The sequence below is a fragment of the Hirundo rustica genome, chromosome 19 (genome assembly GCF_015227805.2).
Source record: "Hirundo rustica isolate bHirRus1 chromosome 19, bHirRus1.pri.v3, whole genome shotgun sequence".
Lineage (NCBI taxonomy): Eukaryota > Metazoa > Chordata > Aves > Passeriformes > Hirundinidae > Hirundo > Hirundo rustica.
In genome coordinates this window covers 4,999,083-5,129,394 of record NC_053468.1, presented here as the reverse complement: position 1 = coordinate 5,129,394, position 130,312 = coordinate 4,999,083, and the positions used below count along the sequence as shown (strand labels likewise).

General features: G+C 49.2%; 3 protein-coding genes, 2 long non-coding RNA genes and 2 other non-coding genes across 9 annotated transcripts; 2 read left to right on the top strand and 5 right to left on the bottom strand.

The window, feature by feature from the left end:
* The first annotated feature begins 14,779 nt into the window (after positions 1-14,779).
* On the top strand, positions 14,780-76,892 carry LRRC75A (leucine rich repeat containing 75A). The gene is made up of 4 exons (XM_040082700.2): positions 14,780-15,091; positions 39,076-39,204; positions 58,787-58,899; positions 75,662-76,892. Exons 1-4 carry the CDS (start codon positions 14,828-14,830, stop codon positions 76,245-76,247), a joined length of 1,092 nt encoding a protein of 363 aa, XP_039938634.1. The 5' UTR covers positions 14,780-14,827; the 3' UTR covers positions 76,248-76,892.
* A 3,598-nt stretch (positions 76,893-80,490) lies between these two features.
* LOC120761451 (uncharacterized) lies at positions 80,491-86,655 on the bottom strand. Its single transcript, XR_005703658.2, has 3 exons — positions 86,307-86,655; positions 84,468-84,582; positions 80,491-82,724 (listed from the first exon to the last, which is right to left on the bottom strand). It is a non-coding gene; the product is annotated as an uncharacterized LOC120761451 (long non-coding RNA).
* A 326-nt stretch (positions 86,656-86,981) lies between these two features.
* On the bottom strand, positions 86,982-89,034 carry LOC120761391 (uncharacterized). The gene is made up of 6 exons (XR_009208435.1): positions 89,015-89,034; positions 88,673-88,762; positions 88,122-88,145; positions 87,627-87,697; positions 87,198-87,506; positions 86,982-87,104 (listed from the first exon to the last, which is right to left on the bottom strand). It is a non-coding gene; the product is annotated as an uncharacterized LOC120761391 (long non-coding RNA).
* On the bottom strand, positions 87,176-87,249 carry LOC120761565 (small nucleolar RNA SNORD65). The gene has a single exon (XR_005703688.1). It is a non-coding gene; the product is annotated as a small nucleolar RNA SNORD65 (small nucleolar RNA).
* On the bottom strand, positions 87,813-87,886 carry LOC120761560 (small nucleolar RNA SNORD49). Its single transcript, XR_005703684.1, has one exon. It is a non-coding gene; the product is annotated as a small nucleolar RNA SNORD49 (small nucleolar RNA).
* Positions 89,035-90,505: 1,471 nt separating the features above from the next.
* Positions 90,506-106,662, bottom strand: NCBP3 (nuclear cap binding subunit 3). Its single transcript, XM_040082626.2, has 13 exons — positions 106,497-106,662; positions 104,895-104,960; positions 104,068-104,173; positions 103,055-103,180; positions 101,012-101,140; positions 98,698-98,771; positions 97,713-97,821; positions 96,847-96,946; positions 96,417-96,523; positions 95,086-95,377; positions 94,233-94,390; positions 92,956-93,120; positions 90,506-92,466 (listed from the first exon to the last, which is right to left on the bottom strand). Exons 1-13 carry the CDS (start codon positions 106,647-106,649, stop codon positions 92,231-92,233), a joined length of 1,821 nt encoding a protein of 606 aa, XP_039938560.1. The 5' UTR covers positions 106,650-106,662; the 3' UTR covers positions 90,506-92,230.
* Positions 106,663-111,722: 5,060 nt separating this feature from the next.
* Positions 111,723-128,572, top strand: CRK (CRK proto-oncogene, adaptor protein). 3 transcript variants are annotated; one of them, XM_040082308.2, is made up of 4 exons: positions 111,723-112,005; positions 119,148-119,683; positions 122,418-122,522; positions 125,267-128,572. In XM_040082308.2, exons 1-4 carry the CDS (start codon positions 111,762-111,764, stop codon positions 125,402-125,404), a joined length of 1,023 nt encoding a protein of 340 aa, XP_039938242.1. In that variant the 5' UTR covers positions 111,723-111,761; the 3' UTR covers positions 125,405-128,572. The 3 variants fall into 3 exon arrangements, with proteins under 3 accessions (XP_039938242.1, XP_039938240.1, XP_039938241.1); XM_040082306.2 differs by lacking the exon at positions 122,418-122,522; XM_040082307.2 differs by lacking the exon at positions 122,418-122,522 and having other exon boundaries at positions 111,727-112,005; positions 119,148-119,513; positions 125,267-125,467.
* The last annotated feature ends 1,740 nt before the right edge of the window (positions 128,573-130,312 follow it).

The window sequence follows — 130,312 nt, the reverse complement described above, 5'->3', positions numbered from 1 at the left end:
CTCACACCCAGGATCCATTGTGAATCCTTTCTCTCAGCCTTTCCCAACTTTCTGGGTGCAGCCTGAGGTTCGACCTTGAGGTGTCTGTGAACCCGGGCTGGGAACAGCTCAGCACCAAACCCAGGAGCCGGGTGGGAGCTGCCTGGGGCTGGATCTTCCTGCAGCCCCGTCCCTGAGCGCTCCCCGTCCGGAGAGGGGCTCCGCGCGGATCCGGCCCCTTCCCGGGCCCTTCCCTGCGCCACCGGCACAGCCCGGGCCGGGAGAGGAGCCTGGGATTCCTGCTGGGAAGGGATTTGTAGGACTGAGGAGAAATGAGGAATGTCAGCGGGGAATGGGGAGCTGAGGGGACTCGGGGGGCTGGAGGGGATCCCGGAGGATGGAGGGGCTGGAGGAGAATTCCAGAGGGGCTGGAGGAGAATTCCAGAGGATGGAGGGGCTGGGGGAGAATTCCAGAGGGGCTGGAGGGGGATCCCAGAGGATGGAGGGGCTGGAGGAGAATTCCAGAGGGGCTGGAGAGGGATCCCAGAGGATGGAGGGGCTGGAGGAGAATTCCAGAGGATGGAGGGGCTGGAGGAGAATTCCAGAGGGGCTGGAGGGGGATCCCAGAGGATGGAGGGGGATCCCAGAGGATGGAGGAGCTGGAGGAGAATTCCAGAGAGGCTGGAGGGGGATCCCAGAGGATGGAGGGGGATCCCAGAGGATGGAGGGGCTGGAGGAGGATCGCTGAGCGGGGATTCCTGCGGAGGGAGAGGCTCTATGAGGATTTCTGAACAGAGATCTCTGTGGATAGAGTCTGGAGGGGAATTCCTGTGGGTGGAGGGTCTGAAATGGGGTCCGGGAGCGCCTGCGGACAGAAGAGCTGGGGGAAGATCCTGAAGTGAGGATCCCTGAGGATGGAGAGGGAATCCCTCCGGACAGAGGGTCCTCTGAGGGGAAATCCCTCGGGACTGAGGGTCTGGAGGGGAAATCCTGGAGCAGGAATTCCTGAGAATGGCGGGGCTGGAGGGGCTTCCCTGCAGCTGGAGGGGATGGAGGAGGATCCCTGAGCGGGGATTCCTGAGGGAGATCCCTGGGGATGCAGGAGGGGGATCCTGGAGCGGCGATTCTGGGGGACAAAGGGTCTGGAGTGGGACCCTTGCGATCGGAGAGGGGTCCGTAATAGGGTGTCCCTGTCCCGGTGTCCCTGTCCCGGTGTTCCCGGTGTCCCTGTCCCGGTGTTCCCGGTGTTCCCGGTGTTCCCAGTGGTCCCGGTGTTCCCGGTGTTCCCGGTGGGCCCGGTGTTCCCGGTGTCCCTGTCCCGATGTTCCCGGTGTTCCCGGTGGTCCCGGTGTTCCCGGTGTCCCTGTCCCGGTGTTCCCGGTGTTCCCGGTGGTCCCGGTGTCCCTGTCCCGGTGTTCCCGGTGTCCCTGTCCCGGTGTCCCTGTCCCGGTGTTCCCGGTGTTCCCGGTGTCCCCGGTGTTCCCGGTGTCCCTGTCCCGGTGTTCCCGGTGTTCCCTGTGTTCCCGGTGTTCCCGGTGTCCCTGTCCCGGTGTTCCCGGTGTTCCCGGTGTTCCCGGTGTTCCCGGTGTCCCTGTCCCGGTGTTCCCGGTGTTCCCGGTGTCCCTGTCCCGGTGTTCCCGGTGTTCCCGGTGTTCCCGGTGTCCCTGTCCCGGTGTTCCCGGTGTTCCCGGTGTTCCCGGTGTCCCTGTCCCGGTGTCCCCGCCGGACACCGCTTGGTGGCGGCACGATCCCGTCCTTTCCCCGGAGCGGGCCCGGATTCCTTCCGAAGGGACGGAGAACGGCTCCAAGGCGGCGTTTCCCCGTCCCGGTGTTCCCCGGGGGTCTCTCGCTCCGGGGGATGCCCGGGGTTTGTGCAGCTGTGGGGCTGAAAGCGGGGAATTTTCCTGTTCCCAGCCGAGGTGCGATGGGGACAGGGGGAGCCGGGAGATGCCCCGGTGCGGGCGGCATTCCCAGCACAACCTCTGCGGCTTCGGGAGCTGCTCCTCCTGCGTTCCTGCTCCTCCTGCATTCCTGCTCCTCCTGCATTCCTGCTCCTCACCGTGCACTGCAGGAGACCAAAACACCTCCCTGACAAAATTCCTCGTCCTTTCATCCCCACCTGTATCCCCAATAAAGAACAAACCCAGCCCCGGCGCGCCCCTGAGCAGCACCCCAGGCCTCGGACGAGCTCTTAATTACAAACATTTCACATTCAGCAGCTGCCTGGGGAAAGTCTGGGGAGTGAGGCTGGGTTTTTTTCCCCCAGGTCTTGCTTCCAGGCAGGGAAAGGGAAGAGCAGGAAACTTGTAAGGGATAAATTGGGTTTGTGGATCTATCCACCGTGGAAGCCCAGCCTGGTGAGCGCGGAGGCCAAAGCAATCGGACGAACCCTTCCCTGCTATCGATTAAAGGAGGAATTCCAGAGGATTTGCTTCTCTCTGCTGTGACAGCCGTAAAGCTCAGCCCCCAGGTCTGGTGCTGCTCCTGGTTACCAAGCCCAGGGCCTGCCTCCACTCAGAATTAATATCAAAAATTAACAGCGATTTTTGGGACAGAAAGGGGCTGATTCCTCAGTGACGGCTCAGATCCCTGCTGGCGGCAAGACTTCACCATTTCCTGACCGGGACCCAGCTCCGGTGCCTAACCTTGCCCTGAAGGCGTCGGGAATTCATGGTTCTTTGGGAGATTGGAGCCTCCCCACCCCTCCTCCTCCATCTAAATCCACAATCCCCGCGTTTCCCGGCCGCGATGGATGCGGGAGCCCCTCTCCTTCCTCCCTTCGCTTTGAACGAGGACAGAAGCGAACTCCCGTCGTTATTCACGGCACTCCATCGCGCGTGGATAAAACGCTCCGCAGGAATCCTTCCCGACTCCCGGCAGAGCTCCCAGCAGGGAATGCCGCTCCCACGAGGATGCTCTGCCCTCACCGGGGGGACACCATCCGCGTTCCGGGTGCGGGAGGGATGCAGACGGGCACAGAGCAGTTTCCAGAGGAAAATCCCTCCCCTCAGGCATTGCCGGGAGCGATGCGAGGAGTGTGAGCCAAGTGCGGGCTGAGGGGAGCCCAGGGGCGGTGCCGGCGGGGACCCCGGTGACAATGGCAGCGGCTGAAAGGTGTCGTTGTCAGCTGAGGGGCGGCAGGAAGGAGCCCCCGGCACTGCGGGGACTGCTGGAGCCCAGCCCGCCGGGACTCGCCTGCTTTTGTCGGCCTGGGGTGGCTGGATGGGAGGGGGGAGCAGAGCGGAGCCCTGGAACGGCCCCGACAAAGCCGGGATCCTTCGGGAAGCGCTTCCACACGGCCGAGAGCCGGGATCCGGGCAGCTCCGTGCGGAACCGCGGGGCCGGGAGGGCAGAAATGACAGCCCTGGGGTGGGTGCGCTGCTGCTGCTGCGCCGACAGCGCCCAGGCACCGGCGGCATCGCAGCTGCGGGCAGAGAGAAACCGGAGAGAAACTCCAGAGCTGCCCCAAAACGCAGCCGAGACTCCCATTGCTGGAGGGATGGGATGGGATGGGATGGGATGGATGGGATGGGATGGGGTGGGGTGGGATGGGATGGGATGGGATGGGATGGGATGGGATGGGATGGGATGGGATGGGATGGGATGGGATGGGATGGGATGGGATGGGATGGGATGGGATGGGATGGGATGGGATGGGATGGGATGGGGTGGGATGGGATGGGATGGGATGGGATGGAGTGGGATGGGATGGGATGGGATGGGATGGGATGGGATGGGATGGGGTGGGATGGGATGGGATGGGATGGAGTGGGGTGGGATGGGATGGGATGGGATGGGATGGGGTGGGATGGGATGGGATGGGATGGGATGGGATGGGATGGGATGGGATGGGATGGGGTGGGATGGGATGGGGTGGGGTGGGATGGGATGGGATGGGGTGGGATGGGGTGGGATGGGTGGGACTGGCAGTGCTCCCGGCAGGTGCGCAGGGTGGTGGAACGCTGCTCCCCTGCCCTGCCGCCTGCTGCTGGCACCTCCCCTGAGCTCTCCCGAGTCCTGTGATGACCCGGGAATGTTTTAATCACCGGAGCAGAGCTCCCAGGAGTGGGGAGCGATGTCCTTTGGCGGCTGACAGGGATGAGGACAGGCCGGGGGAGGCTCTGCTGAGTGGGGAGAGCTGCTGCCTTTGAGCAGGATCAGAGTTTGAGATCGAAACTCACTGACACCAACATTCCTGCTGGGGCTGAGGGGCTCTGTTTGCGGTTTATACCCTGCTTTGAGCGGGAGGTGTGCGATACAACGAGTGCTCTCCACGGTGCGACCTCAGTGGGGTCAGGAGTTTGTGGCTCTTGAGGACAGCACATCTCTGCTATTCTTGGCTGCATTTTCCTGAGAGCAGCTTGCAGATGTTGATGTTGTTGGAAGCTCAGGGCTTCCAGAGCTGGCTGGGACAGCCCAGCAGGGGCAGCGGGTTCCTGCTGGAGACATTTCTCTGCTGGGGCTGCGTCCTCTGGGGCTTCTAGTAATGCTGCTTCCTCCTTCTCCTTCTCCTTCTCCTTCTCCTTCTCCTCCTCCTTCTCCTTCTCCTCCTCCTCCTCCTTCTCCTTCTCCTTCTCCTTCTCCTTCTCCTTCTCCTTCTCCTTCTCCTTCTCCTTCTCCTTCTCCTTCTCCTTCTCCTTCTCCTTCTCCTTCTCCTTCTCCTTCTCCTTCTCCTTCTCCTTCTCCTTCTCCTCCTCCTCCTCCTCCTCCTCCTCCCAGCCTCACTCTCCGTGTCACAGCCTTGCTGACACAGATCCAGGTGTGACCTCGCTGCCAGGAGATTTTGGGGATCATCCCTCCCTGCTGCTCTCCCTGCAGGGGGAGGGTGCTCCGCGCCTCCTTCTGCTCATTTCCCCAAAACCAGCCACTTCCAGCCTCAGGCCTGGGGGGTTTCAGCTGTTGCAGAGAGCTGCCAGGAAAGCTGCAACCCTCGGCATTCCTGGAAATGGGAAACCTCATCCAAAACCCCCCGTGCTCTTGGGAGGGGTTGCTTTTCCTCCTGGCAAGCGGGAGGGTTGGGATTTGTTTGGCTGAACCTCCTGGGAGATGCCAAGAACGTGTTGGAGGGGTTCAATTTAACTTCTTGGGCTTCCAGATGTGCTGGAAGCAGAGGGTGACGCATTAATCCATCCCATGTGGGAATGCTGGGATCTGCATCGTGCCGGGGCAGAGGTCTGGAAGAGGCAGGGAGCATTTTTGAGGCTGTAAAGTGATTTATTTGTTTTATTTGCAAAGAAAAAAAAAAAAAAACACCCTACTTGTAAAAAATAATTAAAAAAAAAAATTATTTGATACATTTGTAAAGAGATGTAAAAGGAAGGCAAAGTGATTTATTTGCTTCCAAAGCCACAACAGAGAAGAACCCCCTCAGCAGAGCCAAAAAAGATCGTTTAGAGCAGGAATCTTCTGTCTCTGGATGGGCTTGGGGTCTGTGCAGGGTGCTCGGCCTTGCTGATCCAGGGATCTGCTACCAGTGGGGTCATCTCCTGTGGATGGATGATGGATGGATGATGGATGGATGGATGATGGATGGATGATGGATGGATGATGGATGGATGGATGGATGATGGATGGATGATGGATGGATGATGGATGGATGATGGATGGATGGATGGATGGATGGATGGATGAATGGTTGAATGGATGATGGATGGATGATGGATCAATGGATGGATGAATGAATGGATGATGGATGGATGGATGGATGGATGATGGAAGGATGATGGATGGATGATGGATGATGAATGGATGATGGATGAATGGATGGAGGGATGGATGGAGGGATGGATGGAGGGATGGATGGAGGGATGGATGATGGATGGATGGATGGATGGATGGATGATGGATGATGAATGGATGGATGGATGGATGGATGGATGGATGGATGGATGATGGATGGATGATGGATGGATGGATGGATGATGGATGGATGATGGATGGATGATGGATGGATGGATGATGGATGGATGGATGGATGGATGGATGGATGGATGGATGATGGATGATGGATGGATGGATGGTTGGATGGATGATGGAAGGATGATGGAGGGAGGGAGGGAGACCTTGGGCCAGGACATTCCCAGCTGTGTTTGTTGTCCTCCCAGTGCCGATGTGCAGGCCTGATGCGTCCAAGGACAAATTCCCACCTCATTTCCTCTGACAGGGAAACGCAGATGCAAAATCCCTGCAAATCATGGAATGGTTTGGGTTGGAAAAGGCCTTAAAGCTCCTCCCATCCCTCCCACTGCCTCGGGCAGGGACATTTTCAACTAAACCTCGCTCCAAACCCCATCCAGCCTGGCCTTGGACACTTCCAGGGATGGGGAATCCACAGATTCTCTGGGCAGAGTGGGAGGAATCACCCTCAGGGTGATCCAGAGGGGCAATTCCCCTGTGGATTTCCTCACTCCAGCACCTGGCTCTTGTGTAACCTCACAAACCTGCCCCTAAAACACCTGAAAACGTGACCACGCCTCTCCAAAATTATTTTTGGGGGCCACGACCCACTGAAATTACTTCAAGGAGCTTTGGCTCTTTTTTCCCAAGGGGCCGTGGGTCATCCCAGGTGGAAAAGGAGGGTGAAACTGGGAATATTCAGGGCACTAAATGAACCAGCTGGGTCTTGAGAAGTCTCAAAATAGCAGCACTGCCCCTGCTCCGCACGTTCTAACGCCCTCATCTTCTTACCCTGCAAAATCAGCTCTCAGCTGAGAGGAGAGGGCTTTTCTCTAGATTAAGGCTAAGACCAAGCAGGGAGGAGGCCCCTGAGTTGCTGCCACCATCTGCTGCTTGATGAGCGTTCTCTTCTCTTTGCTGAACCTTTCTGTGGCCTTGGGTTAATTTGTGCTGGAGAAGGAAAAAAACAAAAAAAAAGAAATAATCGCAGAGTGTCCGGCTCAGTGAGGGGAGCTGGTAAAAGAGGCTCTGGGATGTGGGAAAGCTGGGAAATCATCACTGGGACGATCATGATGAGAGAGACCCTAAAAATGCTGCTCTGGAAAAAGGGTTTGGAGCCTCTGAGAAGCCAAAGGTCTGAGCCACGGCTGAGTTTTTAACTTCTTGCTAAGTTCTGGCGGTTGTTGCTTTTAATTCCTCGAAACTGAAGCACTGGGACTGCATTTTAGAGCGTGGTGCTTCCAGTCCCGGGGCATTTTCATGTCCTGAGTATCCCTGGGATGCTGAGCAATGCCATGAAAGGGAAAGGGGAAGCAGACCCACATTTCTCAGCGCTGCTTTTTTATTTTCCTTAAATTTTGGGTCTGAATTTTGGGTCTGAATTTTGGGTTGTGGCTCGCCTGCATAATTCCCCTTTTCCTTCTGAATTTTGGATTCTCCGAAATCCACTTGGATTCTCTCCACCTGCGTCCTCTCCCTCCTAATCCCATTCTTCTTCTTCCTTAAGCTGCTTTATAATTTTTTTATTTATTTTTTTTTTATTTTTTTTTAAATTTCCCTCCACTACGTTTGTGCTGTTATTTTCTTGCCGTACCTCTGCTTGTCGTGATGAGAGAAAAGCAACCCTGGCTGTACTGAAAAACTGAAATAACTCAGTTGGGAGGAGCGGGTTTTGGCTTTTGTGGCATCACCTGCGGTTTTTTGCTGCCCCGTTTCCCCCCTCCCATTCCTGCCTCTCTGCATTCCCTCACTTTTTATTCCACCTCTTCCTTTTAGGAACACATTTTCCACCTGGGCTGGATTTTTTAGGGATGTTTGGAGCTGCCTCCCTCCCCCTCTTCCCAGGAAAGGAGAATTGGCTGCACAAAGGCTTCGCCCACCCCTCGTTTGGGGCAGGTTCATTAATTTTCTCCCAGGGAAGGGAGCTGTTGGATGCAAAAAAAAAAAAAAAACCAGGAAAAAAACAAGGAAACAAACCAGGATGTGGAAAAGCTGGAGCTGAACAAACTCCAGTGATGGAGAAATCTGGGTTGGGAAAGGGAAAATCCTCGGTTGCATCAACTTTCTGAGCAGAGGAAGAAGGGGAGACTTCGCCACCTTGGCAGGAGGTGAAAATGAGCTAGAATGGATCCTTTTGGGCACGTGTTTGGGAATTAAGGAGCAGCAGGATGTCACTGCCTGCTAAAACCTCTTTGATAAAACCCCGAATCAGGCTGAGTTTGGAGCTGCGGTGGGAGGGGCTGGGCAGCCCTGAGCCTGCCAGGATTTGGGGGCAAAATCCCTGGAAAATTCTCTGCCAGGGAAGGGCTGAGCGAGCTCATCCTGTCCCCGTGCTTGATTATTCCACGGAAATTAATTTGGATGAATTAATTTGACACAGGTTTGGTTTTTTTGTTTTTTTTTCCCCTGCTGATTTTCTCCCCTGGATGAAGATTCCTGGAAATCTCTGCTCCAGAAGGTGCCTTGTTAGGTCTGCTTGGAGCGAGGGATCAGCCTGGGATACTCCTGAGAGAGAGGGGGGGAAAAAAAGGCAGGAAAAAATGAATTATTAAAGAAAAAAACCACAGGGTAACATTGATTCCAGCTGCCTTCGTCCACCCACTTCCCCCCAGGAAATTGAGAGGGAAATTGGTGTTTCCAAAATCAGGAAGTTTCCCTTGCAGAAGCAAATGCAAACTTTGATTTATAATGATTATTTTTTGAAATGCAAACTTTTTTTTTTTTTTTTTTTTAACTCCAGACAGGAAAGAAATGTGAATTAAGCCTCTCTGTGGGCAGGAAATCTTGGATTTTGGTCAGTTTTACCCCATGCTCGAGAGATTTGGACTGAAAACACAAAAGATTTTATTTCTTCCTCTTCAAAAGAAAGGTTTTTAAATTTTATGAATAAAGCGCCTGAGCTGGGCCACAGCATCACTTTGGGAAAGTCCAGATTTTGGTGTAGCAGGTGCTGGGATTTCATTCCTGCTTGGAAAACCTTGCTCTTCCCTCTAAAGATTTTATTCTCTTAATAAAAGGAACCAGCTTTAACAAAATTAAACCGAGGAGGGCGAAAATTCTGTAATTAAACCAAGGCTGGGCTCTTAGGCTGGACATAGCGGGGGGTTTTTTTGTTTTTGTTTCACCTGAGAGTTTAAGCCTAAAACCTTGTACCCTTTGGAATGCCCCAAAAACATTCCCTTTCCCCTGGAGAAATCCAGCCAGGGAACATCCCCGATCCAAAATCCGCGATCCAAAATCCAGCTGGAACGACGAGGATTCATTTATCTGCTGCCCCCCCGCTCCCATCTGCATTTATTTCCCTTTCAGCCTCCAGCGAGCAGCAGGTGAGAGGCCTTAAAAAACTATTATTTCTTATTATTTCTAGATCATTTCAACCCTGGCGGTGCTGCGCGTTCCGGGAATTCCGCCCCCGGGCGCGGAGGATGAAGGAAAACCCAAGTTCTGAACTCGTTTTTTCTCCCCGCCAGCCTCGGCAGCCCCCGAGGAAAAGGCGGAGCAGGAGGGTTTGAGCGGCTTTGCACAAATAGGATTTGGAGCAGCCCCGGATAAACAATCCCGGAGTTCCGCCCCGGGCTGCGGAGAGCTGATTCGGGGATTTTGCTCCCCGCTCTGACATTTCGGGCCGGGCCTCTTTGCGAAGGGATCCGCGCTGGTTTTTCCCGGGATTTGGCGGCTCTGGGGCTGCCGGGGAGCCGCAATCCCAACCTGGGGCTGGATGAGGGCACGGAGCAGGGATGGGGATGGAGGAGCCTGGCTGCGGGCACGGCTGGAGGGGCTCCCGTTCCAACCGGGAATGCCGGAGAGGCAGGACATGGAGCAGGGAGCTTGGCCCGTGTCCCTGTGTCCCCAAAAGCCACCTCAGGCAGGGGCTGGCCGCAGCACTTCCATCCCGGAGGGGCATCCATCCCAAAGGGAAATCTGGGAGCACAAACCCAGAGTGGGCAGAGAACGGGCTGGATAAACCCCCCAGTGAGGGATCCCTGCTCTTCCCAGGGGAAAACTGGGATGGGGAGCGAGGGATGGGGGCAGCCCCTCCAAAATACCCCTCTGGAAGCCGTGCTGGGATTCTGGGAAGCGCTTGGAAGGCAGCAGGAGCCTGAGGCCAGCGGAATTGTGGAGCTTGGCTCTGCACCGAGGTGTGGGGCTGCGTGTGATCCTGGGAAAGGATCCTGGAAAGGGATCCTGGAAAGGGATCCTGGAAAAGTGGCCCTGGCAAAGGGATCCTGGAAAAGTGACACTGGCAAAGGGATCCTGGAAAAGTGACACTGGCAAAGGGATCCTGGAACTGTGATGCTGGAAAAGGGACACTGGGAAGAGATCCTGGGAAAGGGGTCCTGGAAAAGTGGCCCCAGCAAAATGACTCTGGAAAAAGGATCCTGGAAAAAAAAATCCTGGTAAAGGGACCATGGAAAAGGAATGTTGGAAAAGGGATTCTGAAAAAGTGATCTTGGCAATGGGATCCTGGGAAAGGGATGTGCCAAAGGAATGCTGACAGACACTTCCCAAGAGCAGGGCTGGTCCTGGAGGGGTTCCCTTGTCCCAGTGATCCCCAGCTCGGGGCTGTTCACATCCCATCACGGATCTGGTGCTGGAGCCAGGCAGGGGATGCACAAAACTCCAGGAAAAATCCAAGGACACGCTTCTCAAAGTGTTGGCTTCCGAATCCACAAAGCCACAATTCCCCTCCGCTGCTCTCTGCCCCTTTTCCCCACCAAAGGAAATGCTGTTCCCCGCAGCCCAAAGAGAATTCCCCAAGGGATTTCCAATCCCACTGGAAGGGAAGCAAAGGGTGGCTTTTCCAGATGACTCCAGAAAAATGCCTGGCAGCTGTAACCTCGTGCTAAACAACTTTTGGCCGGCGTGTAAACAGACTTTGGGTTTTATAAACACGGGCTTCAGGCCTCGGAGCCGTCACTGAGGGGAGGATGAATCGCTTCCGGCAGCCTGAGGGGGATTTCATTTTGCTCAGGGCTCAGGGTTGGGCTTTGGCTGGGAATGCTTTGCGTGGGAAATCCTGGGGGAGAGCGGGGGAAGGCGCCCGAATTTGGGGGGAGATGAGGTTGGAGAGGCGTTTGTGGGGGATTTGATACCCAGGGGCAGAGAGGCTCCCGAGGGATCAGCTGGGATGCACATTTTGGGATCCATCCTCCCACAGGGATCCCGTTCCAAGATCCCTTTTCCATGATCCCTTTCCAGGATCCCTTTTCCATGATCCCTTTTCCAAGATCCCTTTCCAGGATCCCTTTTTCAGGATCCCTTTCCATGATCCCTTTCCAAGATCACTTTTCCATGATCCCTTTTCCATGATCCCTTTTCCAGGATCCCTTTCCATGATCCCTTTCCATAATCCCTTTCCATGATCCCTTTCCAAGATCCCTTTTCCATGATCCCTTTCCAGGATCCCTTTTCCATGATCCCTTTTCCAAGATCCCTTTCCATGATCCCTTTTCCATGATCCCTTTTCCAGGATCCCTTTTCCATGATCCCTTTCCAAGATCCCTTTTCCAGGATCCCTTTCCATGATCCCTTTTTCCAGGAGCACAGGCAAACCCCTCCACAGTCCATCCCTTTGGATTGAGGGAACACTTCTGGAATCTAACAAGTATTTTTCTCCTCTTCTGATAGGATTAAATTACTAAACACTCCTTACTGTCAAAAAAAACCAAACAAACAAAAAAAACCCATAACAAACAAACAACCACCACTCCAAAACCTAAACCAAACAATTTCCTCCATGAATTCTCTGGGAAATTGGTAAAACCTTTGCTGGCATTTCAACAGAAATTTCATGGAAAATCCCGATTTCCGTCCGTGGCAGCAGAATTGCTTGGAAGGGGACTTGGGTTTGCTTCGAACGTTAATTCTTCCCTTCTAAAAATGCTGGTACAGGCACAGTTGTTTCAGTGCCATGAAAGGGATGAAGTGCAGCTAATTAATAATTAAGAAGGAAATTTTCCACGTGGCGTTTTGGGGATTTTGGCAGCTCTGTCCCCTTGCCTGTGGTCACTTTTCCCCCTGGTACCCACGTGAGGAGCAGTTTCTTTTCCTCCTGCCTGACCCCTCTGTGACCCTGGGCCGTGCTGAAATCAGATGCCAGAGCTCAGGGCAGATCTCAGGACTCTATTGCAGCAATATTTCTCTGGCTGCTCAGGTTCCCCTTTGCTTTGGGGATATTTTTTTTTCAATTCTTCTCCCTTTTGCAGCTGAGGCCAAATGCGGGGAATTAATTCAAAGGTGAACACAGGAAGATTTCACCCGCTGCCAGGAGGAAACATTAATGCTTCTACCTGAGATCCTTTCATTTCTCCTTCCAAACACCTCTCATGTGATGCTTTTTATCATTTTATTGCCCCCTTCATTCTGGAGTTTGGCTCATCTGCAATTACATTTCAACCCTGCCTCGCTGTCAGAGCCCAATTGAATCAGGCTTAGGATGAGGATGGCTTTTTGTCCTTTTAAAATCACATTTTTCAATTTGGCCTTCTTCCCCAGAGACCGCTGGGATTCGCTGCTCTCCTCTTTCTGCATTTGCTGGGGTCTTACAGTAAGGCTGATTTTTTTTAAAATTCTTTTTGTAGGAAGAGATAAAAATCACATTAACTCTGGGATTCCTTTAAATGCCATAGTGAAAGTAATATTTCCCTTAGTCTTTTTCACACAGTCAGCAGCACCATCCTGGATCTGATACTAATATTTAAAATTAATCCCGATTATTCCATCCCTATCAACAAAAATTGGGAATTCCTGGGCTGCCCTTCAAAGCAGGAGGGTTGATGAGAAGCAGAGCTTGGTCCCAGCTCAATCTCTGGTTTAAATGAACTGCCAGAAACTTCCCCCCAAAACCCGCCAGGTGAGGGAGAATCCCTGAATTCCAGGGGGTTTTAGAGAGCTCCCAGCTCCAGAAGTGGTGGTGGGAACCTCGTAAAATTCCCACCTGGAGAGGGCTCCAAGGGTAGATCCTCTTTGGAACATCCCATATGGGATCGTTCTCATCTAAAGCGGTTTCTGCAAACCCCTCTGCTGCCTGTTCCCTCACCTGGCTGGGCTCACTGTGGCTTAAGGACTGAGATGCAGTTTTCGGCCCCTGAGCTGTGTTTTTGGGGGAACACACCCGGCTCTGGTCGTGTTCTGGCCCACGTGCAGCGCAGCTCTGCAAAGCAGAGCCAAACCCTGGAGCAGTCCCGGGGGCTCTGCCGTGTTCTCGTGGTCTGTGGAACAGAAGGAGTTTTAGGAACCATTGCAGGGTCCTGCAGCTCCTTGGTGGTGGAGGAGAGCTGCCTCTTACCCACCACAGTAACGCGGAATTCCTGTTTGTGGGCGTGCCATTGCACTCTGGGATGAAGAGAGGCAAAAACTTCTCACGCAGGATTCTTGTTTAAAAGAGTTGCAAAGCGTTTCTGCGCTGGAAACCATCTCCTCACATCAGGAGCGGGTCTGTGGCCGCTGCTGGGGCCTCGTCACCCGCCAGAGCTGATCCCCCCCAGGCCTTTATTGATCCATCTGTGTCCTGCGGCAGGTGAGCAGAGCCCGGCTGGAGGAACTGCTCACCGTGGGCTGCAATCCATGCGCGGAGCCCTGCCAGGGGAGACCGGGAGTGATGGAATATCCATGGAATATCGATGGAATATCCATGGAATATCGATGGAATATCGGCTGGGGAGCTGCTGGAAGGAGCAGCACGGGTAAGGGAGGAGTGGGAGCGCCGGATGGGGATGGGGATGGGGAGGAGGCACAGGTGCTGACTTCCAGATGGGCAGCAGGGCTGGAGGTGAGCGAGGTGAGCAGGCTCAGGAGCAGCCAGGCTCGGTGCGGCAGGATGCATCCCCCGCAGGGGCCAGGCTGGGGGGACCTCCCCCGCCCTGGGCACACCCCCGAGGCACCGAACGCCTGCAAATCCCCTGGGTGATGAGGCTCCGGCGGGAATCCCTCCCCGGGAACCCCGGCGGGGATCCCCCCCGGGCCCCACCGCCTCCCTCCCTGCCCGGCCCCACCCCGCCCGGAGCATCCCCCGCGGGGCGAGCAGAGCCCCCAAAGCCGCGGGGAAGGAAGGAAGGACGAGCCCCGTCCTGCCGCGGCTTCCTCCGCAAGCCCTGCCTCGGTGCGCGGTGCCCGCCCCCGGCCCTCCCCCGGCTCTCCCCGCTCCGAGCGCCCCGAGCCGAGCCGAGCCGAGCCGCTCCTCCTCCCGGGGAGCCCCTTGAGCGCAACAGTTGCCCCCCCCAAGCCTCGGCCACCGCCCCCCGAGCCCGGGAGACCCCCGGGGGACCCCTCGGCACCGGCTGGAGGCTGCGCGGAGGAGCCGCCGCCGCTTCGCCGAGGCAGCGCCGCTCGCAGCGCCCGGAGCTGCCCGGAGCTGCCCGGATCCGGCGGTTCTGCCTCTCCCGGCCATGGAGCGGAGCGGAGGGGCCGAGCCGCGGCTCCTGCCGGCCGGGGGCAGCGGCTCCATCCTCAGCCTGCGGGAGCGGAGCCGTTGAGCTCTGCTGAGCGGCCCCCGGGCCACATCCCGCTACCCCCGCGACCCTCCCGGGCATCCTCGGAACCTCCGGCTCATCCCGACCCTTTGTGCATCCCCCAAACCCCCCTTTGTGCATCCCCAAACCCCCTTTTTGAATCCCCCTACCCTCTGTGCATCCTCCTAACCCTCTTTGTGAATCCCCCAACCCCCTCTGTGAATCCCCCAACCCCCTCTGTGCATCCCCCAACCCCCTCTGTGAATCCCCAAACCCCTCTGTGCATCCCCCAGACCTCTCTGCGAATCCCCCAGACCCCTCTGTGAATCCCCCAAACCCCTCTGTGCATCCCCCAGACCCCTCTGCCAATCCCCCAACCCTCTTCGCCAATCCCCCAAGCCCCTCCGTGCAGCCGCCGCCCCTTTGTCCCCCCCGCCCCGCCGTGCCCCCCCAGGCTCGCCGCCCCCTTGCATGCAGCCCCCGGGCCGCGGGAGCCGCCGGCCATGGGCACGAAGCAGACCAAGGGCTGCCAGGCGGGCAGCGCCGGGGAGAGCCCCCCGGGCCACCACCGCAAGAAGGCGGCTCCCCGGGAGCGGGGAGATTTCCTGGCTTCCCTGGTGGCCAAGTCCGGAGAGAAGTTGGGGAAGGGCTCCGGCGCCGGCTTGCCCCCGTACCACCGGCGGATCTGCATGATCCAGGACATGCTGCTGCTGGTCAAGCAGGGCCGGCAGGAGGAGGCCACGGAGCTGCTGAAGAACCTGCGGCAGGTGAGGGTGGGCGGGTTTCTCCAGGGGCAGGGGGTGGAGGTGGGGGGGGAAAAAGACAGTTTGGGAGCGGCTCGTGCCGCTTCCCGAAGCCTGGAGGCGAGCGAGGGGCCGCGCTCCGCTTTGGCGGGTCCGGCTTTTCGTGGCGTAATTTTTGGGGAAGCGGCTGAGGAGCTGCAGGGTGGTGGCGGTGTCAGAGAAGGGGAAATACCCCCGGAGAGGTGCTCTGCGTCGTCTGCAGCGAGGAAAAGCTGCCTGGTGCGTTTTTCCTCCTTCCCTTCCTCGCTGGCGCTGGTGGCTCTGGGATTTGCAGCCTACTCCGAGTGGTTCCCGCTCAACTTTCCGAAAGTTTGGTGCTCCGAGCAGCTCCGTAAAAGCGCCGAGGCAGTTGGAGCTGGCAGCTTTTGAGAATCAGCTCTTTTCTTGCTGGCTCAGAAATTCCCAGAGCTGGCAGCGCTGCTTTTATGTATAAATATATATATATATTATGCACAATCGCCCGGTGGAGTTTTTGCTGGTGTTGACTGGGGCTGGGAGGAACGAGACGCTCTGGGGGAGTGAGGAATTAATTGTGGGGAGCCCGAGACCTTTTGCCTTGAAAAATCTGTTTGAGCTGGGCATTAGCTGGGAAGCAACAGGACGGAAAGTTGCTGTGAGCAAACAGAAAAGCGAATTAGCATTTAATCTTTTCTGCTGATAGGCGCTGATAAAAACACGCGAGTGCTGGGCGTTTTCAAGGCTCTGGGGTGAGCAGGGCTTTGTGGAACAGCGAGTTTTCCATGCAAACCTACAGCAGATCCACCTTCCAGCTCGGGTTTTGTCCCTCAGCTGCTCGGCGTAACCAGTTCTGCCACCCGGGGAAAAGTCGCTCAGATCTCTGCTGGGCATCGAGAGCTCATTTCTTGCCCTGTGTTTTGTCCGTGGGACTGGTCCAGTCTGGTTTTCTTTGGGGATTTTGTGTTTGAGGTTTGCTGCTAGCGTTTTTTCTATTATTATTTTTATTTTTTGCTCTTAGCATTTCCCCCCCTGCACACACCCCCATTTTCTGGTCCAGGTGACTCTTCAGCGAGTGCATGTGGTTTTTGGTGTGCTCCCCATTCAGCCCACTTCCATTTATCCCTCTGCCCCGCAGCTTTAGGATTCTCTTTAGAGCAGCCCAGCTGAGAAATCAGAACTATTTCATGTGATACGTGGTTTTTTTTTATGGAAAACTCTCCTCGCTCTCAACTTTGGGATAAAAAGTTGGGGGGTTTCACTTTTCCTGCGGTGAGTGTGCTGCCTCTCTGGGCGCTGGGGGTAGGATTCCTTGGGACAGCGACCTCTCCATTTGGGATCTGCGCGGCCGCGGGGGCCGAGCTGGGCAGCAGATCAGAGCCCAAATGTTGCACCCTCTCAGCCACGCCGAATCTTTATCGCCGTCGCAGCCCATTGGAGCTGGCAGAAGGGCAGGTGCTAATTTTAGAGGGTGTTTATCTCAAACACCTCCCCGAAAAATAAACCTTGGGGCCCGCCGAGTGCCAGCAATCGCTCTCAAGTTCCCCCTGGCTCCAGGCTGTTTTGTCTCAGCGATGCTCAGCTCTGTCCTCACCCTCTGTGCAGAGTGAGGGAGCTGCGATGTGTCACCGTGGATGCCCCGAGCACGGGGGAGCCCTCTCATCTCGCTGGGGAGCGGGAAGAAAAAGCTAAAAATTAATCTGAAACTGCTGGGGGAAAGCAAGGGACCTGTTACAGGCAGGTGCGTGGCAGGCAGCGAGTGTCTCTGATAAAATACATCTTAAGAGTGTCAAAACCGAGAACACTTTGTCCTAGATACTGTAATAGACTCCGAGCAGGTTTTTAATGAGGTGATATCAATCCCTGCCTCCAGGGAGGGAACGTGGGATGCCCCACTGAACAAATCCCGGCTGCTCTGGGCTTTTCCAGCGGCTGGATTTCGGGGGGGGATGTTTCAGGGGGGCATTGGCGGTTCTGAAGGACCGCTCGGGTTGTTCCCGCTCCAGCAGGAGCCTGGCAGAGCTGAGCTCTCGGGGTGTCTGAGCCTGCAAGCGAGGATTTGGGGAGAAGGATGAGCTTCCCCCTGAGGGAATGGATGGATGGATGAGCCTGGCGAGGGCAGAGACTTTTCCCTGAGCCTTTTTTCGGTTGTCCCCCGCAGAGGGGCTGTGGCTGCTCCGTGTGGTTGCTGCTGTGCGACGCTGCTGCTGTAAAATTGGGCATTTTCCAGCAAAATCGGGGTTTTCCCATCAAACCCAGTGCCCTGGCGCCCAGCTCTCAGCAGATTTTTTTTTTAAAACCCAGGCATTTAAGTCATGAGGAGCCTTTCCACTGACTTCAGCCGGCTTTGAAGCCAGCCCAGCGTGCTGGTGAGGGATGGGTGACAGCATCCCTGCCTTTGGAGAGGCTCCATAATTTTATTTTATTTTATTTTGAGCAGGATGAGCGCATAGCCTGAGCTGCAAACCTTTGTTTTTCCAGGTCTCTGTGCCATAACACCCTGCCCTACCCACGTGCTGCAAGACAAGGTTTGTGGGGTTTTTTTTTTTGCTCCCACAAAAGGTGTGTTAATCAGGGCAGGGCTGCAATCCTGTGTTTTAAAGCTGCTGGAGCAGGTCCTGCCCTTCCAGCCCCGCCACTGGCACCGATGCCCACTGTGGCCTTTGCATCCCACCCGTTTATTTAGAATTTATCCTTCCTTCTCCTTCCCCTGAGGTGGGAGCCGCGCTGTTCTCCCTGCAGGCTCCTGTAAGGATTAATTTGCGTTTCTGGGAACGCCTGGAGGTTGCAAACAACTAAAAAATACTGAGATAACCAAGTGATTTTTTTGTTTTTGTTGTTGTTGTTATTGTTTAAAAATATAAAAAGCGTGAAGAGCAGACAGACTTTGCTTCCTCAGAGAGGTCAGCAGTGGTCTCTGGTGTGGAGGCAATTTGATCCCACTGCCTGCCCCCCAAAATAACACTCCTGCTCTTCCTGCTGCCAGCAGCCGTTCCAGAGGGTTTGTGCTGCTCTGGCACAGCCAGGCGAATTTACCATCGAGCCCCTGAGACGCAGAATCCTCATTTCTTTTTCCTTCTTTCTCCTCTGGAGCCCAACTCAAATCCCCCCAGATCCCAACGAGGGCTTGCTGCTCTCCTTGGCCGAGGTGTTTTCCCTCACGGTGCTGCAGGGAGGACGCTTTTGGCATAAATGCAGTGGAAAGAGGCTGAAATGATTAACATTTGATTGAGGCTGGTGCTGGGGGTTGCCAGAGGCTTGCTAGGCACCTGGAGGGAGCTGCTGGCCTTCCGTGGAAGTAATTCCTGCGCGGAATAACTTGGGATTGATCCGGCAGCGTCTTCTCCGCTTTCCAACAAGGAGCTGCTGCAGGGAGAGGCTAAAAAATGAATTTGTTCAGGGTGTCCAGCACTTGGGACATGAGAATCCACTCTCAGACCCCTCACTCCATCCAGCTGGGAGAACTCCATCTCCGCTATTCCCAGTACCACCAGTTGCAGGAGGCAATGTTTTGAGGTTTTAATGTTCTTTTTTATTTTCACTCTTTTTTTTCATTTTTCTCCCCCATACTCCCGAGTTTCAGTGGTTAGGGCAGCCGAACCCCGCCGGTATATTAAATTCCGGGAGTGTCTCTCCTGCTGGGGAGAGGATTTGTAAAACAAAGCGTGTTTTCCTCCTCCCCGCTGCCAAACGGATCGCTTTTCCCAGGCGAAGCGGGGAAGCGCTTCCCAGCACATGACGTTGCGCTCAAGGAATTTGCCATTGGTTATGGGCTCGACCTGGAGCTTTTGCTGCTGCTCTGGGGCTGGTGGGAGAGGGGAGGAGGAGGAGGAGGAGGAGGAGGAAGGCAGCAGATCTGAGCATCATCAGCACAGGGCCAGCAGCAGTTCCAGGGATTAAGTGGGGAAAGGGGGAAAAGAAAGCAAAGTGCGGCAATAAATGCCGGGGTGCTGAGCGTGGCCAGGAGCCAAACGCCAAGGTCCGAGGTGTGGCAGCGCTTGCAAGGGGGGATCCCTGCCGTGCCAGCCTGGCGTGGGCAGTGCTGGGGTGTGGAGGGCAGGGCAGAGGGCTCAGGGCCCCCGGAATGGGCAAAAACAGCGCCAAAATTCCCATTTGCAGGGAAGGGCTGGGAGCAAAGGTCCTTGGTATTATATTATCACCTTTAGAGCAGCCCAGCCGAGAGATCGGAACGGTTTCGTATGATTCGTGGGGTTTTTTTATGGAAGACACGACCTGAGCAGCCTGGGAACTGATGTTTTATTAATTAATGATGAATATCTTCGTTGTAAGAGGGGCTTGACCGGTGGGGATAGTAAAACACAAAAAAAAAAAAAAAATTGAAATAGTGATGGAGACAGCTCACTTCGGGCTCCTGTGACTTCATTGAGACACAAGAGCAGAGAAAAAAAAAAAAAAATTTAAAAAGGCTTGTGGCTGGACTCTGTGCTTGCTCCTGGCCCTGTGCCATGGGGCAGCATCCCCATGGAAGCCACGCTGTGCTCCAGGAACGCTGGAGGAGCTCAGCGCTGTCGTGTTTGCCCCACGAGTGAATACCTGCTCCCTTCTCCTGGGCCAGCCTGGGGTCTCTGGGCTCCTCCCAGCCTGTGACTGCCGGCAGAGGACACAGGGATGAGGGATTTCGCAGGATTTGGGGCTGTTTTTTTGCTCAGGTGGGAGCTGCTGGGGCTGAGGAGGGGCCCTGCAGCTCGGGGCACCTCAGGGTGGAAGTTGGGTAACCCTGCTCCGAGCGGGGTGGCTTTGGGATGAACACTCATTTCCTCTGCTTCAGGCTGCTGATGAAACCCCACCAGTGCTCCCCACAATTCCTCTTAACCCTCAGGCTGCTGGAGGCAGTGGCAACAAATATCTCTGGCAGCGGTGGGGCGCTTCCTGCCCCAAGAAGCGTTCCCTCCGTGCCCCCAAACCCTGCCCTGCTGCAGGATGCTCCCTCGCGGGCGTCTCTGCCCGCTTCCCATCCTCCTGCCCTTTTTCCGTGCCCTGTGGGATTTGCAGGTGGATGTGGCCCGTGCCTGCTTGGATTTCATGGTTTAATGAACCCCCTGGAAGGTGGGGGAGCTGCTCCTCCTGGGGGAGATGCGGTTTTGGGGGGAGAGGAAGGCTGGGAGAGGTGGGGTGGGAGATGAAGTGAGGGCTGGGTTAGGCTGGGTTGGGTTGGGCTGGGCTGGGCTGGGCTGGGCTGGGTTAGGCTGGGCTGGGTTAGGCTGGGTTGGGTTAGGCTGGGCTGGGCTGGGTTAGGCTGGGCTGTGGGCACCTGGAGCGGAGGATCAGGTCCTGCCTGTGCCCTCCGTGCAGGCAGAAATCTCGGAGCTGGCAGAAGTTAATGGCTGTTGTTCCACCTCAGCCGCTGCTCAGCGCTCTCTCTGTTTATGCAATAGCAGGAACGTGTCTCTTCTCCCCCCCAGGCTCTGCTCTTTTCACACCTGATGTGAAATGCAGCAGCTCGGGGCTGCAGACATCCTGGCACGGCACATCTTTTTCCCCCCTTCTCTTTTCCTTTTTATCTCGCTTCAGAGTGTGAGGATGTCTCCTCTGGCTGCCGGCGTGGGTGTGAGGGCTGCGTGGGCAGAGCCCTCCCCGCACACCCCAGGGCTGTGCTGCCTGCAGGGGTCTGGAATGGGGGGTGATGCGCCTGAAATTCAGTGTATGGGCGCTTCGTCCTTTGATGTGTTGGGGGATTTGTGGCTGTGGCCTTCCCTTAGCTAAGGGAGGGTGGTTGTATATTAATATTCATTTCATTCTCCTGCAAGCGATGGGGAGTTTTTTTAGTATTCAACATCTTCAGGTCCTGGCCAAATGCCTAATATGATTTAATGCCTGATTCCGTTTCTCTTTCTGTGTGTGTGTGTGTGTGTCTCAGCCTCCTTCCCTTTCAAATTTTGGAGAAAAGATCCCTGCATGGTAAATTTAATCTTGCCTCTAAAAGGAAAGGCAAATTCCCCTTTCCAGGCCGAAGGTTTTAGCTCCAATTATTCCCGGCTCTGACCTTGCTGCTTGGAGAGCAGGAACTGCTTGGAGCTTTCCAGCATCCTCAGATCTTTTCGAGACTCTTTATCTTTCAGACTTTGTGCCTTTCAAAGTCAGAGGCGCTTCCTTTGTGCCAGGCTTTGGGCTCTGGAGAGAGCCTGGACACGCAGCAGAGCCCAGGGGAGGGAGCTGCCTCTTCCTCGTGCCTTTGGGTATCTCAGTGGAAATCTCATCCCTCAGGGCCTCTTTATATCACAATAATCTTCCCAGAGCCCTGGCTGTCCTGCTCTGCACAGCAGGACTGGGGTTTGATATTGGTGGGGGAATTTCTTTACGAGATGTGTCGGAGTTTTCCGGCCGTTCCAAAACCCTTGTTGGCCCCTGGAGGTTTTTCCTCCAGTTCTGCTCCTCCCCAGGCCTGGATCCCGCTGCTGGCTGCTGATTTCAGTCCCTGAACGTTCCCTTTGCCCGTGGGGTCGCTTTCTGAGCAGCTTTGCAGCCCCGTTCCTGCTCCCACTGGTGCTTCCCGTTGGTGAGCGCTCCGGGAGCGCATTTGGAGGAGGTTTCAGCGAGGCGCTGCCCAGCAGCAGAATTAATTCCAGTTCCAACAGCACTCGTGTGTCACCGAGACGCACGAAGCAGCAGACAAGAGGTTTTGCAGAGCAGAGGTTTCTCCGTCCAGCTCAAAAGCTGAATCCAGGAGGAGAGAGAGCCTCTTTGTTTTATTTCTTACTTTTTATACATTTGTGGGTCTAGCAGAAGATTGGCTTCTGAGGTTTTTCACCCCTCAGCCAAGTGGCTAAACCACCTGTCAGTTACAATTGTTCTCAGGTTAGAAATGTGCAAACAAAGGACAGAGAATGAAAAACAAAGGATTTGTTTATGTTACATGTGTGGGGAAAAGGTAGAAACTGCTCTTAATATCGTACAGTAATTAAAAAGATCTGACTCCATTTATGAAAATCAAAAAGGCTATAAAAAACTCAGAAAAAGCAGGGTAACACTTGTGTTCGGATGAAGGTTGGTTCATTGAAGCCAGCCTGGAGCAGGAGCCTGGAGCCCGTGGGGCTTTTTTGGAGGACGGGGATTTGTGCGCCGGGTTTTGCAGCTCCTTGCTTTCTGCTTAGCCACAGAAAGTGAGGAGATGGCTGTTAGGGACAGGACCTGCAGCTCTGTGGGAGGTGCAGCTCTGTTTTCTGCCCTCCAGCCTGCAAAAAGCCCCGTGGCGAGTGAGCTCTGGCCGTCCCTTCCTCCCGCTGCGAGGACGGGAGCTCGGATAACACGACCCCAAAAACCTCCCGGAACGGTTCCTGGGCTTCACCTCTCCTGGTGCGAGAGCGCAGGGCTTTGAGCCGAACTGGGAGCCCCAGTGCCATGGCTGGGAAATTCCCAGAGCTGCCCGTTCCCCTGTCCCAGGGGATGCTCAAAGGGATAATTCCTGCCTTCTCCTGCAGCGCTCTTCCTTCACCCCCACGCTCCCCGAGGCCGGGGTCTTGGCACGGCGCTGAAATCCCAGCAGGGGAAGGCAAAGGCTGCTGAGGAAGGAGGGCAGGCAGGGGTGGGAAATGGTTGTTTTGGCCGGGGATGTGCTGAGGGTTTTTCCTCTGCCCCCGTTTCCCGCCCTTGCCGGCAGAGCTGCTCCCACGGAGCGCCGAGCTCCTGCCGGGGATGCTCTGGATTCCCACCTCCAGTGGGAATCGGGGTACAGGAGGTGAGGGGGGTTTGGATCTCAATAAAAGAGCCCCAGTTCCCTGCACGAGGATGAGTCGAAGCTGCTGCAGCCTCTGTCCCAGGTTTGGTTGGTGTTGAACAAACCCCAGCGCCTGGTTCAGCCTGAGCTCCCCAAAATCAGGGCAGTGGAGCCCAAATCGCTGCAGAAACAGGACTCAAACCTCTCCAAAAAGCCCCAAAGCCTTGCTTCATCCCAAAATCTCTCCATTTATTCCCATTTATCCATTGATTTGGATACACTTCTCTCCTCTCCAGAAAGGCCTTGGGGGAAATCTTGCTGCCAAAAGTCTCTCCGTGGGTTTCCTGGGCTTGCTGGAGCCCAAATCTCAGCAGAAACAAGACTCAAACCTCCCCAAACAGCCCCAAAGCCTTGCTTCATCCCCAAATCCCTCCATTTATTCCCATTTATCCGTCAATTTGGATACAGTTTTCCCCTCTCCAGAAGGGATTTGAGGGAAATCTTGCTCCCAAATGTCTCTGTGGGCTCCCCGGGCTTGCGGAGAAACAATTTGGGACAAGAGTGTGAATGATCTACACCCGTGATTTACATCCAGTCAAAATCCTGCAGGATTGGATTAAACCTTGATTTAAGCAGCTGGGGGGTTTTTTGTGGCATTTTTGGGGGCATTTTTAAATAGCATTTTATATCATTTTTATATCATTTTATTTTTATCATTTATATAATTTTGGGGCATTTTTTAATATCATTCTATAAGAGAGAGGATGTTTTCCTGTTTGGTTGTAAAAAGCTGCTTCTGCTTGGTGTAATTGGATACTTCCTTTTCTGAGGAGGGAGCCCGGTGCGTCTGGGGACATTTATTTAGGCAGCTGTGTGCCTGGGTGAGGAACTTTGTGTGTTTTTATCCGGGTGGGAAACGGTGAATTTGGGCTTTACAAGGACTGACTGATCGATCCTTTTGTATTTCTGGCTCGAGTTACAGGGAAATAAAAGCAAGCTTAAAGAGCAGGAAAAAGTGTTTTTAAATGGTTTTTGGTCAGTTAAGCAACTCAAAGATGTGCCGGATAAGAAAGCAGACAAAGTAGATGTCTTGAAATGGATTTTGCGTTTTTAAACTGGTTGATTCATTAAGTGGAGTGTTGATTGTGCACTTCTGGTCACCATAATTACAGATCTTGGTCTCTCAGGTTGAAGTTTTACTTGCAGGTTTTAAAACGTGCATTTCTGCCTCGTGCTCTCGAGTTTTTTCATTGACTTGCTGAAATTCAGTGTTAAACTGGATTAAGTGAATGAAAACCCTTGAAACTGGACCAGACCCTTAAGATCACGGAGTGAGACACTTGGATTAACTGAAATTAAGATGTTTTCTTTGTCCTTGTGAGAGAACCAAACTCTCCCTAAAGCTTGCACTTTACCCTTTTCTGGTTGTTTTTATCACCGACTTCCCCAAAACCATTGGCAGCCACATCCTGCCTACCTGGGCTAACAGGAGTTGTTGAAAATGAAATAAAATCTTCAATTCTAAAATTAAAGCCTGACCAGAGGCTGGTTTGAAATCTGGGTGGTTTAAAGCAAATGTATTTAATGTTTAAAGCTATTTTATGGAGAAGCATGAATTGAATTTTAATGTCACTGAATTGAATCATTGGGCAGCACTGTCATTATTTTTTCCTCAGCGAGTTTGGGCATTTCCTGGTGACTCTGATGAGCCCAAATCCTTTTACTTTTGGATTTCTCTGGAGGGATCCTCCAGCTGGGAGGATCCCACCTTCAGTTTGGACATGGATCCTTCAAGGAGCATCCAAATTCCCTGGCGCCAGACAGGGAAGTTGCTGTGAAAGCCTTCAAGAAAGATTTTACCTTCCAGCCTTCTTCAAATATCCAATACCAAATCCCAGCCCTGCTCTACCTGATGGTTAGAAATCTGATGCTGCAAATAAAAACACCCAAGCATGGTGTAAAACACGGGAAAGACTTCATTTCTTCCCTAAATCCCCCAAACTGACGTTCCTCTGTTGATCTAAGTCAGGGGTGAGGTTCCCAGTTCCCTGTGGTGTAGAACACAGCGCTGACTGAGTCTCAGGACGGGAAATGGGAGCTTTTTGAGCCACCCTGCAAAGAAAACTGAGGGTAATTTGCCCCTGCTGATGGTCTCACCCATTTTCCCGTGGGTGTTTTAAGAGGAAAGCCTCCTCTCAGCAGTTCCCCTCCTCGGGCCGCGCCTCCTCCAGCAGCCCAAATCGGTGTTTTTCGGTGCGTGCGGCGTTCCCAGGCTGCTCAGCGGGGTCACCGAGAGCCTGCCCAGCAGGGCTGTGCTGTGTGTGCCGCCCTTGGAGGGGAATTCAGAGCCCTCAGCAGGAACCTGGGAGCTGCAGGCGCGCACCCGTCCCCGCTGAGCCGGGGACTCCGCTTTTCCACCTCTCTTCGGATCAGAGGAGGAACTCTTCACCCAAGAACGCCGAGTGTCACCAGCGCGGGCGATGCAAAGAGGCTGGCAGAGGGGAGATTTGGACGGGATATTGGGGGGGAATTGTTCCCTGCGAGGGTGCTGAGGCTCTGGCACAGGTTTTCCAGAGAAGCTGCCCCATCCCTGGAGGTGCCCGAGGCCAGGCTGGAGCACCCTGCTCTGTGGAAGGTGTCCGTGCCCGTGGCAGGGGAGTGGGAATGAGATGAGCTCTTTAAGCTCCCTTCCAGCCCAAACCAGCCTTTGCACAGATCTGTGGATTTGGGAAGGTGAAAATGGTGTCTCGGCTGGATGTGCACAACATCCGCTCTCCGCCATCGCCTATCTCGGTATAAAAACCCAGATCTTTCCGTGGCGTTCTTCTCTCTTGCCTTGCTGCTTTAGAAGGAAGGTGTCAGCAGCCCCAAGAGCTGCCAGGACTCCAGGTTTTCCTGCATTTTGGGATGTGTGCATCCCTGTAAAGGCCCTGGGTGCCTCGTAAACAAGAGAGGCCGTGGGTGTGAGGCATCCAGCACAGCCCTGCTCCCACGTGGGCACCAGCTGCTGGAACTGAACCACTTCCAGCAGGAATTCCTGGCATTTCTTGGCAGGAGGAGAATGTCCCGAAGCTGACTTTCCAGCCCATGGCACCGGTCATTCAGTGGAAAGGCCGAACTGTGAAACAGGAACAGTTTTGGTGTTTGCCCTGAGCTCAGCTTGGTTTTCCCTCTGGTTCCCTTCCCACCCCGGTGCCGTCCAGAGGAGGAGGATGGAGAATCTGGCGTGGTGCAGGCGGCAGGGTCAGCCTTGCACCAGTGCAAGTTTTGGCTCTGAGAAACGTCTCCATCCTTTTTCAGATGTAAAGCAGCTCTCTCTCAGATGAGATGAACTCCCTGAAATGTAGCGAGGAGTCTCTGCTTGGGGCGCTTTCATCTCTTGCCCATCAGCTGCTGTTCTCCACCAACAGAAAGAAAATAAATCAGCCAAACTCGTCTCCTGAAAGAAAATAAATCAGCCAGCCTCCTCTCCTGAAAGAAAACAAATCAGCCAAACTCTTCTTCTGAAATATCTTTAAAAAAAAAAAAGACCTTTTAGTGTTGTCGCATCGCATAAATCAACTTTTATTTTCCGCAAGGAGTCGTGTTTGCTTGCGTGCCCTCTCTTTGGAGGAGGGCAGGAATACAGGGATATTCCCAAAGGCAGGAATACAGCGCCATTCCCACGGGCTGAGATCATCCCATTGATTGCAGGAGGATGGGAACGACATTGTGCAAATTCCTGGTGGGACCCAGCGCTGACCGAGCTCCTCCAGATGTTCCGGCTCTGCCTGAGCCACCCCAGAGCCAGCAGGATGCTGCTCGTCCCACCAGAGAAATGCTGGAATCCCCATCCCTGGAAGGGTTTATGGGATGTGGGGACATGGTTTAGTGGTCAGACCTGAGCTTTTCCACCCTAAATAATTCCAGGATGTTTTACCAGGGAAAAGTTTCTCTACTCCTCGTTTTTTTCAGAGGGAACGGAGGAGCAGAAGGGCTGAGCATCCCACTGGCAAAGGGGAAGGGGAGCAGGGAATTCCCAGGAACAGGAATGAAGTGCACAGAAGTGGCAGAGCCTGGAGTAGGAATCCGAGCAGCTGCTCCTTATCTCCTCCTGAGCAGGCACATCAGGGAAGATAAAGTGAAAAGGGAAAAGATAACACAGATTGAGTCAGCCTGGCTCTCAGAGGGAGGTTTTTCCAACCTATTTACTTGTCAGTGGTGATTTTGGACGAGCCTGTGGGATCTTCAGAGAAAACCAACCTTTTTTTTTTCTTGCTGTTTCATGCCTTGCAAAAGGGAATCTTTCTCCCAGGCACGAGTTTCTGGCATTTCTTGGCACGGGCAGAAGGTCCCAAGGCGGGTTTGGTGTCACCGTGCGCCCAATGCCACCCCACATCTCTGTGTGTGAGGCTGGAGGTGTCTGATTCACCACGCACCAGTGGCTCCTCCGCTTTCAAACCGGCTCCAAGTCTGCATTAGTCATGTTTTAATGCTATTGAAATCAGCTGCCTGTGGCCGTGCGAGGAATTCCAGCCCGGGGCCGTGGATGTCTCGCTGGGACCGGGGCAGGGAAGGGGAGGCTGAGCACAGTGAGCTCATCCTGGCTCTCCTCCTGCTCAGCCCTTCATCCTGCCTCAGGTTTCAGGGCTTGTTCAGTGGTTGTGTCTGGAAAACGAGATTGAGGAGCTGGTGCTGCGTCCTGAAAGTTTCTGGGGTTCTTTTTCCCCTGCTGTTGACTTCAGCAGGAGCCGCTGCTGTGACAAATACCAGCGCCGGTTACTCTGGAGCTGGACAATCCGCGTTCTGGGCTCGCCGTGCAGGGGCTGGGAGCTGGGGCTGCACGGCACGGGCTTTGTTCTGGCACCTGTGGGAACATCCCGAGCCCACGGCGTTCCGAGGCATCCTGCAGAGTGTTCCCAGGAAGGCTCAGCCTCTCCTGGGGGAGCAGGAGGGATTAGCAGGGTGCCCTGTTACCGACGGCATCCCAGGCCTCTGCTCCTCTCTGGGGACACTTGCTGGGGTGGTGGCACGCTCTAGGGAGCTGAGGGAATGTCCCAGGGCGTGGAGATGTGGATGCTCTGCTGATATTCCCGCTCTGGAGCCGCTCCCTGCCTTGTTCCTGGGGTTTTTTTGGTCCTCGCGCTGACAGGGTTGGGCAGGAGCCGCTGCTGGGAGGAAACTCCTGACCCAGGCTGGGAGCTGCGAGAGGGAAAAGCCTGCCCTGAGCTCTGCCCAGCTGCTGGGACTCAGCAGAGGGATGGCAGCAGCGGCTTTGCCATGGGTCCTGTCCTGCAAAGTGATCCCCAGGCGTGGTTTTCATCACCCAGCTCACGGCTCCTGCTCATCCCTGCGGCCAGCAGCGGCTTTGCCATGGGTCCTCTCCTGCAAAGTGAGCCCCAGGCGTGGTTTTCATCACCGTGCTCACGGCTCCTGCTCATCCCTGGGGCCAGCAGCGGCTTTGCCATGGGTCCTCTCCTGCAAAGTGAGCCCCAGGCGTGGTTTTCATCACCGTGCTCACGGCTCCTGCTCATCCCTGGGGCCAGCAGCAGCTTTGCCATGGGTCCTGTCCTGCAAAGTGAGCTCCAGGCGTGGTTTTCATCACCCAGCTCACGGCTCCTGCTCATCCCTGGGGCCACAGATCCATCCCGGGCTCCAGCTCCCCGGCAGGAGCTCCCTGGGCCAAGATGTGTCCTGTGCCTCGTCCTCCCGAGCTCCTCTGGCATCTCCCCTGGGAAATGGAATATCAACAGCAGCAGTTTAATGGCCCTGACTGTCAAACAAAGCAGAAATATTTGGATTTCGGCGGCGGGGTGGGTTGGACACCTTTAATTGCTGAGCACAGGATGTGATACTGCCTGTGGCGGCAGGAGGGATGTTCCTGCTTCTCCTTGCCCGGCCTGGGGGGTTCCTGTGGGTTTGGGGGTGCAGAGAGCACCCCTTTCTCTCACTGAGCACCCAGACCCTGCCAACAGGGCGGGAGGGACAGGGCTCAGCAGAAAAGCTGTTTGTTACCTGTGTCTGTCCAGCACCCTCAGTGAAACCTGGGGCGCATTTCCCTCCTCAGGCCATTTTTGGGTTAATCTGTCACATCTCCGGGGCTCGGGAGCAGCAGCCACCACCCCCCGGCCTTTCTGGAGCCTGGTGAGTGGTGAAATGAAGAGGAGGATTTTTAATGGCACTTACTGGAAATGTTGTGTGGCTCTGGAGGGCAGAGCGCTCTCCGTCAGCCCAGCCTGTGTCCCCCTGGGATCTCATTCCCTGATCATTTCGGATCAAAACCATTCCCCGTTTCTTGTCCAAAATGCTTCTCCCACCGCTCGCTTCAGCTGCATCTCACTCTGGGGCGTCCCAGTCCTGCCCTGTGGAGGGAATTGGGCGGAGGGAAGAAGTTTTATTTAACAAAAACCTGTCTGAAGCGCTCTGCTCAGCCAAGCCCTTTGGCTCCGGCGGGATTTAAACATGTGCTTGTAGTTAATCAGGTATTTGAGTGGTTTTCTGCCTTGGCAGGGCTGAGAGGAGATGTCCCAGAGGAGAAGGAGGAGAGCAGAGCCGTGGCTTCGAAGATGAAGGAGTTTGGGGGAGAGCGGGTTTAACTTTCTGGGCCTCAGTTTCTCCTTTTGTTCACGCTCTGCAGGGAGCTGTGAGGCATCGAAGGTGACAAAAAAGAGCGTGGTTTGGTGAAGCAGGACGAGTTGGGATCAGTGGACAGAGCTGAGCTGGCAGTGGGGGGCACAGGAAAGGTCCTGCCAGGGGCTGCTGAACCCCAGAGCTGCCAGGTCCTGGGGAGGAGACGCCCAGGGTGAGACCAGAGGGCTTGCGGAAGGATTTTACGGGAAAATCATCTCCGCTCACCATGAAAAGCTGCTTGGGGAGCTCCCAGCTCCTTGTGGGGCCGCTCAGGAGAGGTTTCATGGGGCGTGAGGAAGATGTTCCCTTGGCTCATGGATTTCACCCCAGAGCCCCTGAGCAGGGAGGTTTTTCCCCACCTCGATCTGATTTTCCTGCTGGGTGTTTCTGCCGGGATTGCTCTGGAATTTGTCTCCACGCAGCCATCCAGCCTCGCAGCACTGATGTTATTATGCAAAGTGTAGATTATTTAACCACACAAGTGGGGGTTTTTTTGTGTATTGATTTGCCGTTGCTTTGAATCCCATTACAGGAATCTGCTTTATTAATGGACTTTGTCCATGCTCGAGATTAACTGGGGATGCTGGATTTGCAAATGAAAGAATTGGAATTCATGTTGTCCATATTAATTACTTGGGTGATGCTGCCTTCCTTGGGGAAACCTTTATTTTTATTCCACTCCTGTTGCTTTGTCTTAATTCAGAAAATGAGTTTGGTGCTCTGGGATCGGGTTGGTTTTTCTTCTTTGCTGGAATTCCCTTTTAACAGTTGGGAAGGTACTCAGTGGTTTCATGGAATAGGCTGTTCCTAAGCATAAATTTTAATGCAAAAAAGGGTCAGGGAGCTTTTATTTCAATGTTTAGATCAAGCCTACTTCCTCCTCTTCTGCTCTGAGCTAAAATCTCTCTCTGTCTTGCTCCTTCTAAACCTTCACCTTGCAAAATCTCCTAATTCCTGCAGTGGTACTCAGCCAGATTTTTGTGCTGAGTAATTCCACTCTCCTTGCTGGTAAAAAAAAAAAAAAACAGGGACATACCTGGATTTTGGTATATGCAGGTCCAAACCTATTTTTGCCCTGTGCTCCTCCCACCCAGGCTCCTGCAATGGTGTAAATGGCCCCCCTGAAATAAAATAAAATAAAATAAAGGTTTGGCATGATTGTTATGGGAGTCAGCTGCAATTTGTTCACTTAAATTATCTTTTTGTCATGCTCACATTATTCCACAGCGGCCGGTTTGGAGAGCTAATTGAATATTTGTGTCTCTCAAAGATGCCTTCAATTACTTCCCTTGAATAACTCTGGGAGAGGGCTGTGATGAGGAATCACTGGCGCTTATTTTCTGCCTCAGAAATAGCTGAGCTTTTATCCCAGCACCTATTAAAGGATGCCAAAACATTCCTAGAGTCTCCCACCCCGAAATTCCGTGCTTTTGAAGCGGAGTTTAGCATCCTCTGAGCGCTGACAATGCATCCCTGCATGGCCAATGCAGTAACAACCAGCTCGGGGCTTGGAAGCGGGAGCAGCTTTTTGACGGCGGTTCTTGGGTTGCAGCCTCTCATTGCGCGTGCAGATTGATCTCTGCTGGGTCCAGGAGGCTTCCAGGTGAGACAGGAGCATCGTGATTGATGCTGCAGGTTCTGGGGGATGCTGTGGGAGCGTTTCCCAGGGCTGTGCATCCAAACAAAACCCCCGGAGAGCTGTGGGCAGTCCCCACCTGGGAATTTTCCGCTGCGTTGGTCAATGCCCCGAAATGATCGACTTTCCTTTTCCATTGTTGGGTTGCAGCAGCTCTGCTGGCCGAGGAGGGCAAGGGGGGGACCATCAAAAGCGACCTTTTTGGGGTGGATAAAAAGGCAGATGCGTGGTTTCAAGTGAGATTTGCAATCCCTTCTGTGCTCGGCTGTCCTGGGATCGCCTGCTCCTGGCAGCAGCAGGTCAGGGTGGGCTCAGAGAGGCTTTTTACCTGTTGGACATCAGGAGACCCACGCTGGCCTGGACTGCTGGGCCAGGACACCGAATCCTGACTCCTTCCTAAGCAGAGCCTGGTTCAGGATTAATGGCAGAGCCTGGCAGCTGGTGCAGCGTTGTGCTAACAGTGAGGGAACTTAATTTGGAGAATGTGGCTGGATTAGAGCAGGGAGGAGTGAGAGGTGAGGACTGCCAGTGTCTCCTTGGTCCTGTCAGACCAGGGCCAGGTCAGGCTGAGCTTTCCTGCCCGCTCCATCCCGCCAGCCAAAGCTCAGCCCTAGGAGGATGCGGTGTCCTGGCCCAGGCAGGCTCCCTGGGACATCTGGGGACCATCTGGCCCAGCTGCAGAGCATCTGTTCTGCCATGCAGGGCTTTCCACAGCCAAACCTGCTCCTGCCCTTGCTGGGATCTGTTCCTTCTTCTCTCCCAATTCCCCTGAACTCAAAGGACCTTCGTTACCTGTGAGAGCCGTGCCCCTTTCCCAGAGTTTAACCGGGGTGGGGGGACAGAGGGACAGGCAGCACCAGCCTGGCTGTTTGATCCCTTACTGAGGCTGGGCCGTCTGAGGGAGGGTTTTTGGACCCTTTTCCCAGCAGAGATGTTTGCAGGGGTGTGCAGAGCCGGGGTGTCTGGCTCGTGGAATGCTTTACGTGCAGGTGAGGAGCAGATTGCGCCCGGTGCTTGTGGGCTCAGCGTTGATCCAGCAGCTCCCAGCAGCTGCAGCGGGTGTGGGGAGCCTGGTGCGTGATTCCAGGCAGGGAACTGTGTGCTTGGAATGCTGCTCTTGTACCAGGAGCCCTTCACTTGCTGCAGGCCCAGACACCGGGGCGGTCTCTCACAGGCGCTGGAAACGATGAGGGCGAGTGATTCCTCCCCATCTGACAGTGCCATCCTCTGCCTGTGAACCTCTTCCCCTTCCCTGCAAGGATCCCAGTTCTGCTCTTCTCTTTTCTTTGCTTGTTTTAGAGTTGTTGGTGGATTTACTGCTCGTGAGGGCAGGGTACGAGAGCTGCAAGCACAAATAAAAATCCTCAGTGGCCGTCAGGCATCTCCTGTCACCCTCCAAGGACTAGAGTTGTCTGAGCCTCGGGTTACCTCCAAAAAAACCACCAGACCATGGGGTCTTGAAGCAAATCATAAAAACCTAACTAACATGGATGGGAGATCAGCTGCAAAACAGATGGGGCTGGGAGCGTGGGCACGAGAACCACGCAGAGCTCCGTGCTTTGTTGTGCTGGAGAACGAAGGTGAGAGCAGCACGAGGGGGATTTTCCCTGCTCCAGCTGCCTCAACGTTGAACGTCTAGGATCAGCTAATTAGAGGGGCTTTTCTTGGCAGGTAACTGAGAGAGACTAACTCATCCAGGGACTGAGTCAGCCCAGCTGTCTCAGAGCAGGATGAATCACCATCCTCATGTGAACTGACAGCAGACTGAGCTTAGGTGGCAGCCCTGGCTCCTTCCCTGACAGGAGATAATGGGCAGCCTGTCCTCCAAGTCCATTTTCCAGCAGAGATCTAGAAGGCTTTTGCAAGTGAAAATAAGTTTGGGGGATATATTTTTTTGTTTGTTTGTTGGTTTTTGGGGTTTTTTTTTGCAGTTGGCAGCGCAGCATGCTCCAGGCTGGGGCTGGGAATCAGCCCTGTGCTGGGGCAGGAGTTTCCTCTGCAGCCCTGACAGCTACTGGTCACAGGGATGATAAATTTAAGAACTTCTGCTCCTGACCTGCGGTTTGGACACTGCAGGCAGCACCTGGGATGCTCCAGGAAGCTCTTTGGGCAGAAACACGGGGATGGAGATGGCAGATTGGATGAGATTGGTTGTATTTTCATTAAATGCGTTCCCTGCAGAGCCGTGGAGGGGAGGCCCAGCAGCCAGACTGCAGCTAGCAGGGTGGGCGTCCTGCAGGGTTGATGCATGAACCTTTTTCTCTGGGTTTTTAGCCAGGGAATGTGGGGGGCTCTGGGTGGAGCTGAGGGCGTGGGAGAATGACCCCCTCTCCCAAAGCTGTGCTTTGCTCACATCCTCCTTAGACCTGCGGCTTTTTCTGCCTCTTCCCTTTGCAGGAGGAAAAACTTAGTGGCGTCCCCCTCCTTGGGAGGGCTCTGAAATGACCCTGGTGGCCCTGGGCTGAGCCTGCTGGCAGGCTGGGCTGTCACCCAGCCACCTGGGAGCAGCAGGAAGAAGTGACAAGTCCCGCCAGGAGCCATCTGCTGCAGGCTCTGTGCGGCCAGCAGGATCCTGGCTTGGGGCTGGAGCCCCAGCTGGAGCCACAGCCCCGGGCTGGGATGGAAAACCGGGATGCAGGCAGCTCCTGCTGCTTTAGGAGGGATGAGTGGGGGATATTTGGTGAGCTCGAGGCAAAGAGTTGTGTTAAAGGCAGCGGTGGATGGGAATTGTCGGAGTTGTTCGAGGCAAATCCTGGAGTCACCTTGCCCAAAGAGCATTCCCAGGCTTTTCCTGGCATCCCAGTGGCTCTGTAAATCAGGAGAGCAGAGGCCATCCTCATTAAACATCCACAGGCACTCTCCTGAAGGAGTCTTAACTGTAGTCTGGCCAAATTCCAGTTGGAGTCATTGCCTTTGCCTGGCAGTATGAAATAAAAGAGCATTTTTCTGCAAATCTCCTCTCCTCAGTTGTTCATTATCTGGCTGGCAGCATCACATCTCTGCCCATTAATCCATCTCTCCGAGTCCCTCCGATTCCAGCCTCCTGGAGGGGGTTCAAGCTGCCACCATTTATTATTTGAGTCAGTCTGCCAGGGAAATGTTTGCTCCTTCCCCGAAGCACCGACTCCCTTCCCTCACTGCACCCTCGCTCACAGGGCTGGAACGAGCCATTTGCGGCTCCCAAACACGCATTAACTCTGTGAAACAGGAAAAAAACCCAACAAACCCCACGTACTTAAACTCAGATTTTACTGCAGGCTGGTGGGTTGGACATTAAACCTGCAGAAGCAGTTGCTGGTTGGTGTGGAGGTTCCCAGGGTGGCTTTTGGGACGTCCCATCCAGATGTGCCGGTCCCATCACAGCTGCCTGCCCTCCTCAAAAGTGCAAATCTGATCATCTCCGTGTGGCTGAGGGCTGCTTTGTCCCAAAACCTGTTGTGGCATCGTTACCTTCGGGGCGCTTTACTCTTCTCTCAACCGGAAATTGATTCCTGCCTTAAAAACCATTTTTTTGGAGGGGGAGCAGAGTAGGAGGAAGTGGTTGGATCTTCCTCACGAGGCACGGGTTGAGCAGCAGGATGTGTCCAACATCCAGAAAAAACACGGGGTTCAGTCCCATCCCACCCCTCCCTCTGAGCTGACCTTCCTCCCCACACCCTTCCCACCTGCTGGAATGTTCTTTTCCCAGATAACGCGGAGCAGACGATGGATGAAACACTGAATTCATCCTTCCTCCCTTCGCGCCCGACTCTCGTTTACGACACCATCCTTCCTGCTTGGAAATTCAGGATGCTGCCCTGAGTTTAGTGGAGATAAAGGAGCTCTGGAAGAGGTGCTGGCCGAAACAGCAGCTCTTGAGATATTTGTGGGCAGCTGTGATGAGTTTTTTTGTTTGCACAGGGACCTCATTTGGGCAGCAATAACTCCGTGTTAGCGCAAACAACAGCAGCAGAAGCTGCTTTCTCAACGACTCCTCACAGGGACCCGCTGCGTTTCCCCCTAATTACAGCTCAATTTGCAGTGATCAATGGTTTAATGAGCAAAAATGGGGTTGGTTACGGCTCCGTGTGGCTCGGGGGATGCTGGCACTCGTGGAAACGCGACTTGGGAGTGTTCCCAAAGCCTGGGAGCTGCAGGTTCTGGCAGCAGAGAGGAATAAGGAGTTGTTTTACCTTGGCAGGAGGGAAAGATAATTTGGGGGTGCAGCTCCCAGATGTTTCGCTTGGGTGACGTTGGCCTGGGGAGTGGAGGGTGAGCTCTGAGTTTTGGGGAGGAAGAGCTGTTTTTGTGGGTTTTGCTGCAAACAACAGATCGGGCACAGCACCCCTGTGCCTCTCACTGGGCTTGGGGTTTTCTTTTCAAAAAAAAAAAAAAATTCAGGGGTTTTTTATACCTTTCGTGGCTGTGGCTGGGGAATTTCTATTGCTGGCTGCTGGAGGAACACTTTACATTTTTGCTGCTGGATTTTTTGGATATAAATTTCAAGTTCACCCCTCAAAGTGGGGTGGGTGGTTGGATTTTTTTTTTTTTTTTAACCTAATAGTTTTACACTGCTAGATTTGCAGAAGTCTCCTCCCACGGAGGCTCAGCTTGTTGGTGGCAGGGAGTTTATTTCCAGTGGATAAGGATGGAGGAATTGTTTAGCTTCCAGCTTCCTAAAGCTGGAAACAAATGGGACAAAACGCAGGGAAGCCATGGGTGATTTCTGTTTGAAAATTCCCCTTTCCCCTGTCACTACCTGTCGGGGGCTCCTTTTTAGGAGCTTAAATTCCCCGGTGTTCAGGTGGTTTTAGAGTCCTGGCCCTCTGCAAAGCTCTGTGCCAAACGCAGGAAAAGACCGAGTCTTCAAGGTCACACGCTTCGTTTATTAGTTCTTATCTTACAATTTTCTCAGTGTCCAAAAGATGTTTGCCACGGCTCGGACATCTGGTGACTCCTCCTGTCTCTGGGCTGTCCTTATCTTTTATACTAATTGCTACGTATTCTTTATTTACTATTTATTACCAATGTCTATCACTATTACTAAAAAGGTCATCTGTACTCTGACCCAATCCTCACTAACTACTTTGTGCCAACGTCACTGCAGAAATGGAGTGAGGGAACAAGAAGGAAGAAGAAGGAGACAACGCCCCAAATTCTCCATCTTGCCCCATTCACTTCAATGCCAAAAATCCCAAACTCACTGTTTTTTCACCCTGTGATATTCTAAACTACTATTTTTCACACTCTTGTGGCCTGCAATGCTTCCTGCAGTGCAAGAAGCCTCTCCCATGGACTGAAATCAAATCCAGTGTTTCTCTGAGCTCTGGGCTCTGGGCTGGGGTCCCAGACCCCCCTGCCCAGGTCCCTGACCCTCCAGGGCAACCAAAGGAATGCCCTGGACTCCAACAACTACCTGCAGAGATGCTCCCATTTTCCTGACACACGTGGACAAAGCACTCCAGCAGAGTTCAGGGGTTTGGATCCGCTCCTAAACTCCCTTCAAATCTGTCCTGAGGCAGCCATGCCTGGCTCATAACGCCCAGCACTTTAAACCCTTATTTATTGGAAATCTGCACTTGCCAGCCAGGTAAAATCCCCTGGGAACAGGGAATGTGCTGGAAAAAAAGTGACTGGAGCCAGATGCTGGGCGTTTTCTGCACAGCCAGTGATGGGTGATTTGCTGCTGACAGCCTGAACTGGTGTTAAGTTATTAAATTGCAGATGAGCTCATCACTTGGCCTCGGACAAGTTTCAGCCTTGAGAGAGGCTTCAAAATATTGCGTGTGGTGGAAAAGAGACAACGCTGGTGTGGCAGAGGGGTTTGGGGAGCAGCTGAGAAGGACATCTGTGCACAGAAAATGTGTGTACCAGGAGGGGGGAGGGAACGCTCCATGCGAAAAACGCAAAGTTCTCCCAGGGGAGAGGAGGAGAAATTCTCTGATTTATGGGCTGGAGGTTTTAATTTTAGCTGAGGAGAAAATGGTGAAGAGTTTTGAGATGCTTGAAGGGGCGTGATGCTGAGCCTGGTTCGATCCTGAGAGCTCCCAGTGCGTTGTGCCAAGTCCCCAGGTTGGCCCTCTGGTGTTTGCCGTAGATCATGGACCAAATCCAGCTTTTATTTAATGTTTGCTTAATCCTGATGCTGAGCTTTACCAAACTGGGAAGGTGACATCCACACTGCTCTGGTGCTTCTCTCCCTGGAAGAGCGGGAGTTTCCTTGGAGCACCTCCCTGCACCATTTCCATTTCTTCTTCCTCTTGCAAAGGAGCCCAAGATCCCTCCACGCTGAGATTAATTCTTTTATTTTTGAGGTACAACTTGGCAGAAGCCGTGAGACAGACGAGAAATCAGTTTGGCCGCTTGATTTTCCCACCTGGGCGTGTTTGTTCCCAGCAGACAAATGTTGGTTGGGATTTGTTGTTCCGAGGCTTTTCTTGGTGCTCCCAAGGCACAGCAGCCTCACTCTTGTGTGGTTTTTAACCACCTCGGCTCTTTTATTTTATTTTATTTTTTTACTAAATAACCTGTTTGCAGTCAAGGAGCTGGTGTCAACTCAGCCAGTGCTGCGGGGCTGATCCTAAAATACCAAGGAAACCAGTGGGATAAACACTTGTCACCTCGTTTGCGGCCTGAGCTGTAACTGCTGTAATGTGAGATCCCTCGGGCTGCTGCCTCTGAGGGCACAACAGATTTATTATTTTTATTTTTTTTTAAGCATAGATGTTTGTTTTCAAGCTGTCTGAAACCGTGGAGCACCCACGCCTCCAAGCAGCGTGCCATCCCGTGGGGTTTTTGGCGCACCTCTGAGCTCAGCACAAGCTTTAATTCGTTGCACGGCGCCGAGGTGTTTTTGGCTTGTGTTTGCCAAGAGGAAATTCTTCGTGCCCAGCGCCACCGGCTCCGTGGGAAGGGGAAAAAAAAAGTTCAAAAGGGAGCAAAAAGAGTGTTTGGGTATTATGTGCACAAATATATTTGAGGTGAAAGGAGCACACTGCGTGTAACCCTTCCCCTCCTCATCCCGCTGCACCGATGTGTTCCATAAAACGAGGAGTTCTCGGCCAAAATTCCTCCAATTATTCTGTCTAAGAGTTGCAAACCATAGAAAGGAGCCTCGGATGGGAACTGGGAGGTCTGGCCCATCCCCCTGGGGCAGGATCTGCTCCATCTGAGCTGCTCCTGACTCCACCTTGTCCAGTCTCACTGGCAGAGCTCCCACTCCTTCCCAGGCAGCCTAATCCAGCATTTTGCTCTTCCCTCTCTCCAGCCCATCCTCCTGTTTGCCCTGCTGCGGTTTTGGGCTGGTTCTTCCCTCCCTGCCTGCAGCAGCCCCAGAACTCACCCAAGGCTGCATTTATCTCCAGCTGCAGCCCTGTGTGGCGCTCTCTGGGATTTTATCCCCTTGCGAAGGCGTCGTTGACCCGGCGGGTTTGTGAGGCCGATCCTGCAGCCCCGAAGCCCCTTGGCAGAGCGGGTGAAGGCCAGGAGCGCAGCTTCCCTCGAGGTGACACCAGCTGTCCCTTCCTTCTCTCTGCCACCAAAACTTCGGGGAAAAACCAAAAACCCTCTGACAATTTTCGTGGGAGCTGCTGGGGGTCGTTCCCTCCTTGGCTCCTCCAGCGGTGAGGGCTGTTACAAATACACGTTATTCCGCCGGCTTTTTGCAAGTATTAAGATGAAAGCTATGTGTATAATGTCAAAATGGCTTTGCTGTATGGATACAGTTTTTATTTCTGCTATTAGGAAAAAAAAATAAAATTAAGCGTAGTGGTAATTATAAAAAATTAGTTTGTGGAAAGGTAGGAATATGCATAATGGGCTGTGAACGTGCAACAGGCTAATGTAATGGAAAAAGTGTTTAAGGGGTGTCTCTGAAAACAGTAGGAGTGCTCTTGACTAAATGCCAATCACCTGGCCATTAACCCTTTGCTTTATCTCTGTCTCCTGTTGTCTTTTTATTAAACCTTTTAAGTTTTACCAAAAAAAAAAAAAAAAAAAAAAAAAAGCGAAGCTCCTTTTTCACAAGGGCTGAGTTTAAGAGCCACTGGCTTTCACATCCCGCCTGATCTTGCTGCTTTGCCCCGTCTCCTGCAGGATTTAGGGATGGAGTCCACCTCTCTGGATGATGTCCTCTACCGTTACGCCAGCTTCCGGAACCTGGTGGATCCCATCACTCACGACCTCATCATCAGCCTGGCAAGATACATCCACTGCCCCAAACCGGTAGGTGCCACGGTCTCCTCCCGCTCTGGGGCTGGGCTGGCTTGGGAAACTGGGAGTGTGGAGCTTCTCCCTGAGTGCCAGGGGGAAAATCCTCCCGGTTTTGGGTGGGTCTGGAGCGAGAGGATCAGGTTTTCCAGCTGAACAGGTGATGTCTGGCTAATGTTGGTGCTCCTTTTGACTTGTGTGTGGTGGTTTTTTAAGCTCCTCCTGGCAAGGGATCATCCATGGGTGGATGGACCTGCAGGCATCACTCTCCTGTATTTGGTGCTAATAACAGCAAAGTTTCTTTTCTTTAATTTCCTGTGAGGGTGTCTGAAGGGATGTAGTCATTCACTGCTGCTTCTCGTGGGTGTTTTACTCAGTTATAGCCTCCACCAGTGTTTAAAAAGGAGGGAAATTGCTTTTTTTTTTTTTTTTTTTGGAAGCGTTTACAGATTTCTTTCATGTTGTGAGGCAAGGCCACAAAGGGCTTGCTGCTGGGGCTGTGTCTGCCTGGGCTGTGGTGTGAGTCTGACTCTGCAGGGCTTCAGAAAACTCTCTGCACTCAGTAAAAGGTGTTGGGAAGGATGGAGTGGCTGCAGGGGACACCAGGGACCCGAATCTCCACCTCCAGACACTGTTGTCCTACAGCGTGAGATCGAGATGGAGCCACCCCCCTGTGCTGTGCGAGGATATCCATGGGTCCCTCTTCCCGTGGAGAATAAGATCCTTTCCTTCCTCCTCCCCCATGAGCTGGGAAAGTGGAGAAACCTCCTCTCGTGCCGGGCGCGTTTCCAGGCGGAGAGGCCCCGTTCCCCTGCTGAGGTTGTCCTTTTCCAGAGCGCTGTGACTAAGCTGGTTTCTCCTCCCGAGGGTGAGCCGTGGCCGAGGAGAGCTCTGTGTTCCCTAGAGAAACGCCCCGAGGCCGCTCCTGAGCCTGGAGCTGCTCCAGCGCCCGGCTCCTGCTCTCCCTTGTCCCCCTGCAGGTTTCTGTTGGCACCAAAGGCTGCGGAGGAGGCAGTGCCAGGGTAAGCAGGGAGACGCACGGTCCTCGTTCCTCTGCTGGGCCCTGTGAGGCACATCTGGAGAGCTGCGTCCAGTTCTGGGCTCCTCAGGACAAGAGGAGCTCCTGGAGCGGGGCCAGAGCAGGGGGACAAAGAGCATGAAGGGACTGGAGCATCTCTGACAGGGGAAGGTTGAGGGGGCTGGGGCTGTTCAGCCTGGAGAGGAGATGCTGAGAGAGGACCTCATCCCTGGCTGTCGCTGCGTGCAGTGGCACAAGGGGAACGGGCAGGAACTGATGCCCAGGAAACTCCACCTGAAACGGAGGAAGAATTTCTTCCCCGTGCAGGTGACAGCTGGCACAGATTGTCCAGAGGGGGTGTGGAGATATCCCACAATTGCTGGAGCAGCAAACTCGGGCCTTCCAACCTGACCGTTCCGGGATTCTGCGGAGGCAAATCCCAGATGAATCAGCCTGTGCAGCACTGAGGCTCCTACTCTGCAGGAGATGCTTTAAGTACAGCACCAGGGATGGATGGATGGATGATGGATGGATGGACACATGGATGGATGGATGGATGATTGATGGATGGATGGATGGATGGATGGATGATGGACACATGGATGGATGGATGGATGGATGGATGGATGGATGATGGATGGATGATGGATGGATGATGGATGGATGATGGACACATGGATGGATGGATGGATGGATGGATGGATGATGCATGGAAAGATGGATGATGGATGGATGAATCATGGGCACATGGATGGATGATGGACACATGGATGGATGGATGGATGGATGATGGATGGATGGATGATGGATGGATGGATGGACAGATGGATGATGGATGGATTATGGATGATGGATGGATTGATGGATGGATGGACGGATGGATGATGGATGGATTATGGATGATGGATGGATTACGGATGGCTGTTGCCTTGCAGAGGGCAGCAGGGGCCGTGCAGCTGACGGAACAACTCCAGCAGCAGCAGGGCTGTGCCGCAGCTCCTCGGTGGCGGCGTTGCCCTGCTCAGGTTTGGGTGCCACCGGCTGCGCTTTAATCCCTTTTTTTTTTGAGTGAAAAGTAACTCCATCCCAGTGTTCCGTGGTGGACTCCTGAGATACTGATGTTCTGTAAGTCCCCAGAAAGTTGCGTGCTTTAGTCACCAGGGTGATTTTCCAGCTCCCAGCCCTATCTTCCCCCAGACTTCTTTCGTTTTGACAGAGGCTTGGCACCGCGTGTGAGAGCAGGAGAACGCTCAGGGCCAGGAGTGCTGCAGAAGTTTTGGCTTCTGCTCTGCATCCTGTGGCACAAAAATATACATAAATAAATATGTTGAAGCAGCTGGGAGCTCGTCCTTATCCATCCAGAGGTGGATGGAGCTGACCTGGACCCTGGTCCCTGTTAACCCTCTTTTTTAAAAATGTCCCTGCTCAGGGTTATGGGGTCCTGCTTCCCTCCTCCCTCCTGGAGAGGCTTTCCTGACTTCTGTACATTGCTTTGCTTCGCTCAGCTTCTATTTATACCACCCTCAGCTTAAAGGTGACCCCTTGGTCTCTCCTCTGAGCTAAAATAAAAGTTGAATCGTTTTTCCAAGCCCTGGGTAAACACGGCCTGCGTCTCCATGGCCAGGAAAAAGTTGGCCTGGGCTCTCCGGCGTGGTTCTGGAGTTCAGGGGATGCTGATTCCAGCCAGCAAATCCAACCCAAAAGCTGTAACTTGTGCTGGAGGAGGCTGGAGTGCTGCGAGGGAGGAATTTGGGAGGTGGAAGTGTTTGGGTGAGTTTTGTGTGGGTGTCCAGGCAGTGGTGCACGGCTGGGGTGCCTCTCCAGGCCCTGCCGAGATCCCAGCCTGGCCCGAGGGTTGGGGGTGTGAAAGGAGCCAAGGAAAAACTCTTTTCCAGGATCGTTTGGAAGTCAGGGGCTGGATTTGGTCCCATCCCTATTTGCAGTTGTGTGTAATGCCGTTCAAGGAAACCCCTGAGTGCAGCCCTTGGCCCCTTTGGGGTCCCTGAGGCCTCGGGAGGGGCAGATTTGCTGTCCAGGGCGCTCAGACTGTGCGGGAGGTTTTCCAGCAGGGAAAGGGGGTGTTTGCTCCGGCTCAAAGACATCTGAACAAGTGTCTTCTCTCCCGTGGCCAGCCTTTATTCTCCTGCCTCTCTCCTCCTGGAAAAGCTTCCTTGGAGAGCGGCTCAGCTCCAAAGCCACTTCCCAAAACCCAGTGCCAGGCTAAGGAGCCAGTGGGTGCTGCCAGTGCCCTCAGGGTGACGTCTGCCTGTCCCCATGGCCAGGAGAAGGGGACAAAAACACCCACGGGCTGTGGGCTGGAGCAGCCAGGATGCCCCGAGTCCCCTGCAGCCGCTCCGGTCTGCGACGGGAAGGAGCAGAGAGCACAAACTCTGCGTAAGGAGCGAAGGGCCCCCGGGAAAAATTCACAGCTCTCCGTGCCAGCAGGGATATCTGGCCCTGAACTGCTGGAAAATTAAAGCAATTCCTTTTTTCCACAGGCCAAAGCCACGTGTGTGGATGGCTGATGGCCGTGATAGGGAGTGAGTCAGGATTCCCTCCAGCTTGAGGGCTTGTTGGATTTGGGATTAGCACTGGGGGAAAAGGGGGAAGTGGAGCCTTGGGTTGTTACCCTGGTTTTTCTGAGTTTTTTGAAGGCCTTTTTGAATTTCATAAATAGAGTCAGATCTTTTAGTTACTGTAGAATATTAGAGCACTTTTCTACCTTTTCCCCCACATGTAACATAAACAAATCCTTTGTTTTTCATTCCCTGTCCTTTGTTTGCATATTTCTAACCCGAGAACAATTGTAACTGACAATTGGTCTGGCCACTGAGGCTGAGGGGTGGAAACCCCAAAAAGCCAATCTTCTGCTGGACCCACAAATGTATAAAAAGTAAGAAATAAACAAAGGGGTCTCTTCTCTCCGCTCTCTCAGCTGGGAGCTGGTTCTGAAGGAGCTCTGTGAAAATCTCTTGTCTGCGTGTGACTGCTTTGTGTGTCTCGGTGACATTGGGTAAGGCTGGTTTGGGGCTTGTGCCTTTGTGCTGCTTCACTGCAACCCCTGGGACGTACCTGGCAGCTCCTCCAAGCCCTGAAGGCCGCCCAGAGTGAGATTTTGGCTCTGCTGATGCCCACCCTGCTGCTTTGTGCCAGGGAAGGGCTGGCAGAGCAGCTTAGCAAAGCCCCATCCCAAACCCCAGCTGTGCCTGGCCGTTCTCCTGTCGGTGCCTGCAGCTCCTGGGCAGCAGCTCCTCCCAAGCCTCAGGAGTGGATTCAGGCAAATATCTCAGTTTGGGAGCCGTGTGCAACAGGGAACATCATCCTCATCTTCCCCGCTGAAATTCAAGATAAATGGGGACAGGGAGAGGTTTAAAAGCTCTTCTAAGCAGCTGGGGGGTGGAAGCAAAGTGGGTTTTGCCCTGAGTGGATGGAAGATCTGTTTTCCTGTCATTTGAGCAATTTCTGTGTGGCCACATCCCTGGCCCCGATGTCTTTTCCTGCCTGAGCTGTAAATGGATCAGGTTTGCAGGATGGCTTTGATTCCGTGAGCTGTCACCCACAAAAACAGGAAAAGTGGTTGTTGTCACCTGGATGGAATAATCCATTTCTAACCCTCCTTCAGCCCTCTGGGATAAGGACTTAACTTACAAATGATACTGAGGTTTTTATGCCCTGCACTTTTAAAATGTTTTATTTCTGTCGGGGCTAAAATGAGCATTTTCCTTCTTGTTTTCCACCCCTCTGTGCTTTAAAACTGCATTAACAACCTCGGTTTGTGCAGGGTGAAGGTAATCAGGGCACCATGGCCACCAGCTCAGGGCCTTTCTCCCCAGTAAATATCCCCATAATCCAGCTCCTCTGCCACGTGTGTTATTATTTGAGCTGGAATTCAAATTATCATTCCAAGTTCCTGACATCAAATTTGTTTTTCAGCCTTACGAGATGAGATTATGGGCATGAAGTGGTGACACGTTGAGGGACGCTCCAGCACAGGGTGATCTCATCAACCCCACTGAGGTTTTTACCTTTCCCTTTTGCTCTGAGACGTGCAAGGAAAATCCCACAGAGCTCTCAGGTTCCAAAGTGCTGCGAGAACGCTGAGTATCATTTGTTTTCTGCTTTAAGAGGCATCGTAAAGGCAGCTGATCTATGAACAAAAACCCCTAAACCCCCCAAATATGATATAAAAACAGAGGGGATGATGAGGATTCGACTTAATCCTCTATTAATGGCTCTTTCTGGGTCTTTTTTCAGTTTGTTTTTTTGCTGGTCTTCCTTCGAGTGTGAAGATCCCTCTTTGTGGGTATTTAACACATCTGCAATGTGCAAAGATGTCCTGAAGAAGGAAAAAAGTCTGGAAATCTCAGACCCCACTGGGGGCAGCTCTGGTTTTTGGCTGATTTGATGTCCTGCAGTCTGCTCTGCAGAAAGAGAGATGTCCCTTGCCTAAAGCTTTTGTGTGAGAGCTGAAGCTGAGCTGAGTGCCTGGGAAATGGGGGGAAATGACACTCGGCAGGGGTTTTAAACCTGAAATCTAAAAGGGAATAATGGCAAGGTCTGGATGGGCTGTGATGGTGCCGCTGCTGGGAAATTACGGGTTTTTGTGTGAAATGGGACCTGAGCCCTGCCTCATCCTCCTTTGTCCAAACCCTGAGGGGTGCAAGGAAGCCCCTGGATCCTTGTCCCTCCCAGCCTGAGGAATGTGCTCCCAGCATCCCCATTTCCACGTGAAACTGGGAATGTGACCAATTAATCGCACTCTGGTCATAAAATCACGCTGACCAGTTACTCACGCTCTGATCAGAAAATCATTTAGGCTGGAAAAGATTTCAGATCGCCAAGTCCAACCATGAACCAGCCCAGCGTGGCCCAAGGTGACTTTTATCAAACTTTTTCATTTTTTTTTTTGATCCCTTTTTGGGTTGCTTAAGCCTGAAATCTCAATGCCAGCTGGCAGAATTGCCAGATCCCCTTTTTGCTCAGCTCCCACAATAACAGGACGACCTTTCCCAGCCATCTGCAAAATCCCTGGAAATGCCGCAGGGTGGATTTTTATCAGCCTGGGGATGGATTTTTGCAGTGCCTCCCAAATGTCAGGTGCCGCAGCGTGCAGCAAGGGGTGTGCTCAGCTTCCCCTCCTCCTTGCCCAAGAGCATCTCGGGGACACCAGCTGTGGGTGATGGGCACCGCCACATGGGTTGGATGATAAAAATTATTAAAAACAGGATTAAAAAACGAACCAGGGGCTGGAAAAAGTTGTTTCAGTCACCTGTGGGTGAGGCTGGAGCTCCCCAGTTTAACTTTCAGTCTTTCCCTCAGGACCTCTTCACCCACAGCCTCCCCAAGGGAAGTGACAGATGAAGAAGCAGCCGCCTCATTAAACAGTGACAACACATTTTATTGATGTTTTCTGCTGGTAGTTGGCGTTTGAGTTCAGCTCGTTTGGGTTTTAATCAGGACATCCTTTCCCTCCGAGGAAGGGAGGGTATTGATTGCCTGCCCCTGGCAGCAGGGTCATTTGTTCACCTGAGGAGAGGAGGGGAGAGCTGGCACTTGCCCGGGGGCTTTGAGGTCTCTTTCCAGCCCAAGTCACAGCCGTGGGAATGCCAAGCAGGAGAACGTTCTGCTGGAAACGTGGGTTTGGCAGAAATGAGTGGTTCAATAAAGGAACTTCCAGGGCTTTCATTAGGAGGGGTTTCCTCTCTGTTGATCAACTTCTGCTGATGGGCGAGGAATTGATTGTGGCCACATCTTGCCTTGGTTCAGGCAGCAGAGGCTGCTCACCGCCTGCCCAGGAGGGTGAGAGGAGTTTTATTAAGTGTTTTGTAGAATTTGATATTAAATTTTTAATGAGTGCTATGACCCAATCTGAGCAGTTCTGGGGCTACGATCGACCCGTGTTTCAGCCCTGACCGCTGAAGGCTGGCGGTGCCCAGGGTACATTTGGATTCTGCTGCTCTCCTGCAGCGTCTGGGGAAGGGATGGAGCTGGTGCCATGTCCACAGGCTCTGCCCCTGATCCTGCCTTTGCCCCGCACCCTGGGCTTGAAGAAAAATCCAAAAATCCCCCCAATTTCAGCTCCTTTGCTGGGCTCAGAGGGGCTGAACTTCGCAGGATGAGCTGAAGGCACTGAGGATAAACCCCTGGCACTTCCAGCAGCCCTTTCCTCGCCGCTCCTTCCAGCCCTGAATGAGGAATAAAGAGCATTTCACAGCGGGGAGAAGCAAAGCCTGGATTTGGGAAGGGCTCTGCCCCCAAAACACCTCTGGGGCTTGGAAGCACTCCCATTCCTAGGGCTAATCCTGGAATTTGAAGAGTTCCTGGCATTTAGCCTGCCTGCAGCATCACAGCTGCCTTGCCAGGTTATTTCTTGGAGCAAGGAGATGTTTGTCCCTTTGCTGCTGAGCTCCAAGCTTGCCTTGGAGCTGCTCCCAGCACGGTCACCTTGGTGGGACAGCTCTGCATCCCTAGCCTTGGCTGTGCCACAGGGCAAAGATGCTTTCCCCCAGATTTGGGGTGGCTCAGGACCCTGTGGGTCTGCTGAACCCCCTCTGGTTCGCCCCACGGGCAGAACGTGCCCTCCTTTCCCTGGGAAGCACCAGGTGATGGCTCCTTCTCTGTCTCCAGTAGGGAAAAAATAAAAAATAAAAATCCAACTTTTTGTAAATAAGGAAGGTGCCACGAGGCTTTCCAGTGATTGCTCTTCCTCCACGGCAGGGGCTGGGATTCTTGGCCAAAGTCCAGCAAAGTGATTATCTCCCAGTTTGGGGGATTTGGGGATTTGGGTAACAGCTTTATCCCACCCTTCCCCATCTTCAAAGGGTTTTGCAGTCGTTGGGTAATTTGCTAAATCCTCCCGATTTCTCTGTCACTTTCCTTTTTCCTCCCAGGAAAAGGACCGCACTCCCTCCAGCCCCGCTGCATCCCGGAGCTGCTGCTGGGAGAGCTTGGATACCCTCGACTGCTGCTCCCTCACCTCTTTTTCCCTTAAAAAAAATCAGGAAAATCCCCGCTTCTGCCATGCCTGCGAGAGCCCCACGGTGGTTAATGAGCTGGAGATGAGCGTTGTGCCCTTTCTCTGCGATTCGCATTTGCAGGGAGCAGCAGGGGCTGGATGTGAGGGGGTCCTGCCACCCCTCCCCAGGCTCCCAGGGCTGAGAACTCCCAGGGAATGACAAAAATATCTCAGGGAATATTCTCCCGCGGCGATGAGGGGCAGGGCTGGGCTCTGCTTCCCGTGGGATCCGATGTGGTGCAGCTGATCCAGGCTGGGAAAGCGTCTGGGTGATGTCCTGAATGTGGGACATAAATAACCCAATAAATAACCCGATAATCCACGTCTGCGTTCACCCTGGGAGGGGAGAGGCGCCAGAGGAGGGCCAGTGGTGCCTGCATCCAGCAGGTGACGGGCTGAGACCCAGCTTCCAAGGGGGATTTTCCCCGAGAAATGCGGGTTTTCCTCTGGAATTCATCCTCCCTGTGCCACCGGGAGCCGCCGAGTGCCACCACCCCCTGAGCACCCCGATTCCAGCAGCAGCACCCCAACCCAGATTTTCTCTTGGCTCTTGTGCACCAGCTGCAGTGATCAACCTGCTGTTTGCCCGAGTAAGGAGGAAGCACAGAGGAACCCCTCCTGGCTTTTTAGCCGCTCCCTGTGTTCCATGGCAGCTCTGCCAGCAGGATGCAGGTGGATTTGGCATTAGGATGATGCTCCAGTGACCCTTCTGGTGGCATCTAAGTGGCCTTCCCACAATGGCTTTGTGTGGCTTTATTATCTCCTGTTCTTCTGTTAGAGCCGGGATTAGATGCTTGAGAGACATCAGACTTGGATGTTTATTAATTTTTATCTCTGGTACAGTCTCACATGCTGTGAGTTCTGGCTGACAAAGTGAAAAATGGCTCTGGTTCTATCTCTTTCCGAGGTCTTTTAAGCACAAACTGTCTAACTATGAAACGACACCTGAATTATTTTTGCCTTTAACCCAACGACCAACCACCAGTGGCCCGAAATGCGGATTTTTCTATCCCATTACAAGATACTCCATCTTGCTTTATAGATGTTACTATATCCTAAACCTTAAACTCTGAAATTTTCCACCCCGTGATGTCACACACTTCTATTCAAACTCCACACCCACAATCCCAGTGCAGCCACTCAATTTTGGGAGCCTCTTCCAAGGCCTCAGGTCAAACGCAGTGTTTTCTTGGAGGTCAGTGCCTGTCAGCACAGGAAGCCTGGAATTCTCAGTGCCCAGGGCTCCAACAGCTTCGCTTGTAGCACTGGAGTGGGTCCAATCTGTCGGGAGTGGGGATGCTCCAAGGCCTCCTCCCCACACCTCAGGCAGGTTTTTAGGGTCTCACAGCACCAGGAAATGCAGCACACACCTCCCTGCCACTGCCCCCATTCCTCCTTTTCCGTGGAAGCTGAGCTGGGCACCCTCCAGCAGCTCTCAGGGAAGATTTTTATATTATATTCTTTTTTTTTTTTTTTGCAATTTCCCTTTATCTTCCACGTTCCCCTCGGGGCCGTCTATCGCCTCGGATTTTATTGCCTTCTCTAATTGCTTCTCTGAAGTCCAAGCGCAATATTACTCCGGGATCCTTTGGAACCACTTCCTGAGCTGCTGCAATCCCGTTCATCTCCTGCCCCTGCCTCTCTTGATAAGCCCTATTGTACACTGCTTTTCATTTCGGCGCGTCAACACCGTCGCGCTTTCGGCAAAGCAGACTGGGGGAAAACGTGCAAAACTGGGTTCCCTTCCTTCCTTTCGTTTCTACAGATTTTGCTTTTCAGTCTGCTGCTCCATCAGCCCCTAATTCGGGCTAATTTGGGCTAATTTGGGCTAATTGCCGTGTCCTCGGCGCTCTGTGGTTGTCCCTAAGTGAGCCCTCGGTGCTGGCGGGATTGTGGTGGCGCAGCTGGGATTTCTAAGAGTTGAACAGGGACGAATCCTCTCCTAAAAGAGCTCAGGAATGAGCCTGGCTGGTGCTCAGGGGGAGGTGAGCACCTCCCCAGCCAGGACACGATGGGGAGCAGTGACAATCCCACTAATTTGGGGTTTCCAGCTTGCGTAGGTTTGCCCGGAACGGGAGGATTTGGGGGTTTTTTTTCGAATCGTGAAGTTCAGACAAGTGCCATGCTCGGTGTTGGGTTGATTTGGTGAAAGCCAAGGGGTTAATTTTCCGTTCTGGGCGTGGGCCAGGCGGGTCCCCTCAGGTGCCAGCCTGGCTGTCCCTACAGGCCCCACAAGTGGAGCCCACTCCCATTTTACACCAGTTGCTGCCTTTCCCCCTCACTGAGCTTTATGCCGCTGTCAAGCAGGACCCCGCAAAACGTTTAATTTCGCCCTGGCACGGAGCCCCTGCCATCTGCTCCAGGACACCTTCAGCTGCCAGAGCATCAGGCTGCTCCAAAAAGGGGGTGAAGGGCCAGAAGCGCTGCTCAAGGTCTGAATTCTCCCCCTGCTTTGCAGCTAATGACAGCCACAACCTTTAATTATCCTTAGGCAGAGGCATTTTCTTTTGCATTTCTTTTCGGTCCTCATCCGCAGGCCTGGGTTTGGAATTCCACTGGAGGGTTTTGCAGCTGGCTTTGGGGTTTGCCAGGTGATGGGGTAGAGTTTTCCGATCGGCATCTCCGAGATGCTCCTTCCTCTGCAAAATTTTGTGGGGTTTCTAATAAGGTTTTATCAAAGTCTAATTTTTGCTTGATAGAAGATCGTTTTTTCTCCTCCTTAAAAAAAGAAAAAAAAAGAGCTTATTTTCTTTGGCTTTTATTTATACTGCTTCAGATTTTACCTCTTTTACCTTCTTTAGGAGGGAATTTTTGGTGGTGAAACCTCTATGCAAGCAAACCAGAAGGAAGGGAGCAAGGTTTCCACGGCGAGCAGCATTCCCTATCCAAACAGCATCTGGAGCTGTTTGCTGGGTTTGCATTGTTTCTGTGCAGCTTTTATGTCTTTAATTTCTGGTTCTGGGCATCTTTGGACGTTCTCTCGGCAGGATTTCCTACAAGCCACCGGGATTTCCTAATATTTGGGGTAGGTTTGTATGAAAACACACCGACGGGAGGTGATGTGGGACCTGATTTGATGCTGGGCTCTGGCTGTGTGCAAACCCTGTGGATCCACAGCGATCGCTGCAAAACACGACAAAACCCAAAACCCTCATTCTTATTAAAGTGGCCTTGATTAAATCGCTCCAGTTCCTCCTCTAATTTGAATTAAACCAGAGAGGATTTGTTTCCAGAAGGATTCCTGCTCTGTGCTACGGGGGTGGGTCAAACTCGTCAGCCCCGAAGCCGCGTCGTCGCTTTATTTGGAATTTATTTTGGGGGGTCTATCGCTCCACTGTGCCAACACCTGCTTCCCTCTGGGCATCACCCACGTCATCCCTCACCCTCCACACTCCTCCTCCTCCCAGAGGAGCCCGAAATGAGGGGAGGGGAATCGCAACACCCTGGTAGTGATGTTTTAAGGGCACCTCCCTGGAGAGCTCTTCCAGGGGGATTTTCACGCCTTGGCCAAGGAACTCGACCACACAGGATTTGGGATTTGGGGTTTGGGGTTTGGGGTTTGGGGTTTGGGATTTGGGGTTTGGGGTTTGGGATTTGGGGTTTGGGGTTTGGGATTTGGGGTTTGGGATTTGGGGTTTGGGGTTTGGGATTTGGGATTTGGGATTTGGGGTTTGGGATTTGGGGTTTGGGGTTTGGGGTTTGGGGTTTGGGATTTGGGGTTTGGGATTTGGGGTTTGCATCCTCCCCTGCACACCTGGATGGGGTTGTAGGTAGGAGCAGTCACCAACCCCTGTGCTCGCCTCCTGCTTCTCGGGAAGTTTTGGGGGAATGGTGGATTTAAATCTTTTCCTACCCCTTGGTCTCACGGGGATTTGCTGGAGAAAACCCCATGAGGGCTTCCAAAGGGGAATGTGGGACTGGCTGCAGCACAGATGTCTGCAAGCAACAATAGGCTGAGCTCAGCCCCACGCTCTGAAAGCAGAGGGGGGAGGGACAAAAAGGAGAAGAAAGAGACGGGGAAAAGCAAAGCAGAAAATCATTAGATGACTCCAGCCCCTCGTGACAACATCAAAAGGGAAAAAGTCATAAATTTGGATCCCTTTAAGCGCCGGGGGAGCAGGAAAAGCCGTGTTGGGGCGGCAGCTGCAGGTTTGGGGTGGGCAGAGCTCTGTGCTGGCTTTTGGGGTTGGTGCTGTGTGCACTGGGGGCGGTGGACATGGTTTCCCCCCCCGATTCCCTGAGACTAGGGGTCCCGGGAGCTTTTGGGGTCTCCATTCCCGCTCCAGGGATCTCCCAGGCTGCGAATCCCTCACATTTCCACCTTTCTGTTTTGCTGCCGTCCTTTCCAAACCCCAAGGTCTGTCCCTGCCCCAGCTCGAGTCCCTGGGGATTTGCTCTCTTTGCCTCCTGCTAATTTGGGATAACTGATTGGATGCACATTAAAGCCATTGAGGATTTTCTCCCCTGGGGCTTCCCAGGGAATGTCTCACTGGTTTATGCCTTTGTTTAACCGGATAATAATTCCATTTATCATTGTGAACATGGAGGAGCTTTTGTCTTTCAACTGTTTGAGGGTTTTTTTGCTTAATAATCCAAACTATTATCCTATTGTCCTAGACAAAAAAAATAAAAAGAAGGAGGATTTGGAAGGAAATCTCTCATTCTCTTATTTTCCAGGTGTGAAATAGCTCATGTTTTAAGGCTCATTGTCTGCTGGACTGCATGAAATGCAAAAATCTTGGCCAGGGGATCTCCCCACCAAGTATTTCCTGTGCAGGGAATGGTGTTCCCGGAATAAGTGTGGTCTGTGCTTCTCGTGCCTCACAGCAGCAAATCCCGCAGCATCCAGAAAGGGATGCAAAATTCTTCTAAAAAAAACAGAAAAGGGGAGGGGGAAAACAAACAAACAAACAAACAATCTTAATTTTTAATGTATTTTGTAAGGCCAGGGTATTCTCTTGTGTTAAGATATGGAGGGCAGCACTATATATATATATATTTTTTTTTTTATTATTATTTTTTTTTTTTTTTTAAGGTTGATTGTGAGTGACAGAAATGTGGGAACCGTGTAATGACGCCGAAGAAAAAAATCCTGTTGCTTCCTCGCATCCCCCAGACAATGGCTAATTGTTCTAATTTGGGTCATTCCCCTGCTGTGCTGCAGCAGGAATCCTTCAATCATTAGCTTTGGCCTCTTTTCCACGGTGCTTGGCCCCGGTGCAGCCCCCAGGGCTCTGCCCATCCCCAGGGATTCCGCTGCTGGAGGAGGAGCAGGGATTCATCTTTTAATGAAAACAAATTAATTTGCTGTAACGTCTTTATCACCAGGCTGCGCCTCCTCCTCCGAGCTCTCTCCTTTTGGAGCAGCCCTGAAATCCAGCTCGGGGACCCAGATCTTGCCCTTGTGGTGATGCAGGGAGGGCAGGCAGTGACTCCAGGGTTATTTATCTGCACTGAAAAAAATGTATTTTTTAAAAATATATATATATAAATAAAACCCCCAAATCATTACCTATTAATTACCATATAATTATTATGTTAAATCTATTGATAAATAGATTCAACGTATTAATACATATAATTATATAAATAATAGAAATATAATATATAATTACTGTGTAACCTATAAATACATTCATTAATACAGTAACCTCTGCCTGCTCCCATTTATCCCTGGGTTTGACCAGCTCCCATTTCTGCACCCAGAGCAGCAGGAGCCTGGTGGTTCCCAGCCTTGGCTGGTGCCTCCTTGTGAGGTTTTTTTCTTCTTTCCTTCCTGTTGGAGCCGGGATTAGAGCTCGGGAGATGCAGTTTTCTCGTGTTCACACTCAGATGTTTATTAATTCTTACCTAAGGTGCAGTCTCACGAGTTGTGTTTTGGACAACAAGGTAGAAAATGGAGCTGTCTCTAACTCTTCCCAAGGTCTTTTAAGTGCTAATTACCCAATAACGAGATGACACCTATATTATTTATACTTTTAACCCAATAACCGACCACCCTTTTTCACCCAATTAGAAAAAACCACCCAAACCCATGAAGAAGAACGTGGAAGAAGAACTTAGCCAACACCCAAAATCATCCATCTTACTCTCTCTATTTATTATTATATACCAAAGCCTTAAATCCTACGTTTTTCACCCTGTGGTATCACACACTTCTATCCAAACCACACACCCACAACCCCAGGGCCATCACTGAATTTTGGGAGCCTGTTCCATGGCCAAATATTCTGCTCACTTGAGGGTCAGTGCCTGTCAGCACAGAAAGCCTGAAATTCTCAGCACGCTCCAACTCCTCCTCTCCTTGTTTCCCTGCTGAGCACACCCCCTTGGAGCAGGGCTGCCTGTGTCTCGGGTTTCTTCTCCGACATTCAGGTGGTTTTAGACTCTTTTCGCCCTCTGCAAAGCTCTGAGCCAAATGCAAGAAAGAGACGGAGTCTTCAAGTTCTGATTTTTCAAGGCTGCATGCTTTGTTTATTATTTCTTATCTCACAAATTTCTCAAATTTCTTTGCCCAGCAAAGGTCTGTGCAGCTTCTCGGGCATCTGGTGACTCACCGACTCCTCCCGGCACTGGGCAGTAGCTGTCTTTTATACTAATTGCTACATATTCTTTATTTATCATTATTTGCCAATACCTATCACTTATACTAAAAAGGTATATACTAAAAATACTCTACTTTGACCCAATCTCTTTAAACTCCTTTGTGCCACCATCACTGCAGGAAATGGAGTGAGGGAAGAAGAAAGAAGAGGCAGGAGACAACACCCCAAATCCTCCATCTTGCTCCCATTCACTTCCATACTAAAAACCCAAACCTACTGTTTTCTCACCCTGTGATGAGCTAAACTCCAATCTTTCACACTCCTGTGGCCTGCAATCCTTCCCGCAGTGCAGGAAGCCTCTCCCATGGACTGGGATCAAAGCCAATGTCCCTCTGGGCTCTGGGCTGGGGTCCCAGACCCCCCTGTCCAGGAGTCTGACCCTCCAGGGCAGCCAAAGGAATGCCCTGGACTCCAACACCTGTGGATTGCCCAGCGCCACGGATCCCACTCCCAGCCCAAATGTGTCCGAGTGCTGGCAGCCTCCAGCTGCTCGCAGCAGCCAGCAGCTCTCTCCCTCTCCTCGGAGCAGGAATGATGGGGAGAGGCCCTTTGGAGGGAAGTGCTCTGCTCCCAGCCCTCCCCGCATCCCTCGGTGCTCCGCAGCTCATCCCAGCGCCGGGAATTGCGCCGGGGCTCCGCCAGCTCGGGGAGGACACGATCCGAGGAGAGCCAAGGTGCTGCCCAAAACCTGCTCCCCTGAGCTGAGCCTCGCAAAGCTGGGCTTTGTGAGCGCCCTGGGTCGTGCCGGGGCTGCTGCCTGGAATGGCTCAGCAGGGCACAGCCTCTCCCCCGAGCTTTCCAGCAGGGGTGGAAGGGAAGGAGGGAGCTGGGCAGCATTCCTGCTCCTTCCAGGAGCTGATTTCGGTGCCTTTCTGAGCCACCTAAAAACAGAGGCCAGACAGAATTAAGGGAATAAAAAGTTTATTTATATTTATTGAAGGCCCTCCGGGGACATTTGCCTACATCTTCAGGCAGGTGAAGCCTCCGAAGGGGCTACCCCCAAAAATGGACAACGGACACGAGTTTTACACTTTTATTGGTTTGGTCCATTTGCATATTGGGGCTCAATCTTCCAATTAAATCCCTTCAGGTAATTAAGTCATTTACCCCCAGTTTTCTCCCCCCAGTTCAATTTTGTTTCCATTTCTCTGGGCCTGAGGCAGTGAGGTGTCCTTGATCCCCAGGCCTGGAGGGGAATTGCTGTGCCTGACCAAAATGGGAGAGCAGCAGCTCCCATTCTACATGGACTTCAGAGTTACGCACTACAGAACTGCAGGATTACAAATACACAAAAAATATAAAAGCTAAAATCCCACGGGATCGATTTAGGTGCTGTCCACAGCATTTTTTTGCTGGGTGTGACCCGGGATTCAGGAGCTGTGGAGGTGCAAGATCGTGGCAGTGGCAGCAAGCTCATGGATATTCCCAGATGTGTGGCTGATGGATCTGCAGGAGCTCAGCTGAGGGCTCCTCACCAGCATTTCTCAGCTGGTTGGGAGCTCAGTGCTCAGGAAAAGGGCACGTCCCAGCTTTTTCCTTGTCAGCAGCATCAGCTGGCGAGGCTGGACTCTGTGTGTGTGTGGTCTGTCCCAAATCCCCAGATGTAGTTTTCCTCCCAGAGTTTGAAAACCAGATTAAAAAAAAAAAAACCAAAAAAAAAAAAAAAAAAAAAACCCCTACATTCCCACTCCCTGTGTGATTCTAGAGAGGCCACATCTCGTGTGATGCCTTCCCTGTGTGTTATTTCAGGAGCGTTTGCTGCTGGGATCGGGCTCTGGTGATGAGAAAATGCAATTTTTGTGCTTGCCTGTAGTCCTTTCCACGGAAAGGGCACCCGGGGGTTCCCAAAACCCAGCACTGTGGGATTCAGGAGCTGCAGGCTGAGGTTTCCCTGCCCTCTGACCACAAAAAAAAATCAGCTTTATATTGGCCTTCCATGAGTGATGCCACGCAGACTGATGGGGATGTGGCAGAAAGAGCTTTTGGCGTCGGTTTTGATGTTGCGGGAAGCGAGTTCACCGCTGCAGGCAGCAGGATCTGCCCAGAGCGGGCTGTGGCTTTTATTTTCCATCATTCCTGAGGGTGCTGATGGTGCAGGGCAGAGTGGGGAGCAGGGATGTCACCCCAAGGCTGAGGGCACGTCCCTCCCCCAGGCTAATCCACTCTCCCCATTCCCCCAGCGAGATTCAAACCTTGCCAGCACGAGCTGGGCTGGGTTTAAAGCTGATTTTTAAGCTGATTTTTTAAGCTGATTCCCTTTCCAAACGAGCTCTTGGGCTCAGTCCCACCAGGGCGTGTGTCGGCTCCAATTATTTCCTGATGGACTTGGATCAGGAGCAGGGAGAAGCTTTTGCTCGGAGCCCTTGGCACGGCACCAGCAAAGTCCCTTCTCCTGCACACGAGTTTTGGGCCTGCTCCGGGGAGGAATTGCGGAGATTTGGGTGAAAAAACAAAAAAAAAATGGGGGTTCCTGAAGCACGGAGTTTGTGTCTCACCCATGGGGATGAGATGTGCAGAAGGAAGGAGCCCATCCTGTGCCTTAGGAAGGCTCTGAAACGGGAATTTTATTTATCACTGGGGTTTTTATCTAGAGAGTTGATGTGTGCAGGGATCATGCACGTGATTAAACCATATATTAACCCTCCCAAAATAGAAATAAAATATCCCTGCAGACCTGCAGGGCTTGGGAGTTGTTCTTGTGCAGAAAAAGGGCTGACAGGGTGGGGATGGCCATGGAGGGATGAGCTGGATGTGGCTGCTGATGTGGAGAAAGCACTCAAATATTCCCTGTCCTGCTCCTGCCTCTCTCCTCGGAGCGCTGTGGCAGCTGAGTTTGCTGAGCTGAACTCCTTTGGGCTGGATTGTTCAGGAATTGCTTTGATGGGAAGTCCAGGCCTGAGCTTCCCTGAAGGTCTGGTGTTCGGTTTGTTCCCCGACATTCAGGTGGTTTTTAGAGGCTTTTTCACCCTCTGCACAGCTCTGTGCCAAACGGATGAAAGAGACGGAGTCTTCAAGTTCGGATTTTTCAAGGTTGCATGTTTCGTTTATTGTTTCTTATCTTACAATTTTCTCAGTGTCCATAAGATGTTTGCAGCTGCTCAGACCTCTGACGACTCCTCCCGAGCTGGGATGTCGTTATCTTTCATACTAATTGCTACGTATTCTTTATTTATTATTTCTTACCAATGTCTATCACTATTACTAAAAAGGTCATCTTTACTCTGACCCAATCCTCACTAACTACTTTGTGCCACGTCACTGCCGAAATGGAGTGAGGGAAGAAGAATGAAGAAGCAGGAGACAACGCCCCAAATCCTCCATCTTGTCCCCATTTACTTCAACATTAGAAACCTAAACTTACTGTTTTTTCACCCTGTGATGAGCTAAACTCCTATCTTTCACACTCTTGTGGCCTGCAATGCTTCCTGCAGTGCAAGAAGCCTCTCCCATGGACTGAAATCAAATCCAGTGTCTCTCTGAGCTCTGGGCTCTGGGCTGGGGTCCCAGACCCCGCTGCCCAGGTCCCTGACCCTCCAGGGCAGCCAAAGGAATGCCCTGGACTCCAACAGTCTGGGAGCTGCTTGAGGGAAAAAAAACAACCCAACTCTCATTGGAGAGGCAAGACGGCCATGGCACGCCTGAGCCAGCAAAAATTTGTTTTTTCTTTTTACTTTCTCAGCTTCTCCTCCATCTCCCTCTTGTGAATCATTTCCCTCCCCCAGCAGCTGAGCTGGGATAACGCTGGAGACAGCTTGGATTGTCTCTTCCAGGGTTATTTTGGAGGCAATTTGTAGCAAAAAAAAACAAAACAAAACAAAAAAAACCCTCCCAAAAAACCATAAAAGCCAGCACCGTTGTCCTTCCCCCTCACGATCTTGGCACATTGTTCCCTTTTCAACACCGCTTTTTCCAGGGAGGGCTCGGAGCTGGAATCCCCTCCGCTCACCCCTGAGGGTGGACGCTGCTGCAATGCTTAAAAATAAAATAAAATTTTTTTTTAAAAAAAAAAGGTGGATTAAATGAAAGCACCTGGCAGCTCGTTGTGGGCACAAAAATAAAATATACAGGCAGGTGTCAAAATCCGCGGTGTTTTCTTCTGCTGTTGGGCCTGGTGCTCCCACAGCCAGGAGGGTGTTGCTGTGGCGGCGGCGCCTTCCCTAAATGTTTCGAGGCTCTAATTAAGGAGCTGCCTGCTTTTCCCAGCGGGAAACATGAGGTAAAATCTTGTCTTTTTTTCATTTTCTCGGCGTTAATTCCACAGGCTGAGCCTCTCAGGCCTCGTCCGGGCCCGGGGCCGGTTCTTGCCGCAGGGTCTGCGGTGGGAATGCCTGAGGAAGGGAATTTCAATTCCATCAGGGGCATTAAAACCCTGATTTGGGGTGAACGAGGTGTTGAAAAGCAGGGGTTTAAATGTGCCCCTGTAAAAAACCCCAGATTTCCCGGGAATCAGAGGCTCAGGTGTTCCACACCCAGCTGGGATCCCCGAATCTGGAGTTTCCACCTCAAATCCTCTGGTGGAAATTTGAGTCAAAACCGAGAAGACGCCGTGTCCCTTCATGTTTTTATTTTTCCCAACAATTCAGTGTCGTGAGATTTTTCCCTTCCCGAGACTCCATCAGCTCTCAAAGCCTCTGGGAAGCAGTTTTTTGGTGGCGATGAATGGGCAATTTAACCAAATTCAAATTTCAGTGCTGGAAGCTGTTGCGTGCTGTCAAACGGTAATGGCGGAATAATAACGATATAAAAATAAAGCAATATAATAATAATAATAATAATAATAATACTCCTGCATAATCTTAGCAATCAGAGAGGTTTTTTTCCCCCTTTCTAGACAGTTTTGAGGGTGGTCCCTTGAGGCTTCCCAGCTCCCAGCTGGAGCCTGGCTGGGTTCGGACGATCCCGTGGGTGGCGTGGCGAGGAGCAGAGCGCTCACCCGGCGTCCTCTCCGTGTTTTTGCAGGAAGGAGACTCCCTGGGGGCCATGGAGAAGCTCTGCAGGCAGCTCACCTACCACCTGAGCCCCCACTCGCAGTGGAGACGCCAGGGCATCATGAAGAGGAAGCCGCAGTCCTGGTGAGTCCCCGCCGGGTCGCTGTGTCACTGTGCCGCCCCTCAGGGCCACCACGGGGCTGGGGAGAGCGGGACGAGGGATTCTCCGTGATTTTTGGCAAATGTGGGAGCTGCCTGTTGCTCCCTGCAGTGACAGGGAGGAACAAATCCGCCGGGATGGAGGGAAGCGCCCAGAGCTGGGGCGTTGGGATGTCCCAACCTCCCTGCTTGTCACAACCTCCAGAATCCTCCTTCCTCTCCAGCCTCACCAGCATTTCCCCCATTTCTGCTTCCTTCATGCTCCCCCGGAGGTGTTTTCCTCTATTTCCACCTTCCTCTCCCTGGTGCAGAGGAGAGCAGCGCTTCAGTGCCCGGGGGAGGAGGAACGGTCTGGAAAACCTGAGCCATCCATCCTCCAAACATCCCTCGTCTCCCAAAGCGCTCCAAGAGCTCCTAATTAGCTGGTAATTAATGTGCAGCCACGTGTCACCGTGGCTTGCAGGTTACACAGAAGGAACTTTGTCGTTAAAAATGGGGGGAAAAAATAACCCGAATCCCCTCCTCATCCAGCTCCTCGGCAAAGCATTCCCATCTGGAATGCTGGGATGTCATCCTGGCTCCACAGAGCTGAGGAACCTGTGGATGAGGCTGATGGGGATAGAAAGGGCTGCTCGTTTTCCTTATGTTGGGCGTTACGTATTTATTATTTTGGCTCAAGGAAGCGAGAAATAGAAACGAAGCTGCAATCTGGGAGAGTCAGGATTTGTGTCCAGGTGCTGGCTCGTGGCCCCAGGAGAGTTTGGGTTGTAATGGAGCTGTAGTGGGAATTAATTAATGAGAAAAAAAACTGGGATAGGTAAGGAGAGGGGAGGAACGTGGTCAGAAGAGGTAAAAAAGACACAAGGGAATAAAAGATTGAGCGTCCAGAAATGGATTAGGAGCACATCTCCCAGAGATCTGGCTCAGCATCCTCACAAAGTGCTGTCCTGGGAGACCAAAACGCGGAGAAATGTATTTCATTAGCAGCGGTACCCACGTTGGTGGTGGTTTTTAAGGTGTATTGACGGCTGGAATTGGCAGTTTGCAATAAAGCAGCAGAAACTGGGGCAGTGTTGGGGCTCCCAGGCCGGGCCCACGGCACACGGAGCTGGAATGACCCAGCAGCTCGTTATCCTCACGGGGTTCCCTCTTAATTAGCATAGGAAATGCTCACCCCTTATCACCCCACCAGGTTCACATCGAGGAGCTCTTTACAGCCCCCAAACCACACCAAACCCTTGAAAATTAAAAAAAAAAAAAAAAAAAAAAAGGTGCTCTGTTTTGTGCCCCTCTGTCTTTAATTACCAAACCCTGTCCTTAACCCCTGGCCCGGGATGAGCAGCGGTGCCTGAGATTTGCAAAGCTTCATCTGCAGCCTTTCCTTGGAGCAGCCTGAGGTTCTCCAGGGCTTTAGGAGCAGGGATGAGGTTTTGGGATGAGGTTTTGGGATGAGGTTTTGGGATGAGGTTTTGGCCGGCAGCGAGCCCTGACCACAGGGAAGCGACCCCAGGGCTGCCGAGGTGGGACGCTGGCTGCTGGTTCTGCCCCAGCCAGGCTGGGGAGGGTGGGATTTTCCTGGATTTCTGGTTTGGATCGCTCAGGAGGTGGCTGTGAGTTGAATCCTTTGCTGGAAGGTGAAGTCAGTCTTTTGCTAAGCTCTAAGTGCCACGAAACAGGTGGTTTATGGAGAGCATCCTGCTCTGGGCTGGGGTTTCCAAGCGCCCTGTGCTGCTCCCAAGGGAATCCCGAGCTCCCATTCCCGGGTGCTGGCATTGCCCTGACCCAGCCCTGCTGCCAGGTGTGGCAGGAGCTCCCCAACACCACGAACCCACGGTTTTTGTGTGTGTGTGTTCCAGGGAAAATCGCTTTCCCTCATCCCACACCCACCGCACCCACGGCAGGTGCAGTTGGGAAGCAGAGCAGGGGGAGGAGGAGGAGGATGGGGACCGAGGATGAAGCTGATTTTTCCTTCGGGCAGAGGGGGAGGCTGTGCTTCCCAATCCCAGCTCCTCCCAGGCTGGGTGTGCTCCCTAAATCCCGGCAGACATTCCCAGCCCTGGCACCGCAGCGCCCAAACCTCTGCCAAGTGGCCTTATTTTATTTTAATTTTTGGCACATTATAAATCTGTCTGGCTCTCCCTCGCCGTCTCTGCGCCTCCCTCGGAATACATTAAACATCCAGGGATGAAAATTGGGAAAGCCAAGAGCAGCAGGATGAAGCCAGCCTGCTAAAGCCATTTCCCTGCCCCTGGCTCGGCCTGGGGACACGATTCCAGAGAGGCTGGACCAGTGAGGGTGGAATCCTGGAGTCTCCCTGCTCCTGGAACCTCCCTGCTCCTGGAATCTGGAATCTCCCTGCTCCTGGAACCTCCCTGCTCCTGGAATCTGGACTCTCCCTGCTCCTGGAACCTCCCTGCTCCTGGAACCTCCCTGCTCTTGGAATCTGGAATCTCCCTGCTCCTGGAACCTCCCTGCTCCTGGAATCTGGAATCTCCCTGCTCCTGGAACCTCCCTGCTCCTGGAACCTCCCTGCTCTTGGAATCTGGAATCTCCCTGCTCCTGGAACCTCCCTGCTCCTGGAATCTGGAATCTCCCTGCTCCTGGAACCTCCCTGCTCCTGGAATCTGGAATCTCCCTGCTCCTGGAACCTCCCTGCTCCTGGAATCTGGACTCTCCCTGCTCCTGCTGCTGCCAGTCGCCCTCAGCATCACAAAAGGCCAAATCGGGAATCAAAGCAGGGGCTGGCAGGGAGGAGGTGTTTCCCAGGGGGAATCCAGCCCGTGGGGATATTTACATCAGATAAACCCATTTTTCTTTTTTGTTTCTTAAATTTCTTTTTCCCACAATTCCCGTCGATGCCCCTGCACGTGGCGAGGAGGAATTTAGGGTGAAGCCGCTCAGTTTAAAGGGAATTAAATGGGGTCCATCTGGACCTAAATTCGTGGATTTTTTTTTTTTTTTTGACTCTGCTGCTGCTCTGCAATAAGCAGAGACACCCCCAAATGTCCACAGCAGGGTGGCAATTTCTGCACTTTGTAACCCCATTTTTCTGTTCTACTGCTCCCAGCCCTCGCTCGTGCAAATCCCCCAGTGCTGGGAGGAGCCAGGAGCTGATCCTTTTCTCAATTTTCCTGGCTTTTCCAGCTGGTTCTCCTGAGCTCCAGCCCGTTCTTTTCTTTGCCACTTGTCCTTTCTGCTGGTGACACCTGGGACTCAGCCTGACCTCCTTTCACCCTCTGATGTGAAATCGTCAGAAATCACCTTGAAAACAGCAGGAAAATGAATGGTTTGGGACAGTCTTTGGAAACTGTGGAGGCTCCGTGGCAGATTTAACCCCTGGTTACCTGAGGGTTGGATGTTCCCCATGGCATTTGGCATCCAGGTGCAGAGACCTGTTAGAACAGAAGTTTTTTAGATTTAGTGATGAATTTGCAGAGGTTGAGCAGCTTTATTTCGATGGCAGGAACGATCTTTCAGCGTCCCACTCCTGATCTCATCGTGGGCACAAAACATCTTCTGTCCCGCAGGAATGCCGGGTGCTGGGCTTTTCATGCTGCCAGTGCCTGCTTGCATTGCTTTACAAAGGAAAAAAAAATCATTAAAAATTCGTTTTTCATGGTGGGGGAAGCCCTTTGGGAAACAGAAAGGGAACGTTTGTGGCTGGAAATCCTCCTCTGCTGCGGCAGCTGGTGGGCGAGCGAGAGAAGCTGGAGCTCCTGCAACAAACGGATCCTTCAGAGCACCCAGCACAAATGCAGGCGGTGGGAGGAGGCTGGAGCAGGGCTGTGCAGGGTCTCGTCATTAAAATCCCATTTGTGTGTGCTGGAGCTGCTGCAGGAGGGCAGGGAGTGCGGGAGCTGGAGCCTTTGGGATGCGTGTGTGGGCGATCCCTCCTCCCTGTGTCCGTGGGATGTCATTCCATGGACATTCTGCGGCTGTCCCAGCGGGCAGAGAGGACGGAGGATGCTACAACAAGCTCAGAACTCAGTGATTTGGGGTGGTGGGGTGGTTTCCCACCTTTTGCAGTGGAAGGCGGGCGATTCCCAAAGCTCTCTGCTCTTCCCAGCGTGGCCTGAGGCTCTGGGTGTGGTGGAGAAAAGCGAAGCCCTGGCTCCCTGGTGGTTTTTTGTGTTGGGAGGCAGTGGGATGCTCTGGCTTAGAGGTGGGTCCTGCATCCCTCAGGAGGAGCTGGGTGAGGGTCAGAGCTGCTCCTGGCCAGGGTGGATCTGCTGATTGGTGCTGGGTCACATCACCCAGCCGAGGCTGCGCCCTGTGCGGTCACTGAGCCCAGGAATCCTCAGGAGACCAATTCCATCCTCAGGAGACCAATTCCATCCTCAGGAGACCAATTCCACCCTCAGGAGACCAATTCCATCCTCAGGAGACCAATTCCATCCTCAGGAGACCAATTCCACCCTCAGGAGACCAATTCCATCCTCAGGAGACCAATTCCATCCTCAGGAGATCAATTCCGCCCTCAGGAGATCAATTCCGTCCTCAGGAGATCAATTCCTGCTTTGGTGGCCCAGCTCATTCCCAGGATGGGCACTAAATTCCATTTAAATTCCAGCTCCTGCCTGCCCGTGCCTGGTGGTTGCTAAAAGAGCTGTTCCCCCTCTGTGTTGCTGCAGCACAGAAAGTTTGTGTTTAATTGCTCTGTTATTCCTGTTAATTACCCTGAGAGCCTGTGAGGGGACACCTCTGAGCATGTCCTACCCTACTTTTGTGACCGAGGGCTGGAAATTCGGATTTCACCTCTGTCTGCTCCTGAAATTCAGCATTTAAATCCCAGCCTGGCCGAGGCAGAGGAGGCTTTTCTCTGGAAATACTGAATGGCCACCAAAAAGGTCCTGCAAGGTGTGTGATGTGTGGCTGTCCCTTGTCACCAGCTCGGCTGTGCTGGAGGGAGTCCCCAGGGAGCAGTGCAAAGGGAATTCCCTTTGGATAACTGGGAATGCGGAGGGTGAACCACAGGCACTGAGTAATCCTCTAATAAATGTCCTCATTTGGTGGGAGTGACGCAGAAACGAGCAAAGGTTTTTGGGAGAGAGAGAGTGGAAAACCTTTGGGAGGCACCTTTGGTTTGGTGGGGTTCACACAGGGCTCAGCCAGTTTAATAAATTGGGGATGTTTTCTGCGCTTTTGGGAGAAATGTTTGGGAATTTGTGGTGCCAAAGAGCAGGAGGGGGCTGGTCCCAGCAGGGCTGTGGGATTTGGCTCTTCCCCACACAGCAAATGAGGAGCTTTGACGGGGTTCAGGACACGCAAAGAGGGAAAAAAAAGGAATTTTTTGAGGTACCGAGAAGGAGCTGGGAGAAATAATTGGATGCAATTTTATCCCAGGAATGCCCTTCCCATCACTTCTGTCCTCCTCAGCTCGCCCTCCTCCATGGCCATGGGGCATTTCCTCCATCTGCCAGTCTGGGGCTCTTTGGACTTTTTATAGCTACTCAAGATGTGACTTTTCTCTTTCTCTCACGGCCGGGCTGGGAACAAACCCTGATTCGCTCTGTCACTCGCTCTGTTCCCAGCTCTCCTCCGCACGAGGCTGCTCTGGGCTGAGTTTATTCCCTTTGGCACCGTCCCTGCTGTGCTTGTGCCCTCTGAGGGGCTGGGTGACTTCCAGACCGCTCCTTTGCTCGGTGGAAAATCCATTTTCCAGGATATCTCAACAGGAGCAACATTTGGGGCTGGTCCTTTGCTGGGGTTTGGGATTTTTTTTTTCTGGAACTCCACTGGGTGGGTTTGGGTGGCATGGGCAGGTTAAACCTGGGGTTAAACGTGCCCAAGCTGCTTCCCAGAAAAAAAGAAAAAGGGAAAATCCCAGCCCTCTGAAGCTGGGCTGCAGCACCTTGGAGCTTCTTGTTAATGTAGGAATTGCAGCGAATCTCTTCTCCAGAAATGCTGTTTAATGTGTGAACATCCCCTCTGGCAGCCCCAGGGTTTTGTGACCCAGCAAAAAACCCTGGTGAAATGTTTTCTCCTGCTGGGAATGGGGTTTGGTGTTGGAGGGGAGAGGAGGAGCAGCACAAGCTGAGTGGGAAGAAGGGAAGGATTCCATCCAGCTGGGGATGGATGTCTTGAATGAGAGGAAAAAAAAAAAAAAAAAATTAAAAAAAAAAAGCTGTGTCGTTTTAAAGTCGATAATGTACAGCACTAAGAGGCTTTGGTGTTAAATAAATCTCTTTTCAGGCTAGTGGGGTATAAATTGAGGGTGTCAGGGTGTTCCCTGGTTTGCACTTTATCCCTGGATTGGGGAGGGGTTTCAGGCAGGGAGGGAAGGACCTGGCAGTGCACAGCGATGTCCTGAGCTGCCCCCAGCTCTGCAGCCCCAGTGTGTCGACGTTACAGCAAAACAGAGGCGGAAAACAAACCCAAGGAATTCCTTTTGCACCAAGTTTTTCCTGCTGGATGATGCTGAAGGGCCCAAAAGCACAGCGGATTCAGGAGAGGGCATTAAACAGCAGAGTTCGGGCTCCAGAGGCTTGGAAGGAAAATGCTGTGATTCTTGTTGAATTTAAAGAGTGAGAGACCTTTGGAAAGGGGCTGAACTGGGAACAGATGCAATGCCCGGCGTGGGGGGAAAGGTGGAATGCTGCAAATCCGGGGGAGCAAAGATTTGTGGGGGCTGGGCTTGAGAAATCATTCTGCAACGTGTGGCACAGGCAATTAAAGGAGCTGCCACCGCCGTGGGATCATTAAGGCTGGAAAAACCTTCGGAGATCAAGTCCACCACTAAGCCAAGAACACATCTCCACATCTCCAGGTATCCCTGAAATAACTCCAGGGAGTAATTGCTGATGATATTCTGGGGGAAATCTGATTTTTTTCTTACACCTGTTGCAGTTGGAGCTGTGGGATCGGCCCTCTGCCCCCTGGAAAAGCTGAGCAAACCAAGCAGGTGCTGAGATCTCTCCTTGCTGCTGTTCGGCCACCAGATCCAGCAGGTTTGGGGTGCGAATGGGTTCCTTTTCCAGCTGAGTCTGGCTGGGGGAGAGCTTTTCCCTGCCCATGGAGAGGCTCCTGGCACACCAGGAGCTGGCATTAACCAAGACCTGCATTTGAAGCTGCTGGAGCTGAACTGTGAATAATTCATGGACACTGAAATGCCACCCGGCTCGGTGGCACGGGGCTGGCACATCCGAGGGACTTCGGGTTTTCCACCGGCTGGGTGCGTGAAAGGATCCTCGCCCTGCTCCTCGTGTGGGCTGCCCCAGAGCTGAGAACGATTGACCCAAACTGCAAAGCACCATTTCCCCCACCCGGATGAGCCCTGCCCTGACAAAGGCTCCGACTGCTCCGTGCTGCTCCTGCCAGCCAGAAATGCTGGAAAACAAAGCAGGAACACCCTGAGGCTGGGATGAGGTGATTTAGGGCAGCAGGACATCTCTCCCCACTGACTTTTCCCTCGAGATTTTGCTGCAGCCTTATAAATTTGGGGTTTTTTTTCAAGGCACCAGCTGGGATTTAAAACCTGGATTTCAAGCCAAGCTCATCCTCCTCTTTCGTGTCTCCTCCTGCAGCTGAATCAAGGAATAACGTGGTGGTTTTCCTCTCCTCCCTTCCCACCTCATTGCACTTGGGTGCTTGTGCCTCCTTAAATGTGTTTTTTTAGTCCGGTGCTTAATTAGAAAAGGCCTTTGATGGGGAAAAGTGTGAGGGTTTTAATTTTTATCATTATTATTGGGGTTTTGTTTGGGTGTTTTTTTTTTTTTTTTTTTTTTTTTTTTGGTAGTAATTACTCCTCTGCTTCTGGGCAGAGTGGAAATGAGATTTTCCACGGACACATGCCGGGGATTATTTAAATCCATCCCCTCCACTCAGCCTGCGGAGCCGGGAACCAAGCGCTAGAAATTGTTATTAAACGAGGGAATCAGCTGGGAAAATAACTCCTCTCCCCAGCTTGGAAGTAGCCCAGACACTCTGTGATGATTTTTCTCGAACCGACACTGACTCTTTTTTTTTGGGGTGGTGAGGGGCAATTTTGGCCCCTGGATGCTGCTCCATGGGGGACAGGCATCACTCCGCAGCAGCCCAGCCCGGCTGTCACCCCGGGCTGTATTTCCCAATTAGCACGATCAAGCGGGACGATGAAGCTTTGATAGGCGCACTTTCCGTGTGTTTTTATTTCCCCAGCCCTTTCGGGCGGTGGATGAAGGTGTTTAGTGAGCTCATCCCTCACTTTAACCCGGCGGTGAATTCCCACCTCCCACCGCCGCTGCTGCCGCTCTCTTTGAAGGGAAATAACGCTTTAAAATAACAAACGGGGGCCGTGTCACGGCCGGGGATGTCTGTCTGTCCCACGAGTGTCCCCAGGGGTGGCACAAACTGGGCTCAGCCCCTTCCACTCCCACCCCTCATCCTCACACATCCCTCTCCTCCTGGGAGATGGCGGAGAGAGAGAGAAGAGAAAAAAAAAAAACCTCTGGAGCATCTGAAGCACAGAAGGTTCTTTTGCATCTCAAAAGGGGCTTTTGGCACCTCCAGGAGAAGGTCCAAAGCCCCTGGACACGTGGAAGGTTTTTTTCTGAGCCTTGCCAGCCGGTGTTTTGACACATCCCAGCGTTCAGCCCCAAGGCTCATCCCTTTTGTCCAGCCCAGGGTGGCAATATGTCCTTCCATGTGTTTTACTCCCTTTTATCCAGGATTAGCTCCAGACTGGGGAGCTGGGGGGCGTTTTTTTGGGATGAATCCACCCCGGTGTGCTGCGGGTTTCTCTGGGGAATGAGGATTATTCCTGGCAGAAATGCCCATCTGGAGCCAATCCTCTGCTGCACTCCCTGCTCTCATCTCTGGGCCCTCCAGTGGGGCTCGTTATCCCAAATATAACGAGCTGGAGGCTTTTTGGGGAAAAAAAAAATATAATAATCAATGTGTGTTTTGACATAATACGGGCAAATGGGGAAGATTTGTTGTCGGGCTGATCCTCCCGGCGCCGTTCCTTGCAGAGCCAGCTCGGAGCGCAGCGACACGCACTCATCACCGGCGGGTGCAGAGAGCAGAGAAAAAAGGCAAAATATTTGCCTTTGGAGGGCCGGTGTTGGAGCGGAGAAGCCGAGCAGGCAGCCAGGGGAAATCCAGGGAAGGTTTTAGTGGTTTTCCTGCCTGTCCAGCAGAATTTGCCGTGCCCCCGGGGGAGCTGGGCAGCGTGTGCTGCTGGCAGCGCAGGATCGCGTTCCTGCTCCGGCAGAGCTCCACCTCTGCTCCCTGCTCGGTTTTCATCTTTGGGGGGAGCTGGAGGCCGAAATCCCCCCGCTCAGCAGGGAAATAACCTGCCAAAAGCAGCGGAGTGCCGGGGAGGGAGGGAGTTTGCTCGGCTGCTCCTCGTTTCCCGGATTTTCCCCCTTTGTTTGGCTTCGCAGGAACGGCTGCAGCCGCTTTCTGCTGCCCCCCGGGCTCAGGGAAAGGGATCTTCAAATGAAATAACCGCACCAAAACCCGTGCCCAGCAGCAAAAGCAACCCAAAAATCCAGCTTCGAGCTCTGCTGCAGTTACAGAGGAGAGAGGCGCTGGGAAACCCTCAAAAAAAAAAAAAAAAAAAAAAAAAAAAAAAAAAAAAAAAAAAAAATCCCCCCAAATCCCTTTTTCCTCTGAATTCAGGGGCAGGGAAGCAGCAGTGGGTCCGGCTGTGTCCCGTTATTCCTCCCTGGAGGGGAGCTGAGGGTACAATGGAGGCTCTGTTCCTCTGGGCTGAGGGGGCACCCAGTGTTGGGGGTTAACGTGAAGCAGATGCACCCCAGGGTTGGAATTTCCAGCCCCGGGGCAGGGAGGGTGTGAGGGAGCGGCTCCACGCCGCCCAGGGCTCCTGATCCCCGGGGTCCAAATCCCATCCCAAGCCCTGGGAGCAGCGTGGGCCCCTGCAGGGGAGCGGGATGGCCGCAGGAGCAGGGTGTTTGTGTGCTGGAAACCGGGCCAAACACGGCTTTTTGGTTTGCATGTGCAAATTCCGATTCAAAACCGGCCAAACCTCAGGTGAGAGGCTCCTGGCTGCCTCGCTGTGTCCGTCTCCTCTTCCTTTGTCTGCTGCAACCTTCCGCCCGTGCAGCTCCTCCAGCACAAACCCCGGGATGTGCTTTGGGATGTTCTGTGCTCCGGGGGCGCTTCCTGAGCCCCTGGATGTGGTTGGAGGCCGCCAGCCCCACCTGGGACATCCCAGATCCATCCCAGGGGTCCCTGTCCCCCCCAAACCAGCTGTGCCCAGGGTCAGGAGCTGGAATTTTCCCTTGGACGCATCCCTGAGCGTGGCAGGATCCGCGCTGGGCTTCACTTTGGGCACCAGAACTGCCGGGATTTAGGTGGGAAGGGCAGGATTTGGCTTGGAAGAGGGACCTGCCAAGGATTGGGGAGGGGAAAAAGGGAAAAATCGGGGGTGATGGCAGCTCCTGGCTCTGGAAAAAATCCCTTCCCAAGGAGGGAGAGGGACAAGCAGGGCCCTGGGAGCCGGGCTGGCGGCTGCCTCTCGTGCTCTGGCTCTCGTCAGAGCAGGAGGGGACCTCAGCCTGCCTAAACTCTTCCAAATGTGATCTGTGCTCCAATAAAATAAACATTTTAAGGGAAAGCCAAGCCCCAGGCACACATTTTGGCAGCTGATCACTCCCTAATTGCAGGAAGAGCAGTTGGGAGAGGGTTTTTTTTTGTTTTTTTTTTTTTTTGATGGGTGTTTTTTTTCATTCATTTCTTTGGGTTGGTTTCTGATGAGAAAACTGGGCTGGAGGATCAGAGTCGAAACCTCTCTCTCCACATCTCCCCACTCCTCAGAAATCCTGGGGTTTTCCCCTTTGTATGAATGGAATTCAACTCACTTCAAGGAACAGGAAACACAAAGAGCCTCTGCTAAGTGTGAACCTCAAACCCTCAGCGAGGGCCTGGACAATACAGGGAATTCTCTTCAAATTTTTCCTGGATTTTTTGTTGTTTGACAGCACCAGGGGCAGATTTGAGGCCTGGGAGAGGATTTTGGTGAGCAGAGGTGAATTGGAGCTGTTGCCCTGGTGTTTCCCCCATCCCAAAACTCCAGCAGGCTCTGGAATGGGCTGGAGATAATTAACAGCAGCCCCGATAATTAACACCAGCCCCGATTTCCATCTGCAAACACGACGTGGCAAAGCTCCATTGGTGGTGAGGGGACGGAGCAGGAGCAGCCACACTCTCCCCTCACTTTTGGGGTCACACCCAGCCTGTCAACGGGGTCACTCCTTCCAAAAATCAAACAAAGCAGCGACAAAACCAAAGGGAGAGGCTGGAATCACGGATTTTAGGGGAATCTCCGTCCTGCTTCCCCACAAAAGTGCTGGAGTCCTGTTCTCCATCCCTTTCCCTTTTCTTTTTCCTCCTCTTCTTTCACGTTTTTGTTTTTTTTTTTTAAACATGTTGGCAGCCAGTTGTGTGGTTTTATGAGCAAATTATTAGGAATTTCTTTTCCCGTGGCCTCTTTGGACACTGAGGGCTGCAGATGGATTTAAAGGTCCTTTTCCTAACCAGCCCAGCTTCCTCTCTCCCTAGTGGGGAGCTGCTCATGTAAATCCAATGTGATTTGGGTATTTTTGTATCTTCCCAATCATAAAAGTCCCTTTCCAAGAGGGTTTTTTTTTTTTTTCCCCCTCCTGTGTTAGAATTTGAAGAAAACGCTGTTTGTTTTATGGAAAACTCTCATTTTTGGTAACACAAATCCTTATTTCGGGCCAATTCTCTTCCGGGGAGTCATTTTCAGAAGCAACGAGCCCAATACGTTGTTTTCCTTTGAATTCCTGATTGTTTTTCTCTTGGGCACTTGTGCAAATTGCCTCTCCTGCACGTCCAGGTTCTATCAGCTGCAGCTCCTTATTCTGCTGGAGTAGAGTTTGTTGGGAAAATTCCAACAGTTTCTGTAGAAAAACAGGGGTTTGGGAGCAAATTGTGTCATTGGGAGGATGATATAAATACATTTTCTTTTGGGGAGGGTGGGATAGGAAAGTGGGGCTCTCCATCAGCAGGAGATTTACTTTTTTTTTTTTTTTTTTACTAAATTAAATAGAATTATCATTATGGCAAAGCGTTTTGACGGCTCCCAAGTGCTCATTTTTAGCCTTTTGTTTGGCAGGAAATTAAAAACAAGTTGAGGGAGGGTGGAAAATGATGGTTCTGAAGCAGAGGAGGAACTTTTCCTTTCCTTCCCCATCCCAATCCAGGCTCCTGCAGCTGGATGCAAATGAGCTCCTTAGGTGGGGATGACAGAAATCCATTTTCTGAGCGGCTTTTGAAGGTTTGATTGGGGCCCTTTGCTGAATGGCACTGAGGGGACACTGAGGGGACACTGAGGGGACACTGAGGGGACACTGAGGGGATGTTGGAGTCCAGGGCATTCCTTTGGCTGCCCTGGAGGGTCAGGGACCTGGGCAGGGGGGTCTGGGACCACAGCCCAGAGCCCAGAGCTCAGAGAGACACTGGATTTGATTTCAGTCCATGGGAAAAACTTCCTACACTGAGAGAAGGTTTACAGGCCACAAGAATGTGAGAAATAGTAGTTTAGCTTATCACAGGGTGAGAAAATAGTAATTTTAGGTTCCTAGCATTGAAGTGAATGGGGACAAGATGGAGAATTTGGGGCGTTGTCTCCTTCTTCTTCTCCTTCTCCTTCCCTCACTCCATTGCTGCATTGACGTGGCACAAAGTAGTTAGTGAGGATTGGGTCAGAGTAAAGATGACCTTTTTAGTAATAGTGACAGACATTGGTAAGAAATAGTAAATAAGAAATACGCAGTAATTAGTATAAAAGATAAGGACAGCCCAGCTCGGGGGGAGACGTGAGGAGTCCATGCAGCTGCGAACATCTTGTCGGACTCCGAGAAAATTGTAAGATAAGAAATAATAAACGAAGTATGCAACACTGAAAAATCTAAACCTGAGAACTCCGTCTCTTCCTTCGGCTCGGCTCAGAGCTGTGCAGGAGGGCAAAGGACCCTGAAACCACCTGAATGTCGGGGAAAGCCCCCGACAAGGGGACACTGAGGGGACACTGAGGGGACACTGAGGGGACACTGAGGGGACACTGAGGGGACACTGAGGGGCACAGGGGGCTGGGATGAGGGGAGGTGGCATTTCCATGGCATCACCCAAGGCTGGGAAAGCTCTCCCAGGTCAGGGAGTGCAGACACGGGCCCAGCACTGGGGTGTCGCTGCTCTTGGGTGACGCTGCGGGGTGACACTGCCCTGTGGGTGACACCTCTCTTGGATGTCCTTGCTCTGTGGGTGACACTGCGGCGTGTTCCCGCTCCGTGAGGAGTCCCTGCTCTCCAGCTCCTGTCCCTTTGTCCCACAGGCCGAGGTGAAGGCGTTGGGGCTGCTGGGAGTGCCCAGCCCTCACCCATGGATAAAATCCTTTCTTGCTGTTTGTATCCAGAGCTTTTAGGGTCTAACCCGAGCCTGCCACCCCATGGAGGGGCTGGGACCAGGTCCTCTGTAAGGTCCCTTCCAGCCCCAAGCGTTCCATAAATCCATGGATTCGCTAAAGAACTGTCAACCACAGCTCCTGACCTTTATCCTTCTGCTGGGAAGAATTTATGGATCAAGAGCTTCCTGGGGCCAGAGATCCTTCCTTGGGGAGGCTGAGCTGGAACAGAGACTGGACAGAGCTGGAGAATAAAGCAGAGATTTATTGAAAGGTCTTTAGGGTACAGCTTGGGCAGGACAGGGCCTGGCCAGGGCTGCACCCAAGGTGGAACCAAAATGGGCACAAAAAGGACACGAAATGGACACAAAATGGGCACAAAATGGGCACAAAATGGACAAGCGGTCACGAGGTCTCACACTTTGATGAGTTTTGCTCCATTTGCACTTTGGGGTTTATTTGTCCAATTCCAGCTCCAGGCTGTGAGCTCCCATCCTTCCTGTTCCTCCCTCCAGCCACCCTTGTTTGTGCTTTTGGGCTGAAAGTTGTCCTTGGTGTGCAGCAGGAACAGGATTTGTTTTGTGTCGCTGCTGTGTGCAGAGAGCTGAGTGACCCTGAGTGTGAGCTCAGAGCTGCGCCCTGGGCAGCACAGAACATGGAAAACTGGAAAAATAAAACTTAAGGCATCACTGGCAGTTCTGCTGCAGCTCAGAATTCCCTTTTCCCATCAAACACCCCCAGCTCCTGCCTGGGATGGAGGTGGGGCAGGCCTGGAGCTTGGTGTGGAGCCAAGGGAAACAGGGATTCGGGGATTTGGGAATCTGGGGAGCTGTGAGAGCACAGAGCTATTCCTGGAGCAGCACAGGAGGTCACTGTGAGGATCCTGCTGCCAGAGGGAAATTCAGGGACAATTTCAGCATTCCCACCAGGTCTACCCTTAAGATGCTTAAAAATTCCTGTGCTGAATCCAAGGAACAGCCCAAGTGTTTGGGGATTTTTTTATCGGAGATGCTGTTCAGGTTGTGATTCCCACAGAGCATTCCCAGCTGGCACAATTATTTCATAAACAGCAGTAATAAAGTTAATTTTGATGTCACATTTCAGGGCCAGAATGAGGAGCTCCAGGCTGAGCAACCTGCCCTTCCAGCCCTCCAAAATCCAACCCTTTGCAGCAGGACCAGGCTGGAATCTGGGTAGCACGGGAATGGTGTTAGAGCAGGGAGGTCTGGAGTTTATGGCGTGAAAAGTGCAAGCCTTGGCAAAACTGGGAAGGCTCTTGGAACAAAAAGAGAGCACAATAATTAATCCCCACTGGTGCTTTCCTAAGAGCAAAGACTTAGGAATTTTTAATGAATTTATTGGTAAGCTCGAAAGGGGCTTTGAAGTTCCGTATTTTGAAATTTATGTATCTTAAAAATCCTCTTTACGCTGAGAATCTCTAAGGAGGGAAGTCTTCCCAAGCTGTGGGGGACTTTGTGCTGTTTATAAAGCTCCAAACTTTTTTGACCACGGAGCTGGAGCAATCACAGCAGTGCCCACACTGGGTGTGTGTAAAATCCAATGGAAAAAAAAAAAGAGGATGAGCCCAAAGGAGGAATTTCCTGGCTCTGAATTTTGGAGAATTTGGCAGCTCCAATTCTGGTCACTCCATTTGGGTGAATTGCAGAATCTTGGTTGCTCCTCAAATTCAGTCAGTCCACAGCCAGTTTTTTAAATTCTTTTTTTTTTAAATCGTACCATGACTTTGGATGTTCTCAGCCACAGCAGTGCCCTGTCCACAAAGTCCTTGATCTCAGAGATATCCCATGGCTGGAGGTTAAATTGAGCTCCTTTTACCCCCCGAGGATTTCAGCATGAGGAGGTGTCCTCAGATCCTGCATTAAGAGGGATGCAAAAAGAGCATTTAATTGTCATCTCCTCTGTTCTATTCATCCTTATTATATGGAAATATCATATATATATGTCTTCATTCCTTCTCTGAGGGTGAGGATTCCCAACCCTTTACTCAAAATTATCTCTGAATTTGCAGCATTTGCTTGTTTCCCTTCCTTTCCCAAATCCAGTGTTTGACTGCCATCATTTGGAGCAGGGATTTTGAAGAAGCACTTTAACACTGATCCTTGCTACCACCATTATTTCAGGACAAAGCTTTCTTCTCAGGATTTTACCTTTCCTTTGTTGTTGGGTTGTGGGTTTTTGGACATAATTATTTCAGGACAAAGCTTTCTTCTCAGGATTTTACCTTTCTTTTGTTGTTGGGTTGTGGGTTTTTGGGGGTGACTCGTTACATCCAGTAGCGTTTCGCTGACATTTTTTCTAAGCAGTTTTCTCACCAGGTGTCTCTAGAAATTTCTTGCTGTAATTCCTCACTCCCTGAGCTGTTCCTTTGCCCTGCAAGGAGCTGGGCTGAACATCCCAATGTTCCTTCGGAGCACGACGCATGCCACGATTTGTGCGGTGCTCGAGAGCAGTGCCACGAATTTAAACCAGGAGGAAACCCCTTTCTTTTAATTCCCTTTGATCCAAACATCAATATTCCTGTTTATGACAACGTTTTCTGATCTGATTCCACGGGAGAGAGCTTTTAGCTCAGCGTGAGCGTGGATAAATCAGCGTCCTGCCAATGTGTGAGCTGAGTGAAGGGCTCAGTTCCCAATCCTGGTGTTATGTCGGGCAAAACCCCAGCTGGGAGGAAAAAAAAAAAAATCAGTGTTTTCTCTGTGGAACAGCCTTGTAAAACATGAGGATGAAACCAAGTGGGTGGAACTGATCCCCCACTAAAGCCCAGAGGGATTTGTTTAATGGTTGAGATTTTCCTCCTGAGATTTGGGGCCGTCCTGTGGCAGGGCTGGGAGCTCCTCCAGTGTTTGTTAACATAAATACCCCCGTTATTTCCATGAGCGAGCTGGCTCAGAATAGCCACGGGAGTGTTTGGGTGAAATCCTGTTTGGGGTTCGTTTGCTCGGCTCCCCAGGGACAGGAGGGCAAAGCCTCCCCCAAACAAGCCCTGGGGCGCTCTGACCTGGGGATTCAGGAGATTTTTTTTCTGCTCATCAGCAGGGTGAAAAGGCAGTTTGTACAAGAGTATCAATCTGTTCCCGTGGGGATCAGCTAAATCCTTCTCAGGGGGAAAAAGGATAGAATCCCAGTGAGAAATCCCGTTTTTCCTGGCTGGCAGAAATCCTACACACAGGGAAAACGCAGATGTGCAGCAACACCGAAAGCAGTTAAAAACAAGGGAAAAAAAAAAAAAAAACAAACAAAAAAGAGTTATCCTGAGGCTGTCCCCATTCCCCCCTTAACTTTGCTTAAAATTCTCAGTGCCCGGGGTTCCAACATCCCCCCTGTTAACCCTCCCTTGTCCTTGCCTCCCCCCCGCAGCTTGAAGGCCGTGCTGATGGGGAAACCCCAGGACAACACCGTGGACTTGTCGGGCATCCCGCTGACCCTGAAGGACCTGGAGAGGGTCACGTCGTACCTGGAGCACAGCTCGGAGCACATCGACACGCTGGAGCTGTGCTTCACCGAGCTGACGGACGAGATGCTGCTGCAGCTGCTGCCCGCGCTCGGCCGCCTGCCGCGCCTCACCACGCTGGCCCTCAACGGCAACCGCCTGACCAAGGCCATCCTCAGGGACCTCACCGAGACCCTCAAGGACCCCAAGAAGTTCCCCAGCGTCACCTGGATCGACCTGGGTAACAACGTGGATATTTTCTCGCTGCCCCAGCCTTTCCTGGTGAGCCTGAAGAGGCGCTGCCCCAAGCAGGGCAATTTGCCGACCATCCTGGAGTTCGGGGAGGGCCAGCTCGGTGATTTGGAGGGGCAGGAGGGGCTGGGGGACAGCCAGGAGGAGCTGAGGGCAGGCCCAGGCCAGGCCGGCGGCACGGGCTCGGAGCAGACGGACAGAAGGGCCGAGGCCGGGGAGCTCCGGGGCTCGGAGCAGGGTGCTGCCACGCCGCAGACATGATGTGCGGCCCTCGGGTGGGCGCCTTGAGCAAGGATGGCTTCAAACCTCAGAGCTGGGGCGGGTCTGTTCCCACTCCTGGGTGCTGCAGGAGTCCCAGCCGCTGCCTTCCCCCCCTGTGCCAAGAATGTCAGCGATTTTCTCCTCCAAGAACACCTCAAAGCGATCACGTGGAGTGTTTGTATTTCCTAAAAGCTGGCCGGGTGTTTTGGAGCGTTGGTGGTGCGCTGTGCTTTTGGCTCTCTCAGAAAAGCCTCTCCAAGGGGCTGCAGAACCTCAGGAGGGCAGGAAAAGGGAGGTTGTGAAGGGCTCCCCTTCCTCAGTGCTGGATCTCAGCTGCTCTCCATGTGATGGACAGACAGCAGCCACCCCAAAGGATGGGATAAACCTTCAATCCTCACTCCTGACTTCAGGAATCGCCGGTGAGAGGCGTGGCTGCTGAGACACAACAAAAACCTGCTCACACACAAACCAGGGGTCAAAAACCTGCTCACACACAAACCAGGGGTCAAAAACCTGCTCACACACAACCAAGGAGTCAAAAACCTGCTCACACACAAACCAGGGGTCAAAAACCTGCTCACACACAACCAAGGAGTCAAAAACCTGCTCACACACAAACCAGGGGTCAAAAACCTGCTCACACACAAACCAGGGGTGCTCCTCTCAATCCAGTGAGCCCAGCCCAGAGGGAGAGCTTTGTTTTCCTGGGGCAGGGTTCAATCCCAGCCTGCAGCGTGCCTGGACAGCACCCTCACCCTCCAGCCTTACCAAAACCAGGCTGGCACCTGTGCCTGCCCAGGATTTATCCAGTAAAATCCAGTTTCCTATCAGCTGTAAAAACTCCCGAGCTTTTAATGCTGCTCCGTTCTGGGAGGGACAGAAATCCTGGAGTCAGGGCTCAGGAGCATCACTGACAAAAAGAGACCACGGTACTGAAGGGTTAAAAAAGGTAAAAGAAGCCTGGGGTTCATCCCCTCTCTCACTGCCACACAGCAGCTGGGATTGAAAGCCTCAGAAAGCCTTGGGGTCACTTGGCCGTGGCTGTTGCCCCCTGGACCAGAAGTGCTTTGTTCCTAAAATGTTCCAATTTTTTCTAAGACAGGGCTTTGAGTTTGATTGTATTTCCGCTGGGAAATGGATCAGCCCAGAGCAGCAGTGCTGGGATTTGCACTTTGGCTTTTTGGAACCAGAATTTCATTGGATCCCAAGCCTGGGGGAGGGCAGGAAAGCAGGAAAAAACTTCTTCATGTTCCAAGGAGCAGACCTGACTCCCTCTGCAGAGGGAGCCTCTCTCTGTCCCAAGCCCTTCCCCTGAGCAGCTCCCAGCAGTGACTCCAGCTTGGCTTTTTTTGGGTTCAAACAGACTTTTGGGTCCCATTCGTCCACTTTTCCATCAGGGCTTCAGGCTGCCGGTGGTTGTTTGTTCTCCATCTGCAAGAAGGTAACTTTGAAAAAAAACTCTGCTACTTTTAATACATTTGGCAACACTCAGTAGGATTTGCATGTATCCAAGCCTTTTTTTTCTTTTTTTTTTTAAATTTTAATTCTTTCCAACAGGCATGGGGAAAAAAAAAAAAAAAACCAACCAAACTTTCCAGTGAATATGGAATATTTCTGTTTGAAATAAAAGAGCTATCCATAAACAAAAATAAATGATAATGTTTAATAAAGAGCCAGCATTGAATTTTTCCTCTGTCCAGGTTGAATTCCCAGGGAAAAACAGAGGACAAGGCAGCGCTGAGCTGCTGGTCAGGGTTCTTCAGGGGGCTGGAGAAATAAAGAGCTCAGTTTATGGGCTGGATTCTTCAGGGTGGGCATAAACTGGACACAGAAGCATCATAAAAGAATCTTTTAAATTTTAAATATTGCCAGCGTGGAAGATAACGTGGGAGAAAGGAATGCTGAGAGCGGGGTAGTGCTCCACAGGGTGTTTATCTCCAATATTAGTGCACTGAAGGAGAAAAAGCTGTTTATTTGCAGCAAGGGCTCTGTCCCAGCAACAAACCATGGGGGCCAAGGCGTTGGGGGGAACTTAGGGGGATTTAATCAAGAACAAGATTTCTCTTTGCAGAAAAAAAAAAAAGAAAAGAAAAAGAAACTGCAGCAATTTCTTCTTTCTATCCAGGTACCTCAGTACTGGGCTCCCTTCCTCATGCACAGCTCAAGCCCCTCTGCCTGTTTACATTATTTAAATCACGAGCTCCTTGCTGCAAGGTTTTTATCCCCTGCTGAGTATTTGCACAGGACCTGAGGAGCTGCCTGGACCCCCCAGTTCACAAATTCACAAACCAGAGGCACTTTGCATTTAGAGCGAGCTCTGCATCCTTAATTCCTGCTTTGCTCCATTCCCTCGCGAACAAAAACCACCCAGGAGGCTGCTCCTGCCACATTTCCCCTCCAGCTCAGCTTGCACCTGCTGGGAAGCGCATCAGGCCATGGAGAAATAATTGAAATGTCTCCAAAGGGAGATCCCACATCCCACAGCCCTGGCCCTGTGCAGGTGTTGCACTGCTTGAGCCATCTCTGCTCCACCGGTGCTGACAATCTCCCTGTGCCCAGTGAGGATCGAGCTCTTCTGAGACAGAGAAAGAGCTAGAAAGGGCTTTTTATCAATAGATCCGTGCTTGCTGGAGGATGCAGCAAATTACTTGCATGGAAAAAGGGGAAAAAAAAAATAAAATAAAGCAGAGCTGTTGTAGAGAGAGTTGGTTATAAAAGCTTTGTCTCATCAGAGCCTTCCTCGCAGTGTGGATGAGTTCAATTATGCACTTAGTGCACTTCAGGATAATGATGATCCTGTGGGCTCAGCACAGAGTGGGGCTTGGTTGGGTTTGTTTTGCTTTTTTTTTTAAAAAAGAAAGCAGGGTGAGACGCTTCCCTTCCCAGCTCATCAACATCAAAACAACCTCAGGGCTCACTCCACGTGTAATCAATGTTCTGGGCTGCTTCTTCGGGTCAGAAGCTTTTAACTGGCCTTAGATGAAGGATTCAAGGACTGAAAATCGCTGCTGTTAGAATATTAAAGCAGAGTGAGGTAATTTCTTGTCAAGCAGGGGAGGAAAGGGCCACCATAAAATAAATAAAGCATAAAATGCCCCAGCCTGGCTTGGTCGGTTCTGTCTCCACCAGCGCCACAGCTCTGCCTGGGCATGAAGCAAAGCAGCCCGGAGAGGAGATTTATGCCCTCAGCAACAAAAATGTAATTGGAAATCATTCTGTGCAGATTGAGGAGCCCACAGCGAGGGGAATGGAAACAGCAGGCAGGGAATGAGAGAGGGATGAGGGAGGCATGAAAGGGCTGGTGCCACGCTCCAGAGAGCTCCTTCCAGCTGGGTGACCTGGGAAGAGTTTGCACCAAACCTGTGTTCTGAAGGTGGTTGTTAATTTAAAATGAGGGTTCCATTCCCAGAGGATGGTTGGGAGCAGGAAAGAGGGCTGGGAAAAGTCACCCCCAAGCAGGGAGAGTGTGGGAGAGCACAGGGAGACACAAAAACGCTGCTGGGGATGTCCAGGAGCTCAAAATACTTAGGCCAAAAGCATTGCTGCTGCTCAGGGGCAGAAGCCAGCAAATGTCAACCCAAAACTGCCCAAACACCAAGCCAAAAAGTGACCTAAAGGATGAAGGGGACACCACAGGAGGCAGCGGTGGCCGGGGGCTGCCCCAGGCAGTGCCACCACACTGGGTTTTCCCAATAAAACTGCCTTTGGAGAGGGGCAAAAAGCTTTCAGGGCTCCCCCGTGGTTCATCACCCCTCGTTTCGGCAGCTGCAGGTTTGTGAGCCCATGCTCAGGAGCACTCATGTCCTGCAAACACAAAGACTCCTCTGCTCCATTAGCTGGGATCTGCTATTGCCATGGAAACTAATCGACCTTATTAGCAGAATTCATCAAAGCTCAGGAGAAAGGGGTAAAAAGAAGGGGCCCAACCTCTGCAGTGAAATACCCCTTGGTGAGCAGCAGATGAAATCTCCTCCCGACCTCTCTGGTGCAAGGATGTCATCCCGTGGTCCCACTTCTCCTCCACTCCAAGGGCAGCGGAGTTTTTCTCTGCCTGAGGGATGATTTCCACCAGCAGGCTGTACAGAGCACGAGGAGAGGAGCTTTCCAGCTCCGTGGAATGTCCTCAGCAAGAAATTCTGAAGGACAGAGCCGTCCCTGCCTCCAGCCAGGCTCCAGTCTCACTTCCTACGGGGGGCCCAGCTCCAGGCACATTAGTATTAATTAATTATCATGAATAAATGGATAGAGATCCCCAGGCTGGACAGGGCTTGGAACAACCTGGATTGGTGGGAGATGTCCCTACCCACAGCAGAACGTTGGAATGAAATGAGCTTTAAGGTCCCCTCCAATTCAAACCACGCTGGGATCCGTGTTTCTATAAAACGTTAGCACAGGGTTTGCTCCCAAGGAGGAACACAAGAGCTTTGCTCACTGGAGGAATCCCGGATCCCAAGCTGGCACTGCAGGAAATGTATTTAGGAATAAAAGTGTCATCTTTTTATGTGACAACTCCATCAGCCCCTGGCTCAGTGACCCCTGATGGATGGGGAATTGGAGGTGTTTTGTTTACAGCCCCTTCTGGCATTTTTTATCTCCCCCTCTGTAAATACAGACACAGCTGGTTTTACCTTCAGCTCAGCTGATGGTTTTACATAAAACTGAGGACCTGATTTAATAGAGTCACAAAAGATGCAACCTGTTCACCACAGCCTTTAATTATGTGTGCAGTTCGCTGAGTTTTCTTGGCTCCTAATAGCTTATTGATCCTGTGGCTTCTGGGCCGCCTTTCCTCTTTGCTGTTTTATTAACTCAGTCTGAGGAGAAAATAAACCTGTGGGGTGGTTTGCATCCAGCAGGTTGGGATGAGCAATCCCAGCCTCCAGCGAGCCTGGTGCACGTGGCAGCTCTCAGGGAGATGTTATTGGAAGGACAGAGAGATGTGAGGTTTACAAAAGAGGAGAGAAATATTAATAAGTAACTCGCTGAAGGTTTGGCCTGGGTATTTATGGCTGGATTTTTAAGGTGTGTGCTGTAAAAGCACTTTATTTAAAATTGAACTAAATTTATTTATTTATTCCTGGCTCTCCCTGTCCGTTCTGTCCTTCTCCAGGGAAAACCGGGGTTCCTCTGGGTCTGGGCAAGGTTTGGGGAGGTGTTTTGTGTTTAGGATTTTGCAAGCAGTGCTCACAGCCATCCTAAACACAATCTACAAAATTAAAACCTCAAAGCATCTTACTACAGGCCCAAATTCCTGGACTGGACATACAGAGACTCGGGGATGGATGGAAAACTCTGGGATATTGGCCTACAAGAGATGTGGAAAATCCAGCTGCATCAGGAATGAGCTTCCCTTTGGGCAGCTGCTCCTTGTCTTGTAAATCACTCCAGGTAAGAGCTGCAATTCCAGCTCTTCTGGAAATGAAAAATAAGGCACTGAAGAATTGATCCCACTCTGGTACCTCCTCCCCCAGGGCTCTGACTCCCGATCCTACAGGATTCCACTGCTGGGAAATTCTGCGTGTAGAGAAACAGGGAGAAAATCCCAGAGGTGGACAGGCTTCAAAGATTCAAAATAAAGTTCTGTGCTTGGGGCTGTGTGCATTCACACATCACTTTCCAGGAGGAGAACTTCACCATTCCTTTTTTTGTTGTTTCATCTTCAGTGTACCCACCTGCTTGTTAAATTATGAATTCCAAGGCTCAGGATTTTCCAAAGCTGTGCTCTCCTGCAGGCTCAGAGCTCCCCTCCACCACACGCACAGAAACAGCAGAGCTGGGGGCTGAAATGCTAATATTATCCTTTATCTGTGGCAACCCCCAAAAGGGGCTGAACTTCCAGGGCAGGGGCAGCCACCAGCCCAGAGCTGTCCCCTCACCCTGGTGTCACAGCCATTCTTCAAACCATCTGGGTGCTGTTGGTGATTGTGCTCTCCTCCCTGAAACCCTTCTTTTGCCCCAGCTTTAGCCTCTGACCCGTTGCCAAGTGACACCACGTTGCCGCTGTCATCTCCAAAGTCCTTTTTGAAGCATAAAAGCAGCACCTTTGAAATCCCTTGCCCTTGATGCAGCTCCTGTTTTGCATTTCCAAACAGCCCAGCCCTGACACTGAAGCTTTATTTCACCTGCAAGCACAGAGCATCTTCCTCCAAAGCACCGCAACAAACAGGCTGCTGGGGAGGGGACTGGAGAGATTCAATTCAATTCAATTCAATTCAAAGTGCAGGTACCTCGGTGCAGGGGCTTCCCATCACTGTGCATTTCAAAGCTCCCACCTCGCTCCCAGCTCCGAAACAATTCCCATCATCTTCCCAGCAGGTATCCCCTGGATTTCACTCGGCACAAAGAGTTTGTTATTCACTGCCGTGGTTGAAGGGAATAAAATACCTGATTTGACACAGTTCAGGAGAATTGCTTCCTGCAATGACTGCCCAAATCCTCTGCCTGCTCCCAGCACGGCTCCCAGCTCCAGTTTCTGATCTGTAATGAGGTGATGTGGAACACTGCAGGATTATCAGATGGAGGCACAGATGTAAAACATTTATATTGGATATTTCAGCTGCTGCTGTTGTTGTGAGCTGCATTAAACAGCTCACAGATCACCTGAGCACCAGCACTGCACTTGCTGTCTGATAAGGGCTGATAACCAAATTACCATTTGGTACCACTATTATCTTGACTCAGGTGTTTATTAATAAAGTTTCAGCCATCCAGGGAAATTTATTATTTTTTATTATGGCTGATAACCTCGGGCTTAGCTGGAAGTTTTTCTTTAATGTGTTGTTAAACCTCGAGCCCATTCCACTGCTCAGTGATAACAGCACCCAACAAACCCAAAGCCAACATTAACAAATCTTTAGGTGCAGTTTGCAAGTGCACAGAATACACAAAAGAAAAGAAAATCAAAGCTAGAGTAACTATCCTACAGGATCTGGGAAAGCACAAGCAAGAAAGCAATTCAAAAATCTGGGAAATAAATCGAACTGATAAAGAAAACCAAGGGGAGCCCAGCAGAAAGCCATAGGCAGCTTCAAAAACATGAATCATTATTTGTTTAGAGTTCGTGTCGCAGCTGTGCTGCGCCATGATTTCACCACAAACCATTACAAACAAACAAAAAAAAAGCTGTTATGGAAAAAAAATCCAAGTATCGGCTTGCAAAAACTAACAAACAAAAGACTTAATTACTGGAGATTAAACTTTTAACATCTCTATTTGATTAAAACAGCAGGGATTTGAAATCAGCCTGCACTGAGTGATTTTCTCATTTGCATTCTGTTCAGGTTTCAGCTCCACACAGGTGCTGGGGGTGTTTATTGACTCCAAATGCACCTGGAGCAGGCACAGCCTGGCAGGTCCTGAGCTGCGTGGGAGGGAAAGGTAATGAAGGGCAAATCATCCTTTATTTTTATTAAATAAAAATAAGTTTTAACTCCTTTGGCTCCTCATCACATTCCGACCAAGATCACTTTGGGGCTGGGATCATGACTGCAAGTTTGCACTGCATCACAAACTGAGCCTTTGCTGGCCCAACACTAAGAAACATTAATTAACAGCTAATTAAAGAGTGACATTTTCACTGTGCGTGGGATTCTCTACACAGTAATGAAAGTTGCAAATCTCTCACACAACAGGGAGGGAACCAGCAGTAAAACAAAGTTTCCCTTCAGAAGCATCTTCGAGGCTACAAGAATCTCTTTATTTTGAATGCCCTGAGCTTGGTCACTGCCCCATCTTGTGGGCTCAAGTGTCAGGAGGTAAAGCAGGACAGACATCACTCTTTGAACTGGAGCAGAGGAGCAGAAAATGCTCCATGTTCTCTGGATGAGCCCTCCCTGCACACCCTAAATCAAATCCCAGCTGTTCAACCCTCCCCACGTTCAGCAGTTTGAGGATCTGCTCCTAACAGCTGGGCTGAAACGGATTCCAAGCGTGAAATGAAGGCGCTAAATCACATGAAGCGACAAAGAAGGGGAACGTTTGTCCTAGCAGAGCATTAAATGATGCATTAACCTTGTCCTTCGCAGGGACACGTGAAATGTGCCCAAGCTCCGGCAGCACAAGGTCAGTGGGGTGCCACAAACATCCTGAGCCTGACAAAGGCCAAAGAGCCCCTGGTTATTTTGAGTTTTTTTGCTCTGAGCAGCTCAAGAGTTGCTGCCTGTGCTGTCTCAGAAATTATAACAATTAACAATGCCGTTCTTTAGCAGGGAGAAAACAAACCTGCGGCACTTTTCTTGCGTGACACCAATGTCACTCCTTGCTGGAAAGCAGCAGCTCCTCTGTGCCTCACTTCTCTGAAATGGGAGTTGGAAAATTAACGGCTCCTCCTCCTGCTCTGAGGGGAAAAGGAGTGAAGTGTCAATATTTAGGATTAATTGCACTCTGAAAAGCTCAGCTACACAGGATATCCCTTCCTCCTCTCCAACTGAGTAGATACAGCTCACACTGCCTCAAGTGAAACAGCAGCCACCAAGCGCTTTACATTTCCATTAATAGCTGGGATGTATTAATTATAGTAATTTATGGCTTTGCCTGAGTGATTATTCTCATGCTGATGCAGATATGATTGCTTTACAATACTAATCAAGAAATAAGGACGATAACCAGCATTTATGTGAAATGTGAAGGTTGTGATTTCCAGGGAGGGAGCAGCGAGGCAGCTCTGCCCCTCAGTCCCTCTCCCCTTCCTCAATTCCAGCCCCTCTCCATCAGCTCCACAACAGATATTTTGGGGATAATCTCCGTGTTTTCTCTCAAATAGTGATTTGAGAAGTGGCATTGCCATCTCTCTTATTGCTAAAAGCTGGCACTCGGCCATTCTTTGCTTTGCTGCATATTTTCTTTCAGTTTTAATCTTTTCATCTATTTTAGATTTATCCGGGGTTGTTGGCTGCTGTTGAGTGCCAAAAGGGATTTCTGCCAACTGTTCTTTTTAAACCTTTAGAAAATCCAAAATAATTGTGTTTTAAAACCAGATTTTTGTCTGCTGTTTATTCCCCAACACTAAGTTTTAAGTGCTCCAAATGTAATCAAAACAGAACGGTTTTATTTCCCCTCCCCTCAAGCACCATGAAATTATCTGTGCTCCCCTGGAAGATCAGAGTAAAATGTTGAAGACACTTGTTTTGTTTGAAAGGCACCATTTTCTAACAAAAATAACACTTTTCCATTCATTAATCTCAGCAAAACCCCAGCCTGTTAGAGCATCCCTGCTGAGGAACTTTGGGTTTGATTAGAACAATAAAGAAGTGATGCTAAAATGAAACTCATGAATACTTATCTCCAACAGATACCCCCAACTGCACCCTCAATGAACCCAGAGAAATCCAATATTTAAGTTTTCCCAGATCAACTTTGCTCTGTTTTAGAGAATTCTAACACTAGAAAGCAAGAATTATAGAACAAGTTGCAGCAAGCCTTCCTTGAGCAAATTAAACAGCTCATTAAACAATTTGCTGATTATTTGTTTGCTGAGGGCATGGGGCTGCTTTTACCTCCACAGTCTGCAGATTCACATTTTAAAAAAGCAGAACTCCTTTTGCTTTCAGAGAGCTTTAAACCCATTTTTATTCCCAGTGCATGTTACAAAAAAATGTCAACATGTTCTAATACACAGGCTTTTGAAATCAGGCAAAAATAGTTTTGTTTCTTTTAAACACTGGGAACAGAATGTAACTAAGTTTTGATTAAACAGTAGAGCCTGTTCTTCATACTGCTCAAGTCCTTTCAGATAAAGAGCAACTAATTAATTCCAAACATGTTTTACCTACTGTTGCCCAGGCTTAATGTTTTTAAGAAAAAAAACCAAAAAACAACCACCCAGATTAATTCACCTGCATGTTTTAGCACCAGGAGATTTCCCTGAAAAACTTCAAGCCTTTTTTTTCTGAATATTAGCTTTAAGAGAAATTCCTGAAATTCTGTTTCATGCAATTTATACCTCAGATAGCACAACCACCTGTTTTGGGGGGACAGGGACACCGCCCTGCGACGCCACATGAGCAGCACCAACTCACAGCACCTTTCAGTCAGAAAATAAAAATCAAAAGCGATTCAGACCTTCACCTGAACTCCACAGGGAAATCCAAACCAATCCCAGGCTCTCCCACTTGGAGCTGTGCGGTGAACACTGTGATTCCCTCCAGCAGAGTGACCGCAGGCTCATGAGGAGTTAGGTTTAATTATAAAACAAATTTTGCAAAAAGCACACCCTAAAATCTTCCACTTGCTGGCATCAAGCGGGCAGAAAGCTCAGCACCACCAGTTTGGATGTTTGGGAGCATTGAAGTGTTAGAACCTGCCAGTCATACTGACATAATTAAGCTAATTGGAAGCTTTGGCCTCAAATGCTGGGTTTTAACTCATTTAAGCATCTCCAAGTTCCCAAGATTCCCCCCAACTCTTGAACTTTGCCTCTCCCCAGACTCTGAATTTAAGCCTGAGATCAAAAAAACAAATAGCAAGCCTGCAAACAAGCTAGAGCTGCACTTGCTGTCAGAGTATTTAAGGGCTGATCTCTGCAATAATTACACTCTTGGTGTCTTGTTTAAACTCTAATTACCACACTAAACCCCACTGGCATTATCTGCAATCTGGGTAACATCCTCACAATTTTACAGCAAATTACAGAAATGCCCAGCGAGTTGATTAAAAACGTGCTGCCGAATGCAAAGTCATTCCTTAATACAGTAAAGTGACAAAACGCAGTTTTAAAAAGAATACTTTATTGTACATGTAATAAACACTTTAACTGTTACCACTTTGTAACAGGCAGAACGGTTTTGTCTACACAAAATCCTCTAGCTCAGGTGTTTTGTTGGAGTCCTTCTGCCTCAGAGATGTCCCCAGCAGCACCACCTGGAACACAGGAGCAGGGTCAGGCAACCAGCCTTAATCATCATTAATGGATTTGTTAATGAGTGAGATATCATCAGAAAACCTTTTGCTCACCACCAGTCAATCTGCCGGTAATTCCAGCAAGTTTGGGTTAGTTTCATCACATGATATCACCCGGAAATTGATGTATTTATGCAGAAGCAAGACTTATCTCTTTGCCTACAGTACAGAAACAGCTGCTCTGTATTTTAGCCCTAGTTTTTGGTGGTTTTTTTCCACGTTCAGCCAAGAGCACAGTAAATATTAAACTCACCCAGCAGATTGTCCTGCTCTGCTGTCCCAGTGCCCTCCACAGGGGCTTGTGAAGAGCTCTCACATCAGTGAGGGGACACCAACAACCAGCACGAGACCTGCAGGCTCTGCCTAAACACATCAGGAAATAAACATCAAACTTAAGCTCCTTACACCTTACAAACCTCATTCCAAATTTACATTTCACCTGGCACAGAATTCTATAAGAGTGCAGTGAAACCCCTCACTCACCTTCACATCAGGGCCACCTCCCCAGCTGCTCCCAGTCCCGTTGTGTCACATCCTCGTGGAAAAACCAGGCTCTGCAGAGGAAATGGAACACAGGGACATGAGGGTGAGATGCTTTCATGGAGACCACGCTGCCTAGGGGGGTCTAGGGGATCAATTTCGAGCTTTAAGCCCATGTGTGTAGCTGCATTTCAGACCAGAACCAGGGTATCGTCAGTTCTCGCATCTGACGGCACTTCCTATTCAGGGTTATCATCATCAACAGCGCCTCTAATTAATTGCTCAAAACTGTAGTTTTTACCTCAAACCCTCCCCTCTGGGTATGAAGCATTAACTCTTAACTTGTGTGGACCCAGAATCAGTTTTACTGAGTTTTTATATAACCGAAGATGTAATTTTTACAGGTTACTTTTGACTTGTAAAGGCCTGGAACCTCTGAACAACTTTGTACACTGTAATATTGTATTAAAAAAACAAACCAAAAAACTTTTAACTTACTCTTTAGTTCAAGCCATCTTTCTGCTGTGGGAGTAAAAGCAAGAGAAGTGTTACTAAAATATTTTTCAGCAGTATAAAGTGGGTTTATACAGGGAAAAACAAGAACAAAACCAGACCCTCATGACCAACTCTGACTGTGCTTCCATGCGTTTTTATGTTGATATGAATCATTGAAATATTTATATCAGACAGTAATCAGACAGAAATCCTCTCTAAATAACTTTCCATCAGGAAATTTAGAATGATATAATTGTATATGTTTATATAAAGTAGTATAAGAATGCAGCTCGCAAGATTGCATTTACCAACGGGGCAATTTTCAAACTGAAATCGCGAACACTCCGATGCTGTGGGAGTGATTTTTAATTACACAGAATGGGTCTGGCACATGGAAAAATCAAAGAAGAGAGGCCGAATTGCTGAAACAGCGCCATAAAAATCGATGGCCGGCGCTGGACGCCGAGCACTCCCCACAGCAGCGTTACCGGCGCGGCCCTCATGGAGCCCCTCACAGGCACAGCCCCGGCCCGGCCGAGCCCCTCCCGACTTACCGGGGAGGCGTTTCCGCAGCCCCGGCGGGGTCCCGGCGCTGCCGGCGGGGTCGCGGTGCCGCCTCCATGGAAGCCTGAAGGGGATAAAGGCTGTGAGGAGAAAAAGGCCGTGAGGCGCCATGCGGCCTCCCGTCTCCCCCCGCCCCTCCAGTGGTGCGGCCCGGCCCGCGCGGCCCAGGCAGGCCCGGCGGCCGCTACCACTGCTGAAATGGGGGGGTGGGGGAGCGCTTTAGCTCGTTCCGTGGTACGGGCGACTTGCTCGGCAAGCCGGGCCTGCGCCTTCCCTCTGCCCGCCCTGCAGGCCCCGAGCCCGGCCCTGAGCGCGGCTCCGCTCGCTCTCACCTCAGCCGCTCCAAAGGCACACGAGGAAAAGGATGGAGAGCCCTCGGCGGCCGCTTATAAATCCTCGGGCCGTACCACCCCGCGGCGGGGCCGGGCTGTGCCATTGCTCCACGGGCGGGGGTGCGCCCAGGCTTCCATTTCCTCCCGTGTGGGGCAGGAGGGAAGGCGGCGAGCGGAGCCACGGATCGCTCAAACCCCGGCCCCAAAACCGCACTCCAGAAAACACCCGAGTTTAGGCAGCATCTCAAGGCAGGGAGAGGCGACAGCCCAGGGCAGGGACCCTCGTGTCGCCCCCGGCCGGGCACAGCCCTCAGGAGCACCGGCCCTGCCCTGGCTTCTGCGTTTTCCAGGAAAATTGGAGAGGTCAGGCCACTTTTATTTAGAACCGAACAGCTGTTTTTAAATAAAACTTCCATTCTTTTCACAATGTGTCACCTTGAACTGAAAATAGGGGTGTTTTGGTTTCCTCTTCCCTGTTAAATGCACCGGCCATCGTTTTAAAAAGAAACACAAAGCCACCTCTGCTTTAAAATTTCACCCTCAATACCATGTGTTCCGTGAGCCTGAAGAATTATTTATCAAAAACTCACCTTTTCCAAACAGCAAAAACTTCCTACAAGAAGGACTGGTGTGGTGCTGTAACAAATCACCTAAAATTCAGCTTTTCCTCTGAGGCAAGAGCCAAAGCCAACATTCTCCTTTTTTGCAATTTTCAACATAAACACATTTTACTGAAATACACAAGCCCCACCTCCCTATCAAACATCAATTTCTGCATCAAATTCCTGAAGGTGATGACAGCTGGGAGGTCAGTATAAAAAAAAAAAAAATCAAGAATACACATTAGTTAAGGACTGCACAGCTGAACACAAAGAGAAGGGGACTTGGAACAAAATTCTCTTTGCAATCCCTCAATCAAATAGATGGAAGTTAAAACGTTGAGGAAAAAGCATTGACTTAGAATTCAGCGTTTGTTTTTAATTCCCAAATCCCAGCACTTCTTGCTCAGGTAACTAAGGGAGCCCAAAGCTGGAATGAATTCCTGATACCAGCACACTTCAAGGCTTCTCTGTACATCATAAAAAAGCAAACCCAAGCACACTCAATTATAAAACCCTCTCTAATGGTCCCTTTAACAATAAACCTCGATATTTCTTGCAGCTAAGCTCCTGTGGGCTCAGTGCCACACATAAACCCCTAAAACCATAAAACCACAGTCCTGACCGGCGTGGGGGAATTTTTAAGGTGTATTTCTGACAACCTGGAAGGCAGAAGCAGAGTCCAGGCTGCTTTCTCCTGTGCTTGATTTCACACATCTTTTAGATCAGCTAAAGACATCCTCTCTTCCCATTAGTTTATCCATCACCAGGTTTAAATCAGGAATACTGACATGGAAACACCACGCAAGGGTTCCCAATAATCCAGGAGCTTTGGTGGATGAGGTGGTCGATTCCTTTCAGGAAAAGGAAAGGTCCCAGTGGATTCAAAGCAGTGACACAACACAGAGGTTTACCGGCAAAAAGACACGGGTTAAATAAATTTTATCAGGATCTGGAGAGACGGGCGTGATTCTCTGGGGAGGCTTGGGGAGAGGACATCAACGAAAGCACACGTTTAAAATGACTTATTACAGTGATCAGACATTGCAGGCGTTTCTCTCGACAGTGCTTTTATGAGACATTTATATAGTCAATAATTAAATAGAAAATCAAGGATGAGTGTCACAAAACAAGGGAAGAGTAAGGCTTGAAGCCTGGCCAGCCCCCAGATTGCCCCTCCAGTCACTGTGCCTGTCATCTGACCTTTCATTTTACATGCTGCTATCCTCACACATCATAAAGCATAAAAAAAGTTAATCTTGCAGATTCCTCGCTGAAACCTCAAACCTACTTCAACTTAGTACAAAAATAGGGGGGGGAAAAAAAAAAAAAGGGGGGAAAAATTTGCTTGTTAAAAAGCAGAAATGGGAAGAGAAGTTCACAGGTATTTTGGACTGACAGAACCAAGGAACACTGCAAACAGATTTCAGACTATAAAAATGGTTTTGCTACCTGTTGTTTACCTGAATGTGATGTGCTGCATTATTCCTCACTCAGAATTACTGGCAACATGGAAAAAAACCCAAAAAATCAGCAGTTGCACATTGATCAAACCCTTGTCCTACCCAGGGAGGGGCGAAAATGTGCAGGTAAAAAAGCTGAATGGAACAATCACTCATGTCGACATCCACGTGTACTATACAGGAAGAACATCCAAAATATTGACAGGAGACAGTGATCCTAAAGGTTTCCTTTTCTCTTTCACTTCTATATAGATAGAGCACACCACCAGAGCTTTCACCAACAGCAAGATTCTCAGAAATATAAAAATGTTTTCCAGCTGTTGGACTGCTTTAGGACATAATCCAGGTGGAATGAAAGCAATATAATGTCTCCTCATGGAACAACAGCAAAAAAAAAAAAACCAAAACAAAACCCCAAACCCTCAGGGTTTTACACAATTGTCAAACATCCAGCTTGGCAGTCCTGAACATCTCAATCCCTGCTACAGCAAAACGTGGCATCACCAAAATAAATGAGCAAGATCCCTTGGATTCTGGTGGTGCCACTGGGATAACTACATGGAACCTGAATGTATTCAAAAGTGTAACTTGGGTTTACATTCAGTGTGTTGGAGGAAGGGAATGTGACAATCAATCCCTTCATGCTTTATCCTTGCTGGCTGCCCACCCAGGAAGCTTTATTGTTATTACTTCAAGAGGAAAGGAAAGGTGCTGGTAAGAGCCAGAAGGGCAAGGCAATGATCTGGATAATGAAACGCCCTGTTCTTTGGATGAAGTGTGTAAAACGTTTTGTTGAAAGCCTCCATGATGAAAATATCAAGAACAGAAAAGGTCTCCTTAAAAACACAGAGCATTTCTGCCTCATCTTTTAAGTTCAAAGCTCGGGGGAGAAAATGTTTTGCTACAATTCACTACAGGTTTGCTGTCACAAACAGAGATGACAATGCCCCACAGAGCACAGGGCCAGCCACAGACTCCAGACAAACGTCTCTGCTTTAGGTTTCAAGTGGTTTATGCCTCTCTTGTTGTAGAAAAGGAACAGAGACATTTCTGGAACCTTCACTGCAGAGTCTTTGCCAGTGTCCAGCTTTCGGGCAGAGGGGATCCTGCCACGCTGCAGAGTCCCCCCCTGGAGGGTCAGGCTGTGGAACCAGTCATGATTCAGAGTCTGAGCCGGAGCTGCTTTCCCGGCTGATCTCGATCTGTAGGGAGGGTAAATGATCCAAGCGACTCTTTTTTTGCCTGGACTGTTCTTTTTCCTTAATGAGAGCGCCCCAAACCCTCTGCAGCTCAGAGTCATCTTCCTCTGGAGATGCCACAGAGTTTTCAGCTTTCTCTGGAGCCTTTTCTTGTGTCTTTGGAGCAGACCCCAATCTGGTCCATAAATTACCTAAGCAGATGAAAAACAAACATTTAACAAAAACCGAAACAGACAGGACTGAGAGGAAGAAGTCAAGGAACCAACTCTGGAACTCACTGCAACTCTTCAAACCCTTCCTACTCCTCCCACCTTGATACCTGGCATGGAACTGATTATGCTTCGAAGAGTAATTGAGATGAAGCTGCAGGAGGCTCAGGGCAGCCTTGTTCACTGTTCGCCGTTTGCAGAGGATGTTTCATTCACACCTGAAGTGCCCCTGCATTCCTGACACTTGTTTTGCTGCCCACAGTTTGAAAGCAGTGCTTGATCCTCGGCACACCTCCATAAAAATACTGCTCCCAAAACCCCCCAGCTCCTCCCTACACGCATTTAGATTTCAAACATTTGCTAACTTGAATTTTGTTCAGCTTCACCCCTTCATGGCTTTCTGCCAGAATTTCTCTTTAAGACTCCAGAACCAAAGGAACTGCAGCAGAACATTTCCTGCACAGAACTAACCTGATTTCTTCTCTCTGGTGTCAGAGTAGAGGCCTTTTACATCTTGTTTGGGGATTCCCAGCCTGCTGTGCACATCTGAGATTGGCTCTCGACGAGGAGCACAGGTACTGCTTGGAGCTTTGATTTCTGGAGAGTGTGGCCTTTTTCCCAGTCTCTGCCTCACATCTGGGGATATTTTCAGTGATTAAAATGACCGAAAAGAAAAAAAATAAAAATTCCTTTTGCATTTACTCTACCTCTGCCAGCTCAGTTTATGATCATTCACTATTAAAACTAGACAGATCGTCTGTTTTTAGCTTTTCTTTAAATTTAAGTCTTTCATAATCAAATTTCCCGGCAATTTCTGCAATACAATTTAGCCAGATTTCATTTAAGTATTGGCAATAAATTTGACATTTCATGTTTTCAAGTTATGCTCTGTCCAAAAGATAAAAACCTAAGTTGTCCCACGGCCTGCTGCTTTTCTGGTGTGGCAGCAGAGTGTGTAAATATCCAGCAGGAGGTAAAATTCCATGAAAACTGGTCTGCCTTCAACAATTCTTTTCAGGTAACAGATAACCTGATTTAGAATTTTACTACTGCTTGGTCTCTGGCAGAATAAAATAAAAAGAATACTAAAGATATTAATACTTAAGCCTTGATGTGAATTTTGTATTCTGAGGTTTGCCTGGCATAGCAGGATGTTCCCAGTTGTTCAGGGGGTCCAGGCAACAGGAAATTGTGGGACCATGTGTCAACTTGTCAGAGGCCCAAAATGGGCAGGAGGGGTAACAAACATAATTTTGACATTTCATTGATATAAAAAGATTATTTTTCACTTATCAGTCAGATAATATTACCTATGTCAGTCAGAAGCAGCTAAAATTCTACATGTTTAAGTCAAAGAAATAAGTCACTTAAGCTCAGAAATAAATCCCGCCAAATGCAAAAACACCATCTTCATGCAATACACATTTTTGTGTGTATTTATGTGTATCTTTAAGTGTAGTCAGTGTTTCACATTTGATTTTGTGCATGACCTTCCCTGTGTGCTGTTTCTCAGCTGCAGAGAGCTGAGCAAATCAGAAAGGACAAAGTGAGGGGAAATTGGCACAGGCAAAGAGAATGGATGGAAATCAACATCGCTAAAAAAGCTTTCCCTAAAGCGTACTTGATTTTTTCCCCTCCTCTTAGTGAGGACAAACTGTGTGAATGCAGGGTTTATCTGCAGTGGAGCACAGGTGTGAAATAAATACATTTTAGTGACAATTGTGCCCAGCAATGAGTGATAAAATTACCTGATTTGACAGTGCTGTTTGGCTGCCGTGGCCCAGAGTTACTCTGACGTTTCTCTTCCAACAGGAGCCTCACATCTGCAACTTTCTCCAAGGATCCCTTGCTGCCAATCCTGTTTTTGATGTTGCTGGTGGCTATGCTATCTGCTCGCATGGAATTCCTAAAAAAAAAAATCATAGATTTGACGTCCTCTAAATAAAATTCCATCTAGTATAGCTCTAAAGTCTTTTTATACGGAAAATTACACCACAGGAAATAATAATATCAGGATTTCTCTGCTGAGAAGAAGTAGAAACAATGCTTAGAAGCTGTTCAAGCCAGAATCCTAAATGTAACAATAATTCCATTAATATCTCAGTATCCATTTCAAGGCAGCCTCAAAATTGTAGATGTTATAGTGAGTATAACCGCTCTACTGAAGGGACACACAGTTATTTTATTCATCTACAACATATACAACATGGGTTAGTAAGCCCATAATGAAGATAAATTCCTTGTTATTATCAACAACTGAAGGTTATTTTTCTTTCTGAGATAAAGAGCGAGGGTGAAAGAGAAAACAGAGGAGTTATTTTTCCTTGTTAAGTGAGGTTGTTTGCAGAAATTTCTCTTGATTCTACTTTGAGTTTCATTACTATTAATAAGCAAGGACAGAGAGATCCGCAGAAGCTGTATTTAAAAAAAGTCAATTCTATCAAAAGCCTAGTTTCTGTATTTCTTGTTAAAATATCTACTAAAAAATTATATTAAGAACTGACAAGTAGTTTTAAGTTTGTCTTCAAGCTTCGACAGCTCTGTCACTAAAACCAGGAAATGCCTCTTCACTGCTGCTTTTAAAGACTAAGAAACTTTTACCTAATATTTTTCAGCTGTGACTCCACCTCATCTGCATACATGGTCATCTTCATGCTTTTTTTGGGCGAGGGGGTGGAAATCATTTTCAGTTCCAGGTCGTAGTCCATCTCATCCGAGTCAGAGGCGCTGGCGCTGGATCTCCTCGCGGCGCTGCGCTCCCGCGACTGCTTGAAAGCCTGCAGCTCATCCCGGTACTCCACCACCACTCTGTCATCTTCATCCATGTCCTGATCCTCCTCCTCCTCCTCCTCCTCTTCCTCCTCAATGGGCTCTTCGGGAACATTTACCAAGCCTGCAGCAAGACAAACTCATTCAGATGCACCGAATTTTGGCGACTCTAGAAAGCACTCGAAAACCAAACCAAAAAAGAAAAAATCGCCTCGCTGTAATGAACGATCTCCCACAGATGAGCCTGTAGTTCTTTTAGTTCTCTCTTCTTAAAGAGAGAGAATGTTTTGCCAAATGTTTTAAGTGGAATAAAACTGCCACAGGACAAAATGTCCCTGGTGTTCACGCCCTCAGAGGCCTGGCCAAGCACAAAGCTGGGCAGAGTAACTGAAGCACAACTGCCTCTTGTAGAAGGTGCAGTTCTTCCTTCCTGAGCTAAGCACAATTCCCAGGATCTTACAGGGCTTAATGTGCCAGCTGCTGGCTCTGCAAAAACCCTTTCAAGTCCTGCAAGCAGCAATGTCAAAAAGAACACAGGTATCATTATCATGAACTCATCACAGACAGCGATTTAAATAGAAATAACTTCAATTTAGTCATCACCAGCACTCAGACATCTCTTCAGAGAGCACTACATGACCAACATGGAAAATCTTCCATGAGATTTGACACATCCGTGGCTGCATTTTTAACAGGCCAGTCACACTGTACTTGTCTCATGACAGGTTTTTACACCCATTATTTTTCTACCTTAGGCAGCAGATGAAGATACTCAAGCCTGATTCATAGAATTTTCTCACCTCTATTGTTCTACATTTAGAGATTGCTTTTTACAGACTGGGAGAATTGACTTAGCAAGTATGACAAGAAGGCTCAGAAAGTCATTCACCCCTTCTGTTTGCCCTTTGATGCCACAGTCCCCGTGCCCTAAATTCGTAAAAGGAAAAATGTCACCTAAAAAAGCAGCAGCTATTTTGGGAAGCAACGAGCAGAACGAAGCTTCCGCCTCAGGAATTTCCTGTGAACTCTTAAAACGGGATCCGGATTTATTTTTTTAAGACAACTTGCACGCATCCCACGGGATTGGTGAGGCAGCGCTCCAGATCCTGCCCAGCCCTCCGTGCCCCGGTGTCCCCACGGGGCTGTCCCAGTGCCACCAGTACCCGAGTGCCGATGTTTGTAGGGAGGAGTCAAGCCCACATCGTCCCCGATCAGCGTCCTCTTCTTGATCACATCCCGATGGATCCGACGGGAATGGTACCTCCTCTTCCTGAAAAACCAGAGAGGGGATGGCATCCCTGGCACAGGGATCATGGCTCATTCATGGAGCCCTACATCCTGGATGAAGGAGGTGCAATTATCACCTACTTTAACAGCAGACACAGATTTATGTCAGAGCTGGTCTGGATGGTTTGAATAGGAACTTTATTTTCATGAGGAGATTATCTCCTTGTAATTCACACTCACATTGCAAAAATATTATTGACACTGAAGCATCTACGTAAACTAAATAGAAAACCCACAAATTGGAACAGTTTTAGATTAGCGTGTCCAATTACCTGCAATGCTCCAATTCCTCTGCCCAGCACTCACCAAGAATTGCTAAGAATTCCTTTCATGCCTCCATAATTTGGATTGCCATATTTCATGTAATACTGGCTTCTCCTTGCAGCTCCCAGCTCCTTTTTGTCATCTGCAAAAAAACCCATAAATTATAGGAATTTTTCCCTCTTAGAGTATAACTTACAGCACAGCATAAAAACAAATAACCATCCAAAGACAGAGAATGAGACTGAGTGTGCCTTAAAATCAGAATTACTTCACCCTCCTCCACGAAGGATTCAATTTTGCTTACACTTCTGGAATTTCTCCTACCACCACAGCTTTATTTGTGTCTAGAAATTTAATTCCAGGGAGACTGGGTTTCTACAGATCATCTTAACAGGGCATCACATCCTCCTGTCACTGCTGGAGTTTCCACTCACCTTCCTCATCACCTCTCTTCTCTTAATGAATGTGCCCCTTCCTGCCTGGTCCAGAAATTATATGGATTTTCATTTTATTCATAAATAAATAAATAAATAAATAAATAAAACAAGTATTTAGTAATAATTTTTTATTAATCCAAATTATCTCCATCTCAAATTATCTCTATCTTTATAAAACGTGGAATTTACTTCTGGAAAACGGCATCACAAAACCTATTCCATGGAATTGGGAAGAATGCCCTGAGTCTAAGATACAACTTCCAAGTACAGTAATTTTCATACAGCTTGAACTGGATATGATCGACACAAGAAAATGTAGATTTATGGCAATATCTCAACACCTAACAATTAGCAAGAAAAAAAAAGAGAACACTTTTAAATAAGAAGTAGGCACTTTGAGTCATTAATTAGTCAGCAAATAGAACTACAACAAGCAGTGAATTCGGGGTGCTTGGTAAGGTGGTCATTTACCTTTAGTAGCAAATCTCATGAACAGCTTGTTTCCTTTAGCCAGTTTATTGGCAGGGCGAAGGTCGTTACGTAGGAGAGAATCCTCTTCGACTTGGGAGAGCGCATCCAACTTTGGGGGCAAAAAAAGGTATTTTGGACTCAAAAATCAAATGACTGTGGAACAAAAATGGGTTGCTTACAGAGAAGCAATCAAGTGATTATTTGTCACTTTTCAAATGACGTTCGAATGAACTCTGCTTTTTTTTTTTTTCTTGACAAGCTGATGTTAATTTTTAATGTAAATTGCCCTGAAAATTTAAAATACATCCTTCACTTGCTCCATAACATTAACTCAGGCTATTAAATACAGTAATAGTCAAAATTACTTCATATTACTGACTGAAATGCAGAAAATAAATAGCACAACTTGGACAATGATTTTTTTTTTCCCTGTTTCATATCTAAAGAATTTTATTAACAGGTCCTCGTGCCCTCACACAATGATTAAAAACCTTTCTTTTTCATTTATAGCTGCTTTATAGAAACTCCAATTCAGACTTCCATGATGCAGGAGTGTTCACTGAGGCATTCCTAAAGGAAATCCTAATCACACCTATTATACCCTGAGCCAGAGGAGATTAAATTGCTGCCAGGACATCACTGTGTGTGCTGATTCCCACAGATCCATGGGCAGCCTAAATCCCACCGGGCTCTAAGCATTTTCCCTGCTGAAAGGTCACTGCCTTCCATTATTGTTCTTTCATTGCCTCCTCTCAGCAGAAAAGAGAAGCCAGGCTCATCACTCTTAAACTCTCCAAAATCTATTTTCACAAAGCACTTTACACTGGGATTATCACCACCTGCACTCCCTCTCACTCCCCCCACCTAGTTTATTTTGATAATTAAACTGTGAATTGCAAATAGAAACCTAAAATGCTGTGAAAACTTCGCACCAGCCAGAGCAAAACTTCCACAGCAGAGTTTCCACTTCCCCTCTTGTACTGACCTCCACATCACTGGGATTGTCATCCTCAACCTCGCCTTCTTCTGTCTCATCATCAGAGCTTTCCTCCTGTTTTTCTGAGGAAAATAATTGGAAAAAAAAAAAAAACCAAAAAAACAAAACCAAGCTCCGTTTTAGTGTGTCAGCCTCATTTGGTTTATGATTACCTACATTGTCTGAGATCAGCCTGAAGGTGTTTTCCTTTCTCCAGAGCAGCCTAAGGAATAGTCAAAGCAGTCAATGCCTATGGAAAAGTGGAGCACTGTGGAATTCAGGGCCCTGTGCCTGCAGCAGCACATGTGCATCATTAATTTAATTCTCTGAAAGCAAATGAAAGTGCACTGCCTGTCAGGATTTAGTGTGTTCAAAATCAGAGATCAGCAAGGCCGAGGCACTGAAGGCACATAAAAGCCTTTCCTTCCATCTCCTTTTCAAATGCCTACAAATATCCAATACTAACAGTGTAAAACAGGTTATTAATCAAAAGCTTAGAGAGAGAGAGAGAGAGAGCAGTAAAAAAGAAAACTTAGTGACTTAATTTTGCTGCGAAATAACTAAAAAAGAAGTGCATGCTTCCAGAACTGCTGAAATTGTGAGCTGCTTTGATTTTTCAGTTTTTAGCTCAGTGTAAGAAAATTCATGCCGATTTTTTTTTCCAAAGTCCCCAAGAAATAAAATACTGTAAAAAAGTAATGACTATGGGGAGCTATGAAGTGTGATATGCCAATATCACTTGCAAAGATCTCAAAGCACTTCACAGACCTAAGATTAAAAGCCCCCCTCTTTCCTCTCTTTTATATTTTAGAGTTCCTTATCTTAAATCCCATCCAACAATAAAAACTTTATAAAATAAAGAGCGGCAGCTGTTCAAAAGATCCTGAAAACATTCCTGAATAAAAACAGTAGTGCACAATTAACGAGACTGAAACCAAAGAGAGAATTTAAGCAAACAAATTACCCAAATTCAAACCAGAATAATTAAGTTCCATCAGGGAGAGTATCCATGCATTTTTCTCCCTCACAAATTAGAAGTTTCTCATAGCACAGACCAATCTTTCGCCTCCCTAAATGTCTGAACAGCCCTGAAATTCCTATCTAAAAAAAGGAATGTAACCAAGCCAGATGACTCCAGGGTATCTGTATGGATCTCACACCTTAAGATGTAATTGAACAGTCTGTACTTTCTCTAATATCCCACTTTTCCAGAGGAACAGGAGTAATTCAGATGACAGTTCTTGTTTTCAGATGGAGTGTAATGATAATACAATCTGCAATTCATAGCAAGCAGGATGAAATATGTATGTTTATGCTCCATTTGAGCAATGTTCCTAATCTCCAAAAATTTCATAACAAGTCTTACTTGAAGTTTTATCAGCATTTGGCCAAAATTAAAGTCATGTGGATACTGAGGAGCCCCTGCTTTGTGGAGAAAAGGAGCAGGAAAAGGGGGTGAATTTGGAGAATTTCCAAGTTTAACAAAGCCTTAAACACCGAATTTCCCAGAAGGGTTTTGGAAGCACTGCAGATATCTAACAGAGAGATTGGCTACTTGCATTTAGGTCACAGACAGCATTTTAAAGCAAAATTTAATGAAAAATTTAATAAATATAACATTTTTGTGCTGTGTATCCTGTGATAGAGCACCTTCAACCACAGCACTCCCAGCAGCCTAAGAGCAAAACTGCCCTCAGGTAGCAAAATGCTGCTTTTGAACTTCCCTACATAAAAGGAAAATAAATTTACAACCAAGGCAGTCAGGTACCAGACTGCTCACGACACTGAGATGTACTTTTGCTGCTCTGCTCTTTTATAACCAACCTTTTAACAACTCCTTTCTTAAAAGGGTAACAGCCAGATTTAGAGCTGGTACACCCCCCGGTGAAGCGACGCGCTGTCACGCTGCTGTGAGGGACACACTTGAAGGATGGTGGTGCATCCAAAAGGGAATTAGCTGTGGTAGTTCAAAAATAGGCCATTTTCTCACACCTGCTTTTTGCCTTGCCTTTGTAGGCTCATCACACAGAGCTATTTCTGTGCACATGTCCCACTATAAATACCAGCTCTCAGTATCACCCTCATCTAACACGTTTAGTATCGACTGAATTACTGCTTTTGGTCTAGCTCCAACCCACCTTTTAAGAAGCAGCTTCTTCAAAAGGTTTCCAAGATGAAAGCCTTTTTTAAAGTGGCAGAATACATTTACCTGCAACTATATGATAGAAGCTCCTTCAGTAATTTAGGTTATGCAATACCCCAGCACAAGTTTAAAGTTTCGTTGATTTAATGAGACGATGGATATTTGCGTATCTCAATCTACCTTTCTTGGTTTTTTCAGCCGTCTTCTCTTTATTGTTTTCTCTGCTCTTTGTTTTCTCCTGATCAGGCAGGGAGCTCATATTTATTAGAGCCCGTGTTGCTGTCACTTCATCAAGCCAGACCACATTACCTGGGACAAACAGAAAAACAAAACCCAAATGCAGTTGGTGTCATCAAGCAGTCGCATCTCCCCTGCCTTGCTGGAAGGAAATTAAGGACAAAAACTCAGAAATGACAGAAAAGCCATCAGATCTCTTGCAGGGAAAGTCAAATTCTTTAACACACCTGATGAGCTGGAGGACAGACAATTTTCAGCTTATTACAAAACACAAGGGCTGATCAAAACCCCAAAATCGCTGAAATGCACAACCATAGATTTGAGAGGCTTCCTGGACACAGCAAATCAGGGCACTGGATTGGGGTCAGTGGATCCATGTGTTCCCACACAATTGTGATTAAGGGAGCAGCAGGGGCCAGGAATGAAGCCTGGATCTTTTTCCCCTTTGGCAACTTAACAGAACCTTGGACTTTACTGCAGAATTCTGTTAATCTTTTCCAAAAGGCAGGAAAATAGGGGGAAACAGGAGACTGCTCAAGCGCTTTGCACAGATTCTAGAGCACACAGGTTCACAGTATCATTCAGGATGGTACTAAAATATAACTTATTAGGCCAATTAAAAGCATTTCATAGATGTTGAAATTGAAAAGAGCTAAAACTGCTTAGAAACAAGATTTGGACAAAAGCTTTCTGCACTTGGTACAAATACAGCAACAAATGTCTCTGTTCTGCCATTAAGCAGAGTGAATTCAGATAGTAAGAAAACTGCAGTGACCCAAAATAAGAGAATCTCTCTTAAATTACTCAAACAGGCAAGAATTACAAGGTTAAGAACATCCAGATATTAACTTCCATGACTGGTTAATAAATTTACTTTTTTTTCCAGTCTGCCTCATCTTCCCATCTCCAAATTTCCAAAAGCTGTATCGTTTCATGTTCATCAGTTTCAAACACGGAACATTAAATCCACCTTTGCACTAAGTCACCTTAAGACATAATTCAGTTGGGAACACTGAAGTTTTTCCCATGATGCGAATCTATGCTGAAAAGAAAAAGCTTTTTCTTGATATTTTCACAGAGTATAGCTAGCATGGTAACTCAGACACACCATGAAAATTCCCCATTTAAAAAATGTGTAATAACTATAACTGGGTATTGTTACAACCCCGAAGCCTTAATTTTCACATGAATTTCCTCATGTAGCATTTAAGAAAACACAAAATCTGCATCAGCACAGGTCCATCCAGCAGCTCTGTACTGTAATTATCCACCCAGGGCTCATTGGGTTTCACATTTTCTATCAGCTTGTGCAGTACTTCAAGCTGTCACATACAGTGACTTCAAGGTCACCAGTATTTTGTAGATCACCATCTATTTTGTCTTGCACTGGAGCAGAATTTCTTCAGGGTCACTCCAGAGAATGAAGCTTGTGATTCTCAGCTTTTAGCCATGCTTGTCAATAAGTTTCCAGCTATTTGGAAAACCTGCACTGGCTCCTATATTTTTTTCTATTATTTCAGGCACAAGGTTTGTAGCCGCACGACAACCTCACAGTGTTCCTGTTCCACGATCCAGCACCCAGCTGGAGCAAAAAACCTCTTCAACAGCTTTCAGAATCAGTGAGGAAAGCACAACTCTCCCCCACCTTTGATCTTGCTGATCTCAAACCCCAAAGCAGCCCTTAACACGTGTACCCACATTCCTTTTCCATCCTAAGGAAATCACACCCAGCTGCCACCTCCTTCCACCCACCCATTTCTCCCGGAGCATGCACTACACAAATACGGCAACAAACCTCCTCCTCCACACAAAACCATCCCAACCTGCCCAACTGCACAGTTCAATCACCCTCTCTCAGATGTATTGTTTATGTCAAGATGGAAGCAGCACATCATTTTTAGACCTTTTTCCTTTTTCTCCTTAGAGATAGAGCTGTGACCAGGTTTAAAAGAAAGAGTAAGAATGACAAATACTCTGTTTACTCACATGAGGTGTCATCCAGCCACTCGATATGAGCAGGAGGATACTCTTTGAAATAGGCAAAGATGTCCTGGGTACTCATCTCATCCACTCCACAAATGTAAATGGTGTCCAGTCTTACTTTAGGAATTGCTATAAAGAGGAAAAGACTCAAAACTGGTACTTATTCCAAGCTTTCAGATTGGCACCATATGAGTTTATAAAGCAAATACTTTAAGTAAACTAAAGAGGAACTAATTGAAGTGAAGCATGACATAGACCATAACTTAATTATGTGCAAAACTTCAATAAATTGAGAATTAAAAGAGGTTACAAGCACTGGTAGATACAGAGACTGCACAGCAACCAAACAGCTTGAAAAACATTTTTTTCTTCTTAGAACACTGCCAAAGTGCTATCATTAAGCACTAAAGAGCCAGAACAAAACAAGGCCGTGCACAAAGCACTTCCACTTGTATCACCTGATGGGGAGCTGTTCCAGGCCACAGCTTAGCAGGTCCAAGCTGCCAGTTGGAAAAAAAAAAAAACCTTGAGAACTATCAGGGTGCCAAAAGCACCAATCTGCTGTGCACACATCTCCTGGCTTCTGTTCCAGCTTGCCATCAGTGCAGCTTCACTGTGTGTACAGCACAGAGTCTGATCTCCCTGTGCACAGGACACAGAGTCCTCCACGAGTGCCCACACAGCGCTCCAGGGTTTTTACAAGGCATTTAAAGACTTAAAGCAGCACTGATCCAGAAGGTGAATCCTGGCCATGTAACACAAGTAAATAAGGCACACAAAAAACGTTGTCTTTGTGCTGGGGTTGGTGAAACAAGGAGTGAACTGGCAAGTGTCACGTAGGTTAAAAAATAATGACGTGCAAATGAAAAGGTGGAAAAAAACCAAATGATTCCTTTTGGCAGTGATCTGGCAAAACCTCTGCGAATGCAGAAAATATTGCAGGATAAATCAAGTCGAGACACTGTGAGGAAGTAACTAAAGGGATCTTTTTTCCTGACTGCTGGATGAACTCGTACCTTTCTTCATCATGTCCCGGTCCAGGGCCACATTCCTCTGAGCCAGATTCACCTCAGCCCGAAAATGGAAGCGTTTGGCTCTTTGTTCCTTCTTCTCAATTGCTTCCTGCAAAACGCAAAACAATGCACTCAAACAGGAATCAGGAGCACCCTCAACAAACTGCACTGAGGATACTTCAAAATCTACCAGACAGCAACAATTTATATTAATGATTTAATTAATTCTGGAGAGAGCTGTAGGTTTCAGAATGTAGCAGTAGCTCACCAAAGTATTTCTTTGTGCCACAGAACAGGTCCAGCACCGAGAATCAGGATGCATCGAAAACAAAGTGTCCTGGACAACAGACTCCATCACGGAACACGAACACTATCTAATCCTTACTAACAAATATTAAATAAAATCTCTCTTTTAAAAGAAGCCTTTCTACCACAGGCAAAATTCATCTTTGAAGATTATAGAGTTTTTTCCCTGTTTTTTAAATATATACAAAATATGAATTTGTTTCTCTGAGCATGAATTTAACACTGGAGAGCTGGCTCCAGAGAACTTTTTAGACTGGCAACTCAGGCTCCTCTTATATAGCTCACGAGCAACAGCCTGGAACTTGTGCAGTTTTGGGAACTAGCTGAGAAGCTCCTTACTCTCCAGATTTTATTAGGAAAGACTACAGGTTTCTGGATCTTTGGAACACATATTCTGACTCATGCCAGCTGTCTGAACACCAGGCTAAGCCTTTGTGCATGCTGGGGAAGAAAGAAATGAAATGGTTCCACCTCTCCAGTGGCAAAAATGACAAAATGCTGAAGAGCCATAGCACAAAAATTACCTTGGAGGTTACATCTATTCCAGTGATGAAACTTCCAGCTTTGTTTTCATATCTCCTACTGGTGTCCTGAAACAAAGGAAAATGGTGATGAAGTCTCAATGAGCACTGAAAGCAACACACCTGTTACACTGAAAAGAAGAAATATTTCTACAAGAAATAGATCCTCTTTTCCTTGATCCAAGCTACATCCCTGGACAGAGAGGTACTCTGGAAAGTGAAAGTAAAAGCAACTGAACCAAACTTCCCTCACTGTAAGGATTCTTTCCTTCGACAGAATTTAGTTTCTGTGTCAGCTGCTGCCAAGCTGTTACTCTCTCAGCAATACAGGGAAAGTCATCAAGCATCTTTCCCAAGAAAGACTTCCACAATTTTGGGTTTGGGTATAATTTCCTTGTAAAACATGAGCAAATTTAACAGTGATACCTGACTACTGAAACGTCAGTTTGCAGCTTTTAATCTCAGAAAGTGAGAACACCAAGCCATATCCACAATGAAACAAGTAACTTTTCAATGCTATCATTATTTCAACCTCAAATTCCGAATACCAAGGTGACTGTTTGGACACTGAGAGAGCGTAAAAATGGAAAATGAGGTGGGGGAAAATTACAAGTTTCCTGTTCATCAGTCAGGACTGCTGAATTCAGAGCGGGACTAAACCCCACAGCCCCTGGACCAGTGACCCTGTGCCCTTCCATTGTCTGCATCTGTAAAATGGCACCGCTTCATTCTGACACCTCAACTGGCAGCAGTTTGGAGCTGGAAGAACACCTCTTGCTTTCTTTAGGATTAATCGTGTTCTTTACACTTGTGCTGCAATAATTACTTCGGCTAAAGGACCATTTCTAGAAGTAGGTTGGTCCCAGTTTAGAGAGACTGGAGATCGCACAAAATCCAACCGCTTTTCTTAGTAACAGCACAGAAGTTCCTCTAATGCTGCCAAATGGTCAGAGCTACTAGAAAAGGAAAAGCAAAATAAACACGATTTTTTAAAGCTGAAAACCCCCACTGTCTGAGGTTGACTCACGGAGCACGAGGAAGTACAGCACGGTGCTGTCTCTCAGGCCACATGTTGGGTAGAAGCACAAGCACGTTGGTAGACCAGCTAATTAAAGATTAGCTTCCGAAACAATTTTCACCCAAGTTTGGAGAGCAGAAGACTGCTTAGGATTTTAGAACTGTGACCCATTTTTAGTTGTTAAACCTAATCCTGCTAAAACTTGTACAGAAACAATCGGCGAGAGTGAAAAAGGGCAGAAAAACATCGGGAAGGAAACCCTGAAACGCCGCTCATCAGAGCCCACACTCCCAGCTCTGCTACCCCGCGGCCACCCCCTGTTCCCTGCTCCAGGTATTCCCCGTACCAAACATTCCCCGTACACTCTCCCACCCACAGCCTGCCCTACACCCCAACGCTGCACCCCAAATCCTGTCCTCCACCGCCTCCTTTATTCCATTCCTTCCCAAGCACATCCAGCCCGCTTCCTTAGGACTCGTCCCTGGGTGCCCTTTTCCCAAGGATCCCCCCCAAAAGCCCTCACCCCCAGACAGACACCCCCAGCCGCCGGAGCCAGCCCCTCCTCGCCCACACCTCCGGGCCCTCACCGGGATGAGCTCCCGCAGCGAGCGCCTCACAGGGATGGTCTCCAGCTCTCCCTCTTCCACCTCCATGGGCTCGGGCTCGGGGCCGCGCGGCTCCGCCGCGGTCGTGCTCGCCTCCGCCTTCACCGAGATCCGCAGGCCCCGCACGGCCGCCATGGCTCCGCCAGGCCCGCCCAGCGCGGCCAGCGAGACGAGCGCGGCGCGGCACAGAGCGGCGGGGCGGCTCCGAGCGCGGAGAGCGGCCAGGAGCGCCGGGCGGGCGGAGCGCAGCGGCCCCGAGCGCCGCCCGCAGCCGGGGGCGGCCCGGCCGGGGCACCCCCGAGGGCCAGCGCACCTCCGAGCCCGGGGCACCCCCGAGGGCCAGCGCACCTCCGAGCCCGGGGCACCCCCGAGGGCCAACGCACCCCCGAGCCCGGGGCACCCCCGAGGGCCAACGCACCCCCGAGACTCGGCGGACCCCTTGAGCCCGGGGCACCCCCGAGGGCCAACGCACCTCCGAGCCCGGGGCACCCCCGAGGGCTAACGCACCCCCGAGACTCGGCGCACCCCGAGACCAACGCACCCCCGAGACCAACGCACCCCAGAGACTCGGCGGACCCCTTGAGCCCGGGGCACCCCCGGAGCCAAGCACAACGCGAATCCAACGCACCCCCGGGCCCCAGCGCACCCCCGAGCCCGCCGTTCGGCGAGCCCCAGCGCACCCCCAGCCCGGCACATGCCGGGCCGGACGGAGCCGGTTCAGGAGCCAGGGTGGAGAACGGCCAGAGACCGAGCAGAGCGCGGCTGTAGCGGGTGAGAGGGTGGCCGCGCCGTGTCCCCGCGTACCCCCGGCCCCGGGGAAAGGGGCACGGATAGTGGACAAACACAGAACAACTTTCAAAAAAGTTTTTCTTTTTTTTTTTTTTTTTTTTTTTAAACTATCTGAATTCACAGCGTTGTGTCCCAGTGTTCTGAGGGTGAGTTATTCCCTTTGCCCCCTTGTGCCAAGGTGTTTAGGTTGTTCTAGGAGAGCAGCCTTGACTCCTCTTGGCCTTGATAAACCACATGCTTTCACCAGTCCCCATGAGAAAAGATCTTTACTCCCCCAAATACTCTAATCAGCTCCATTCCCTCAAACACAGCAGACCAGAGCCCTGTTCCAGCTGAGGAGTTGCTCCTGCCTTGGCATCATTATTTCACACAACTGCCAGGCTACACAGCCACATACCATTGGCGTTATCTGTTATCGTCACACCACTAAGAATTCCTTTTGCTTCTTCCACTGCAGGACCCTTCCCTCCAGCTCGGGCTACTCCACACCTCATTTCTGCATGTGTTACAAATAAACCCCCTCCAGTGCATCCCCTGTGACACATCACTGTCCTTCTGAACTGATGGTACTTCCCAGGAAAATTCAAATTTAGGCTTTGTCACAAAGACATTTCCCAGCTGGCAGCATAAAGGCTCCTCCCCTCACACAAAATCCACCGGGATCAAGAGATCATTCTACCCATCACCTGCTCCAAGATTATTTATTCACAATGGCTCATGTCACTGTTCACCAAAAGTGCTACATTTGGCCGTGACATCCCACAGCAGCACCTGGCAGGAACTTCTGACACAGGTGACACTTCCAAGCCAGGTGTGAAGCCAGGTTCCAGGCCACATGAGATGAAGAAAAGGAATAAACAGGACACAGGCACCTCCTGCGAGCAGTTGAGCCTGAGGCAATTGCAAGAGGAAACATTTCTGTGGAAGAAATGCAGTTTCTTCAGGTCACAGGGAAAAGAAACCAAGAGATGGAACTTCTTTAATTTTAGTTTTCCAACTAGGACACAGTAGTGCCGTGTGATCTAGACCAGCTGGACAAAGCCAAACCCTTCAAGGAGCGCTTGGGACAGGGTTACGTGACACCAGGTCACCTCACACTGCTGTCACCAGATGAACCTTGGGCTAACCCAGGTGTTTCCTGATTTTGTTTTAACGTCCCTTGGATGTCACCTCGGGCAGAACATTGCTGTACTACAGCTCTCCATACTTGGCACCTTTTCAAAATTCATTCACTGCACTCAGCAAGAAACTTTCTGCTGATTGACTGTGGCTTTAGACACACTGCCAACATTTTAGAGCTTCTTAGGAAAAAACAATCTCTGGCAAACTGGTAGGGATAATAAAATCAGAAGAGGGAAACCAAAGCTGGGTACCAGTGGGGCTTTTTACTGCCAGGTGGGCAGTAAATAGAATGTTTTCACAATATTTTGTCATTCCTTTCAGGATCTTGTAATTAACAGTGAATTCTTCAGCATTTCAAGCTGAATTAGTTTTATTCTTCTGAGACTGTGTCCCAGAGCTCTGTTTTTCTTTCACATTTGTCTCTGGAATCCCTCTGCCTGTGAGAGATCACCTGAACTCTTAAAATTTAATTGTTTTCAAACTTGTAGGAAGCAGATTTGGGCAGAAGGGCTCGGCTTTGTTGTAGCCTTTGTGCAGCAGGGATGGGTCAAGGGTAATCAACTACTGAGGGATGCAGCATTTAAACAAGGGAAGAAATAGAAATTTGGGAAAGGCTAGCGGTCATTGTCAGGAATGCCAAGGAAGGAAAGGCTTTTACAAATAATGAAGGTGAGAAAGGAACTGTAGAAGAGAAGCTGTGGATAACCTGGAAGTGATCACAGCCAGGTTGGATGGAGCTGTCAACAACCTGCCCCAGTGGAAGGTGTCCCTGTCCACGGCTGGGGGCTGGACCTGGATGTTCTGCGAGGTCCCTTCGAACCCGAACTTTTCCGTGATGCTATGAAATCATTCCAGCATAAAATCACCCACGGGAGCGAGTTAGGGCGGGAGAGTTACTGGTTTCCCAGCTTTGACCGCCAGAGTGAGCTCGTGCAACAGAATGCCCAACGTGAGCGAAAACCAAAACCAAAACCTGAGGGAAAATACCAACTCCTGCAGTTTTGGGATCGGCTGAAAATAGGCGATAGGGACCGGGAAGAGAGAGGAAAAAAAGAACAGTCTGTGGGCCCTCAGAAAAGGAGGCTTTTATGCAGTGGTCTGGCAGGAGTCAGAAAAATGATGAATTTTGCCCTAATAAAGTCTTGGTGGATTTGTTTGTTTGAGTTCTGTGAACACCGAACAGAACGGACACGTGTTCCTGCGGATATGATTTAACTCTCCTGCCATCCTGGGCTCTCAACAAGGATCTGCAGCTTTTCAAACCCGTGAAAAACCCATGGAAGTGTGTGTGCTATTCCTGCAGCTGGCCAGCAAACCCCACACATCACCAAGAAAACTGGGACTGGCTTCCAAACGGATTAGGGCTAGCTCCTACCTCCCATCCATCTGGGGAGAGAACAGCATCAGCAGAGGCAGGATGTTAATTTGTGAGGCTGAAATCAAGCACCTGGTGTTTTCTTACGGATTAGATGAACCACTGGCTCCCTACCTGTAAGAAAGAATATTTTCTCACTGGGATATTGTGAAGGTTAGGACAACCCTGGTTGCTAGAGTCCCACCCAGGAGACAGCTACAAGGCCCTAAAGAAAAGCAGGATATTGGGAGGCCGGGAGGAGCACGGCACCCTCACAGTCAGGGACAGCTGTGCTCTAACATTGTTTATGCAAGTGCTGCCACAGGGAGATGACACAGTTGAAAAAGCACATTCCTTTCTGGGAAAAAAAGCTCACAGAGCTGAGCAGGACTGGAGCAGAATCCTACACACATTGACAGATGTTACTCTGGGATTTAAGAGATCTTTGAGAACCATCTAAAAGTGGTAAATATTGCTTTGTTTCTTACAGATATAATTCTTAATTTGTGCATGCCCACACGAACATGGTTCCTCTCTGGCACTAGTGGAATTTAAGCTCTTCCCTGTTGCAGACCTCTGTGGTAACGCAGTGAACTGCCCTGAATAAAATGAAACTTTTTGTTTCACTGGGCTATTTTTAACCCAGAACAGCTTGTTGGCCCAATTCAGTGTGTAGTCCCACGAAAAGCAGCTGTGCTGGCACAGCTGTGGGGTGGGAATATGCGTCTGGCAGGGAGGGTGAGGACAGAAGTTGCTGGCACAGCCCTGAAGGAAAACACAGTGAGCTGCAGCCTTTAGTGTACAGAATCAGAATATCCTGAGCTGGAGGGAGCCACAAGGATCATCCAGGACAGCTCCTGGCCCTGCACAGACACCCCAACAATCCCACCCTGTGCATCCCTGGGAGCATTGTCCAAATTCTCCTGGAGCTCTGGCAGCCTTGGGGCTGTGCCCATTCCCTGGGGAGCCTGTGCAGTGCCCCAGCACCCTCTGGAGAAGAACCTTTCCCTGATATCCAGCCTAAACCCCCCCTGACACAGCTCCAGCTGTTCCCTTGGGTCCTGTTCCTGGTCACAGAGCAGAAGTTGGTGCTGCCCCTCAGGAGGATGTTGAAGACCACAAGGTCTGACCTCAGCCTCCTCTTCTCCAGGCTGAACAAACCAAGTGACCTCAGTCCATTCTCTTTTCTCTCCAGACCCTTCCCCATCTTCGTCACCTCAGGCAAGGAATGGTGTGGCAGCAAGGCCAGGGGAGGGATTGTCCCCCTGTGCTGGGCCCTGGTAAGGATATTTGAGCACTGTGTCCAGCTCTGGACCTCTCAGTTCAAGGACATTGAGGGGCATGGGCATGACCAGAGAAGGGGACAGAGCTGGGGAAGGATCTGGAGCACCAGGAGAGGCTGAGGGAGCCAGAAGAGCAGAGCCTGAAGAAAAAGAAGGGGACCTTCTGGCTCTCCACAACTGCTGGAAAGGGGGCCGGAGCCAGGGTGGGGGTCGGGCTCTGCTCCCAGGGAACAAGAGACAGGACAAAGGGAAACGGCCTCAAGCTGTGCCACGGGAGGTTTGGGCTGGCCATCAGGAAGAATTTCCTGCCAGAAAAGGTAATTAGAATTGGAACGGGCTGCCCTGGCGCTGCCAGGGATGTGGCGGAGCCACCGCGCTCGGAGGTGTTCAAGAAAGGACCGGACGCGGCACTCTGATCTGATTAACGAGGTGGTGTCCGGTCACGGGTGGGACTCGATGATTTCAGCGGTGTTTCCCAGCCCGCCCGACGCCGGGGCTCAGCCGCCGTTTCCGCCGCTCCGAAGCCCCCAGCGCCTTCCCGCCTCCCCCTCACAGCCCGCCCCGCCCGCGCGGGGAGATGACGTCACGCCCCCTTGCGTGCGGTCACGTCCGGTAGGTGAGGTCAGGGCCGGGGCCGCCATTTTGAGCGGCTCCGCGGGCGGCGGCGGCGGCCGCGGGCGGGGGAGGAGCGCGGCCCCCATGGCCGGGCAGTTCGACTCCGAGGACCGGGCGAGCTGGTACTGGGGGCGGCTGAGCCGCGCCGAGGCCGTATCGCTGCTGCAGGGGCAGCGCCACGGCACCTTCCTGGTGCGCGACTCGGGCACCATCCCCGGCGACTTCGTGCTGTCGGTGTCCGAGAGCTCCCGCGTCTCGCACTACATCGTCAACAGCCTGGGGCCGGCGGGAGCCCGGCGGGCCGGCGGCGAGGGCCCCGGGGCCCCGGGTGAGTGACCCCCAGGGCTGGCGGTGCCCGCAGCCCCGGGCAGGGCAGCCGGGGCGGCTCCGCTGGGCGCCCGGGCGGTGTTTGCAGGCGTGGAGCGCTTTGTGGTGGAATTAAGCCGTGTTCCGGAGCTGGGGCCGCTGCCCGAGCGGAGCCGCCTGTCCGCACCTGCCGTCCTGTGCCACATGAAATCCGGCGTCCTGGAGTCGGGCAATCCTGCGGCTCCAGCCTCGCACCTCTTTTGTTTTCCTAACCCCCCCCCTTAGCGATCATTCGCAGATTTTTCCGTGTCATCTCAGTCGCGAGATGGTTCCGTGGAAGTGTCATTCCCCAAAGTCTGACTTCTGACACGGCGTTGCGTTGTTAGGGAGGCTGAGTTCGAGTGGTGGGAACTCCTCAGGATGTAAAGGCAGCGCTTTCTTTAAATCAGATGTGAAGTTCAGTTTCTTTCCCCTTGAAAGAAGTTTGATACTATTTCTCATCAACTGAACATGTAGTAACGAAAACAACACGTTTAAGTGTAACACTTCAAGAGCAGAAGGTGCTGATTGTGCCAGAGGGAGAAGCTCCGTGAGAAGCAGCATTTTTGCTGTTTAATCCAACTAAACCCCAGCAGTGCAGAACCCTTGGATGTGTCAGAACGTGCAGTCCCCAAAGGCAGTGGTGTCCCTCCTGTGGGAATTAGCAAAGTTGGTGCTGGAGCTGCTCGAGTTTGGATATTAATCCTTGCAAAATGATGTGGATGTGTGATTGGCATCTCAGCAAGGAGGCACCAGATAATTTTTAATTATAGTAAACTTGTGCAATGAGAGATTTGGCAGAAAGTAGGCAGAGACACTCTGGTGTAGGTCTATGGGTGGAATAAGAGACCGGTATTGGAAAGATGTAACAAGACTTGTTTTATTTTTCAGTCTCTGCACAGAGTGGTTGACTAAGGAGATAATCTGAGAGAAACCAAAATTAATTAGTGTCAGTAGGTTTGCACAGTCGTACAGGGGAAGCTTTTCAGATTGGAAAAATGGGGAAAGTCTAAACCCATCCTGTTTATCCCAGGAACCTCCTGGAGATGTACAGCTGCACTCAAGTTACAGAGCTCCACAGGTAGACGTAAAAGGTGGCTGAATTCAGCTGGAGGTGGAAGTTATTGCTGTTGTGGTGGGTTCCCTCGTTTCATGTGTTTGCAGACAGAGGTTTGGTGCTGTAATTGCTGGCAAGGATGGCTGGTGGTGTGTAGAGCAGTCAGTCACCAGGATGGTTTGTTTTGAATCCAACCTAACTGATTTTAAAGACAGTAAAAAACACTGGGTCATGAGTGTCTGTCACTTCTGGGCAGTTGTTTTTTGATGAGCAACTCATCTCTGGAAAAACAGTGGCATCACTTCAGTACAGCCATCCTGACTTTTTTCTTGTGTTACATCCTAAGCTCAGTAACATTTTGTGGCATTCTTTGAGCTGGCTTTGGTTAAAACCATGAAGTACCTTGTAATTCTCTTCTGTTTTAAAAGAGTAGCTGTGTAAGCTGGTGGCACAGTAAGCTTAATATATCTGAAAAAGTATAATTATGTTTTGGTTGGTCTCCTTTCTATTTGTCCCCTGGATGTTCTTGGGAGGGGTGATGCATCACTCCCGCACTACAGACACTCCCACGTTGATTTTAGAAATTTTAATTAAATCATGCCTCCATGCTGATACTGCTGTCTTCACACTCCAATCAAAGAAGGTGCTGGGGAGGTGTATATTAAATTATACTTCAAGTGTAATTAAGGTGCTGTTTCAGAAAAAAAAAAAAAGTGGGAGGTTATTCTGCAGTGGAAGAGAGGCGAAAACATCAGTAGAAGATTGAAGATGATTTTGTGTTTGGGTAGGGAAGCTAATGCAGTAAAAATAGTTAAATGTTTGCAAATTGTCCTGCTTGTTTATTGTGGCCAAGCTGAAACATTAGGAGAAACAAAATCACTATATTTTAGTATGGTACAATTTTTTTAGCAATTTGTTGTTTGGCAAATGCACAGGTTTCTCTGGGGAATTTGAATATTCCAGGTTGGGTTCTTGGGTTGATTTTTGTTGGGCTCAGTGTCTGTGAAATTCCTGGCTGCTCTCAGGGATAGGAAAGCCTCAGCATAGAATGAATGGGGAGCTTTGGCTTCCCTAAAAATCACAATGTCACAAAACCATGATACTTTCTTTGATTTCTAAAGTATAAAGTAAACTTGCAAACTCTTTGTTAAATTGACCTTTTGACTGATGCTGCAGTTTCTAACTTCTTGCAGGTGATTTTTCAGAGTAACAAAGAAAAAAAGAATTGAACAGAACTTCTTACGTCTTCCTGGAATGTTTTAAGGGTTAAAAAAAAAAAAAACAGGATAAATCACTGAATTGTGGGAAAGAAAAACATTCCGTTTTCGATGGAAATGGATCATTTGTGAAGAAGTATCACAGTTATGGCTAAAGGAATCCCAAACAAGACAAAGTGCTCCATGCAGGCATTAGCATGGTGATAGACAGCAGAGGAAATATTAAATATGTCATGTGTTTGCAATTTGACATGGGGGCTTGGGGTAAAAATGTGTGATATGCACTAAAAAATGCCTGAAATACCTAAAGATAGAAATGCTCTGTTGAGAGTGCAGCATTATAGAGACACAAGCCTCATAATGTTATTAAATGTATCTGTCTGAAGTAAGCAAATAGATAAAACGCAGAAATCAATGTTTTCACCATTTATGAGTTTCAAGAAGATGATTCTGAATGTAATGCTTCTAAATCGCTGCCATTGTGACTGAACTTCCTGGAATCATGGAATCCTTACAGGATGATACCCACACTCAGCTCTGGATGAAGTGGCTTTAGGGATGTGTGAGCAGAGTGGTTTAACTCTGATGCTTGGGTTTTTGATTTTTTTTTTTTTCCATTTTTATACTGAGATCAAAATATATTTTAATACAAACTAATTGCAGCTTTAGAAAGTGCCTGTATTAGACCTCTGCTCTTATCCTCTGATGAGTTGCAAAATGAGTCTGTCACTCCTGAGTGAATATTTTCCTGGTGTGCTCAGGGCTCTTCCACCCAATAGAGTTTTATGTTTTTATAGGGTGTTCATGGGATTTATTTGTTCTGCTCAGCATGGGTAGGGAGGTACTTGAGAACAAGGAAAAAAGGTGTCCTTGGGGGTGGGGGAAGCACAAGGACTGGAATGTGGTGCCTTCAGAGCCCAGTTCCCATATGCTCCAGGAGGAAGTGGCTTACATCACTGGGGTGTCTTACTGGTGCCCTGGGTGATAAGACCAGTGATAAGGCCCTAAACACACTCTGAATTGGGAAAGGGAGCCACCCTTAGAGAATAAAAGTAGATGCAAAAAATAAGACCTGTATTTCTGTGAAGGAAAAGCTTTCCAAAGCTTGGGAATAAAGAGAAAACTCCCTGTTGATGCTAAAAATTGGAGTGAAGAGAGAAATGCAAACCCCTTGAGATGTCTGAGAAAGTGAGAAGTTGCTCTGTGGTTTCACTACCTGCCCAATCAGTAGAATACTGGGTGGTTTATAGCCCTAATTCCCCAGTATCTGTACAATTTTTAAAACATATACAAGCACCTTTTCCCAGTCTGACACAAAGGCAGCAGTGTCAGAGGGTTGTGCAACAGGGAGTGTGCATCATAAACAGAGAACTGAGCCAGGTTTGAAACTTAACTCAATTGCAGGACCCTTTAGATTTTAACTCTTTCCTCAGCTTTCAGAGAGCAGGGGGTTTGTGGCATCCTGAGATGGCTGGAGTTAGGTTAGTGGAGATGGAGTAAGGAAGAAAGAGGATACTCAGCTCTTTGTGCTTCTCATTGATAAAGTTAGTCTTGCTCAGCTGAGCAGTGCTGGTGGTGGAGGTACTCCCTGAGCAGCTCTTCTTCAGCTGTGCCAGGCTGCAGAAAGAGAATTTCCAGTGCTCAAGTGTCCCAACTTTCACAGGAAGTGACTAAAGTTCCTCCAGGATCTGGACTCACCTTTCTGTGCTTGTGCTCTTCCTGGGAGCCCTCAGAAGATGTGCACACTGTGCTGCTCAGACTTGTGCCTTCAAGGGAAATCCCAGGATCGTGAAGGAAAACTGCTCTTATTCCCGAAAAAACCCCACTCACCTTGTTGCTGAAACTTTTTCTTGTGTTAGATCTTGCCTGAATTACTCCATCGACCTGCAGGTATGAGCAGTGTTGCAGTTCAAACAGGAGACTGAAGAATTCCTCTGAGCTTGAAATCTGTTAATCTTTGAATTTCATTATAGCAGGGAATGACAAAACTTGGGAGCCTGTGGGGAGTGGAATAATTTTCCCACTGCATGTGAGCATCACTTAGTTCATTGTAGCTGAACAACAGTATCCACAAAAAAAACCTTAAACTGATGGAAAGATTTCCACTTGCTTGGGAAGGTGGAGTTGTATTTTATTTCCAATCTGCATTTTACCAGCTGTGACTTTGAAATATGTTGTCCTTTTTATGCCTGTTTCAGCTGAATTTTAGGAGTCTTCTATATAAGGTCTCCAGACAATTGTGAGGTTGCTGCCTTTATATTAATTGATGATTAATTTAGATCAGATCTGTACATTTCTTGTTCTAGATCATCTCAGATTTCTAAGGCAATAGTTGCCTTATTTAAAAAAAAAAAAAAAAGCGCATCAGAAAATGCATGTGGTTTTCTGGCAGTGTGGTCTTTGTGAGGGTAACATCTCTCCTTTCTGATGCCTTTCTCTCTGTCCCTTCAAGGCGTGCACTGATTTTTCTGATCCCAGAATTTGGAGGGTCTGTGTCCTCTGGCTGTTGATCAGCTGTGCAAAACACCTCATAGGATCTCATTTTCCAGGATACAGTACAGTGATTTCTGTCACTCCTTCCCTGTACATTATGTTCCAGAGGACTTTTCTTCTTAAAGTCCAACTTGTATTCAGGTACACTTGGCAGGTCCCTCAGGCTCTTGTGCATTAACTGAAGAGGGTGAACATGTTCCAAAGAGGGAAAAAAAAAAAAAAAAAAAAAGACATTCCAAAATGCCTTGTTCATCCTGGTGAAGATTGACCAGGCTGATGAATGTTACTGATGAACAGCTCATTCTCTGTGACAATTTTTCTGTGAATTCCTACATTGCTGAGACAGAGCTCAGCCCCTTGGCTGAGTCAGCTTGTAGCAGGTTTCACGGAGGTAAATTGGTGTTTCAGGCTCTATATTTCTGTCATGTGAAATAAGTTCCATGCCAGTGAATTTCCCTGAGATTCAGCCATCTCCATATGGCTGCCAAGAACTTTGCTGCCCTGCTCTTAAAGTTCCCATGACTTTTTTACTCAAATGTCAAGCCTTGATCCTTTAAGGTTCACAGCTAAGATAGTGCTAGGTATTTGCTCATGTTTCTGTCACCAGCTTGGTCTGAAAACTGATGTATTTCCCACTTGGTTTCCCACTTAGAACTCTTGTGGAAACATGGCATTCTCAGATCCCATTCTACACCAACCTGTCCTGGTGTAGGCATGCTGCCTGTCTAGCCAGACTTCATCTCCTGTGAGCCCACAGAGCTGACAGTGCTGCTGGGATAAAATTCCAGGGTTCTGGCTAAGTCTAGAGCTGTAAGTTACATCTCAGCAACAAAAGTTGAGGGGGTTTTGCATCCTCTCAGCACTGCACTTTGGGAGAATATGATGGACTCTTATATCTCTTCCCATGCTGAGCTCGCCTTTCTCACTGATAATTACATTAACTTCATCTCTTGGTAATGCCAGTTTGCAGGGTTTTTTGCAGTCTTTTTGAGGCTATTGCTTTTGGGTTTTGGCTCACTGTGTTTGTATTCATTTCTTTTGAGAGCCTTTCAGGGCTGTTAAAGCATGCAAACATGCATTTTCCAACGTCTTAGTTCTGCTCCTTCGAATTTCCTTTAACCAGCACCACTAATGTTACTGTTCCTTCAGGATACTTCAGAACTCATTTCTCGGGTGTTTGTCTGTGTTGATCTTACTGAATCTGCCCTTTTCTCTGTTAGAACCCCTTTTTGCTCTCCTGAAAGAACTTGTTGTAACATTAGCTTTCCATGCTGACAGTGCTACTTTGCAGGGAGTTTTGGATCAGTGACAGCTTGAAGGATTCTGCTAGCTTTGTACTCCAGAGCTAAGGCTTGGGACTGTTAGATATTCCCTGCAGAGAAAACAGACTTGCAAAGTAAGCATCTCTCTCTTGCTAAAAGAGTTACTCATTAAAGTATAAACCTTTTCATCTGCACTCCCTTCCCCCAGCATTCCCCAGTTCTTCCCACAACTGATTGCATGGGGCATGGTGGAAATAGAACATCATGTGTGTGTTTTTCCCCAGCTGAGCCTGAAGAACATAAAATGAAAAGAAAAGCACAGCACACAGATTGGAAATGGATATTCCGCACTTTGATGCTTGTAACGACTTGGATGTGAACAAAATCTGCATTCCAGTGTATTTGAGGTTTAGATTTATAGCTTAGGCTCCATCTGACAAACGTAGCAAAGAAGGTACAAGACTTGAGATTAAAAGCCTGAGTCATAGCTGTTATGAAAATATATGTTGTTGATTTGCATTGCATAGAATAGAGATAATTTTCTTTACTGGTACCTTTTATCAAGATGAAAAATAACTTCATTTGCTCATTGACATAATTCCTTTGCTGCTGTGCAAAGCAGTTTTCTGAAGTGTCCATGCCTTTAACCCAAGATGTTCCAGCAGGTAAATAACCATTATTGCAGTGTTGTTCTTTAAAAATAGCAGAAGAGTTAACAAAAATTTCCTTGAAATGGTACCAAAATTTACCTCCTGTATCTAGAATATAAACCAGGAGAATTGAGAAACCCTGAAGTACTGAACAGTTTCATCTGTTGGGTCCATATAACATTGAAAGAAACAAAGGTATTTTTATCCTAATTCGGGAAGTTTGGTGGTGCCAAAGAATTTCTCTTTTCCTTCCTTGACAAAATCTTTTAAAAAAAAATCTGTACTCATGATCATGATAGTGCTGCCTTTGATTGAAGGTCCACAGAAAAGCTGAGTATGATGTCAAGGTGATCAAATTTGGTGTTGAAATACCTCTGTTTAAATGTATTTGTCTTCTCAAATGTTCAATTTAATGCTCTCTTTGACATGTCGCCTTCTCTTTTCAGGGTCGAATCCCACCAGATTTCGAATAGGTGACCAAGAATTTGATTCTTTGCCATCTTTACTGGAATTCTACAAAATACACTATTTGGACACTACAACCTTGATAGAACCCGTTTCGCGCTCGAGGCAGAATAGCGGGGTTATCCTCAGGCAGGAGGAGGCCGAGTATGTGCGAGCTCTCTTTGACTTTAATGGCAATGATGAGGAAGACCTCCCCTTTAAGAAAGGAGACATACTGAGAATCCGGGATAAACCTGAAGAGCAGTGGTGGAACGCAGAAGACAGCGAAGGGAAGAGGGGAATGATACCCGTTCCTTACGTCGAGAAGTATAGACCTTCCTCTGCTTCAGTCCCCACTCTGATTGGAGGTAACCAGGATAGTTCCCACCCACAACCGCTGGGTGGGCCGGAGCCAGGGCCCTATGCCCAGCCCAGCATCAACACTCCGCTCCCTAACCTTCAGAATGGCCCTATTTATGCCCGGGTTATCCAGAAGCGAGTCCCTAATGCCTACGACAAGACAGCCTTGGCTTTGGAGGTACATAATGGGCAAAACTTAGAAGGAAGAGATCTGTTCAAGGGATTTCCCTTTCGCTCACGTGGTAGTTTTGGAGGAATGAGAAAGGGAAAAGCTTTGTAATACTGGTTTTACGTCGTGATTAATAATGGATAAAATGAGTGACTCGAGTCACTTGTAAATTAGATTATTGTTGATTATTATTAGGTTACTGAACCAGTATTGTGTCTGTTGTCAACCATCACTAACATAAGTGTTTCCCCATCCATGTTTTCAGTTCTGAAATGTTTATTGGGGGGGGAGGGAGAGGGAGCAGCTCATAAATTGTGTGTCTGAACCTGCGTTTGCTGTTGTGTGCCTCACCACAATCTGTACAAGGTGTGCTGGGTTGTTTGTTGGTTTGTGTTGTGTTGGGAATTTTTTTTCTCCCCAATGTGTCAGCAGTTTTAAAGCAATCAGTGGAAACATTGATACACTTTGAAAGTACCCGGACTGAGATGATGATCACACGCAGAATTTAATTGCAACATCACCTCAAGCAGATTACTTTGGCTTTAGGTTTGAGGCAGGAGCATTTTACAATTTACACCACAATATATAGCAGTATAAGGCAGTGATTGATGGATTAGGGTTTGTAGTAAAGCACTGAGTTTTCCCCAGGTTGATTCACTTCCTGACAGGATCAAGTGATTGCACGGGCTCTTTTTTATTTGTCTTTTTTCCTCTTAAAAAGGTGACTGAAGTTCTCTATCTCTCCACATCAGATAGTTCTCCCCCAAGTTACATTTGAGGAAATTGAGACTAAGGTATTCCCTGTGGCAGACTTTTGCCTTAGGATATGTAAATTGTAGTCTTTAATCTAGGCTTTCTTTGAGCAGAGGCTCTGGAATTTCCTGATACCTAATTGACTTCCTGTTTATATAACATTTTAAGTACTTGGGAAAAAACAGTTTCTGTGCTGAGTCAGAGCATCTCCTCTCCACTCTCAAATACTTTGTGTAATTGTGCATGGCACGAAAGGCACTCCAGGACTTCAGTGATCTGGCAGCTGTAGGTGTGTGTCTGGTACAGAACTGGGAGATGCAGCACGTGCTGCAGATGGATGATTGATGTACAGCCTGGCAGATGTGAAATCTTTCCCATGTAGGTAGTAAATATACTCGGAGTTGCTACACATTCTGTTACAGGTCTGAATATTTGGGGGTTGAGAAGCAGGTATAGAAATTCATGTAAACTCATCAGATTTTGGGGAAATGTGAGGATTTTTACCCTTCAGACTCTCATAAAGGCTAAAATGCTGTCTCTTTTTCTCACCCTTTCCACCCAGTTACCTGTTGGAGCTTGGGAATATTCCTGAATGCAGGCTGTTGTAATTACCAGGTGTTAGATTGGCTTTGAGCCCCTGGATACTGTTGTGGCATATTTAGCAAAACCTTTGTTTTTCTTTATGAATTTTGCATTCTCTTAAGCCTTAACTTCACAATTCCACTAAAGAACCCCACAGTGCTGCCCAGTGCAGGATTTGGGAGCATGGAGTGAAATAGGGAGAGTGAGGAAATGCTGCTAATCCAGGCCATAAGCAACTTAGAGTGAAAGGAAATGCTTTCCACGCTGGAGAACAGCTTGTGAGTGCCAGGTTCAATCCTCTTCACCAAAACTCACATGATCTGGCAAGAGTGCCGTGCTGGAGGAAGAGCAGTTTTGTGGGTAACACCTCTCTATTCTGAGCTACCTTACACCTCTAGTGTCTTTCACTAACTGATGGGAAAGGCTGAGTAGCTGAACTACTACTAGTTCAGCCCCTAGGGAGGGGCAGCTGAGAAGTATCAGCTCAGCTTGGCTGTGTGACCACGGGAGATTTCTGGGGTCCAGAAATGGCCTTTTTGGGCCTCTTAAAACTACTTAAATATTTATCAGTTGACACCCTGGCGCTCTTGGTTAGGGTGTTATATTCCTGTCTTGATCTCCATTTAAGAAGTGCAATAGCAGTGATAGTTCTTTATTCTGTATGTAAAACTGTCAACATTTAGTTTTAAAAAGTGAGCCATTTATCCCTGCTTCTAGTGGCCTTCAAAGCTTTGCAGCTTTTATCACTTCCAATCACAATGTTACTGAGTTGCTTTCAATGTCTGTACAAGAAAAAAAGCAGTATGCACTTCATTTTCTCCCAAGTTTTTCTCCATCCTGTCTATCAAAGTGCTGTTTCTTGTTGTCTCCTTTTTCCACGTTCCCTTTCACTTCATGGCGTTTCTTCTCTGTTTATTTGGAGATCTCTTTCTTAGATAACTTAGCAGAGAGCATTATGTAAATCTTATCAGACCATTTTTGCCCAGACCTCTTTATAAATACAGCAAGTGGGATTCTTTCCAAATGAAAACTCTTATCCTTAAATCTGGCAATATTCATGGGAGGGGGTGGATCCCACTGTTCCTCTTAGAAAAATAGATTCTTAACATCAAACAGTTTTTGCCCAAGCTGCAAACAGAGTATCTATGCTGTTCTGTTATTTTAAGCCTGACATGCTTTTGAAGAGTTCAAGGGAGGAGGATCAGTGCAGGTGATGTTCTAATAAAGTCTGTGCTCTCTTAGAGAAAAAGGATTCAGCAGGAGAGGTTAACATTTATTTTGCATGTAACTGGACCTATGCAAGGAGTTTTCAGTCTATTTTAAGAGAAAATAGAGGAGAAAAAGGGAAGATCTGTGTGGTGAATGACTCTGAGATCGATCGATTTATTTTTTTTCTTTGTAACAGTAGCAGAACTCTGCCACCTTGACCTCACCAAAGAGGAGTACTTGGAATAAAACCACAGCATACAGAAGTCTTCACTTGAACCTTCAGTTTTGCTTTGAAGCATATGGGGTATATTTAGTTTTAAAACTTCTGATGAAGACTGAGACAAACGTGGCTTTCTAGCAGGGTACAGTGTTGTTCCTGAGGTGCTGTACTTGGTGGGATGACGCACTATGGACTAATATTGCCATAAATCAATGCTAAAAGTGAGGAGAATTCAGCGACAACATCTGCTCCTAGCCTAAAGGTTTTAAAACTTCAGCACTTGTAATAATTAATTTTTGGAAAGGTTCTGTGTATTGTCTTCAGGAGAGTGCTTGAATTATAGCTTACTAGGCAGAGGTTTGAAGCAGATCTAGAAAGATCTTTCAGTTAGTCAGGATCTAATGGAGCCATTTTATTAAGGCAGCATTTGTGAAATGGTCCATGCTTGCTTAAAGCTAGTCCTGCTTTGACAGATGTAAAGATACTTATATATATATAAGAATGAATGAGAAGGTTTCTATATAAAAATGAAATGGGAATGAAAAATTGTATCAGTGTGTCTGCTAAATGAAATTACTGTGCTGGCAAAAGAGGAATGTTCAGTCTCCGAGGTCTCTCCTCATTTAACAATTACTGAAATGCAGCTTTCAAGTATAGTAAGGGGAGTTCATAATTGAGTGTCCCTTGGCTGCAATGACCCTGAAACACCCCTGGAAACCAAAAATCAGCTACAGGATGCTCTGGGAGCAAGGAAGTTTCACAAGCATCCCATACTGTAACTCAGTGTCATTGCTCTGTTGAACCACCTTTTGCAGGTGAGTTTATTGTAAGGCATCCAAGAGAAACCCTAATGAACACTAATTAGGGTGTGAGAGCAGAGCAGAGGCCAACAGTCTTAAGGCAGCAAACTTAAGTGCAAGTTGTGCTTTTCCCTTCCCAGTGGGTTGGAGGTTAAACACGGTTCTGGTGAAGGCTGATCTTTACATTATATCCAGGTCTGAAGCAGCTTCAGGTTATCTGGGACATTGTTCTGGTAATGGCTGTCATTAGGAAATCAGATTTTCCACTTCTAGTATTGTCACATTGAATCTTGTTAAATTATAGCTGATGTATTGTTTTGGTCAGCAGAGTATTTTTGTTGGTACAACCCCCCAGTGGTTATTAGCAGTAGCAAAATTATACAGACTGCGTGATTAAATTCCTAAAGAGCTGTAGCTTGCATTCAGTACTAGAGGAAGGCTTCCTTTTTGCCTGTAGCTAATACATAAGAGGATTTTCTTCAAAATATGATTCATTAAAATGTCTATACTAATGACTACAAAAGGCAAAAATAAAACCACAGCAAGAGTCCCAGTGGGCCTCTCATTACCAGATAAGTAATCATGAGAGGTATGGGAAGCTTGATTAAATGTCCATGAAAGGGGTTGAATTTATGAACTGCTAAAAGCTGTTCTGGCAAAAAATGGCAAGTGATTAAAACCTGTAAAGTTAATGGAGATTGGTAACATCTGAAATTGTTTACCTAGTTCTTTGTTGGCTGCTGGGAAACTGCAAATAATGAGGTTGTGTTTTGGATGGATTTGGAACACAGTGATGAGCATCTGTGTAAATTATAACTATGTTCAGTGAATTTCTAGAGAAAATGCAGCGAGGCCTTTGGCCACACCTTCAGAGTTTATTTACAGTATTAGTGAAAGAAAATAGAGTGTATCTATCCCAAAAGCATCCTCCATCTGTGATGTGGGAGAATTCTAAAAACGGTTGTATGCTACTCATAAATCAGATTATTGATAAAATTCTTCAGAGGGGTAGAAATGGGTGGACAGCTTTTCAGTGGTGCATTCATTCACTCTCCAGTGGGTGTCTTTACAATGTAAACTGTGCTTCCTCGGGTTGTGGAAGTGCCACTTAAATGAAGTACCCTTAAATATGAAACAGGCTTGGGCACTGATCAGACTGAGACTCGTGTCCTGATTTGAACTACCTGCACAGCCCTTCCTGCTGTGCAGTTTGTCCCTGTGTCACAGGGAGATGATAGATGATGCCTTTGGAATTGGTGCTGGCAATATTAGGGTGGAGATTAGGAGATGTATTCCTGGGCAAGAGGGGGAGGGCATCCGTTGTCTTTACTATTCCCGTGAGTGCTGGACTTGGCAGTGCTGAATTAATGGTTGGACTCAATGACCCTAAAGATCTTTCCCAACCTAAACAATTCTGTGATTCAGTGGGATTTATTTCTCTGAGAAATCCATGCTGGCAAAGACTGAAATGCCGTCTGGCTTTGCCTTTGGTGGTGGCTGACTGTGGATGCCCAGAGCAAGAACAGAGCAGCCTTATGGCACTTCTTATACACCTGTTATAATCTGTGAAGAGAGAGAGATCCTTCACTTTCCACAACTTGAAAAGTGGAATTTCAAAACTAAGGGGCAGTTGAGCTTTCAGATTAGTGTCCACTTGGTCCAGGCACAAGCCTTCCCTGCTTTATGAGGCTCTGGATGGAGTCCCAGCAGCATGCAGGTCTCTGCCAGCCCAGCAAGGCACATTTATCAGGATAGCACCTGATGAGAGGTCCCAAGAGCACTTGGGAAGATTGGCTTTGGATTGCTGACTCTTCAGGTAGTCGTCACCTGACCTAGGTACATTTCTTTATATACTTTCTTGGAGTGAATGGCATTGGGGGCAGGTGGTGTCTCAGACACTGTCAGGACTAAAGCTGCTTTTTATAGATGTGTATCTGGTGCACGTGGGTGACAGCGCACCGAGGGAGGGGTGGCAGCTCTTCCTCCTCGTGTTTCTGGGTTGTAACGTGTGCATTTCTTACCCCACAGGTCGGTGAGCTGGTAAAGGTCACGAAGATTAACGTGAGTGGTCAGTGGGAAGGAGAATGTAATGGCAGACGTGGTCACTTTCCATTCACGCACGTCCGTCTGCTGGATCAACAGAATCCTGACGAGGACTTCAGCTGAGTGTGGCTCAACAGTTGCTCTTACAGATGGGAACAATCTCAACTTGTTTTTATTGCAGATGCCATCAAGACTAAGCTTGGACCGACGCTGCAAGCAGTATTGCTTGGATAAGCATTCTGATAACCTGCAAACCCCTGGGACTCAACACCACCATTCCTTAAGCAAGGGTCATGTAATTCAGGGTACGACAGTAGATAACTCGTGTGTCCAGTGGCAGAACTAGGCCACGATTATAGGTTGTAACGCCTGCTTATGTCCATGTGCACGGCAGCCTGGACCTGGCCAGCAGCAGCAGCTGGAGAAGGCAGTGCTCTAGATGTTCAGAGAACATTTACAGCTCTCTCCGGGCCCATTGCTTACATTGCTTCTTCTTCAGGCAATGAACATCAGCCGTAGACAATTCAATACCTTGATAGAAATTTCACAGATTTATCCTGGAGCTCTTTCCGTGTTGTTTTCCATGCTGGGCTCTCTGCCCTAGAAAGGCTCCGCAGTGCTCTGCGTGGTCAGATAGCTGTGCACGGCACGGGCTGATGCAGGGCCCCTTGGGGACAGCCTTATGATTTACAGATCCTTACCATTGCCATGGTAAATGACACATCCAATCAACCTCAGAATTCTAGAAGCTTGTGGACACTAGATTGATTTCTTCAGTACTGTTGATGCTTCAAACATAGCAGCTGATTTTAATTTAAGATTTTTATTAACACACAGTATCTCCTTTTATCCACAAATACAAGGCTTATGGAAGTGTAAACCTCCATATCAGTGCTGAAAAATACGTGCATAGCACTTTAATAACGTAGCTTTAAAGCAGTGTTTGATTCACTAAATATACTAAAATATTGACACTGCTTTCCAATAAAATTAAATTGTGTAGGGCTAGTTTAATTTTTCTAGAATTCTTCAATATTGTACAATACTGTTACAGTACAAATCGGTGTCAAACACAGTGAACTGACAAACCAAATATTAGTTTTATTTTAAAGACACTCTGGGGACTCTTCTGGTTTAATTCCCATCTGTAAAATATTTGATAGTGAATTCATGAGGATTTTATTTTTAATAAACTAATGGAAAATAATTGTGTGCTTCTGGATTGATTCTCAAAAGGCATAATAGAATAAATACGGCTTCCTAGCTCATGATGAAAATCAGTGCATTGAGTAGGCAGTATCATGCACTGCTTGATGGGTTTTTTAGTCTGTTCTTCTAATTATCTGGTTTTCTCTAATATAAATCAGAATGGATTTAGTAAGTTTTGTAAACTGAAATTAAACACTGAAGTAACTCTCCCTTGCCTGTACCCTGGGTTGCTTTCCAAGCACAGCACTCTGATGACCGAACTAAATTTTGTAACTTGGACTACAGTATAATCCACGCAGAAGGGTTTTTCTCAGTAGTATCAGACTGAAACTGTTGGGTTTGGTTGCTTCAAACCCGTGTGACCCCGATGGCTCATGGGTTGCACGTGCCGAAAGGCCTTTGAGGCACTGACCCTACAGCAGCAGTGGTAACACTTTACCTCAGAACTCTGTAACATGCTGGAAATGATCATATTTCTGTTCTATTTAAGTACTAGTTGTTTTACTTCAAAACTAATCCATCAGCAAGTCTGAGTAATGTTCAGGTTATGGGCACTCATTAATTCTGTGGATAATGTTAATCACACTTGTCCATCACCAGTCTCATGAGCACTGCTGAGGATTATTATCAAGAACTGACAGCAGGGACAGTGGGGTAAGAATGGAAACAGGGAATTGCAGCTCTGTTCTACCTTGGATTGCTGTTCTGGTTAGGGTGACGTGCCAGTGATTGTGGGAGCTCTTCTAGCTTAGTACAAAATTTACTTTGAGAGGGAAAAAAATTGAGAAACTAACTCTAGGTTCTGTAACTGATCAGATTCTTTAAGGCTGATTTATTTGTATTTTTCCTCTGATCTTGATATTCACTGTAACTGTTTGGGGGGTTTTGTTCGATAGCTGCACTCTAAATAACAAACTTAATGCTGAGTTTTTCAGTTGCCCATATATGCTTATATTTTTCTTCAGGTATTGCAAAAGAAAGATAATAAACAGTGTGTCCTTAGAGTGGCACTGTTCTGAAGTATTTTTGCCAGCCGTAGTTTATGAAGGCCCATATATTTGTACCTTTCCAATCAGGAATTAAGATACCAAAAGAACATTTTTCTGGAAGTTTTATTATGCAAACCTTGCCTTTTTAATACAAAAGACATGAATTTCATTAACTAGCAAATACCCTGCAAACTTTGTAGATGTGGTTTTGTTAAGACTGTATAAATTGTGAATATTTGTACACTTTGAAAGAGCAAAATGAAGAAACTAGAGGAGTCTTAATAGCTGCTGTTATGCTAGAATCCCAAGTTCTTGTCAAGCAGTTTTTTTAGCTGACTGATAACATTAATGCAACTGTTTTCCACTCTTCAGTTCTAAGCTGAAATGTGATTTTGTTTCATAGGTGATAGAAAGGAGTATCTTTGCATTTGGACAAAATAGACATTTCAATTTGTCAGGCTCCTCGAGGCAAATTGGTAGAACCTATGTTCATGTAGATGAAATCCTTTTGTGGCCTTTGTTTATCCTCTCCTGTTTGTTCCCTCCCTTCTCCCCGATGCGTGCAAAAAAATCATTGCTCAGAATGTTGGTCACAATCTTTTGTCTCTTCTTTGGCTGTGGTTTTGGTCTCTTGTGCATAGGCAGGTGTTAGAACTAGAATAATCATTTCTAGAAATACACCATGAAAGCAGAATGCTCAATTTACACTGTGTTCTTCTGGTGCATTTACACATTATATCACACTAAAAATTACAACTGGCTGCTATGGTTTTTTAATATATATTTCATTTTGGTAAGCCCCAGCCTTTTTACTAATATATGACCTGGTTAAATCTTGTTAATCTGTTTGAATTGTATTTGTTAATAATGCAAATATTTCTAATCATCCTTAAGAGTAAAACACTTCCTTTTTGTTAATGGTTTTGGGGAAGGATTCTAACCAAACCTGTTTGAAGAAAAATATGAACATGTGCCATTGTATTATAACACTATCCACTTTCTTGACAGTTAAAGTCCTTTTTTATTTTTTTGTAGCATGTAATGTATATGTTCATAGTACGTGAAGTAAATAAAAGTATAGCCAAAACTTTGATTCAGAGTCATTCTCAATCAGTTCTTGGAGTATTTTCATTTAGTAATTAAACATAGAGGGTGTATGGCCATTTTTAATTGGCCATGTTGGTATGAAAATAATTAAACAACAATACAGAAGACAAACCAAGGTAACTTAAGTTAACCTATCAAACAATAAAATATGGCTTTTTTTGAAAGAAGGTGACTTGCTGTAATTAAATGAGTTAAGTGATTGGGGAAAATGTATATTCTCATTAAAAAAAAAAAAACCAAACCCAAGCTTGTGAGGAATGATGAGATTTTGTGGGTCTTGCTCTCAATTCTTCCTGCACAAGTGTGCCAGGGAATAGTCTGGGTATTGTTTGGATGGGGTGTTCAGGTAGATAAAAAGCTGTTTGTATATTCTTAGAAATACCAGTGAAAACAAAGTTACACAAATGAACACCAGCAAGAATCTCCTGCAGGAGTCTACAGATGATTTAGAAGGGCTGTTTTTCTGTGTGGTGGTGTGAGAGTACTAATTCAGTGAAAGGCCAGGGTGTGCAGGTGCTGTCAAGGGCTGAAGGACAGAAAATCAGCACCAGAATCCCATGGGGGGCAACATTTGTAACATCAATCTGCATTAAAGCTATTTTTGCCACACTATTCCTTAAAAACTCCAGTGGCCCTCAGGCTCCAAGGATAAGAATCTTGATGTGTCTCCACACAGTAAAGATTATTCTATCAGCTCCAGATGGAAAAAAACTAATTTTTCATAGGTAGAAGCCCCCGGCTTTGCTGCACTGCTCGCCCACTGCAGAGCTGCAATGCCAGGGTGCCTTTCAATGAGATCTGAGAGAATTTCAGAGCTCCCTGCAGCCAGAAGGAAGAGGCTGTGCCTGCCCTTCCCCAGGGCCCCGCCAGCTGTCCCCTCTTGCTTCACCTTGTCCAGCACCTGTCAGAGCTCCCCTGAGCTGCCAGAGCGCAGGGCTCACACAGAAAATTGCTTTTCCTTTTCCATTCCCTCTCCTTTCAGCTGTGGGGTTTGGCTGCAGCAGTGGTTGAATGAATTCATGTGAAAGTTCAGGGGGCAAAGGGCAGGCAAGGATTGCATCAGCAAATGGTGCTGTGAGTATTTCCTTGGATTAGGCTGTTTATTCCTCATGCTTTGCCAAATCCCTCACCAATTTCCAAATATCTGAATGCCATCTGTAATGAGTGCATTCAAAAGAATTTAAACTATTTAGACAATATGCTATTATTCAGCAAGGGTACCAAGAATGCACCTCAATTCTGACAATTAAATCTGCTTGAAGTGTCCTGATTTATTGATATTATTGAACTCTCTGCAGCCTGAGTTCCTGCTGAACACCAGGATGATGGAAAAATTGCTAAATTGATCCATATCTAATTTATTGTGTACAGCTCCCCAAGTCTCTGCTGAAAAATAGACTTTTATGGTCAATAAAGTGTAGAAGTGATGTGCAAGTCTTAAAAATTTACGCAGAGATAGTGACTGTGCACTACTGGGACCTTTTGAGTGCCTAACTTTGTATCATGTATTTACCAGCAATTCAGAAGTAAAGGTTTACAATGATTACAAATTTCAGCAAAACCAGCATTTTCTAATCTTATTTCAAATAAATAAAAAAAAAAGCAATTTTTTTTCTGGACTTGCCACCTGATTTTCACCTTAGTCACTGATGTCTTTGTGTTTAAGAAATCTTGATTAGATAATCCTGATCTGTGAAAAAGAGGGCCTAAATATCCCTTGAAAACA

Coding starts and splice junctions, on each gene's coding strand:
- LRRC75A (XM_040082700.2), top strand. CDS start 14,828: ATGGGCACGAAGCAGACCAAGGGCTGCCAGGCGGGCAGCGCCGGGGAG. Junction 15,092..39,075: donor TGCTGAAGAACCTGCGGCAG/GTGAGGGTGGGC, acceptor CGTCTCCTGCAG/GATTTAGGGATGGAGTCCAC. Junction 39,205..58,786: donor ACATCCACTGCCCCAAACCG/GTAGGTGCCACG, acceptor GTGTTTTTGCAG/GAAGGAGACTCCCTGGGGGC.
- CRK (XM_040082308.2), top strand. CDS start 111,762: ATGGCCGGGCAGTTCGACTCCGAGGACCGGGCGAGCTGGTACTGGGGG. Junction 112,006..119,147: donor CGAGGGCCCCGGGGCCCCGG/GTGAGTGACCCC, acceptor TTCTCTTTTCAG/GGTCGAATCCCACCAGATTT. Junction 119,684..122,417: donor AGACAGCCTTGGCTTTGGAG/GTACATAATGGG, acceptor TTGTAACAGTAG/CAGAACTCTGCCACCTTGAC.
- NCBP3 (XM_040082626.2), bottom strand. CDS start 106,649: ATGGCGGCCGTGCGGGGCCTGCGGATCTCGGTGAAGGCGGAGGCGAGC. Junction 98,772..101,011: donor GGCTGAAAAAACCAAGAAAG/GTAGATTGAGAT, acceptor TATTTTCCTCAG/AAAAACAGGAGGAAAGCTCT. Junction 92,467..92,955: donor CACCAGAGAGAAGAAATCAG/GTTAGTTCTGTG, acceptor TCATCTGCTTAG/GTAATTTATGGACCAGATTG.